The sequence below is a fragment of the Eutrigla gurnardus genome, assembly GCF_963514095.1.
Source record: "Eutrigla gurnardus genome assembly, chromosome: 9".
Classification (NCBI taxonomy): Eukaryota; Metazoa; Chordata; class Actinopteri; order Perciformes; family Triglidae; genus Eutrigla; species Eutrigla gurnardus.
The window spans coordinates 19,553,500-19,692,617 of record NC_139923.1 but is presented as its reverse complement, the minus strand read 5'-3'; the positions used below and the strand labels follow the sequence as shown (position 1 = coordinate 19,692,617).

Here is a 139,118-nt window from a genome sequence, read left to right as displayed (position 1 = left end):
AAAAATCATTTGTAAATGCAAAGCCAATGCTGGAGTTGAAGTTACACTTTAAAACATATGTACTGAAGTCTCTTAACAATGCACTCCCTGATTTTGTTAGTTCAGGCTGAGAGGACATTTTGGGGATTTGGTGGGTGCAGTTGGGGACAATAACAAAGTCCGGGGAATGCATCATTAAGTTTTTGGTACATTGGTTCTGTGAGCCCGAAGATACAGGGAAGATGTGTTAATATTCAGTGTGCCCTCATTGATTATAAATGGTAAGTATCATCTCTTAGTATAAAGCAATACAGCTGAACAATAGATTATATTAATAAAATAATCTTACTGGATTGGTTGTTGAGAGGGTTTGGTTACAGTACAATGTATGTTGTTATATTCAGTCAACAATATGATTGTATCATACACCAAACATGTTAACCTGGAAAATACTTCTAGATTTCAACCTTCAGCTATAGAAGCAGTACAACTCCACCGGATATGAATGATTGGAATTCCAGTGGTATAATAGCCAAGAATCCAGACCAGTATTTCAGTCATTTCCCACTGAAGCTACATAACTCTGTTGTCCTATTTCCCCTTCACAGCCAGAGGTACTGTATGTGTAACCCTGATGTGGTGCAGCAGTTTCACAACCCGGACACCATCTTCATCCTGGCTTTTGCTGTTGTTCTCCTCAACACTGACATGTACTCGCCCAACATCAAACCCCAGCGCAAAATGGGCCTTGATGACTTCATACGCAACCTAAGAGGTTAGTGTGTGCAAATGCATGTATGAGTGAGATGGAGACGTATATATATGTGTGTGTGTCTATGTATGTATGACGTGTGTTTATATAGAGGCTGTATGTATGTGAACTGACCCGTCTGACAGAGGTGGTAGAATGACTGGCAGACATGTTTAAAAATGTATGGCGAGCGGTTTTATGAGGGGATGGATTATTATTATTATTATGTATACACCCATCCATCAATCCATCCATCATCTCCAACCGTTCATTCTGCTATACGGGCGGTTGGAGCCGGTTGCCTCCACTGGCTACCATCATGAAGACCATCAGCTGTGCAGGAGGAGAGTGCTGATGTCCTTGACACAGAGCTCTCGACCAAAGAGTGACCCATTCAATTAAGGCTCACTTAGCATTAGATTTAGCACTAGGAGCATGGGTTTCCAGAGGATCAGCTGTGGCTCTCAATACGATATATTATACAGTTTTAATTTGTAAGCTGAACAGATGTCTCCGTAAGTTGAACAGCAGTTGTATATAGGCTGCCTATATGTGTATAAACATCCATTCAGTGGCTGGTGCCGATTGTTCTGTATTACATTGCTTTGAATCCTATAAGAGACTCATTTTGTTTTTGTTTGTTTTTCCCATTTCTTTATCCCTGATGGTGGGGGTGGGGGGCTGGATTCCCTTGTAGTTGTGATGTATGTTTATAAACTGAAAATGTATGAATAAAATATGTTAAAAAAAAGAAAGAAAAGTCTAACAGCAGTGACAGACTGTCGAGAGGATGTCTGTGTGCTGCTCCATGGTGATAACCCAACAACTACCAGGACACAATGACGGCACACATACTGGGATAAAAGCCCATTTTCTCATTTTACAGCTGCAAAAACCTTAATGAGAGGCAACTAATTACACCTTAAACGCAAATTATATGAGCCCGCACAGTCAGTTTCAAATTCAATGATTATTAAGTGTGTAGTTTGGATCCCAATTAACTTCCACTGTTGCTCTTACTAATCTGCACAGTGAAATTATACTCAACATCTGTGAATAGTAAAAAAACATTTGTCAAATAATCTTAATTAAATGTTTATTTGAAAAGTTTTTAACTGGATCACATTAAATGCAGGCTTTTGAAAAACTGTCATCAATTAAAATATGTTTGCTTAATAAATGGATTACAAATAAATGCTGCATGAGACCAATACATTATATGTTATAATATGGGATATCGTCATTACATTCACATACTGTTATACAGTAAATAAGCACGTTAGTATGGAATTTCCTTCTTACCGTGTTCATGACCACTCCTCCTCTTTCTGGACTGTTGTTCCCTCAGGCGTGGATGACGGAGCAGACATCCCCAGAGAGATGGTCGCAGGGATCTATGAAAGGATCCAACAAAGAGAGCTCCGTTCCAACGAAGACCACGTCACCTACGTGAGCCGCGTGGAGCAGTCCATCCTGGGCCTGAAAACTGTGAGTGTTATTTGTCTTTGTGTGCTCGTCGTTCCCCCGTATTTCTCATTTGATTGAGCCATTTGTTCTCGTTTGGCTCCTTTCCTCTCGTGTATTTATGTCATGTATTATTTCACACTATGTGACTATCTGTCATCGCCGTCTCTTTAACCTGGTCTCTGTAGATCCTCGCCGTGCCCCACAGACGTCTGGTGTGCTGCTGTCGGCTGTTTGAGGTGCCCGACGCCAACAAGTCTCATAAACAGAAACTGTCCCAGCTCCAGAGAGAGGTCTTCCTCTTCAATGACCTGCTGCTGGTGAGGGACCTCTATTCAGTGACTATATGGATCCGAAACCACATTTTATTCATACGTAATTAGACATAACGTATCTTAACTCCACCATGCCGTGTGTAATGTGTCCCTCCTGTAGATCCTGAAGCTGTGTCCCAAGAAGAAGAGCTCGGCCTCGTACACTTTCTGTAAAGCTATGGGTCTTCTGGGAATGCAATTTCACCTCTTCAGCAATGAATGTGAGATTTGTTTTTACCTTGCTGCGGTTTTTGTTCTCAGTACAGTTCCACCATAGATATAAAACATGAAATGTTCTAATGACTTGCCATTCAAGGATGGAGTCAATTGGTGACCATCTGACCTGGGTACAGTTTTAAACTTGCTATAAATGGAACCTATGGTGATAAAAGCTTAGTCCCTATATTTTTCTACCAATACTGTCTTTTATTCAAGGTAATGAGTACAATGTAACTGTCTGTCTACAATGAACCAAAAGAACAAAGATTCAGGTTGAATTTTGATTATTGTAGCTCCAAAAGAACAAATCAGGCTTTCACTCATGAAGAGAATAACTGTAGGCTATTATTTTATTCTGATGATAATGAATGCCTGCTTTTATGTAAGAACTGTGTTTTGGTATTCTGAATGGCTAATACTAATACTGGTATGCTTCATATATCTTTTAAATCCTATAGGCAGGCAATTACAATCAGACATAAGTGAAAAGCACACCGACTGTAATACATTATGTCATAATGTGAGTCATTCCTGTTTTCCCATTGTTTCCAGTCGACTGGAATGGGCTTTGTTTTGATGAGGATAGAGCTTATGAAGGGTCGTGTTAACAGTAAATGAGGAGTTGTTTTGGTGGGTATTGTAAGTTTTGATTCCTTCGGCAGAACTCCTGATGGAAGTTAACTTGATGGACATCAAGTTTACGCTGATAATACGGATATATCGTGGTTATTAAGCAACATTTCGAGCTTGATCTGAACTGTACGAATCTCCTTGCGTTGACTGGATTACTTTACCTGATTAAAACATGGATTCAAGGCAGATGTTAAGTGCGACCCCTTGACTTTGAATAACATGGCTGATTACATGGTTGTTGCCGTGTTGCTGTCAAGGATGTGATTAACATTTGTGTTGATTTGCCTGGTTTTCATTTTCTGTGTACTGTAAGCCTTACAGTACTTGATTGATGCTTGCTTGATGTGTCTTGGAATCCTTCACACTTCGTTGGCATGGAATCAGCTGCTTTTTTGCAACTTTGTTATAACGTTACAGTTTAGCTTTAGGGTCGGTTATAATGTTTCTGTTCAGATCAATACTGGCGAGAAATGAAAAATGCTGAGCTGTCATGTTAACGTACAGATTCAAGAAACGTGTTTGTTTGCACAGATTTAAAGGTGATAAATTCCAAATTCAGAGCACATGTACGATTGCCTCCATACAGCTCTCAACATGGCTACGGTTGAATACTTCCTCCAGCAAGAACAATGCAAACAAAGGTTTGCTTAGAGAAGTTGTGTCTTATCTGTGACGCAATAAAACTATTTGGTTCTTCACTACATTTAAAGTGATTCCAGTATGTTTCTGTGCCATTTAAGAGTTTTAACCACATTTTGAATCGCAATTATTTTGGCCAAGATAATCGTGATCGTTAACATTATCGTTAAACCTTTGTTTTCTGATTGGTTTACATTCCGAAGCTCAAATAAACACACCCGCACCGCCGCCTTGCCAGATTTTGAAGGCAGCTGGAGGGCAAACTTCCTGTCAGCTTTGCTCGTGTGTGTTCAGACACACGGCCACTCTGATCTGATCAGACACACAACATTTCCAGTGGGTCAAGGGATTATTGAGAGGGATTATTTCTTTTATACATTTCTTTTTAGACAGGGCAAAAAATTGACTTGATGATGGTGCGACATGAAAGGTCAGGGGATCGGCAAGTTATTACAATTCATGAGGTGGCGAACATGAATATCTGTTCTTAATTTCAATAGACATTAATTGAGCCACGACGCTATGTGGCTAAAATAATTAGCTTGAAAAGCAAAATAGAAAACTCCTGATCTTCACTACGTATTCGTTTCTGAATATATCTGGTTACATGAATCTCAAAGCCAGAGTATTCAAAGCACATATTCTTAGCAGGAACGTTTTGTGGAATAGAAACTGATGTAAAAACTGAAGTGTTGTGAAAACCCTGCATCTTTTTGAGAATCAAAGTTGCTTTCTTTTCCCCTCTTTGACACGTTGTTGTTCATCAGACTACGCCCATGGCATCACCATGCTGAGCCCGTTTACCTCAGAGAAGAAGCAGCTGGTGAGTTTCTGCTCCCCGAGTGGAGAGGAGCTCAGGAGGTTTGCGGAGGAGCTCCGAGAGGCCATCACAGAGGTCAACGAGATGGAGCAGATACACATCCAGTGTAAGTGGAGCACAAACACCGCAAAAACTGCTCAAATGCCAACCAACACACTCTGTACTGTATACGGCTGGTTGCAATCTCTCCTTTTGTGTGTTTATAGGGGAGTTGGAGAGGCAACAAGGCATCCAGCCACATGGCATACACACCAATGGCGGGCAAGTGGACACACACACAGGACACGGCTCTCCCTCAGGTGCTGGTTTTGCTCGCGCAGCATAAAATGCACAACAACGCATGCATTACTCATAACAATGCATGCATTATTCACAGCAGTATATTAGAAAAAATAGGACAACTTCATGGAAGCGAGGATGATCATCAGAGGGCTTAATGTTTCTTTAATTGTCACGTTTTTATTATTAAAGGATAGTTCGTTCGAACGGGCAACTTCCCCTTAAAACCACAAATAGTCTTTTTTTTTGGGGGGGCTTTTCTCTTTGTGCACAGGTTCAATTCTTTTCAAGGTTTAGTTTTTATATGGAATAAACACACAACATACATGTTAATTAGTGAGCTTCAGATGTGCTGCTAAGCTAAGCCAAACATGTCCCAACTCCGTGAACTCGATGCCAATCTTATCATGTCCCTCTCAGAAAAAAAGCAAATAAGCGTATTCCCGAAATGCTGAATTATTCCTTTAAACAAATGAGTTGCAGTCATTGGTAACATTCTGTATATCGATCTTAAATCTGCCCGTTGACTTACAAAAAGTTTCACCCCACAGGTCAACAGGATCCATATGATGCAACTGGCAACAACAACACAGTAGAGGTAAGTGCAAAAGTCACTCTTGCCCCCCCCCAGGTAAGTGCCTACGTCCCCTGCTCTGTGGGTGTGGTTTTGTATGTGAGTGTGTGTGTGTGTGTGTGTGGTAAGATAGGGACTGCGCCTCATCCTGAAAAGAAAGTTTGCTTTTGCTTTGCTTTAAAAGAGCTCCGCCCGAGGCACATCCCCACTATGCAGCCGAGGATACAAAGGCCGCCGAGAGGAGTCTGCTGTAGTGGCGCTACAAACAGTCTCTGTGCCTCAAGACTGGATCAGCAGCCACTCTGCTTGCTATACAGCGTCCCTTCTTTCATCAGTCGCTGCTTGCCAGCCTTACTGTATAAGCCTTTGCAAGCCACCATAAGCCTGGCTGGCTCTTAGAATACCATCTACAAAGCCAGATAAGCTTGATACTGTTAACAGTCTGTCGAGTGTGTGTGTGTGTGTGTGTGTGTGTGTGGGTGGGTGGGTGGGTGTGTGTCTGCAAAAACCAGCCCTTCCTTGAACTAAGCATAGTGACACTGGCTGTCTTCCCCCTTTCTCTCAGTTGCCCTCTTTTGTCCATTCTTTACTCGCTCTCCTGCCTTTCAGTCAGACCTTTAGAGTTGTACCAAAGTGTGTTAGGGAGACACCACGCCCTCGGTGTCACCTCTCTCCTCTCCCGACACTCCCTTCAACGTTTAGCTTCTCATCCTGCCACCCATTGACCACGTCGGCACACACGCACATAATCCACAGCGTTCCTACTTCTTGTCCCGCTACCCGTTCTCTCTTTCTGGGCTGGTGTGTGTAAAAACACGATCGAGAGAAAGGGCAAATCATGTAAAAAGAAAAAACATGATTGAGAGAAAAATTAGAGTGTGTGTGTAATTTGCATCTGCTCGCTCTGCATACTACCTACCTGCATGCCTGCATGCCCATGTGCGTAACACACCAGAGGGCTGCGTAGAGGCTGCGTTCAGGCTGGTAACTCCTCATGCGTTCTCTGACTGTTCCTAAACTAGGTGTCAATTCACAACAGGCTGCAGACCTATCAACTGAGCCAGCCCAGCATTGAGTCCACGCCTCTGGCCTTGGCTGCGCCACCCGCCCTGCTTAGCCCCATCCAGCCTGGAGAGCTTCGCCCAGAAACACTCATCCAATGCCAGCAGATAGTCAAGGTGATCGTCGTGGACCAGAGCGGTCGGGGGCGGATGGAGGCCTTCCTCAGCCAGGGCCCGGCCACCCATCAGCTCATCCAGTCGGCCATGTCCACGCCTGTGCGCGTCAGAGAGGGGGATGGCCCTCAGCCTCCTTTGCCGCCTCCCCCTCCACCTTACAACCACCCCCACCAGTTCTGCCCCCCTGACTCACCCATGCCCCTTCACCACACCATGCCTCTCACCCGCAGGCGCAACTCCAGCGGTTCCCGCAGCATCGTTTGAGTCGTCGGCTACTCTCCAAACCTCGGGGGCCAGACACACCGGCACTCAGCTAAAGCACTAGTTGACTCACTTTGAATGGTAAGATTAAAGCAACGCTTAAAAAAAGTGAGGAATATAATGTATTAGTCAAAAAAAAATGGACAAAGGAAAAGGATACCAACAAGAACCTGTTCTCGTCTTGACTGACTGGTGTTGTCGTTGGACATGGAGTAGTTTCCGACGCCATTTGTGAAAGACAACTATTCTTCTTTTCTTTCTTTTGTGTCCAACATCTCACCTGGTAGCTGATGGTGTTTCACAATCTTTAAGAGATTTTGTGACTTCCTGCTTTTGTTTTTTTTTTTAAATGTCACACGTCCAACAATGTGTCTATGAGTTGTTGCTGTGAAACTGAGGGGTGGAGCCAGAAAAAGGACATGGGATCGCTTTAAATATGAAGGACAAAACTGCTTGGTTTTGTCCACTTTCAGGACACTGATGTTAAGTTCAAACGTCTGGTCCGGGTTTTTCCGTATGAGATACCACGCTTACTGAAGAGTTGTTTCAGCAGAGCTAATCAAGCTTCTCCTCACTGCACCTTTTCCCCCCCGCATCTCTGCATGATGTGAAGAAACAAGAGCACCAGCTTAATTGTTTCCTTCATTTTCTAGGGAACACATAATCAGTGTGTGAGGCAGAAGGCCAAGAAAAGAGTAAGAAGCTCTAGCATCTCTACCCTGTCATGTGCAGTAAAGTGCAGTAAGCAAGGATGATGCTACTCACTAAGAGAAACCTAAAACCACACCCCGACGACAATCATATTTTTCCTTCACTGTTGTGTTTTTCCTAAAACTTGTGTGAGCAGATATCTTCACAGTAATGTGTACCGGGCCCGATTCTGTGGCGTTGTGCTCTCCCAGAGCTCAGGAAATGATTTGCTGCACTGTTAACATGTAATATCTGAGTTGTACTGAGAGCAGTGTGCTGTGTGTTCAGTCTGCTTTCTCATGGGCAGCAGGGAGGAAGGGTGGTAATTAATCCAAAACAAGGCTAAAATAGCCAGATGAAGCCTTTCTCCTCCTGTACATTTACTCCTAATGGGCTACCCAGTGTGAGTAGTGTTCCTTTGGATTAAGGCAATATTTGTGCCGAGAAAATTAATTTCTATAATTTGCTCCACACAGGGTAGACCAAGGGCACCTCATAAATGCATCACTCCCCTCTCACAAATTATATTTTTCCTTGCACACTAAAAGTTATATAAGCAGAGATGCATTCCCATACTGAATGTTAATCAGGGTGGGAAAAAAATGAAGATGTCCATGGAATTATTATTGATTTCATCATCGGGTCGTCTGTCCAGTATCGATGGTTTTGAGCCAGTTTGTACAGCAGATCGCAAATCATCCAACTGAGACTCACCGAAACACGTCTTGTACCTTTTTGCACCACACAATATATTGGATATATTGTAAATAGATATAGATTTATTCTGAAAAAGTGATTGGTTTGCCCAGTGTGTGTATCTACGTATGTATTTGTACAGAGAAGATTCTAGTTTAAAAAAAAAAGAAGAGAAGAGGATATTATAGTTATTATAGCTATTATTATTCACATTTAATATCAGGGGGTGTCTTAAATCCTACTGCTATGAGAGACAGGAAACAGGCAGCTTTTATAGTACACACTCCAGTTACCATGGTAACACATACTGATATATTAATACAGATCTACATTCATCATGGGATTAACCATGTCATATTATCATAGGATTACTAAGCGATGGCTGTGTCACCTGTTAAGGTGTGTAAAGGGCTATGCTGTATTGGTGAATATGTGCAGTAAATCACAGGTCATGCACGCACACACACACAATAAAACATGCATACACCACCACACACACCGACATGCACATAGCTGCCAAAGCAACAGCTACCCCAGCTTAGATTCACCTTAGAGACTGATTCCTCAAGTCAGCAACCCCACTTTGTTTATTGTAAACTCTGACTGACTTGTACTATACAGCATGATATTGTTTCTTCTGTTGTTTTTCTCATTTACAGTACACGGGGGCGGGGCGTTTGATTATATGTTAGTCATTATTGTCAGGGCATGTTGGGTTGATTCATGTCATTTTCTCCCCTCTCTCTACTTCCTTTATACCCGATCCCCTTACCCCTCGCCTTCTCCGTGGTTGTCATGGAGACGCACCAATCCGCATCCTCACTGTGGAGCACTGTCATTAATCTTTGCACCCTCACAATATTTCTAAAAAGGGAGATTTCTTAAAGATCAACATGTTTACTAATGGAATATTTCTAATTTTTTTTTTTCTGTTTGAAGAGAATGAAAGAAATAAAAGTAGTTTTTACTCTCAGTCCTGAACTGCTCGTCTGTATCACAATGTCTGCATCACTCCCAGCCTATCTAATGAATGGATGTGCTCCGGGTGGGGGAGGAGGACGGTGGAGTGAAGGTGCTCATGGGAAATCAGCCTACACAGGTGTTGCTGTGTCGTCCCAGCACAGCGGGTCTGAACCAACTCATTAACGGATGAGAAAGCAATATTGAATCTGGGATGTACTTGTGCAATGTCAAGGGGTGCGCTGTAGTGGTCTGCACGCACGTGTGTGTGTGTGTGTGTGTGATTGGTGATACATAATAAAGTCTGACCTCTAAACAATAAGAACACATATTGTTAATCTGTAATTCTGCTTTAAGTATCAAGTGTCAAATATCAAGGCCGGAAAAAAATACAAGTTACTTTTATTTTTGATAAAATCACTCTTGAGAAAGGATAAACAAATGCTGCCAACACTTCGACATAGTCAAAAACACCATTTTGGCCGAACAGATTATCTTACAAAAACAGATGATATCGACATAATACTTAAAATACACAGTGGAATCAATTTGTGCAAAGTACCTGTAGGCTTACAAATGTGATAGAGTTCTCAGTTAGCGCCCCCCCTTTGCTCTTTTTTCATTTCTGAGACTCTTTGTCCCCGACTCCCTTTTGTTTCTCTCACTCGCATTGCAAAGTGGACCGAGAGGTTCATTAAAAGCGTTGTGCTGAGAAATGGGTTGAAGTGGAGCAACAAAGTCTTAGTTGACTGACAGATTGTTCAGTTCACATAGAGCCGTTTGCTTCTCCCGCTCCCTCTAACCTTGTGTGGTGGAGGCGGTCTGGTCCAGAGTCTGTGCTCCGGTCTCCATCAGCCTTTACATAGTGGTCTCCTCCCATTCCAGCTCAACGTCACCTGAAAACCAGGTGAAACAGTGTGGAGTGAGCACTGTGCCGTGGGAGTGTGTGTTTATTCGAGTGTGTGTAGGTGCATGTGTGTGTGTGTTGTTTACCTTCCATGGCGTCCAGGGAGTCCATCTTCTCCAGAGCTGAATAGCTGACAAACCAGATGGATTGGCTGTTTCCTTTGTTGTTTAAAAGTTCCAGCGTACTTTGGTGCAGGAAGATGTACTGAGCCTGACACACACACACACACATACACACACACACACACACACACACACACACACACACACACACACACACACACACACACACACACACACACACACACACACACACACACACACACACACACACACACACACACAGATACTGAGCAGATGTCCATATTCATTCATTTGGTGTAGTCTTAAGTGGTTGTGTCCGAGTGGATGATGCTGCTGAATATATTAACCCTGATTTAAGTCCAGCTGTTAGCGCTCTACTGTCTCCGTTTGGGAAAAAATTTGCAATACTGGAAAAAGCACAACAACTTTGCAAGTCGCACAAATGCAAATCAAGGTTATGTCACTTGATTCAAGGCCTTTTTTCCTCTTTCGGGACAGATTTAAATCCAATTTGCCTAAACAGACGACAGACAACTAAAAACGACGTGAACACTCAAGCCTAGACTACTAGTGACCGTGAATGTCTCTTAGTGCTGCAGCTGCATGGATGTATTACAGTAGGAGAATGGGATGACATGGTTCATATCTTGAAAAAGTGTTTCAGGCTTGCTCAGCGGTGCAAGGCCATCCTTTCTTCTGTTGGTAAGTGATGTGCATAGCATGTTAGTAGCTGGTAAAGCCATAAAGTAAATGTATTTTAGTAGTAGTACCTCTGCCATGACATGTAGTACCTAATTAAGCTGAATTGCATGTGTTTCTACAATCTGACTTCATAGGTTTATCCAACATTGATATCTCCCTAGGAGCTTCCAAAGCTGTAGGCATATCCATTTATTGATATTTATCTGACAGTTTTTCATTTCTTTTTCAATTAAATTATCCATGAAAAAGTAAAAGTGATCACCCCTGAAAAGCCCGTCAAAATTGTCAATTTATGGTAAAAAATCATACAGGAGCACATGGAAAGTACAGCAGGAAACTGGAAGTATGAAGTACCTCTGCAAGTTCTGATTCACAGTTATAATATTTAACATTAAATGGAATTCAGAAATAAAATACTTAAAAAGAACATTTGTTTTCACTTCAACATGAACTGTTTGAAATAAGTGTGGGCATGTTTTTAGCAGTCTGCAACGGCTCTCAGCCATGACATTTGCGAGGTTATAAAAGAGCTGATCTGAATGAGGGCCTCTTGAAGCTGAGGCTCTTGTTCGTATATATATGACTCGACTAATGCTAATAGCTAGCTGTCTGGCACACTGAGCACTGCTGTCACAAAGAATCGAGCGGCTCTTACAGCATGCAGACTCTGCAGGCTCGTACTTCACAGCCAAAGGAAACGTACAGAACATCTAGAAATAAGAAAACCAGAATACTGAGGAGAAGCACGAGGCAGAGGGTCCCTCCAGACGCTGGGAAACACACCATTGCTCTGCAAGTAATGACTGAGTAGGGTGATTTTAGGATAGGTTCACGCTGTTTCAAGAGGGGGAATCCCACTAAGCATATGCCTTTAATCCACTGCCAGATCCCTCTCTTTGTCAAAACAAGAATTTACCAAATGTTTCCTCGTGGGGATGGGATCACAGCAGGACATTAAGTAAAAAAAAAAAAAAAAAAAAGTAGGACAGCTAGACTGTCATTTGTGAGTCTTTGATGATTCTTAAGTGTACTGAAACAGCTTAAGACTAAATACTGTATAATACCCCCCTTTTTGTTTCTCTTTGGTTTGTGTAATCCAACCACTGGAATAAAATACACTATTTGATGTGAACTTACCAGATTCTGTACCATGCACATCCTCTCGCTGCGGAGTTCAGCCACCAGGCCGTAAATATCCACAAAGTCATGATCTCTGACGTGCTGAATGAGGTGGTCCAGAGCGATAAACACACCGGTTCTGCCCACGCCAGCACTGAGGAACAATGAGACGGATGGGGGTGGTTGATGAAATGCCATTCAGGCACCAAAAAAAAAACAGAATAAAGTACTTAGGACACGTTGCTTTCAAGGACCTTGCTTTAATGTATGCAGTGTCAGTAAGCGGCCGGTGACAGTACCTGCAGTGGACCACTATAGTGGTGTTGTCGTGCCTGTGGGCTCGGACAGCCTTGACAAACTTAATGAGGGTGCTGCAGGACTCTGGGACTCCGTGCTCAGGCCACGATGTGTAGTTGAAGTGGCGAACCACAATGTAGTGCCCGTGCTGCTCAGGGGGATTCAAACGAGGAAAAAGACAAGTTCAGATGACATGTAATTAGAAAAAGGCTTTATGTATGTCAGAGGTGGAACAGATAGCTCACAACACCGCGTTTCTTAAAGGAACACTTTTATCATCGACATTTTGGGGACTCGTTTGCAGTGAGATAGATCAGAACGTCAACACCACTCTCATATCTGTCAGTTAAATGTGAAGCAGGAGCCAGGCGAGTGTTGAATTAGCTTAGCATTAATGCTGGAAACAAACTCATCTTTGCCAGACACAAATGAGAGGCGGCGTCAATCTGATCTAACTTTTGTTAACAGTGTTTAAGTGAATTTACAAAAATGTTGAACTATCCCTTTTAGCGGTTCGCCTGTAAAACATCTTGTAGAACGGAGGGTTCCTACAATAACACATTTCATTAGGTTTGCATCATTAAGTTAGATGGAACTGGGGCAAATTAGTTGTTACAGTTTGTCTTTCTGGTGTTTCACAGAAGTGCAGTGTGTGTGTGTGTGTGTGTGTGTGTGGGGGGGGGTTAGTTACCTTTTCTACTTTTAGGGTTCTGATGGTCCAGTCAGGAAAGACTTCCTCGGACACTTTTGAGATGAGAATGTCACTAAACACCGACATGGGTTTATTGTCCTCTGGCCAGTACTTGTGACACCGAATCTGAAATGTGACACACACACACACACACGAACACACACACCCACACACACACACACACACACACCCACACACACACACACGCATCAGATCTTCGCAGTGCAACACAAGAGTTGTAATGGAGCTCAAAACAGAGCCCCGCCTGTCCTCTGAAGGCTATTTCACGACGGTGGCACATCTCTCATGACGCACTCTGCCTTTCTCGTAACACTGCGTGAGCATGGCGATGGTGTGGGTTCCCGTTTCCCAGATCATCCTCCAGAAGTCAGCCACTGTGCCAGGCAGAGGACCCTGGGTGGCTATGAACTCATTGGGACAAAGGTAGCCCTAGAGAACCGGACAAGAGGGACAGATGTCTGAGTCACAAGCTCTGAAATAACTCCAGGAACATACAGACCTACTGAAATGACACAACAACAGTACTCACTCACAAATTATCTATCTGCCTCTTAAAATATCTAAGCACTGGGCTTGTAGCAGCTGATACTCACTGAGACAAAGCTGGCGTTGATGTAGTCAGAGCCCGCAGAGCCCGGTTCGGACAGCAGTTTCACTCGGTTGTTATTGTCTAGACACAGTTGAGTGAGAAGAGCGTGGTAGAAACATGAGAAATGCAGCTGTGCAAGTCGTGGTGAAATTCATGTGCAGTAAATGTTAAAGCAAACACGAGTATCATAACTCTAAAGCTACATTTCAGACTGATCACTTACAGGGTTTGATGTTGGGGAAGCGGTTTTTGGATTTGTTCCACGGCAGGTCAGCGTCTGTGGTTGCCAGGTCCTGTAGCAGTTTTGGAAGCTCCTGGTGAGATAATATGTAATACATCAGTATTCACATCCATGAGGTGGAAGGTCAGGGTTTGTATTTTTAATATATAAACCTATTTTGACCTGAAAAAATAATAATATTATAATAATAAAAGTTAGAATTTCTCTCTTTTTTCTTTAATGAGACAGTTTAAAGCTCCCGGAGTCTCTTGGTTAAGAATAACCAGTTTTTTATATATATATCATTGGTCATGAATAATAAATAAACCAACATGTATTATTTAGAATAGCGTAGTTTGAAATAACTTTTTGCAGCGATCATATTTGCCCTCTTTTCTGCATTAATCCAAAAAAACACAAGAAAAAAGCTGCTTGTGTGTTCAATCACATTTCATGCATCTTCACCGTCTGCATTAACATCAGCAGGCGTATTTCATGCTCCATTTATTTTGTCAATTCCAGCGGATATTCTAGTATTTCATCCTAATTCCTATATTTCTACACTTCTCGGAGTTTGATGAACACGGGTCCGGGTCGCAGGTAAACACTTACAGCAAACTCCTCTTGGAACTTGGTATTTTCCGTGGCACACAGATCCTCTACGTGCTGCAGAAAAGACTTCTTGTTGACGGGCCTGACAGAGAGGTAACAACTGAATGTGAGGAACGGCACAACAATGTGCTATTCTTCACAAGTTTATTCTAGGATAAAACACACTTAAAGTTGCAGCATAGAGCAGCGTGAGGCTCAGTGTCGTGTGCGTATTCACATTATGTATGCGGGATGACTTACTTGAGTGATTTCCTGTAGCTGAGCAGCCTAGACAAAAATAGACAGAAAACATCAACCAAAATAAACAAATCAGCTAAATAATCACGACCCACTGTGTGGTATTTCTGTCCGTGACGAAGAAACTGATCCTCACTGCAGAGAGTTGATGCTTATGCTTCAACAACGGAGGTTTAACCATGTTTTTATTAAATTCACTTTAGTTTGATGTTTCATTCTGAAACATGAAAATCAATAAACTTGACTGAAGCGTGTGGTTATTCCGCTGTAGCTCGAGTTTCTTTGCGCAGCTATGCAGATCCTTCACTTACCACTTGTGCCCTCTAAAGCCGCTAAGCCTTCCAGCAATTTCGAAATAGCGAGCTGGTAAACAAATTAAAATGGTGTCTGAAGCAGAGGAGTGTCGGACAGCTCTGTGGTTTGACAGTGAGGAGAGGGCTGAAATGCTGACAACACAGATTTTTGACTCTAAAAACGCATGAATTAAACCTGAATGACTAACATGACAAGGACACACACACACACACACACACAGTGATGAATTAAAGGTGAAGTACAAAAACACAAGCAATACACACCAAGATGTGGCACACAAGTAAAAAAAAAACTTACTGGATGACATAAATCTCTTTCCGTCTAAAGAAGAAGGAAGAATACCTGGTGAGAGATAAGTGCTCAGTGAGAGGAAGGGAAGGCGAGGCAATTCATGCGAGGAAAAGTTATTTGTGGCATTAATGTGACAAGTCACAAGACAAATTGTGTTATTAAAACAGAAAGTGAGAAAGGTGGCGTTTTGTACAGATCTCAGCTCCAGCACAGCAGAGAGACTCGCGGCCTTAATTACGTAAAAGGCAGCTTAGTGGCGACCACAACATGCAACCTTAAATCAGTGGACAGCAAAGTATGGTCAGGAAGTGCCTCCTTTTACACGACTACGAAGAGTCGTACTGGATGTTTAATAAGGCAGGCAAACATTTGCTCAAGCAGGGCTGTTATATTACCTTTACACATAAGAGATAAGGGACAGTTATCTGCCGAGTGGAAGCACTTTTATTTATCCATCTTCTGTAATGTGGGTTCTGTGATTTTTATGTTCCCGTTAGTTCAATTCCTCTTGAAGAGAAGCCACGTTTTACAGCTTCCTTCCTTGTGGTATTCTGTCTTTATGTTGGGTATTCTTCAGATGTTGGAGATGAAAGATGCTCAGAAAGCTTATTGGTTGTTCCAATGCTGAAGTCTATGGAAGTAAATACATATTTTTGTTGTACTATACTCATGTTAAAAGCTTTTCTATCATCTTAGTCACCAGTGACCTTAATAGATCAAAACCAACACTGAATTTGACTCTGTTTCTCACCAGCTTGCAGCACTTATTGTCTGTGCACTTTGTTTGTGCCAAAGGAAAAAAACAAACAAAAAAACGACTTGGCACTGAATTTGTATGGGAGGACGGTTGGAGAGATGCAGACAGGGTGATTTGTCTGTTCTGCAGAAAACTGAACACAAACTACAAAGCCACAATGATGCTGTGTTGTTTCATAGTGCTCGGAAAAAAACCCTCTACGACACAAGAAGGTTTAGTGCTAACAGGAATGTACATAAAGTTGGCAGCAGCAAACAGATTTTTGTCTTTGAATTAGATTTAAAATCTGGTCTGGAGCAGCCAAATCACGCTCCGACTCATGTAGCGTGCGCCCGGTTTCAGCCGCCAAGAACGCACGTTTTATTCGGCAAAATAAACACACAGACTAACCGGTTGAGTTTTTCTTGTTTCAGCTCCAGGTCTGCCACGGCGATCAGCTGATCCAGTTTACACTTGGTCTCTATGATCTCTGCCTCTCTGGGTGAATAAGTCCCGCCCTCCTTCTTGCGCTGATGGAGCCTGACATGTCAATCAGAAAATACAGAATTAAAATGTGTACATTATGTAATGCAAAATGATGCATATTTACAGGAAACTGCACGTTGTATTTTGTTGGTGCATTAACACTAAATTGCAATCAATAGATGTGTGTTGGTAAGTGTTCTGGTTGGATGCCTGATGGCGTCTTACTTGACGGAGCCACAGATGATGATGATGAACAACACAGCCAAGAAGAAGGAGAGCAGAACACCCAGAATGATCTGCTCGTCTCTGGTCAACAGCCCGTCCACTACAGAGAGAGGCAGAGGTGACACACGCAAACAACTAACGAGGCTATGCAGGTTTTATGTTCTCATTGTTTTCAATACCTGCAGTTTTGACATGCTCAGAATAGTCCGAGTCTGTGTATTGGCCGTTGATGTTCGTTGCTCTGAACTTAAACCTGGTAAATATGGAACAGTCTAACGTCAGCGTTATATTACCATGAAACGTGTACATTAAACCATTTTAAAACTGTAGCGTGGCGTGCGCTCACACATAGACTGTGTTCGGCTTCAGAGGTCCGTTGCAGAAATGATCCGTGTCGTTCTCTTTCATACAGTCATCCTTCCCTCCGATCACGTACGCTCCTGCTGCGGTGTGATTGTGCCTCACCGCGGGCCGGCCGCCTCCAGACTCACCGCCGCCGCGTCTGATGCGTGTGTCTGTGCGTGACGGCCCGTCCCCCAGAAAACAGGGTGGGTTGGGGAACCCTTTGTCGGTCAGGTAAGGGGCAGGACGATCAAAAAATGCATTCTTCCAGTTGGTCAGGTTCTGGATATCCTTCACTGTGACAGGAAGAGTAAGGCGGTTAGAGAGGAACGGAGTAGCAGGGGGAGTGAGTCAAATTTCTGCTGACGTGAAGCCCTTTGGCCTTTGCATACGTTTTGTCTTTTGTGAGCTTAGGACGGAGTGACGTACTGTAAAACAAGATTCTACTTGAGGCTCAAAGCACAAAGATGACCGACACCCGAGTGCATTCAGCTAAAAGTGACCGCTGTCAATGTTTTTGAAGAGTCATACCCCCCGACTCGGCCACGATGACCTGAATTTTTGTGATTGGTCCGTTGTCGTCCCTATAGAAACAGGCAGGCATGCGGATGCTGATACTCCGGTGGGTTACCATGGCAACCCCTCCATGGCCCAGCATTGCCTGGGGTCTTTGGGTTGGTTTGGCTGGGGCTGGAAAACACACACGTGTAAACAGAGCAGAGCGCACACAAACAAACACACACACACACACACACACACACACACACACACACACACACACACACACACACACACAGAGGTTGTTGTGAATACAGTGTGTGTGAAGATGCGGTTTTAGTTTGTTCCAGTTACATTTAAATCACGACAAACAGGCCACCGCTCGGCCGTCTGCATCATCAACACACAATATTGCCGAGTTACACTTGCTGTGTCAGAACAGGCCCGCACGCTGTTTTACTGAGCAGTGATGCTGTGCGGTGGCAATTCTCCCTCTTGCATGAATGCTGCAACAAGAACAGGAGAAACGCTGTAGTGCAGTGCAGAGCACGCACAGAAACCTGTACCTGTGATCCCTGTCGTGATCTGGACATGTGGGCTGAGTGGGCTCCTACCGGCCCCGTTCTTTGCTGAAATCTACAAACAGACAGATATCAGGACGGAGGGAACACGGAGCAGAAAGGAGGAACCATCACACAGAAGAGGAGAATAAATATTGCCTCACCTGTATGCTGTAGCTGTGTCCTCCCTTTAGGCCCTCTATGACGGCACTCAGCATGTTTTGGTCTCTTTCTGTGATATTGAGGCTGATGTTCTTGACCAGCTTGTCCTTTTCGTAGATGTACACAAAGTAGTCTGTTATGTTTCCATTGGGCTCCTGTGGAGGGGTGAAAGTCACCTTCACGCGGTTCACTTCCTCTGGCATAACTGACACAGTCACGTTCTTGGGAGGGTCTTTGGGCTCTGGGGACAGAGTAGAAATGATATAAGAGAGAAAATCGTAGATATGTAGTCATATTTACAGCTAGGCACTCCTAAGGTGAAGGTTTCCACATACCCTCCTCCAGCGTCTGAAATTCAATAGGCCCGACTGCTTTCCCATAGCTGACAGCGTGCTCCAACGGACCAGTGAAAGCAGTGATGGTCACCGAGTAACGAGTGAAAGCAGTCAAGTTCGTTACAACGACAGTCGTCAGCTCCCCTGCAGCTCTGACTGTTGAGATGTTTAAACCAGGACCGTCCACCTGGTGTGACAGGAGAGTTCATACTTAAAAACCCAGACCACCATAACACAGTGTTGATGACTTCTGAGAATATCTGTGTGTTTAACAGTCATTGGTGTGTCTGTCTGAACGAACAAAAGTCAATGAGGTGACCTGCACAAGATAGGACGTGGGTCCAGAGAGGACAGCTGGAGCGTCCCATGCAATGCGAAGGCCGTTGGAGGAGGGGGTGACTTTCAGCTCCCGGGGCGGGGCGTCGGGGTCTGAGGGAGGAGATAAGAGGAATACAGAGGGCTTATGATGTGATAATGAATTTAAAAAAATACACTCTTAATTTTGTGCATTGTTATCATGGTAATGTTGATCGATGCTTACATGCATTCATTGGCTGGAACCTCCCTGAATGTAAGTCTGGCCTCTAAAGTAGTTTTTTGCATTTTACTGATCACATGACTCTGATGGGGTGATGAATCTGCAGCCTGCCTCTGTTTTAAAAATTCTGAATTATGTAATTCCCCACTGACTATAGTATATGTTATATAATCTGTATTTTAATGTTAGAGTGGCAGTTTTGTACGAATACTACTACTACTATGATTAAAAACTACTGAAAAACAAGAAGAAGAGGTAGTGGACAGTAGTTGCTGCTAATTATGAATGCATTTAGATGTTTCAGCTGAAACTCTGAGCAACTCAATATGCCGCATCACGTATTATTATTTTATTATTCAGATGATATAACTTGCTATAGTACTATAGCTTGTGAAGACAAAGATCTTCCATGATAACAAGATACAATTTAAGTGTGTTAATGTCTTGCCAAGCAGATGACATACTTATTTAGTAAACATCCCAAATAATCACAATAGATTTAAATGGAGTCAATGTGTATTATTCTTACTGGAATATTGAGAAATAAACATAGAACAAATAAAACTCCTCCTCCTCAGGTCCTGACTAACTGCCAGCTCTGCCCTGGCAACACAAAGAGCTCATATCATCACTGTGACCTCCTTACTTCCAGCCAGGGTGCGTGCGTAATTCCAGTGTGTGTATTCTCCGACTCCGGCGTTGGTCACTGCCGCCACTTTGAAGCGGTAGTATCTGTACTTGGCCAGGGGTTGCAGTGTGACGCTGTGGTTGTCGTCGATGCCGTCGGAAGCGTTCACTGACACGGTGGCGTTCGAGTCCACACAGTCCGGGGTCAGTTCGTCCTCGGGGGCCGGCTGGGCGGTAGTTAGGGTGTTTGGCTCGCAAACAGTCGAGAGCAGCTGTGCAATGATGTGGTACTCTTTCAGCAGGCCTGGAATGGAAAGCGGCGGAGCCCACTCGAGTGTCACATTGTTAGGTGTGACCTGAGCGATGGTGAGGAAGCGAGGGGCAGCTGGGGCTGAATGGATGAGAGGATTTCATTAAGTATCCATTCTCTATTACGCTATATGAGCAATTTAAACGCAATAAAACTGACCTGATTCAGAAAGAGTGGAAGCGTTGCAATTGAGTCCGTCTCCAGGTCCTGCAGAGTTGACGGCTGCCACAGTGAGTGTGTACTCCTGGTCTGGAGACAGCCCAGTCACTGTGTACTCTGGTGTGTGAGCCTGGTGTGTGTGGGACTCTGACTCTACCGCTACTAGAATCTCATAAAACATTATCTGCCCGTTAGGGTGGGCTGGAAGTTCCCAAAACAGCTGGATCGAATCCCAGCTCACTCCTGAGCAAGACAGGTTCCCCACAGGATCAGACACTGCAGGCAGAGAGGTGAGACAGCGACGTTGTTATACAAGTTCACTGGCTACTGCAAAAGGAAAGAACCAAATTCAATTTCAGTTTTTGGCCTTTGGTTATTTTGTTGCACATGCCAAAAAAGGATGCTACACACAGTGTTTGCACAGAATTCTGAAATACAAAAATGCCAACAAACAAGATTTGTGATGAGAGTAGTATTATAGTTTATAATTTATGTGGAAGAAAAAAAAGTGTTATCTTAGTCAAATGTTTTATAACATCATTACCTTTTATTCATCTAGCAGTAATTACCTGCTACTCTTGAGGGGAATCCCATTTGGTTTGTCTGTGCTAATGCTGCTGAGCCCTTCTCATAATGACATACAGATGTGCTTGTGAATAAGAGCACCTCCACTACTGACACAAACTCAATAGATTGTTTATTCTGACAGGGTTTTTAACCTCTACGCATTTTAAATGTTTCATTAATTTGTTGGTTTACATGCATTTGTGAAAAGCACAAGAACGGATTAATTACTGATTGTAAGGTTAACCTCAGAAATGACCAGCAACGGGATCCTTCTGCCTCTGGGAGACCTGTGTGATTATTAGTGACCCTTCACTTTAAGCCAATGGCATCAGGGATATGTTTTAGATTGCCTGTATTTAAAACAAATAGAAGAATGTTTGGTTGTGTCCCAGAAGCCAGAAGAATGGGGCACAGCTGAGGTTAAAGACATGCACAGTTTGCACTTTGTTAAGAGTGATAAATGCATTTGAACTTGCATGCCTTCATGGTGTTGGCCAGATATGGAATGGCCGCTAACCCTTGTGGCTTTCGACTGTTTCTTTTTCTTTTATGTTCTTAATCTGACACCAGCTTTCCCTTAATTGCCCCTTAAGGGACAAATAAGGTATTTCAAATGGATTATGCTTGTACGAATCAATTTGGAACCACAAATGACCTAAAGCATTGTAACATCCCTCCCTTGTGTGTAGACAGAGTGTACTTTACCTGACTCATTGGTGGTGAAGGTCACAGGGCTGCTGAACTGCTCCCCATGCCCCACTCTGGTGTAACTGTAAACACTGATCTCATAGGAGCTATGAGGCCTGAAGCCTGATAGATACTCTGTGGTCGAAGGACCAGAGGAATTCTACACACACACACACACACACACACACACACACAAAATGACAGGAGATTAAATCATCCAATCCTGATAACTGGAGTGGATATGATCTTATTGTATAAGGAAACATATGTGCATGTGTGTGTGTACGTATAATGTTACTGTAGCATCTGGAGTGTGAAATTAGAGCTCCCGTCAGTGTGACGGTGTGTACTCTTACCGAGTGGGTCTGCGGCGTGTGTGTGTGTGTGTGTGTTGTTGTGCAGAAGCTTTTCGGTGTGTGAAATTAACAGTACCTTGTGTGTGACGGCGTGTGTGATGAGGTCTCGGATCCTGAAGCCGTACTGTATCACCACTCCATTGGGCTCCAGAGGAGGCTCCCAGCTCAGCCACACAGAGACTGCCGTGTGGTTATATATAGTCAGGTTTCGGGGCGGGGACATGGGGCCTGAAACGCATAGTTAGGCAGATAGAGAGGAAGATAGACTGAGACAGACAGCAGATATACACCTGTAGTTCCATAGACACATACCATCTCAGTCAGACCTGAGAGACAATTTAAGCCTGCTTTCAAACTAACCTCCTTCGTCGGTGTGCAGCTGCAGGAACAGATACGGTCCCGAGCCTTTACGTGTTGCAGCCGTAATAGTGAGGTTGTAAGACGTGTACGGAAGTAGGTTGTTGAGGACGAATGAGGTATTGGGGGTGTGAGTCGTATTGGAGCCCCCCGGGCCAAGCAGAGAGAGGGTATACTCTGTTATCTCCCCGTTGGCCTCCAGAGGGCGCTGCCAGACCACGGCGATAGAAGACGACGACAGATTCCACGTAGATACCAGCAATGGAGCAGAACTAGGAACTAAGGAGAAACAATGAATACATGAACAACACTTCACAGGTGAACGTTTGTGTCGATAAACTCACTGTCGTCATCCGTTCTCAGGTACATCGTGCTGGTATGGTTGTATGCGGCGCCAGCGCCAGTCGCCGGGGTAACAGTCAACACGTAAGGGAAATACTTCTTGAGTCTGGTGAACAGGAAGACGTTGTCAGCCGTGGTATGCTTGATGGTCTTGTTGACAGATGGAGCCCCTTGGTTGGACGCGTCTGGAGGGACGCCGGCCTCCTGTAAGGTGAGCAGGTAGGTGGGACGGCCGTTGGGCTCCATGGGGGGGTCCCAGCTGATGATGATGGCCGTGGAGCTGAAGATCTGAGCAGTCAGGTTTCGGACCGAGTCACTCGGCACTGGAGAAGGAAACGAGAAGGACAGCGTTGCTATTCAGTGAAAACGCTGGTTGAGCCTTTTGATGTGAGTTTACTGTTCTACGAGGCAGTAAATCATGGCACCAGTCAACCATACACACTGACAGGGAAAATGAACAGTGTACCAGTCATCAACATCATCGTTTTGCACAAGCACCATCGTAATCATTGGAAGCATTGTTGCAATTAACAAAATCAACAACAGCAACATCGAGTAGAGCAACACGGCATGAGATTACTTCAACAACACAGAAACACAGCAAAGTCAACAGCACAGTAAACAGAAACATAATCTTAGCTGTTAGAAAACAAACAGAGGCATATAGGAGGGAAACGATCACACTGAAAACATCGGGAAAGAAATGGGTTGAGGGGAAAATACTCATCCTCTCCACCATCTCAGCCCCTCCGAATATAACGCATGGTACACGGAGAAGGGGGGGAAAAAAGGGGGGAGTTGAAGGGTAAAGGGGAGATTTGAGAGGTCCATGAGATGAGTGAGTGGATGTGAGGGGGCCAGGTGTGTGTGGGGGTCTGAGCCTAGCAGGGGGCTTGGCTGTGCTGGGGAGAGACAAGGTGCCCTGGAGATCCGGTACTTGGCTGAGAGCGGAGCAGCTAGAGCACAGGCAGAGATACAGCGTCAGTATGAGACAGAGAATACGATACGTCAACAAGAAAATCACCACATTCAAATATGAACCCTATGTGGACAAAGTCTGTAGCGGCTGTCTGCACCATTTTTCCCAAAATAACATAAAAACAAAGAGATCAGCCTCATGTACACATCCGTTTTTACACGGAGGATATCAAAAAAGACTAAGCTAAACTTAATATTACGTTCGGATTTTGGTTTCCGTGGCAACAATGCAATTGCAACGCATCATGCACTTTTTCAAAGCACGTCAGGCTTTTTTCTCTCTCTCTTTCCCCTCTGTCATCTTATCGTTAAGGATTCTGTGCTCTGTTTTCTCTGTTTTCTCTCTTTTTTTTTTTAAATCCCTCACAACTTTCTTCGTGCTTAGCCAAAGGAAACACAAACTGGCTGTCTTCAAGGCAAAGTGTCACAGGCGGACAAAAATAGAACCAGTTTGCCAGACTGTTATCCCCTTTCACTAACAGGCTGAAAGTCACATCTTCAATCGCAGAGTTTTTATGTAATTTTCTTTTTGGAAGTTGAAGAGTTTTGAAAAACGTGTGCAGACTGACCCTCCAGTGAGACTTTGAATCATTGCATTAACTATCTGGCGTTATATGTGTGGTATTTCTTGTGTATGCCTACTGTTGTTATTCATATTGGTGTATGTGGTCTGACTGACCGTCCTCCGGTAACAACAGGGTAAATGGCTCGCTCCGGACCCCTCCATCCCCCTGCACTGTGCTAGAGGACATCCACAGGGTGTAGTTTGTGCCCCCAGTCAGCCGAGTCAGAGTGTAGGAGAGGGGTGAAGCAGGAGAGGCCGGTGCAGGTAAGTCTGAAAGGAGAACCCTCTGGGGAGAAAAACAAAAGAGCATTTGGTTTTCTTCTCTCACATTGAAACAGGCATTCAATCAACAGCAAAATATGTGTGCTTTATATACAGGCGGGTGAGAGATGTGAGTAGATGTCGGTCCACCTCAAGCCGTCAGGAAACATTCATCAGCGTAATTAATGTTTCTCAACACAGTTTTTTAGAGTATTGTTGGTGCATTGGGAACCGCAGAGAAGGCTGTAAATGCTAATATATTTATATACCGGTACTTATAAAGTTGATATGGTTCATGTTTTAGCAACTCCCAAGAAGTCATTCAGCATGTAAGGAAGCATAAAAAAACAACTAATTGAGGTAATAAATCAACCGATTAGTCGACTAATTGACTAAAGAGGGAACAATCTAAGTAATTGGACCCATTTTAAAAGTAGAAATATTGATTAATGCAGCTTTAATCGGTCACCTGTATGCATACAGTATGAGTCTCACCTGCTCAGCCACAGTGTTGTTTTCAGAGTAGTAAATAGTGTAGTGCACGATGATTCCATTAGGTTCAGTAGGTGGGTGCCACAGCAAGGTGACGGAGGAGGCGGTCACATTTGCGAAAGTCACATTCTGCGGGGGATCAAATGGTTCTGAGAGCCAGGGAACACACACGAAGGACACACAGAGACATTCAGTTAGTGGGAGACACATTTTGTATGCAAGGACGACGGTAAACTGTCAAAAAATCATCCTGCACCTGCATCGGTGGTGGTGAAGCTGATGTAGATCAGCACTCCTCCATCTCCCAGTCTGCTCCAGCTGGAGACGGAGGCGTTGTAGCGGCTCTCTGAGTCTACGTTAATAACCACTGATGTCCCGGTCACGTTCTGCCACAGCTCAGTTGTTTCATTCCTGATAACATTTTTTAAAAAAGAGCAACCATTTGTGTTGCAAACCTCCCCAACAGAGAGTCAAACACACACAGAGAGAGAAGTAGCTTAAGAAACTCACCAAACTCTGACAATGTAGTAGAGTATGTCTGAATTGGCTTCAAGTGGTGGTTGCCATGACAACTCCACCTCATAGTCTGACAACTTCCTGGCGTGGAGGAACTGAGGAGGTGTGTCTGGAGCTGAGATTCAGGAGAAAGACTTTCCAGTAACACAATACAAGGAGTGTGGCTTGTCAAAACAAAACCGATGAAGGAAAAATATATATATATTTGCGCCGGGAAAATAAGGACCTCAGACGGGCCCTCAGGAACGTGCCAGAAAGAAAGATAATAATCGCCTGAAATGGAAAACTGGTTAGTTGTAATGACTGGCGTCTCGGTCCTGATGGAAGACACGAGGGTCACGTGGCTTCAAATACCTGTGATGTAACATCATTAGCACGAGCTGAAACAGAGCGACGTAGCCGAGGAGGAAAAGATGAGAGGAAAGTCAGATTGAATCAGACGCCCTTCGAACTCAGGCATGATGTAACGGTGCAGTGTCCTGGAACTGAAAACAAAGCCGGCCCTCCCCCCCCCTCCCGACCCTCTCACCGTCCTCCAGCGTGGTGATGTTGAGCGGCTCGCTGCTGTAGTTCCCGGGCCCGACGCGCGTGTGCGCTTGCACCACGATGCGGTAGTGTGCATACTTCCTCAGATGCGTGATGTGGATGGAGTTGGTCGGGGAGGTGAGGTTCAGGTAGTGACTGGAGTTCCACAGCTCCAGACTGTAGTGGGTAATGAGCCCATTAGGCAGCAGGGGAGGACGCCAGGTCACGTTAACCACGCTGGGGCTGACCGACTCATAAGTGACGCCATACGGAGGACTGCCTGGGACTGAAGAGAGAACACGCCTTTACAAACGTCTGAGCAGTTGTTACTAAAAGTTTTCCTCTGTGTGTGTTCATGAACGCACCGTCCTCTCCGGACAGCACGGATAACGGGTCCGACGACTGGTTGCCATGGCCGTAACGAGTGTACGCCCTCACCGACACGTTGTAGTAGGAGAACGGCTTCAGGTCGGTCAGGGTGACTGTGTTAGAGGATGCGTTCATCAATGCAGAGTGGGACTCGTTCTCATACAGGACCTCGTAATGTTGGATCATCCCGTTGGCTCGCTCCGGTGGAGACCAGGCCAACGTGGCGGTGGAGGGGCTGGTGTCAACCACTGTGAGGTTCACGGGGGGGGAGTCAGGCTCTGAGGAAGGGATGGACAAGAACCAGATAACATGCGATTAAATTCCCTTGTGTTTACGTATACAGTGTTTTAACTGCGTGTTTTAACTACGTACCGTCCTCTAAGGTGACAACAAAGATGTCGTCTTCCTCAGACAGAGAGCTCTCTCCCACAGCCGTCGATGCAGCTACACGTAGCTTATAACCAGTATACTTGTCCAGATCTATGCAATAGAACAGGTGTTTAGTAACAGATCTGTGTCATAATGACGACAATGATTATAATATTATAGATTATAATATAATAGAGCTGTGTGTACCTGTTATCAATATGCTGGTCGTGTTAGTAACCCATTTCAGAGCCTGACTACTGTGCATGTTGAGGCCATAAACAGTGTAATGTGTGATCCGCCCATTGGGGTTGAGTGGCGGGACCCAGCTCACTAGTATGGAGGTGGAGCTGATGTTTTGATAGGACACTTCCAGCACTGAGCTAGGGACTAAACGACAAATACAGATATTGTTATTATGGTCATTTTTTATAGTAAATGATTAATCTCGATGCACGATTCTTGAACTTTTCGCTTTAAACATAAATAAAGGTAATGTGACATGAGAGCACCCACCCTGCTCCCTGGTCTTCTCAGTGATATCCGTTGCAGGACCTTCTCCCACAGTTGTGGAAGCGGTGACCCTGAACGTGTACTCCGTGAAGGGATTCAGATCTGACACCAGGTAAGACAGGTCTTCGGATAAAACGCCCATCACCTCTTCTCTCACTGTTACACCTGCAGCACGGGTACAGGGACAGATGAATACACAAGACCACACACAGGATTTATAAGCACTGGAACACCAAAAACATGAATGTATGAAGGGCTGCAGGAAGTTAAAGTCCCAGTGGAAGAGAAGTTAAAGCAAGAGGGATTCCAATCGATTTTACAGCAAAGAGAAGCCGTGTCTATAGTTAGTGCCCTCCCACCTGTCGTACCGGTAGCTGCTTCACTCCGTGTTGAAAAGCGTCCCGTAATTGATGCATCATGTGTGGACAAGCGGAGCTGGCCCGTTGTCAAGGCGGAGGATTCTGAGGTCATATCCCCAGTGTGTGATTGTTTTGTTAGCCAGGGTGGAAGCGTAGCAGGCGGCACAGAGGTAGGAGAAAATGCCGATGTCCCAGGGACTGCAGATTCAGTATTTGTGCTGTTAGAGTGTGAAGCAGAAACGTGACTGGTACTGGGCTTCTCTGTGACCATGAAGTCGGGAGTCGGTTGAGCATCGGTGTTAGTGAGTTGTGCCGCGCTGCTTTGTCCAAAGTGTGTCACACCAGTGGGCAGTGTGCGTTCAGAGACAGTGGCGGTGAAAGCAGGCGGTGATGTGATCAGACTAAGATCAGCAGTTCTCTTACGCCGCCCTGGATTGTTATGGACATCAGGGGGAACCGTCTCCTCTTCGGGGGAATCAGTCGTATTCTGAAGGAAGAAGAAACATTTTATAATCTGTATTTGTCTAAATTTATCAGTGATTTTCAATCATTTTGGCTGATCAACCCTTGAATCGGATGACAGTGGACATGGTTGCATATGTTACAATAGTCCCAATGATTATGTAAATTTGTCAGTTATGCAATCCATGATGTCAGTGGGTCAAGAGTTAAATGGTAAAAAAAAACAAAAAAACATTTTTCTTTAATATGTACAGCAAGTATATATAAAGATGAACCATTTCATCCAACACTTTCAACTGAACAATCTTGGGTTTTAAATAAGATTTTTTTTTTTTTTTAAACGTACTGAGCTGGAATGCGGTACATTTATGGCCTACCATTTCTGCAGAGAGGGTGATGTCCTGCAGCAAGATGTCGCCAATCAGAACATGCAGTTTGTACTGGGTGATTGGACCATTCGGCTGGGCAGGGATCCTCCAACTCACACGGATTGAAACCGAATCCTCAGCTTCAGCCATCAAGTTCTGCACCGCACTGGGAGCTACTCACACAAACGGAGCCAGAGAGGATTAGACAGAGTCAGAAGTACACAAACACACCTCTACGCGTGTAAATAGTTATTGGACTATGTGTTATTGTGTGCGATTACAGATCCACCTTCCTCTTCTAAAAATAATCCAAAAATTAAACAGATTTTCAACTCTTAGGAAGTGAATTTATGGGGATTCATCTACTTCCAAAACATATGTGTAAGCACATCAATTTGTGAGTAGTCTTACCTTCGGCAGCTGTGATGACATCATCCTGCGCCGCCGGCCCCACTTCTCCAGCAGCTCGAGCTCGGACGGCCAACGTGTACCTCGTGTAGGGGGTCAAACCCGTCAGTGTGAACCGCGTGTCTCCTGTGCTGTTCTCATACAAATATCCTGGGATGGAGAGGACAGAGGAAAGAGTTTAGAGTTTGAGTCTGTCTATACTGTGCATGCAACGGGAGTCTAATATTTAACAACCTGTGGGTCCATAAAGGTAGAGTACGTAGGTGTATTTTCCTGTGATAATGCTGGGAGAGCTCCAAGACACGGAGAGCGATCTAGACGTCATATTCAATATGGAGAAGTTTTCTGGTGGGTCTTCTGGGGCTGCCATGCAGCAACACACAAAAATAAAGATTTTTAAACACGCAGGCACTATTAGTTACAGTCTAATTAGCCTTGTTTTCCCGTTCCTTCTCCACACCTGATTCTGGCATGCGGACCATAGTGGAGGCTATCTGTCCCTCTCCATCAGAGGTGAAGGCAGACACTTCGAATAGATAGGCGGTGTAAGGTCGTAGCTGATCAACTCCTACTGATATGGGCACACTCCAGGAGGCGGCAGGGGGTACGGCGGACAGCGTGATGGGTGAAGATGATGCTGTCATCTCCAAGGGGCTGAGAGTAGCTCGGGACAGGATATCAGCTGCATCCTGCACAGACAAAGTCATACAGGACTAAGACAGAGGGTTGTAGACATGGCCAGCCTCGTGCCTGGGTAGCATGTAGAATACAAACACAACGGTACACCATAACAGTTAATAAGGCAGCGTGTGATGCAGTACATTGCAGTGAGGCAGTGCTCCGATCATGATGTCCTCCGCGTTGACCTCCAGCGTGCGCACCGTCTGCCCAGTACGGGCGTGTTTAGCCTTGACGGCAAACTTCGTGATGAGGCCGTTGATGCGGTGCGGCAGGAACCAGGTAACCATGACGGAGAAGTGGTTCTGAGCAAATGCTGTCAAGTTGGTCACCAGGCCAGGGGCTGCAGGAAATGCACACACAGGCGAATGTACGCAGACATAGACGTACAATAATGGACTTACATAATTACTGTTTTAGATCAGTGTGCGGGATGAACACTCACGGGACTCAGCCGTTTTAATGTATAAAGATTTGCTGAAGGCTCCTATTCCAGCTGGAGATATGGCTGCTACCTGAAGGGAGGGGGAGAGAGAGAGAGAGAGAGAGAGATGGTAGGTATGATTAATGATTAATTAATGTGTCTGTCAATAGGCCAGTCATCAGATTATGTGCTAATATTGCCACAAGTAACTTGGAAAAAAGCTGTCTAGCTTGCTATCGTGGTACACAAGTGAAAAATCCAGCCTAATTTGTGATTTATGATTTATGTTTCTTCATCAAAGTGCTCACTAAAAAAGATGTATGTATTATCTGTCACGCAATAAAAGTATGTGTTTCTTAATTGTCCCCTGTAGGTTGTGTTACGTTCAGCACTACACCTGCATTGTACAGTCGAATGCAAAATCCCAACATCAAAGACTATAATCCAAAATTACCATAGTTGAATGAATAACATAAATTGGATATTTTGTGCACATACATAACCAGATTGCCTGAAAATAACCCAAACTGTGTTTGTTTGTTTTTTGTCTACAATAATTACATTATAATAAACAATCCATAGTTTTATAGAAAATCAAAAGTCATTGCAGTTTTATATAGCATTGGCATGGCTGAGTGTGTGGACCAACACACTCACAGGTGAAATGTAGTAATATGATATGTCATAAGCACACACACACACACACACACACACACACACACACACACACACACACACACACACACACACACACACACACACACACACACACACACACACACACACACACACACACACACATACAGGTCCTGCAGGCATAATCACAATGTGTGTCGGTCTCTCAGAGTCCATTTGTATGAAGGTCATTTTGGATTAATGAATTCTGAAAACTAATAAGCACGATCACATTCAAGCTCAGTGACAACAGACAGTGGAAAGAGCCATGGCGGATCCATAGATCTGTTTACCTGATTAATAATGCAATCAGGAAGGATCAATTACCAGTATTCAGCCCGATCAAGAGAATAGTCCGCTCCGGTGGGAAGATATTTTTTTCCAGGAATATGATGAGAGTGTTGGAGTCTGGCTTCCATGTTTTAATGCATTGAAGGTTTTATTGTTCAGCTGTGGTTGTTGTGCATCCTACCTCAATGTGGTACGTTGAACCTGAGGTGAAGTCAGTGAGCAGGGTCTCTGGTATGTCCAGGTACTTGGTCACCTGAGTGAAGGTGGGATCCGGATAGGGACACACCTCCTTGTACCTACAGGGAGAAATCCACTTTTCAAGATCATCATCTTTCAATTCACATTAGACATTTGTGTTCTGCTTCAGAGCACCAGATTCCCAGAGCAGCGAGGCGAAGCTCTGCTCCTGGTCTGACGAGGAGCCACCATAGACTATAGACTTTATACAGGAAGAGGACGTAGTCATTGTGGCGTCACTCATTGCTTTGTGAAGTACGGTTTTGAAGTATCAAGCTCAGCATTTCTGAGGCCAAAGCTGACCATATTTGGACTGTGGAGGAGCGAGGGGCGACTACATTAGTGCATACGCCTTCTCATTAATTCATCGCTATGCATCTTTGTGAAATCTCTTTCCCTATTTTGCTATATTTGATACTTTAATCTCCAAGACAACAACAAAGAATCACCTGATGACGTATCCGTCGATATTGTTGGCGTCAGACGGCATGGTCCAGGAGAGAAGAATGCCATTAGAGCCCACAGCCTCTCCTTCGAGGCCTGAAGGTGGACCAGGAACTGGAGGAGAAGAGGGGGAGAGTATAAGGAGAGAAGAGTGTCTTTCCCCTCTATCGACTGTGTTGAACACCATCGATACAGCAAACATCAAACACAGATATTTGGACAAATGACAACTTCTGTGTATCAGAACTCAACTCAACATGGTGCTAGAGTCATTTGAAGAATAGTTGTCTGTGTGGGACTGATCCTCCGAGCAAGTGTGTGTGTGTGTGTGTGTGTGTGTGTGTGTGTGTGTGTGTGTGTGTGAGTGATTCAGGCCGAACTCTGATGAATAAAGCTTCACACAGCAGTGGCATTTCACTGACATTCACTGCAGACCTATTCATCCTGCGGTTCAAAAGCCCGGGCTTAAGTTACCCAAGAGGAATTAAACACACACACCTACTGTACTAATTCATTTTCCTCGATGTGTGTGTGTGTGTGTGTGTGTGTGTGCTATACAGCGACAGAATTAAACAGCAGAGGGCAGACGAGAACCCTGACGGCACTTCAACACCCAAAAACAAAACCCAGCCAAACAACGATAAACAAAGTGTGTACGTCTCACCACTCTCATTAGTATTGATCATGCGGCTGACTCCAGGGCTGATGTTGGAGGAGGAGGCGACTGCTGTGACCGTGACACTGTATTGTGTCCCTGGAGTGACGTCCACCACATCAGCCTGCAAAAACAGAAAAACACAGAATCAGCATATACTGTAGATCACTTCAGCTTTTAACATGATTTTAGGTCATTTAGGTGTTTTATTTTTTAATGTCAATGCTTGAAAATAATTCAGTTTAGTTAATTTTCTGTCTTTTGTTTCAGTCTATTCAAGTATTTTCCCCTCCTAAACAGAAATAATGTGTATGTTCTTTTTTTTAAACCCATTTCATAATTTTAACAGATAACTGCAGTATGTACATGTAAATTATCTAACACCAAATAGACACAAGAATAAAACTCAATTAGTTTGTAAAAATCTGCAATAACCCAAAAGGCACTCAGCCATCTGTTACTGCCATTTATAAACGTAGCCCTCTGAAGAATCACCACTTGCACATGTTTGAAGCTGTATACGAGTGTGTGACAGTGTTGTGGTCTTTTTCTTAATTTGCATTTGGACCAGTGACAACAGTATGTTTGAATGGCAATGACTCACACTAAAACCTTATGTTCCCTGCCCTAACAGTCTAACAGTCCCGTAGTGTTATGAGTATAAACAGCAATGCCTTATTCAAGTGATGAATTCTTACCTGTGAGTGTACCCGTCCCAAGCAGAGCGTGAGCAGCAGGATGGGTGAGAAGCAGGCCATGCTGGGTAGCCGAGTTAGCTCTAGTTTAGACACAGCAGGTGAGAGGCCTCGCCAGGGGAGCTGCATCCAGTGTTAGTGCTCATTAACCGAGGTCTACAGGTAATCCAGGTGAAGAGCAGGAAATACCTCCAGGTCTAGGAGCTGGTTAGCAGCATGAGTAAAAGTCACGGGATTAGTCGTCCAGGCAGTGGATTTTAACGGCTCTTGGTCTTGAGGGATTTCCAAAAAGTGCGCGGCTAACTATGGAGGGCTGTGAACCCTTTCATTAGCACGAGGCTAACATTCTCCCTCTGGTCTCTCTCTCTCTCTCTCTCTCTAGGGGGAGCGAAGCAAAAGCTTGAGCAAATGAATGATTCAGGGTTGAGCTCATGAGGCCAACTTAATAAATAATGAGATCTATTACTCAAGTCTGTGCTGTGTGTGTAAGGTTACATTTTGGGGGGTATCGGACACCTGGCAGCCGGGAAGAGACGGTAGGGGGGGGGGGGGGGCGGGATTTGTTTGGATGGGAGGAGAGCGGTAAAGCATGCATGTCGCTGCTCTACATAACTGCATTGATGGTATTTAGATGAACTGTCCTGTTGTCCAAACCTCTACACAGACTTTATTAGGTGAAAATATTAAGTGTATTTCGCTGAACACGTGCATGTACCTGAATGTATCCTTCCCGTTCAGCGTGCACTGTGACCTTTCCTTGGTTCGGTAGCAGGCTGACGTGATAATGATGCACGCACCCCGCTGCCTGCTCCCAACGTAGCGCGAATGCACGTGCAGACACGTTCACGACACGCACTCCTCGCACACGGGCTGGCACTCACGGAGGACAGGGAAGGCAGACGTGAAGTTTCAGCGATACAACCAAAATGCATTTGGGGTGATATGAATGTAGCCCTCGTAAAACATCATCTACCTGTGGTTACAGTCAGGAAGGCAGCGCTCCCCGCTGTCACTCCTCTCACTCTCTCAGCACTCACGTTGTAGCCGCAGCCGTCCGCCAGCCCGGTAACCACGGCAACCCGTTTCTCCTTGGGTACGGTGTGCGTGCTTGTGACTGAGGTGTTGGCCACAGTGACTCTGTGGAAGTCAAACTCTCCAAGCGCACTGTCCCAGCTCAGGGAGACGGAAGAAGAGTTCACGTCGCCTAAATGAACGGCACATAATCCTGCTGGGCCTGGAAAACAATATTTGGATTTTACACCTTTAGTTTTCATATTATAGACCACTATTTAACTTTTTGTATGCGTTATGAGAGCATTATGTCCTGAGGAATCACATACAGATTTTTCTATCCTGGCAGGCCAAATACTGTGCAGAATTTAGATGTATATATGAGGGTCTTACGAGTGCTGAACTCTCTGTGGACCGCCTGACTGATGTCAGAGCCCAGCTCACTCTGAATGCTGACACCGTAGTCTGACCCCGGGATCAAATCCCTGATCTCATAACGTGTGCCCCGGACAAGCACCTCCATCCACGATTTCCTGTCCACAGCGTGCAGGCCGAAAACAAGCTGAGAAAACCAAAAAGTAATGCTGAGTCCTTTTTTCAGGGGGCTTTACAAAACACAATTCAAGTTTCAGTTACATGTAGCTTTACGAATCCTGTAACCTGCTAATGTCTTTCATTTACTTCTGTTAATGTGGGTGCGTGTCGCGTGTGCATGTAATGTGCTTGGTCATTCTCCCTGGTCCATGGCCCTGCAGAGGTCATGCATCTTTAAAGGGTTGGTAACCAAATATGTGGTGTGCCGACGGCTGCTTAGCAACCAAAAGGTGAGGGCAATACCTGACGCAAGTGGCTTTCTGTGTCTTTGGAAAAAAGACAATTATGAGTAATACAAAATGAGGACACATATTCTTATGCACATAATTCTGAAAGGTACCATGGACTCCTGTCTCTCCCTCTGTGATTACTTGGAACAGAGGAGGTGAAGTAGTACACATGTTTTACCTTATACCTTTCCACCTGCCCTGGTGGAGGTCTCCAGGTTACGAACACAGATGTCACTACCTGCTCTGAAAGAACCACGTCCCGTGGCATCTCTGGGACTGGAGACAAGACTATTAGCATGTGACACCGTGTATGGACTCATAATCATCTTCATCTGTTCCTCTGGGTAATATACATGAGAATAAGGGTGTAATGTTATAGGTTCACTTTCAACCAGCAGGGGGAGATACTTTTAAAATAACATGAATTATTTCTTTGGTACAACATTGTAAAAGTGTAAAATTTGAAAAAACAATTCCTCTTTTAGTTGGTCCCGCTGTGCTTCACAATTTCTAACAAACATTCTATTCAATACAATACAATATTGTAATAAAATTGTATCAGTGAAGTGAAAAAAATCTGAAACCAAGTACAAATAAAAAAGTATATACTTTTTGTCTCTCATGGTTTACATGGGAACCTGCACTCCTCACAGAAATGTATATTTATTTGTATACTTATTCTTAATATAATATGTAATTTGCATACTTATATAATAATACATACTACATCAATTATATAATTGCTTATTTATAAATTATTTTCTCACCCTCTCCCTCCCTTTCCCTCCCACACAATCACAGATATTTGGTGCCAGTACTGCATATGTCTTAAACTTACTAGTATTGAGGATCATAGTAGCAGGTTTGCTCCTTCTTTCCCCGCTGATGCAAATCACTTCAATTGTATATTGGCTTCCATAAGCGAGGCCTTCAAAGTTGTAAGCTCTGTGAACACACAATTAGAGCAGTCGGGGTCTTTTAAGCACACTTAGAGTAATCCCTGTTGCACTAATTTATTGTTAGTTTTGATTGTAATTCCAGTCTCTTCAAACTGAAATAAGAGTGAGACTGACCTGGCCTCCTCATGAGAAACACTCAGCTCTCGGCTGGATGTTGTGTTTTTGATTGACAGGATGAGTCCGCTCACTGCTCCCCTGACCATAATCCAACCAATGCATATGGATGACGTGGTTTTATTGATTAGAGACACCTCCACTGTGCTGGGGGCTGGTATATGAAAAATGTTACCCAGTAAGTCAGAACAGAAAGACTGAGCTGTATGTGTGTGTGTGTGTGTGTGTGTGTGTGTGTGTGTGTGTGTGCTTACCTGCAGTGATGTTGATGCTGACAGGAGGACTGTCTGTGAAGGACTCCTTCTCTGTTCGTACTGCAAAGTGGTAGAGTCGGCCTGGAGTCAGACTAGAGAACGTTGCACTCTGACTCGCCACCTTCTGCACCTGCAGCACACAAATGATACGGACCTTTACATAAACATTCTGAATGGGCCTCTTTGTATTTCCTGTTGCAATGTTTGTTAAAGCAACAGCTGACAGGAAGTGGAACTTGGATCAAAGCTGTTTCTCTCACGACAGAAAAGGGCTATAATACAGAATATGTATATCATCTTACCAACTCTCTTCAGAAATGGCCTTTTATAGGTCTTACAGTATCGGCATTAGTTAGAGGGAAAGTAGGGAGGGTCATGTTTGCTACATCTCACAGAATCTCAGGGAGTGAACCTCCGTTTTTGTTTACCATGTGGGAATGGTCACAATTGAGGCAGACGACCTCGTAGCTGTGAGCCTGTCCTTGTGCCGGATCCCAAAGCAGCTCTATAGATGAGTCTGTAACCACACCTTCCCTCACTCTGTTAGGAGGAGTCAGACCTGAAATCTCACACACACACACACACACACACACACACACACACACACACACACACACACGCATTACTTACTTACAATCTGACACGTCTGTGCTAGTAGCAGCAGAGTAACTCACGTGTTCTAAGGGGGCGGGTGTTGTAAGGCGGTCCCATCTGATCTCCACTGGTGCTGTACACCCTGAGCTGGTGCTCTGATCCCGGACTGAGGTTGCTCAGGGTTATGACATGAACACCAGCATGGAGGGAATACCAGTCACATGTGTACTCACACAATCCCCCACACACACCGTCACAAACTCCTGGGCATACACACACTTTCACCCCGTCCATCAGGCCCAGCGTCGGATGCTGGATGTACAGTTGTGCGGAATCTGTGCCCACTGAGAGAGGAACTGCTACCTGGACTGGCATTGGATCTACGCATCCAGAGGGAGAAACGGAGATTGACAAGGATAGTTCACAAAATGAACAGTATTCAACACATATTTTTTCAAGTCATGTGCCCCTTGCTATAATGGTTCCTCCTGCCCACACTGGCCATGGGAGAGAAAATCCACAGTCCGTATGCTGTCTGTGTATTAAAAAGTTTATCTGAGTCAAACAAAGTTACAGCCTGTTTAGTACAAATCCCCTCTTTTTGTAACTATTCTCCCACAGCAACCCGACAGGGAGCACTGTCTGGGGAAACACAAGAGGGACTTTTATTCGAGCTGTAACTTTGGTCGATACCCACTGGCTAACTGAGACTACTGAGGCTGAAGCTTGTATTAAAAAAAGCAAAGAAACTTGGGTTTTGTCCCCAAAAACTTTCAATGAAAACACATTTGGAAGGAATCTTTTGTTGGCTAATATATGGCTAACAGGCAGGATAACAGCAAGCAAACGTTCTACACGTGATTCATAAGGGCACCTGACAACCTATCCTTTGAAGGCAGTATTGTTGTTTCTCTTACTTGTGGTGTGTATAGTTGTGGTCCTCTCGCTCCTGTCCTCTCCCCTCAGAGAGACCACTCCGACTTCGTAAGTCTGACCTGGCGTAAACGTGCCCAGATTAACACACACAGACTCATTTGTCCAGCGTGAACCGGGACCGGACTGGTTTATCCACAGTGGGGTTGGAGTGGGATAAATGAGATGGTGGGATGTGACATAATAACCATCTGGTGGGTCACCAGGTGAACCGGTCCAGCAGACTGTCAGATTTCCTGTTGTGCTGAACACCACCAGACCACTGGGAGGCCTCACCGCTAAGAGGCACAAAAAGAGAACCTTATTTTGTTGTCAGCTCACGTTCAAAGTACAGTTATCACAAATATTCAACTACATACTGTTAGTTTTAAAAAAATCTGAATCAGTAATAAAATGAATGATTGACTTAATTAATTCCATTTAATTGTCCATTTCAAGGTCCTGGTTGGCTATTTCTCACCCTCTCGTGGCTTACTGGGACACTTGAGTAGAACAGAGGCATCACTAATGTTAAAGCTACTATGAAAAGTGTGAGAAGCTGTGGAAAAAGGCCTGTTACATGCTTACCGGTCTGCACAGTAACAGGGGCTTGTCCACAGCTCTCTATCCCGTGCTGCGTGACGGTGGAAACTTCAACCCTGTATTTCCGGTGAGACCGCAGCCCTCCAATGGCAGCAGTGTATACCTGCAGCCCACCAGTCTCAGATAACCTGGAGATGTTGGTCATCCCGACTATGCTTTCTTGTCTTGAAGACAAGTCCACGTAGCGCACAACAAACGTCCATCCGCCCCTTAACTGTGCGTCCGTCAGCATCCAGTGGACACTAATCTGACTGATGGTAACGGGGCCAACGGTGATATTTTGAGGAGGAGGAGGTCCTGAAAGAAAGAGAATATATACTCTTTGAAATCTGTCAGCGTGAGATGTTGCTTGTGTATCCAATGTGGTGTGTCAGACTGTCCGCAGACCCACTAGTGTATGCAGTGTGCGTCTGTCCCAAGCCCCAGGTGAAGCCGGCAGCGTGAGAGGCTCGAAGGGTGAAAGAGTAGACGCTCCCGGGAGACAAACCTGCCACCGTTACCCCTCTGGAGGAGAGGGAAAGGGGAACCCTGACCATTTTTTTAATGTGGCTGAAGCTCTGCATCCCCTTTTTGTCCTCCGACGGCCAACTTCCATATTCTTCACTTTGCCCCGACTCTTCATCCGCCTCCTCTTGGTACTGGAGGAATATCTCAAAGGATGAAAGATTAAAAGAGTTCAAGGGTGAGAGGTCGCTCCAACGAAGCTCTACCTGTTGCTCTGTCACCTGAACCAGGTCAAAAGAGAATGAGGTCGGGACAGGAGGGGCTGTGTAAGAGGGGGAAGCACACAGGAGGAAATATTCTAAGGATAACTCTTCAAAATGGCCAAACATTGCATGTGCAGTAACTGTTGTGGTGAATATGAGTGTATTAAACAAGTACTTTACTCTGGCAATGGCAGATGAAGGGTAACGGGATGCTACAGAAGAATGGAGTGAGAAAGTATCCCGGCCCTGTGGCATTCCTCTGAAGGGCAAAACAGTCTGTCTGTTTGGCTGGCAGTAATGACATCATCGTGTTCGTCAAGTTATAGGCTGAGGCATCAGACCAGAGAGGATGCCCCTCCTCCTGTGGGGGTGACAGGAGAGAGACGTTATATGACGATCAACAGCTCCCTGTCATTAACGTGAAGGCATCAAAAACAAAACTCCTCTTTAAGGAGTAACTGCTGCGATGGAGCTTCTCTTGTCAGAAATCACCTTCACCTGCGTTCTTACTGGTCTATGTTGTTTAAACAGTGGATGTGAGGAGGCTTCAGTCCAGGCAACCCAAGAGAAAACTGCCATTTTGTCTAGATTGTTTTGAAATGTTAGAATAATTTATAATTAATTAATAATCTAGAAGATCTGTATTCATCTTTAAGTATTCTAGTAGTATTCTAAGTACAGTCACCATAAATATAAAACTATAATTTTTGTTTGAACTAGTCTTAATCATTTCTTTTGATAGGTTTCTTTAGTGTGTTGAAAAGGATATTTTCAGATTTACTACTGTCCTGTGGTTGCCTTGACATCGATCCCTCCGTTTCCCACAGGACAGTCTTGCAGGGCATAAAAACGTCTGAACGTCTACAGGTGAATAAAAAGAATGCACGGTTTTTGAAAAGTGTCTCAAGGTTTCTGCCGATGCGTGACCGCAGGGCATCCGGCACAGTCTCTGTTTCTTAGATGAGGACTTGAATCACACGGTGGGTAATTTCCACTTAAGGACAGATGAGTGTGGCTTTGAAACAAATAAGGAATATAAAGCACATTAAACCAAATCAAATAATAGTGTTTCCACATTCTGTTATGCTGCGGAAGAAATAATTATTTCCCCTTTTTACTAAATTGTGGTAGTTATTATTCACAACCCCGAGTTGTGATGTGTTTGCTAATGTTGTCAGAAATGGTGGAGGCCATGGAAGTTCATTTTTTCCTGGATAAGTTAATATATTAGAATTTTAGTCATGTGGTGTTTTTCTTTGTAATTGTATTACCATGCGAAATGGTTCTTCTAGTAATGTTAATATTGCCCAAGCATATTGTGTGCACAATTTCCCACATTCTAATCGCAATCCCTATTTAAAGGCAGCATTATGCTACATGAGAAACACCTGCACAGCTGCTGTGTCCTCATTGTACAGCCATGAGGAGTTCAGTGCAATCATGGCAATCAACAGCAATTAACTAGCATCCTTTCCCTTAAATGCCTGATTATGTTAAAATGGAATCCTTAAGATTTTCCTCCTGGTTGATGAAGAATTTTGTGCTAACAGTTTAGCAGTCTGAAGTCTTTTTTTGATGTCATGTGTGTATAGTTCCATTTTTTAAATCTGTGAAGGTCTATACAATGGAGAGAAACTGCAGTACAGCATTTCTGGTAGCGTCACCACAGACACCTAGTTTGTTATATTGCAAATATATAAATAATGGAATAATTTCATCAGTGCTTCAAATGCTTCAAAATTGATTCGAACAAAAACACTGTAATTTAGAAACAATTAAAATCTAACAGAATCCCTTTTAAAATTGAATTGGTAGTTAATTAAACTCTCAGAGAGAAGAAGCAGCATCCATTAGTCACATTTCTCGTAGCATGCTAATGGACTGCACACCAACACAAGCCAATAACTGGAGTCCCAAAGCCAAGTTTCTTTAGTCAAAACTATCGAACGTCACATTCAGCGTCTCTCTTCTCTCTTAATTGACAATAATTAGAGCTACACTGTGTGGGATAACCTCAGCTGCACATGAATGGTGAAAAAACACCAGTCAATATAACAATCAAACCATAGAGATTAAAAAAAATCCTGCCTTCTCAACCAGTGGCCTTTCCCCCCCCCCCCCTTTCTTTTTTTTCTGTTCCGTAAATGTCAAATCCCTCTTATGTTATTTATGAAAATTCCCAAGCTGAATGCCTTATGAGAAAAGGTTATTAAATAACACATAACTGCACTCTCAATTATTCTGACAACATAAATGGAACGTCAAAATACACTGTAATTATTTATTATGGTTCTTACTGACAGGATTAGAAGTAGAGAAGCCTCCATAAAAGCGTGTTTCTCTTATAAGGCTACCTGCTGGTCATTGAGTCCGATCCAAAGCAGCAGCAGGTTGTTTTGGCTCAGCAGGTGAGAAGATATGAAAAGCACGTCTTCCACCGTCTTCAAGTCGGCCAGGTGACTTCCGGCTGCCAGGCCTCTGCAGCCACGCTGGGCATCGCTCCAGGTCAAACCTGTCCTTCTCACAGAGAAACAGCTTCTCCCGTTGGCCAACCAGTCAGGGGGGCACTGAGCTGGAGACAGAACGTTAACATACAGTCATTTTTAAGTGATTGCGGTTTCGATTGTGATAAAGCAATGTGTATAATACCCGTTTCCATGCCGCTGCTGAGTATCTGCTTCCAGGTCACATTCAGGTGTTTGAGGAATGAAGTCACCACAACGATGGCCTTGTAGCGTGTGCCAGGCTGGAGACCTTTCACCTCGTGCTGAGAGATCGCCTCCGATGAGTTTATGTTGAAGATGTGCGTGAGGGATTGTGTGCGAGTGTTGTACAAACTGAAGGTGGACAGGGTGTGCTGTCTGGGAAGGTTCCACGTCAGGAGAGCAGTAGTGACCGTGTTGTATACACGGAGGGAGGACAGGGAGACTGGAGCTGGACACAAATACAGAAGGAGACATGATGGAAGATGTTAGCAGCATTATACGAAACATCAATCAATCAGGACTGTGGTATTCAGAGTGCAGAGACACTCACTGAAGTGAAAAGTCTTTGCCTCGAGAGTGGTGTCACTTCTGCTGGCTCTCAGCGTTACGTTATATCCTCTCGGGTCCTCAACCAATCGTAATGACGCTTTGCAGTCGGGGGAGCATGCCGAATGATCAATGTGCTCCACATACACCTGCAGAGATGTTCATTGATTTAGTTTTACTCAAACCAGACTATAAATCTGCCGTTGTGTTCTTACCAGCCGGTTGCTTGCAGTCCTGCAGGTGACTGTGTAGGTGTTTGAATCTGGAGTGGACGGGAAGGACTGAAATACAACTTCGACAGGATTTAGATGGTGTTCACAGGTCAGCAACGCCACCTGAGGGGGAGGAGGCCACAGCTGAGCCGGCGGCTAGCACTCTTATACATTCATGGGCTAGCAGCTAACGGTGTAAGCACAGACTCTGTAATAATGGCAACAGTGAAGCCAGAGATTACAGTGTCAGACATCCTCTCTCCACTTGCACTTAGCTGCTATATTAATGCTCTGAATGTCTGTCCAGCACCTTTAAAAACACTAACAAAGCTGGAAAGATAAATAAGCATGATGGATATCGAATAAGTTGCTTTACAGAGAAATGAGTGTTGCAGGCCTTTCTCTTACCTGGCATAAAGTTGCAAGTAGCCACAGACGCTCTGTTCCACCCATTGGAAATGTCACTGCACGTCATCAAGCATACCTTCCGGTCACTGCAGGTCCACCTGGATACATACGGGCACTACGAGGTGGGAGACGGTGGATCCTGGCTTCACTTTCCTCCCCCGGTAGGCTAGCAAATAAACCACGTGACACTCGCCCTGCGCGCGAACGTCAGGAAAGTCCCAAATTATTGGCCTTGCTGATGCATGGCTGAGCGCCAAAAAGTTAACCATTTGTAACCTTATTCAAATATATATTCATAATCCCAGCCATCTAAAAATCATGTGGAAATCTCCACTTCCTTTTGAATTTAGCGCCCACTCAAAGTAGAGTTCAATGGCTGTCTGCACCTAGAAGCAAACCCTTATGTGAAGGAGGAGAGAGCTCATGTATGTGGATGGAGAGAGAGAGAGAGAGAGAGAGAGAGAGAGAGAGAGAGAGAGAGAGAGAGAGAGAGAGAGAATGCTTCGAAACCAATTTGTTCTGGCTCTTTGTTGGGATAAGAGCAGTTCACCATGGCAACCAAGGGCACATGGCCACTCCAGACTAGAGCTGCTGGGCTCCTGAGGAGAGGTGGGGGAGTCTGGGGATGTGGGGCATACTGAGGTAGAGAGACGTGGCGGTGCTTTGTGGGGAAACTGAGATGGACTGGCAAAGCCAACAGCATCTCTACTCCGGGTGACCAACAGTCAGTCAGACAGGTCTAAGATTTTGCTTTCATGACCTCTAAAATAAGCACAGGTTCGAAATCGTTGACAGTGCAGCGGTGGGAATGGTTTGGCTCGGGCGCGGGGTGGGGTAGAAGCGCTGGCCCATGTTGAATGCCAGGAATGTGAAAGGGAGAAATGACTGACAGACATGGAGCCGAGTCTACTGAGGGGGTTCTGTTATGAAGAGGTGACTCCCACATAGCAATAAGCTCTGAAAGGTGAAACACAAACGCACGTCAGCGCCGCAAATGCTGAATCAGGGCCGAGTGTGTTCAGTGAGGGTTTGATAAACTCAAAGTGTGTGTAAAAACAAAAACACATTGTAAGACATGAGGACAGTCATGCGTGCATTCAGTCAAAGACACTGTTAAAACTTTTATTCCCCTACTTCACAATACAGAAACTAAGAGCGCTTTTAGAAACTCATTTAACTTCTCTATGGAAACAAAGCTTTGCACAACACTTTCATTTGTACAGTGTATCTCCTAAGACAACCCAACATGCACAGTATTTGAACCCAACAGCAGATATGATGAAATTAAACAACTTATGTGTCAAAATGATATAAATTGTTAATATACAGTAGGATAAGAGGCTAATGGCAACGTACCACCACCTGAAAGCACTAGAAAGCTGACTGGGTTGGCACAGCAGGTCTTCAAAGAAAATAAGACTAATGTCCAGACAAAACTACCTGAAAACTATCTCCCACTTCCATTATACATTTTCAGTATCTTTTAAGTTACAGCTACGACTCAGAGTCAATGTTGTAAAGTGTACTATAGTGACAAATAAAATGAAACATGGCTGGTTTTCTTGCTTGTTCATCAGCACTGTAAAACTCTAATTGATCCCTCTCTTCGTTCGTCACGCTCGGTCACTTTTCTAGACCCTGTTTTAGTTCCATTGGCAGGAACAGTCCAGAGGTTCTTGGAAGTTGTACTCCACCACTGTGGCATTGCGAGAGCAGTAGAGCGTGATGGAGCGGGTTTGTAGTCCACTCTCACGGCAGCACTTACAGAACCGGGCGTGACTGTTGATGTTGAAGTTGAATATGGTGGCAGACGGGCATTTCCCATCACAAGAATAGACTGTTACCTGTAAGAGTAGGGAGGAACGGTGATGACAGAGTGATGCATATCTGTAGGGTTATTTTTTATAATGTAGTAATTCAAATTCTGTTTCAGTCTCATTTAGTTAGCGTGTCGGTTTTCTCTCACCGGTGCATTGCTCCTGCAGTCATCTTTACGAATGGTAGTTCGAATGGCCACCCGTTTGCATGTCTTACCATCCTCTTTACCTACACACGTTTTCACACAGGAATGAGATGCATGCACCGATTAACACTCGGAAATTACAAAAAAATTACATCAACAGCAGAAAACATGAAGATGCAAGTTCACACAAACACACTAGTGAGCAAATGCTCACGCACAAATATGCTCTTTAATCAACACACACACAAAAGCCCGAAAGGCCTATTGAGCAAGGCTCTTTGTTGCCCAGCAGTAGGAGCTTGCCTTGATTGACAGTGGGGGGGCTCACTTATTGGCTTCTGGCCTAAAGTTAACCTTAATTTCAAGCCAATCAAAGCTGGTCAAAAGGTTTCTGTGTAGGGCTGGAATGTAGGAAAAGAGTAGGTTAACTCCAGCTTGTTCCTAATTGATGAATGTGTAAAACCGGAGCAAACTTAACACTTTGTTAAAGCCTTCGCTATTATATTTAACATCGCATACTGACTGATGGAGAGTTTTGCAGTAGATATTTATTGCAAGGTTAGATGTTGTTCATGTTAGGGCTGCACAATTAAAGCTACTGTGAAGAACTTTTAACTGGTTATAAATCGTTCTCGATGTTATAATGATTCCTCTTTATCACCTCTCGCCTTTATCGCCTCTTTATGGTCTCAGAACGAGACCATAACTGAGAAGATTGTCTATTTCTATGCAGTTATTTCCTAATGCTGGTCAGCGATGCCACTGGGATTCCATGCATATTAGATGAAATCATCGCAGGTTCACTAGAAATTCCTTCGGCTCAGATTCCAGCGGGCCCTTCCGCAGCAACCAGCCCACTGCAGATGGATCCAGATCTAGCTTCATGTCCGTCTTGGACCTGCAGTCAGAGATCCGGAGGGAGCAGGAGAGCTCTGCACCCGGCAGCAGCAGCAGCTCCTCCAGCCAGGAGCAGAGATCGGCCTCGCTGCTCCGCCTGGAGCCGACACCGACACAAATGAGAGGCTTTCTAAAGGGATTTGTAAGCTTTCCTTCTAGCTTTGCAATACAAATATTTCTGTGCCTAAAATCAATGAATAATCATGCTCTATAATCATGATATTATGATTGTGATGATCATTTTTGCCATAATGGTGCAGCCCTAGTTTATGTTTATGTTGTAGTGTGTTCTGGGGGTAAACCAGTGAGGAAGAAAATGAAATACAAGACAACAGATTAAACAATAGACTCACATTCACACAAATCTTGACAGTGCAAGTGAATGAGTCACTGAGTGTCAGGATGCCAAATAATCATTGTAAGTGGGATAGTGCAAGTTGGTGGTACCTGTGTCACAGTTAGTACTACCAGTGGGGGTTACGGGATTAACGGTAAATGGTAAAACACCCACTCCAGAACCTGGGAGCATCATCAGGATCCCAGCCGCCGGGTTCAAAGAATGTCATGAGAACACACACAGGGTTACGATTGGTTCAGAAAACACAGTTCAGCGTCACACACACACAAACACACTGAAGATTGAATCAGTGTAGCTGGCATGCACATGGATTTCACTTCTTTTTTGGGCCACTCCAGGCAGCCAGCCAAGGAACTCAGTCATTTCATGTACTACAAAGAGCAGCTCAGCAGAGCAAACTCTAACCCCTGCACCGTGTTGCATCCTCATTGGTAAAACGCTCACCGTGGAGCACCCTGATTGGCAAAACTGCAAGGTCGCCGCAAAAGCAGGCAAGCGAGCGAGGCTGCAATGCCGAATCCAGAGAGAGAGAAAAATGTCACCACTGCATGTTTATCAAAGCTTTAATCCACATAATTCAGAAACTTCTTCTTACTTAATATCTTTTTTTAAGTAGACATGAAAAACAGTTCACAGGTCATCATCTTGAAAGTTCAGGAAGTTGTATATTGCCTAAGTAGTTATATTAAATGTCATATATCATCATTCTATTTATTTTTGTAATTATAATTTCCTTGAGTTTTCCACCAAATAAACCTTCTGTCTGTCCTGGCTCTTGAATATATAAAACAGAAGATTTTGGGACAAACTGGGAAAGCCAGGGATTGTGGGAAATGTAGTGATAGGCCAACACAAGGCTTTATCTCCACCCTCTACTACAGGCCACGCCGCCAAACCACTCAGCCAATAAGCCCATTCACTGCCAGGCAACAAGGCGCTCACCACTTGACAGCTCCAAGCATAACCAGAAGCATCAAATAAATTTGGAGACTCACATGTCCTGCAGCAACCGTCCACATAGCTCTGAACCACACCGCCATTCTGCAAAGTAAGACGAGAAACCAGAGTTAATGGTAAACACAATTTAAAGAGTCCAAAATAAACTGTTAATACATAGTATAGATAGTAATTTAACTGTGTTAATATTGTCCTAACCTGAATACACTCTGTGTCATTGAAAGGTGGACAAATCACTCCAGAGGCAAGTATCACGGCTCCCACTGCTGTTTCCATGCAGTCATAACGTGTGCAGTTCTCCACCCAGGAACTCCCTGCCTGCACACACAATCAGAATCAGTACTGCTCAAAAAGCAGAGCATTAATCACATGTGGATGTGTTTGTTCTTACAGCGGAAAGCTCTGTTGTCCCGTTTTCATTGGTGAAAGTACAGGAGACATTTTTACAGGAGCCGCAGCACACCTGAGGGTCGGAGGATGTTACGTACACCTGGTGCTAAAGAGATGAATGAATGCAGTCGTGAAAGATGAGTACAGGAAGACAAGACAAAAGTACTTCTCATGTTTATGTGATCAAATAAAATGTGCTAAATATTGCAAATGTGTCGGATACATACTGGTCCACATTTTTGGGAGCAATTGACAGAGGTAATTTCCATGGCGTAGAAGCCAGAGTCCGGGTCTTTGTGATGCAGGCAATGGACAGTGTAACACAGCTCTCCTTCAAAGTACTGAACCAGAGACTGGCCTGGGCCCAACACGGTTCGCCCTTGGAAAAGACACACCTCTGCCTTTTCTATACACGCACACAAAAACATAGAATATATAATCACACCAAACAATAAGGTGTCATTAGATATATCTGCGTTATATGTTATGCTTGCATCACACATACGGCATATATGCTGAGGACAGCCACAGGCGGTGCTGCTGTCTGGAACCTCGAGCAGCACCTCCCCCTGGGAGAAAAACAGTGAGAGTGCTGACTTGACTGAATTTACATACTTTTTCTTCCTTCTAGCAAAGACCTGATTAGACGGTGACATGTGATGCAGCTTTTTTGCTGACTTACCGCCTGGCAGATAGGGAGAGCGCCATCCTCACATTGGCATTCTGTGAGTGACGGAGAGAAAGTTTAAGAGAGGTGGCGTGATGTTTATGCAAGTATGTGACAGGCATACTGAGATTAATCCAATCATCACCTCAACACGCACCAGCAACAAAGAGGATATAGTGTATATGTTTGTATGTGAGTGTACCGCAGTGGTGCGTTGGGCAGCATTCCCCAGGGACAGCAGTTTGAACCAAAGAGAGATCAGGTGGACATGTCACAGACGATTCGGGGCACAGGTTGACATCACACACTGCAACACATGAGAGAGGACGAGCATGACTTTGAAGACAGGACACAAAAACACACATATGCACACACAGTCACACACTTACCACAATGGTACTGAGGACAGCAGCTGTTGGTTGTGTTTAAATCCACAGCCAGGATTTCTCCATGCGAACAAGTTGGAATGGGTTCAATACATGACTCACACACTGCTCACACGGAAAAGAGAAACAACACATTTAGTTTTGTCGCCGTATTTGATGGAGGAGACAAAGAGCAGATGGCCAAGCAGATAGCAAAGACTTCCGATTTCCGTTTTGGACTAATCTGTGAACCACAATTAAAACTTACCGCACAGATAAGAGTAGCAGCAGGATTTCCCCCCCCTGACCTCCACTAGGAACTGATCTTCCCGGCAGTTGGGTGCAGACACAGGAGGGCACGCCATGGGATCACACTCTGAGAAAGACCAGTCGCAGCAAAGTTTTTAATTAAAGCAAAAGTTCAGGCAAAACTTCACATTAAACAAAGAGTTTACTGCACGTATAAAAACTTTGCAGGATCGAGTGGAGAAATGTAAGATTGTTTTCACCGCATCTGTACTCTGGGCAGCAGGATAGAGCGCTGTAACCGATCACTAGCCTGTTCCCATAATCACAAGGTGGAGCGTCGCTGTCACAGATGGTCATGTTGCACTCTGACAAGGAGTGAAGGAGCAAAAAAAGGAGGCAGAAATATAATTCAATGGGTATTTATTCACTGCAATGTTGTGATTTTTTGCTCTCAAATGCACTCTCCAGGATTTCATATTTGGATGAGATGCTTTGCTCAACTCACCACAGATCTTCTTGGGGCAGCAGGCTCCTTCTTCCAACACATCCAGTACGTACTCTCCCTCCCTCTCACACAGCGGTGTAGGGACAGAGTTGCAGTCTGGCTCCACAGCCACCACGGAGCCGTTCTCCATACACTTGTACAGACAGCAGCCGCGAGCAGAGCCGTTCCACACCTCGCCCGGGGCTCTGGGGTTACCCTCATTATCTGTGCACACTGCATACATAAGAATCGAGTTAATACACACTTTAATAACTGAATAATATACAGTCCAATACGGATTCAGACTCTTAACGGTACATTTTCATCCCAAAGGCATGTAATAACTCTGTCACTCACCACAGCGATCCTCAGTTACACAGTAAGGGGAGTCAGCGCGGTGCAGGATGGTTCCACTGCGGCACACACACTCCTCTCTGATGAAGGAGCAGGTGGTCTCCTCGTAGTACTCTCTGTTCAGACAGGTGCGACTGGCGCAGGTGCTCACACATGGCTGATACTCCTTACCAGGGGGACACCGCAATGCTACAGGATGACAGGCACTTAGCAATGCATGAGCAAATGGGGAAACAAGAATGAGTACATCTGCATATGTGTCACTTCTCTGCCTGCGTCTCCTTACGGCAGAAGTTGTGTCGTCTCCAGCTGATGCAGACTTGATGTGTGTAACAGACGGCCACGTACGCTGCCAGAAAGTCACACTGGTGATCTTTGTAGTGCAGGTCCCCGGCCCACATGATGTCGCAAAACTGCTCTGGAGGAACCTGAAGACACACAAGGGTCCAAAGTCGACTTCAAATAATGATTATTTTCATTACCGATCTGTTGATGTATTTTAAACGCTATGTGAATACTTAAGCTACCTTGCTGTGGCATGGAATGAAGGCTCTCTGGTGGAGCATGGAGAGACAGGTGGAGCAATCCCCGATGGTGCAGTTGTCCCCGACTCTGCGTGCGTGTTCGGTCTCATCGGTGGTGTGGACTCTCCAAGCCTGCAGGAAGAGCATCATGTCTCCCACCTCTCTGACAACCGTACCATTGGGCAGCTTCAAGTCATCTTCTGGGTTCCCATCACAACAACCTGACGTAGGGAGACAGATGTTAGGTATAATTATGCTGCACTGACCCTAACTAACATAAATATGGAGTGAGATAATGTGTGGGTGGTTAATTAAACCAAATGGCTCTCAACATCACAAAATGTCATATTCCATACTGACTCAAGTCCAAGTGATGCTGCTGTTTGGACATTAAGCTTTTAGGTGCTGATATCACGCACACACGAGGCTGGTACTGATGTAGTCTGGTGTGTATGTGTGGACTCACCACATAGGCCTCGAGTGGGCTCAGATGCATTAGAAGGAGCGATGTACTGCAGCACCATGATGCCTGTGCTGTGATACCACTGTATGCTGACCCCGCCAGGTGTGTGGATCAGGTACATACTTCCTGTGTCTTCCACATATAGAGAGTGACGGGAGAATGGAAGTCTAGCGGGTCTGTAGTTTACCGTCACCTGCAGACAGATGGACACACACACAGACACATTATTTGTGTGGGGTAAGTTGAACTCTTGGCAGTAAATGAGGTAAAGAGACTCACTTTGCGATCCAGTCGGTTTATAATGATTCTGTAGGAGGAGGTAGTAATGTTCAGCTTCTTAAAACACAGACCAGATGTTCCACCTGTAGGACTCTGTGAGGGAGTGAAATTAAAGAATGGAATGATACAAGATAATATGTATTGTTTATCTAACAAAAACAATTGTAGGGAATGATGGGGGAGAAGAGACTGTACTCACAGTTCGTCTGATGGAGTTAACGCTCTACAAAGAAAACAAAAACATTTCAGAAAAATGTTTTAAGATACTACTGTCTTATAATATAGTTCATATTTTATTTTGAATGTTACCTGGCTGGTCGGACATTTCTCCACGGTGCCAATAATAGTCTCTCTGGACAGGTTAACCAGTATGTAGGAGCCGTTATCATACAATGCCACATTGTTGCCATCAAATGTGATAACACGCAGGTCTGACATCACAGTGCAGCGGCCTGGAAAAGGCAAAATCAAACACAGATCATTGCAACAAACAATCTAATCATCATCATCATCACCTGCCAATTACCAAACTTACAGGGGCACTGCCACAGTGGACAGCAGGCGTCTGTGTTCATGAGGATGGGCAAGCCCAGCAGACTGCACTGGGGCTGGGTGATGTTGTAACGACAGTGTAGAGAGGAGTTGTGAAGCAGCAGCTCTCCATTGAAACAGATGAGCTCAGCACACTCATCGATGCGGTATGAGTACGGAGGCTGTGGGGACAACGACAAATAACTTGTTTTATTAATGTTTACAGCACTCCTTCACAGCCATCTGCAGAGATTTCACCATTATAAACACAAACATTTGCATTCCAGTATAAATTAATCTTTCATAAATCGCACTTCATCTCTAACAATAAAATAAGCATTTTCCTCCACATGAAAAAACAGTTATCAGTAAAATAATTGATGTCTGAATCTTAATTATGTGCCTCAGTTTCAAGCTTCTGGTAGTGTTCATGCTGCCTAACTGCCATGACCTACTAGGAAACAGAAAAGAGTAATGTTATTAGTAACACCTGTGCTTTTCCTACTATGACTAGTCAAACAAATATCTGCTATGAAAACAGAGACCTATAAATAATCATTTGTGTAAGTAATGAATTACATAATAAATCTGGCATAATTTATCAAGTTCAATACACATATGTATCTTCAGGGTGATTTTGTGCAAGTATGACACTTACTGTGCAGGGAGTAGTGGGCAAGAGGAAAGGATGTTTGGTTGATGCCTCCTCTGTTATAGGAGATGTGTCAGTGCTTGTGATTATTTCTCTTGTTATCGGCTCAGTACTGGGCTCCATGGATGTAGGAAACGATGCTGTGGTTGTCACAATACCCGTTGAGGTGTCTGTTGTTGTTGTTGTCTCAATGGTGATGGTTGTATCCACAGGTGTAATCGTTGTTCCAGTGATGGTTTCAGGCACAGGAGCGGCGGATGTGGGGGCAGTTGTGACGGCTGGGGTGGGTGGTGGCTGCGTGGTGGGAGTGGTTGGAGCAGGTGGGCTGGAAGCTACCAGTGATGTTGGCAATGGTGCTGATGGCGTGGTAACACTGGCAGAGGTAGAAGTGGAGGGTGAGGTGGTGGAAGAAAGAGTAGAAGTGAATGAAGGAGAAGTTGAGGTGACTGGAGTAGCCTCAGTGGACACAATGAGGGCGGGTGTTGCTGTGGTGGTTGTAGCGACCCCTGGGGTTACCATAGTTTGAGTGCGGGCCATCTCAGTCGTGCTGAGAGTGGTTGACTCTGGGGGGGTTGAGGGAGTGAAAGCGACAGAAACAATAGTGGTAGGGGGAGCAGGAAGAGTTGTAGATGGAGAAGAGGTGAGTGAAGTGGTGACACGCCCAGACGTTGAACTGGGAGTAGTGGGAGTGGTAGTGGTGGTTGTGGGCCTGACTGTAGTGGAGGAGATAGTTGTTTCTCTGCTGATGGTTGTGGTCCCAGTGGATGTGATAGTAGTGGTGCTTGTTGTTCTAGGTCTTGTGGTAGTAGTAGTGGTTGTATATGAAGTTGTTGGTGGTGCTGCAGTAGTTCTGTTGGACCGCGTCACGTATGCAAAGGGTGTTGGGGTCGGGGGAAGGGTCACACCTTGAAGAGATGATATTGTAAGTATGCATTTTGTAGATTTATTTCAAAGTACATTAAGGTAAATATATGCATTTCATCATAAAACCAGAACTTTTCTACGCGTCACACTCACAGTCCTCTGCGTAGACACATCTTCGAGTGACTTCATCGAGGACCATGTCCTTGGGACAACGTGGGAAGCAGCCCTCCACACTGCAGCATACAGAAACAAGTTCAACACCTGAGCTAAGCATTGATTATGTTGTACAATGAGTGCTTTTAATGATTCAAGCCACTTACGGAGGCAGGAAGTGGCAGTGGGTGGCATCTGGGTCACTGCATGTGTGGACACAAGAGCTAGCACAGGCCTGGTAGCGCCACTCACACATCATACGGTAAGGAATCACAAAACTGCTCTCTGCCGGAAGAGAAGAAAAACACCTGAGTTTTGTGTGTATGGAAACACACGTGTGTGTATATATGTTAGGTACATGCATGTGTTTCTGACCCTCTAATGTGAAGCTGCTGCTGGCTTTGAAGCCCTCTGTGGTGTCGTATCTCTGAGCTCGTGCAGCAGTACGCGTCAATGTCAGAAAGATTCCGGGTTGGCCGACGAGCTCGAACGAGGTGTGACCTGGCAGAAACAGCCCCTGGTGCTGGATAAAGGTTGCCCTGGGACTAAACTCAAGCCCTCGATTCCAGCGCTCCAACTGAAGGCGGCTGCGTCCCGACACAACGAGGAAATAGTTGGGTCTCTCTGCGGACTCCAGTGACACCACAGGGACACCTGTAAAAATAAGCAAATGGAAGTTGATTTAGCCAACAACAAAAAAAGTATTAGTGTGTAACTGTGTGGATATGGATGCTCACGTGATGTTCTGCCCTTCTGCAGGCCGGCTGTGACCATGAAGTTGAACAGTAAGCCTGGGGCAGGCAACTGCCCTGGTCTCTCTCTCACCAGAGGAAACACTGAGCTACTGGTACGATTCACTCCAAACATGGTGTCATTATAAACAGCACTCACCAAGGAAAATGGGCCATCGCCTAGCTCTGTGTGGAAACAAAAGGAAGAGAGAGTAAATAATAGTGGGGACAAACTAGCAGGGAATTATAATGTTTACGGTTCGGAAACAATAATCAACAAAATAGCTCTCCAAAAACAGCCAACCTCCACTCATACATACCTTGGTTATAGTATTCACAATCATAGGCTGAAAGAGAGCAAATACATTCAGAAGTTATTAAGCATACGAAATATGTGAGTGATATATAATTGAGCAGGACTGGTCAAAGTGGGTCAAAGAGGTAAGCAGGGGTCACATCTCTGACCAAAGTACTATGAGCATGTGTGTGTGTACTCACGGCAGACAGAGGGTGATCTCCAGTGTATTGTGACCCCCTGCTGACAGCATTTGTGTGCATAGGCAGCAATGGATGTACAGAGACACTCACAGTCTCCCCCACGGTTACAATTGCAAGTGTCTGTCAGGCAGTTCCTATAGAACCAGGCCACATCCACCTGGAGGGAATGTACAGCAAGTAAATATGGTCACACACACACACACACACACACACACACAAACCAGACACATCTCACTGGGGGAAACCATTTAGGGGGTGAGTAGCTTTCAATAATTCAGACAGGGAAGAAGTGATGAGATATCAGGACAAAGGAATGTGGGTCAACCTCCGGTGCAGAGGGGATCGGATGAGCTCTATGACACACAGACAAAATGCATCAGCGATGAGTTGGCGTGTTCAAAGAAGAAGTTAACTGGGCCTCTGTGTTTTTGACACAGGCTACTGTAGTGCACAAAAACAGCACAATTCATCCCATCAGAACATCTGTATTATGATCCTTCCAGGTGGGCAAACATGAATATTGATTATGTAAGGTGCTGCATCCTGAAAGGAGCAGAAGGCCTTCAATTAAATACAGTCATCTCAGTCTTAGTTGACATTGGCTTCTTGTCACATCATGTAGAATATACAAGGGGCCCCTTCTAAAGCTTGCTTTCTTGAGAGAGAAAAAAAAATACACTTTAAGTGTCCTTTCTCTGCTCAGACATTTGGTTTGTCTGTCTTGGATGGGTCATGTTCTCTCCAATTAGGATGGGGAAGCCTAAAAAAGCCACTAAAATAGGGATGCTTGGCTAACTCCACTGGCATTTTAAAATCTCTTACTTTAAAAAAAAAAAAGAAATCTGAACAGCAATAGGGAATGTGACAGTCACGTCTCTTCGGAGCGGCTACTACCCTTCAGATCCATTTATTTGTGTGTAACTGTCTTTTCTACATTGACCAGATGCAAAGAATCAAACTTGGCAAGCCTGGCAAAGTCAGTCAGTCAGGGCAGTGGCTTCTCTGTCACTCAGAATTATAAGTGAAGTACAAGTTCATGTTTTTCTCACTACAATATCGACAAAAAATATGTTTAATACTAGGGTTACAGAGTATCAAATAACACAAATAAATTATGCACTTTTTGTTTTTTATACCCTCCTGAAAGTATTTTGGCCTAATAAAGCAGGTACAAAATAACATCTTGGAGGTTCACAAAATGAAAAGATTCTCAAAGTGCACACCTGATTGACTGGATGTCTTAGTTTAGCATATCCTAATGCAAAACATGACAAATTAACAGGAATTGGTCTCTGGGCTGCATCATGAAAACTAAATGCAAAGCCACTGGACATCACAGGATTCACTTACTCTGTAATTTTATTAACAAAGAACAGTAAGCTGTCTCTTACTGAGAATGGACCAATGCTCAAAGCAGTGCCATGACAGCTACATGTACAACAGAAATCCTCAAAGTATAAACAATAAACCACCAGTAATCACATTATATAAAAAACATTAAACACATGAGAATAAAGGCATTGTAAAAATATATGCAAAGATTAGTTATTACATGTCTATTATGTTCATCTTTATTGGATGTTATCAAAAAAAAAGATGAAGTAAGTGAACTGGGTGTTAACCACTGTTATCTCTGGCTACCATTTTTATGAGGTGTCCCCTGTACATACATATATACATAGCTCCATCTGCTGGCCTCATAAAGAAATACAACACTGTAATAAAACATATAGGTGTGTGCATGTTTGCTGTGTGTGAATCCTTGGATCTGGTATGGTATTTGATTTTCACGTCTGAGTAACTGTATTCTTTGGGATCAGTTCGGAGTTGTTCCCATAATCTCTCACCGCCCTAACTCCCCTTGCAACTTGCAAACAAGATAACCTCTCTATATGTATGTGTATGTGTGTGCATCACTTCAATGGCACTCACCACGTTGTGACAAGGTGCAAAGACATCGCTGTAGAGGAGAGCACATTCCCTCTTGGCGTACGGCTGTCTGCCTAAGTCACCTTCACATGGCCGCTCAACTACATGGTCACTTTCACACTAAGACACACACACACACAGAGAAGGTGATCGAGTGTCTGATTACTCTTAAATATCACAGTGGACTCAAGGGACACAAGCACACATAAATTACAGGAGCAACAGAGAGCTAAAGAGGAGTGAAAGAGTGAGTGAGTGGGAGATACACAAAGACAGAGAGAGGGTATGGGGAAAAGCCACGGGATAGAGGAGATGGGCAGACGAATACCTGTCCCAGGGCCCAGCTATCTCCAAAGGTCTGCGCATTATTTACTTCCATGTGGCTGGAGGTGGTCATATCGTTCACTGTCACACTGTCAAAATTTCCACATAGCCCACTGAGAAGGCCCTAAATGAGAAAGAAAACAAACACGCCATGTTTCACATTCCTTTCATAATAACGTTCAAAATTTTAAAAGTGCAGTCCCGGTCCTGACCTTCCACTGAGGTCCAGCTCTAATGTGTACAGTTGTCTTGCGGTCCCAGAGGATGGTCAGGTCCTGATTGGAGAAGTGGACCACTGTGTAGTAGCCAGCTTTCCAAATCCCAAACTCTGACCCTCGACCTACAACAGTGGATGGGCTCTAAAGACAGACAAACAAAACAGATTCATATTAGCAGAAATAACCAGATTATTATCGACACATTTACTTGACTGGTGAAGAAAAAGCATGACTGTGTGTAGAGCCCGTACAGGGTTGCCAGAGTTGTCGGTGAAGTAGATCTTGGTAAGTCCCACATGAATGACCAGTATTTTCATGCACACAATGCCGCTCTCATAGCAGTCCTTGTTTTGGGCAACAATGGACACCTCGGTTTCTCCTGCACTCTGGTGAGAGGGGAATACAAAACATTAGTCTTGTGATGGAAGGCTCGCCAGATCATCTAAACTCTATCTGATGGTGCAGCCACAGCAGCTAGAATGCATGCTCTGAAGACAACACGATAGATTGGAACTTGAAATTTGATTCGACCTGCTCAGGAAATAGTGTCATTCTGGATACATGAGAGGTGACAAGAAGACGAAACAAATCTAGGCTATTAAGAAAGAGCCCTGACCTGCTTCCCCATTCTTTTCAGGTCTGCACAGTGGCCAGCAGCGTGTTGGGTCTGAATTTGAATGTCTGCTCTGCTAATTCTAATTCTATATCCCTGGGAGCACGGGAGTCCTGGGGTTTGAAGTAAACACTGGTCTCTTTGTGTTGCTACAGCTTTGCAAAACGTCTGCTAGCATTACCGTGGCACAAACCTACCAGCACCCACACATACACACCTTAATCTCTTCTGATTTAAAAACAGTCTCTCTTCCAAGGTAACCAGCTTGGATCTTGCCCAGATCCAAACCAGTCTTGGCCAGGAAATTTAACACAAACCTTTTTTCACTTTAGGTTCTCTGACACCTCTTAGCATTCCACCACCCAAACTTAATACAATAATTTGTCATGTCAGTTTACACTTTTATTTGTAACACCGTACTATTAAAGATGAGTCCACACACACAGAATCTACTCACTTTAAGCAGGTAAACCTGACAGTCAGAGTGGTAGTCATACTCGAGGCCATCGAAGGTGTGGTAGTGTCTGTCGCTGTAGACAGTACACACAGCTGGACACGGTGAGTAGCTGCAGTTAAAATAGCCACGATGACACGCACTGAGGAGATGGACAGGTGGATGCACATGAGAAGAATAAAAAGAAAGTCTTCATACTATGAATTATATACTTCTATGTTATTACTTTTATGTTGAATAACATGAATTTGCTCAGTCCGATGTTTCTCTATATATGGGGACATACAAAAGATGGAGTACAGTAATGGGGCATACCATTTGTAACATGGGGTTTCCACAGTTTCTCCAGGCAGGTATTCAAGGCCCAGCCAGGCACAGGGGCAGTTCTCTGGATAGTAACACTTGCTATGATGCAGCACCAGCCTTCATAGATAAAATATAACTTGAGTAGGAAGTACAGAACATGCACATGATTTAAAAAACATATTACAGCAAGTTAATTTCCCAGTTCTGTGAGTAAAACCTACTGTATAATCAATAACTTTACTTGTGTATTGCCAAGGTGTGATGAGGTTTTGCCCATTAATTACAGATTACAGACTACAGAAAAGCTTCCAGGCAGCCAATGGTTGCCTTCATTACAGTATGAAAGTCCACTTGCAGACTTGCACTTTATTTTGCTAATCCATAACACGTAGCTTCCTTAAGTTTTCTTTGTCAAAGTTATAACCTTCATCGTCTTTGAAAAAGAAAAAAGACAACTATATTGGAAAGCAGCAGATGCATTTTTTTACCCAGAAGGGCAGACACAGCCAGGGATGCATGGTGTGTTGGGAGGGCAGGTGAGGTTCAACATCAGGTTACGGCAGGTCGGTGCACAAGCTACGCCTCCTCTCTGCTCGGTGCAGCTGTGGTACACTTTCCCCTCTGGACACTCCCCGACCTCTACACTATCTGGCTCTACACACACACACACACACACACACACATACACAGAAGAAATCAATGCCCTAGTTGCCTTAAACATCAAAAGCAACATCCAGTCATGGGAAACAAGTTACAACCACAGACATAAGGCTCTTGATTTCAGCAAGAGGGACACAGCCTGAAACGGCACTTTGTTGTTGGAAAAAATGAGAGCAGGAACCAAAGGAGGGGGGAGTGCTGAGAGGTTACCTTTTTCCTCTGGCACACACTCCATCTTCCCACTTCGGCACAGACTGATGGGGGGAGACAGGAAGGGAGAGAAAAAGAGGTGAGTGTTTGGGAAGGAGAGTAATGTTATCAAACACGAGGTTAGTTTAAGTGCTCTACGTCTCATTTGACAATCACTTAGGCTTTCATTGCTTTCTCAAATGTATTGGACAGTGTGTGTGTGTGAGGATGTTACACTGTGTGCAGTCAGGAAAGCAGCTAAATTGAGTTTTCACTTTTCAGGGAAGGTTAAGGCCAGCTGACTCACCACGGGCCAGAGGCACTGAAGGTCACCTCCCCCGGCTGTGACACACCACCCATGGAGTAACAGTGACACTGAGACCTGAGGAGAAACTTGTGACTTTATTCTAATTACATTAACTAATGATGACAATGCTTTCTGTGTTGGTGTTTGCTTATGTGTGTTTCTGACAAATAGCAATTGATGACCACTGTTAGGATTATATATTGAGGTACAAGTCTTACAGTTGCACACAGCGCTGGCGCACATCATCATGGTAACTGCCGTCTGGACAGCCACACCCTTCCGCACAGTCGTCAGGGTTACATGTCTCCGTGCTAGAGAGAGCACGACAGGATCGGCCACAAGACGACGTGCAAGAGTGGTACATCATGCCCCCGAGACACACCCCTCCTGTGTAAACACACACACACGTAACATACATTTGATTCACTATTACCCCAAACGTCATTCAATTTCTCAAACTCTTTGTATAGGATTTACTCGATGTGTACCATGTGAGCGCATCAATGAAATCAAGTGTTTCTGATTCTGAAACTCAATCCACACATATAATACAGTTTTAATCTGTGCCCATTTGGGGGTCATACATTGAAAAGTAGCTTTAAAACAACACAGTATGAATGAAAGCAACCCGGAAAACAAATACTCACCACATTCAGAGACGTGTGATCTGAAATTAACGTCGACTCCGTGTTTGGAGCAGAGGTACGCGTAGTGAGCCAGTGATGTGCACAAACAGCTGCTCCCACAACGACAGGCCTGATAGCGGCACTGCTGCTGGTAGATGTTTGGGCTGATGTAGCCGTGGCACGGGGAAAACACACTCCCCAAAAGCACCTCACACTGGGATGCATAGAATACTAGAATATATTCATACACAAACACACGACCTCGTTTAACACATTTCAAATTCTAGTCTGAACAATCGAAGAAACCCTAAAACTAAAATCAGCACAACTCACAGTATCAGTCTAGAGCTGTGGATTAATATTCTAAATCTGAATATATATTTGAATCATAAAACAGGGAAACGGATATTCAAATGTGAATGCATTCTATGCATAATATGCATAATAATGCGTAATGTTGCATCGCTCACCTCCAGTTAGGAATGTGAGGCATTCTATAGCTTGCTTGATTTAACGCCAAAATGTATAAGAAATATCAAGTACATCAAAAAAACAGATGAAGCCATTATTACCATTTTGCTGGTTCATCTCACATGGGTCTATGACAGGCAGGTTAACTGGAGCAACACAAGCAGATGAAACCTTCCAAGCATTTGCATGAAGCTGAGGAGTGCCCTCTATCATTCCTGCTGGGGACCTACACACACACACGCACACACGCACACACACACACACACGCACACGCACACACACACACACACACACACACACACACACACACACACACACACACACACACACACACACACACAGTCAGGTAAAGTGACATTTTCAATATCGATCTGTAATTAGTTGGTACTTGCTCACAGAAAATCATCTCGTAGATTTCCATTGAAGGTTCCACAAAGGCCCAACGTCTGTCCACGCCAATGGCTGTCCAGCTGCAGATGGACACGCCCCCCTTGACCATCATAATGCACCCTCAGACCGAACCCTGCCTTCAACTGTGTAAACACAGAGGTCAACTTCCGCACTTCCAATGCATCTATGTACCGAGAAACAAACAAAACATCAGAATTTCAATGTGATCCGACTGCGTTTGATAACAAATAAATCTCAAATCAGCCCCTTACCATCGACATAGGGCAGGACAGGCACTGGGTTAACACCAATTATCACCTCCCCCTCTCTGGTCAAAGTGATCTGACGACTCACATCTTCATCCAACACCACTGTCACTGACTGAATGCAAACCTGCTGCTGTAGACACACAGTGCATATAGAAGGGCTGGTTAAATCTATGTAGAAAGAAAACAGCATGGTTGGTGAGTGTGTGTGCAAGCCAGTAAGCAAGCATTCACGCATACTACCTCTGCACAGGAAGTATATTGCAGTGTGACGGTGAATCTGCTGCTGCGGCTCTTTGCCAAGACGTACTGACACGCCCCCGGCTGGAGGAACATCCTACCGTCAAACGTCGTCACAAACACGTCGCCTACCACCGAACACTCCACTAAGATGGGAAAAAGTATGGTGATTAATCTGAATCACAGCTTCCCCCTTCTGTAATGAGTCTGAAAGTGTAAACTCACCTGTGCAGTTGTTCTCAGTGCAGTTCCACACTCCTCCCATGCACACACTAACAAAGAACACACATTGGGTTAACAGCACCTTGGCTAGCTTTGCCAATATATTGCCGGTATATACAAGGACTTTGAATATGTTAAGACCTACTTTAGGGGACAGAAAACCGAAGATCCTATAGACGTCAATGCAAATTGACATGTGTTTGGATTGTAATGCATATAATAAACATCAGTGTGAAAGTCTCCATTGACCTGCTACACACCAGCTTTTCAGCATTTTTGTTTCATTCCTTATGTTGGTTTCTTTCCCCCAAAATGTGGCCAGCCTTGGCGATGACATGATGCCAGTCTAATGCATGATCACTAGCGATTACCACACTTACCAAACACTGCATCCTTGTTGAAGGACATGTCCTTGTGCATACGACGTACCATGGTAAACACATGGACACTGAGAAACAGCAATACACGTTCCATTTTGTAAGATAAGACCTGAGGGAAAGAGGTTTAGAAAGTTTAGAGGTCAATCAACTTAACAAAATGTAACGTTCGACAGAAATTAGGAAGATAATTAAATACCATCAGGGCAGTAGCAGCCATCCAGACAATGCAAGTTGGTTCCGAGACACTCTTTCTCAAACGTACAGGTGGGTGGACAGCAACTGATACAGTCTCTATAGACAAAACTCTCCTCGCAGCCATCATCTACAGACAAACACAAACACCTGGGTTTAAAGGCAGATTACAGAACAAGAGCGTAGAATAAATGCTGAACTAATTAAAACGTATGTGGTAACTTACTGCATGAAGGGAAGCTGTCTCTCCACTCTCTCACTGGATATCCAACATGTGAGCAGGCTCGGGTGTACTCAACCAAGGCTCGACAAAACGTTTCTTCATCATCAGATCTAAAAAAATAAATAAAGTAAAAAATCAATGTAATTATTTGGGGTTGGAAACTGCATTTATTTTATTTGAAGAGTCTCCACAATGGAAGGCTGTACAGCAGTGAGTGATAGAAAAGTTATATTCTATAATTGGGCTTACACTGATAACAACAAAAAGAAGAAAGGATGAAGAAAAAGTTAAATGTATCAAAAATCAATGTAAGGGTTTGGACTTACACACAGAGATCAGACACACAGCTGGCCACAAAGGGATTTGGGTCAATGTTTTCATGACAGGACAGAAATGGGAAGAAGAGAAGTGCACTGCATTTCTCCATGGCATCCTGCACACATTCACAATAAATACAGTATAGTATGGATATAATGCACATAATATAATATATATAGAGAGAAAAACAAAACAAATGCTGCTTCAATCACTTATCTAAAACACAAGACCATTCTTTAAAAACTTTCAGTTTTTTTTTGTCTTTAACCATGAAAAAGCTAACTTTGTTAGTTGTATTTCCTGCTAAGCAGTGAAAATATTTATATGGTAAACTATACTACCATGTGTATGCCAAAAGTAACACTGAGGAGAGAGAAAGTTTCTGCTGTTCTTACATCCATGTCTGACTCGGACTGACAAGGCCCATTGAAGTCAAGGTCTACCGCGGGACAGGCTCTCTCGTGAGGCAGATCCACTGCCCAGCTGTTAGCAAACACTGCCGGCTCATCTGTCCGAATGCCTGAAACACATACACAGGTTAAAGATGCTGTACAGTGGATGTACTATTCAAACAGTTATTTCTGCTTCTATACTGTCATCAACAAAGTCACATTAACCATAAAATTGAATATACAATTCAATTAAATGGAGCGTTAGGAGGAAAGTGATTAAAAACTAGGTTTGTGTTTGCCACCATGTCCATTGTAGCTTTATAGTCAGAGCCTTTCCACTGGTTTATTCTCTGTCTCTGAGCTCATCCTCACTCTACTGGACAGCTCTCCGCTGAAACAAGCATTGCAGTTCATATTACTGGTCACCTGAGAAAGAATTCCTGCTCCTTCCAGCCATTCAAACCCCAACTATCAGTTCTCCCCTATCCTTCCACTCTGATCCCTCCAGCTCCCACAGCTACTATAATTTGCCCGAATCAGTGTTGAGTGTATAATAATAATAATAATTGAGGTGAGTGGGTGCTGAGAGAAGGGATAAGAGGATGGAGTGGGTTAGTGTGTGTGTGTGTGTGTGAGGGTGAGGGGGAGTCAGGCCGGTCTTACCACGGGGAGTGGTGAGGTCATCGCCAGCAATGTGGTTGAAGTTCCCGCATAGGCCACATGGGGCACCCTGGTGCTCCTCACTCATCTTCAGGTAGACGCCCGAGCCTCCATCCCAGGCCAAAGAGAAGCCAAACACACTCTTCACCAGCAGGTAATCGGCCAGTCGCTCAATAAACACACCGCCTACAGTCTGAGGCAGGCTTAACCTGACATTTCAGAGACCAACACGTCAAGAAAGTGACAGAGAGAGAGTGCGCTTTTGGAAAATCATGGTCATAATGATGGGTTGTAGATGAGATTTTCCCCTTTCTGTTCTTGCAGTTTTGTAGCAAGATGTTTTTACTTTCTACAGCAGAAACAACACACTCATACACCAATACACACACACACACCTGCGGCCTCCCTGGTGGACCTGATATCCAGAGATGTGGATCTCCTCCTCATTTGGGAAGAACAGACTGAGAGCTCTTGGGCATGAATGCACACTTCCGTCACACACTCTGCTGTTGTGGACCTGATAAGACAAGAAAAAGATGAAAGAAATTGTGTATTATCTTAGTTTGACTGTAAACATTGTGTTACACATACAGGTTCAACTCTGGTTAAATATTTTAGCGGGTAATTTCAATCTGCTCTTACCCACACCGTGTACTGTGGTGCAGCTGAGTGGCAATCCTGGGCCAAGATATAAGAGCAGGTTCCAGGGAAGTAGAAATAGATTCCATCAAATGTTTCATAGTGGTGCTGACCCCACGACCTGCAGATCCCGTCTCTATCCTGGCCCTGGTTAGGTACTGAGAGGAAAACATTCTTGTAATGATTAAGTGGATAAGTTTCATGTGGTGATCTAAATTAATTTCAGCAGAAACTGACCCGATGTTGAACTGAGAGGGTAAATCATCCCATCTCTTTTATCGTCTTCATATCTTTTATCACATTTTATTCCATTAAACTTATCAGTGAAAAAAAGGCTCTTTGTTACAAAAAAAAAATCCCCATAGCTGGTGATACCAAGATACTGCTTAAGACCTTTCACAAAGTCTGAGCAGTGGGGGCTGGTGACGGTGAGTCACATCCTCTAATCTAATCAGTGAAGAGCTTGTCATGCTGATGGAAAACTGAAATAGTGCATTATGTTATGATTATTTACATGTTAATTACAAGATATCCATGTTTGAATTAACACAATTTCCCAATCTTATTTAATATTTTTAGAAAATGTGTGTGTGGCATCAGCTCTGTAATCCTGATCTTCAAAATTTACATTGCAGCTGGGAAGCTTGATCATTTGTCTTGGATGAGACTTTTCTGATTATTCTTTGGAGGAACCTTGTTATTATGGCCCAATGTAATGCTGCTATGCTTTTTGATTGTGCTAAATATTATATAGTAGCATATTATATAAGAATATTATTTATATTCTTGTTAATATTCTTCAAAAAATAGTCTAATCTAGGATTTCAGAATTTCAGTTACAGGTCCCACATGAACTATACTGTTTCCAACATGTGTGTCATCACTAAATTAGTTCATTTAAATGAAAAATGTCTTTACAATAATTGTGACCTCAGATATCCTGATACTGCATAAGGAGTCAGTTCAGAATATAGAAACCAGAAACTCCATCACTCAACCCTTGTCCTATTACCTTAGTGCAAATCATTGGTAAATCTGCTGCTGTAGTAAGGAAATATGTGTATATGTATGTGTGTGTGTGTGTGTGTGTGTGTGTGTGTGTGTGTGTGTGTGTGTGTGTGTTGGTGGTGGTGGAGAGGAAGAGAGATAGAATGAGCTTTAGGGAAATCTGATAATTAATACTGTGGATAAAATTAATATTTGCTGAATGATTGGTGACACACACACACACACACACACACACACACACACACACACACACACACACACACACACACACACACACACACACACACACACACACACACACACGAGAACAACCTCATACACATTCCCCTATAATTGAATGTGCAACTGTTGCACAAGTTGTAAGCCTTCTTTCTAATCGGCTAGTCTTTTGCAAATCAGGGATGGTGCCTGTCATTTGGATGATATTCTAACATTATTAACAAATGTGATTGCACACCAAAGGAAGCCATGTTGGTGTGTGTTACTCACTGATCTGGCAGCGGTCTCCCAATGCCTGGAACTGAGCACAGTCACACACACCGCCCTCCTGACACCAGCCACCATTGAGGCAGCCGCAATATTCTAGGAAAGACACAAACAAGCTCACGTTCACTTATCCCAGTCTATATGAGCAATGACAGTTTTAAACATCTATGAGTGTGTCATCCATAAGTAGCATATTTACCTGAAGAGGCATCCCTGGCTGTGTAGTTGTGTAAAATGCTGCGTGACAGAGTACCCTCTGACAGCAGCGGTCTGTATGTCTTGGAAAATCATAAACAACAAAGTAGTTTGTTCAATAATTCTTAGGTTTAACATCATCACTGACACAGTGCTGTACCGTTGATGACCTGCTGCTGTAAGTTGAAAGTTGCGTCAGGTTGAGTGGGAGAAAGTGTACTGTATGTGTGTGTCTCATTCTTTACAAAGACAGCTTTGTGCCGGTTAGGGTGTTTTGTGCGCATGAGGGTGCCCTGACCTCCTCTGGTTCTCTTAGGTGTAGTGTACCAACCTCCTCCCCAAGGAGATCCCGTTTCCTCCGAAGTGCATTAGTTCTTCTGCACACACACACAAACATGCACATTAGTGGGGAGAAACAGTCAGAGGGGAGACTTAAGTGCACTTTACACCACTTGAATTTGGACTCCATACTATTCTTAACTGAACCCTCACACGCACAAGTGCACATGCAAACACACTCGTATGCTGTCTCCGCCACACACTCTAGTGACAGAAGCAGAAAATGCAAATGCATCCAACACTGTCATCACTGTATACAATTGTGGGAATGACCTGTGAAATATCATGATATTTGGTTACACTATTAATAAGAGAAAATAATTATATTCCTGTGATTTACCTCTGTAGTCTTCCTTCTGCCACTGAAAGTCGTCTCTGAGCTCCTGAACACAAAGTCATACAATTAACATAAAATCTTCAAACTGTTGTAATGTAGGTAAATGTGTCCAATGAGAATCATTTTAGTTATTCACATCCATGTCATTTGCAGTGATTAATCATTTAGATGCAGTGTTAGGACACAACAATATGAAGGGGCAGTAAGGGACAGCAGTTTTATACAATGTTTTTTACGCTTTATGCTATTTATAAAAGTAAATGATCTCTGACAGATAATATAAATATAAGAAAGTTAGGTAACTCCAAAACTATTCTAAAATAACTCGTAATACACGGCTGTTGTGCCTTAAAATAAAGAATATCTATGCTACACCTCTTATGTGTTAAATGTAGTTCACATTCATGTGTGTGCATCAAAACTGTATTGCAAAACCATTATAACATTTTGGAGAAAAGTAAAACTGTCAGACTTACCCTCAAGTAACAGCAAGTGGGAGACTGAAAACGACATGAGGAGAAATTGTTTCACTGTCCACTTTAAGTTCATTTCAAGTCCGAAAGCAAGTCCCGCCGAAACGTTAACGGTGCATCTCAATTGTCCCGGGAGGTAAGGGTTTAAGATGTTTGGTAGCACCGGGACGATGCTTGGTCGTACCTGTAAAACCTACCTGGTGGCGACTGCCCCCCTTGAGCAGATGACGAGTAGCCTACACCTGTTGGGCAGGTAAGCCTGCACAGCTCTCTGTTACTCCAACATCCTCAGCCAGCACAGGCTTGTTTATTCACCTCTGTCTGTCGTCTGTGTGTGTGAGCCCTCGGGTCTGCGGGCCCATGACGGAGGTTTTCACATCTGAAGTTACGGTTATATTTCTGGCTGACCACATGACCTGGGTGTGTGACACTTTTGACGTATCGTTAGACAAAAGCTAGGAAAACGGCGGTGCCGTCGTGTCAAACAGAGGGCACGGAACATATCATATTGCACTTGTGATAAGTTTGGCTGGTAGACAACTCTCAACCGTTCTTGGGACTTTAACCAGAAATGAAGTTAACCCAGAATATAGCTGTGTGTGCGCCAGGCAGCAAACAGCGAGATCACCCCATTGTACCCAAATTAAACTATGAATGTTAGAGAACAGCTAACGTTACAACATTAGCTGACTTAGTTTGGCTAACGTCAGCTAAACTCATACTAGCGTTAACGCTAGGCTAGTAACAGTGAGGCTACGTTTATGCTAATTTAACGCGAAGGAGGGTAACGCCAGCTAACTTTAATTTAGCTAACGTTAGCTAAACACATACTAGCGTTAACGCTAGGCTAGTAGCATTGAGGCTACGTTTACGGGTATACTAATTTAACGCGAAGAAGCTAACCTTAATTTAGCTAACGTAACTTGTTTTTAGCCAACGTTAGCTAAAACCAAACTCGCGTTAATGCTTGGCAAGCAACATAAAGGCTACATTAATGTTAACTCAACTTTATCATATCTGTAATGTTGCCTTAACGTGGAATCAGAATTGTGGTAATTAGAGCTGCCAACATTTCCCGTTAAAGTCCCATCAAGTCGTAATTGCGCGTGGGGTAACTGAGATCATTTTGATACTGGAGTTGGGGTGACCCTAATCTTACAACCTGGCGGAGAAGAGGTCAGATTAAATTATGTATGGTAAGTTATTCTTTATTTTTTAAACAGTGCAACAAGTATGAGCTGTTGCTTGTGTACATACTGTAATGTTACGTTGTAGTACACGCCTAACTTGATGTTGACCATTTGTCTTCTATCCATAACAAAGGACTATATAATCATACCCCAATATGCCGGTAAACGCCAAATCTTACGTCCGCCATTTTTTCCCCAATTCTTCCCGACAATGAAGAACTTGAACATGACATTTTCGTAATTCCAATTTCGCAGAGGGAAGCAGAATCTTCCGACTAGCACTTGGAGGGGGTTGTATACAAATACAAATAAAACAATAATTCGTTCTTAATGTAAGTTTTAGTCTTGAATTAAATGGGGGAAAATAATTCCTTTCAAGAACCTCAGGACCTCTGCAGTTATAATGTGCTGTACTATGGTGTGATGGTGTTCTATTAACTTTTTCAGTTGTACTGAACAAATTATTGCCACATTTTAAAATAGGATATCCAGATAGCCGATTGTTGTTGCAGCTCATGCATTGTGGTGACACAACATAACACAGTCCAATGCAATATACCCCAAACCAATCAAATATTATTGCAAGGCTTACAATGATTATTGGCTCTCTTATTCCTCGTTTTGTAAATCAGGGTTGAACACAATATGAGGAAGGACATGCTCAGAACTAAATGTTATTTTCCTTTGTTATGTTACCATCTACTCTTCAGACTGCAAAACTCTGTATCTGTTTTCTTCATCAAAGAAGCAGAAGAAAATAGTGTGACCTCACCTACCATCGACCAATAAATTGGAAAGGATAGGTGATACTTTACTGCTTATTTCCCGGATTAAGTTTATCTTCGACTGCTCTGTCCTGCCAGTTTGGCAGTGATACTGCGGAGAAACTTGTCTACTAATGACAATGCCAAGTCACTTATCTTTGCACTTCTCATTCAGCTCCAACTCCAACACCACAACCACTGTACTTGATTCACTTTTCTAAGTATCCTTTCTATTGTAATGTCCCTTTGGGATATAATGGAAATTTGGGCTACATGAATAACAAACAGTGGAATTGATAACAACCAATTATTTAACAAGCAAAAGGCAACAATGAATAGTTCATTAGCCTTTGGAGTGTCTCCCTCTGCAGGTTAATCATGTTTATATCAGGTGTATCTGCTTGTTTTTGAATAGCACAAAACAGAAGAAAAACATACAAAGGTTTAAAAAAATTGCATATTTTTTTAATAGCACTGTTCATAGTTACATATTGGTTTAAAACTGCAGTTTAGGTAGAAGCAAGGGGAGGAAATCTGAAGGAAGAATTGACTCGGATAGTGTCGAGGCTATAACTTTATTATTGGGTAGATTTCCAGAGTTAAGTAGCTTAAAGGGGTTTTAGCGTAATTAGGGCAGAGGCAGGAACATAAATAGGAAGTAGATGAAATAAATGCTGCAAGATAGCCCACCAAACCAGAGGTCACCGTTTTCATTTCTTTTTCGAAATCAGCGCGTTGATTTCATCTTCTGGTTTGAGGCTATGCCACTGGGCTATCGGCCTCCGGGGATTTGCCAGCATGTCTTCCCAGTGGCGTTGCTCAGTCCCGGTGATGTTACTGCCCAGCAGCACCTTCCCTATGGCATCATTCTTCCCAATCTTATCATAGTCCAACGCAGTCACAGCTACCTGTACCTTCTATAAATGAAAACACACACACAGATGATGATGATGAATTACATTTCTGAGGAATTGCATGTGTGTGTTTGTGTGTGTGTGTGTGTGTGTGTGTGTACAAATATATGTACCTCTATCTGTTCACATGGCACCTCAAAGCTGAAAGACTCATTGTAGTAAGGGTTTAAAGTGTTCTTCTTTATGGTTGTTTTCTTTTTCTTGAGTCTTTTCCCATTCTGCATTAAGTGGATCTTCACATAGGGGTCTGACAGAGAGAACAGAGAGATTTTACATCAGAGCAACAGACCAATAGCCTGGCACTGCTGCAGTTACTTAATGAGTGAAACACTACATCTATTCTAGTAGCTCCTGACAGTTTCCCCAAACAAGAAACTACGTGAAAGTGGACACAGCACTGAGAAGTAGTCACGAGGCCTTAATGCTCAACCAGACCTCACAAATCAAGGCAATTTTGGATGCATCCAGTCATATTATAAAAATAACTGGGACATATTTACATTTGTCATGACTTAAAGAGTAAGACTTTTTTTTAAATTCGTTTTTTGCTGCTTAACTCACCTGATAATCCACCCACATCCATTTTCTTCAGATTTTTGGCCTCCAGAATCACCACCGTCAGCTTCCCTGCAGTGGGCACATACCTCAAGGACAAACAGACGTCTCCAAGCCGCTCACTCTAATACAGAATCAAAAAGAAGTAAATATGTTGTTGGGAAGTTGTCTAAAAATGCAAGTATGGCTTATCTTCACAATTACTTTAAACATATTTAAGGTGAAATATCAACATCGTAATAGGCTGCACTCTTTCTCAGGTAAAGAGGTGACAACTATGTGCAGTACAGTAACATATCAAAGGAGAAAGTATTTGATGGTAGCCAGAGAGGCATCAAGCATCAGTAACATTTTCCCCTAAACACAAAGAAATGCTTTGAATAAAAGGAAACTCAATTTTCCCATGAAAAATCTAAAAGCCAGATTTTTTCCAAATCCTGGTTGAATCTTTGCATCCTTAATTTTAAATGCAACTCCTCTCTCCCTCTCATGTTGTGCTCCCACCTCCTCCTTCTCTGCCTTCTGCAGATCCCTCCACTCCTGCAGAGACTGGCTGAAGTCCACTTTGCTCATCAGTATCTTCACAGCTCCAATGGCATCGTGTTTTGAAAACCGGTCAAAGTCGTACACGGTCAGCACCAATGTCTTTCCGCCCAGCTCATTGTATGGTACCTACAGAACACACGTCAAAGGCTATAGCTTGAAACAAATCAGGTGCTGATAGTGAACCCCATCAGTCAGGATATATAATTCTCTTTGATTTATGCATTTACCTTAAAGGTGAAAGTCTCATTGAAGTTGGGTTCAAGGGTCTTCCTGTGAACTTTGGTTTCAAACTTTTTCTTTTTGTCCGGGAGCAAATAGAGCTTAACATAAGGGTCAGAGCTACCGCCCACATCCATCGCGGGAAGCTCAGCGGCCTGCAAGATGCCGACTATCAGCTAGAATGTGACAGCAAAGGAAAGTAGTGACAAGAGATGAGAATCTGGCTAATTCACAGAGAAGATGAGAGAAGTATTAAAATGGTGATGGCTGTCGGCAAAAACATGTTGTAGTGAATGGCGGCATCTCACCGTATTATCTGTGAAGTTGTAGTCCAATGTGAAATGTAGCCTGCCCAGTTTCTCCTCCTCCTTGGGCTCATTATCTGACAGCTCTGTTTCTTTGTTACCTTCATCTTTCAGCGGCTACACACACACACGCACACACACAAACACACACACACACACACACACACACACACACACACACACACACACACACAGATACATGCAGGTAAAAAATACAGCTTTACAAGTAATCAATGAAGACCTTCTGTATCACAACTTGTGGAGACGCTATTTGCTCTGTCTTCCTGCAGTATAGCATTACACAACCAGAGGCAATAAAAGAAAGATAATGTTACAATCTGAGTTTATTTATTTTGTTTAAAGGGAACAGGCAATGTTTACACCATCACCGTTAACTACTATAGGAGCGATGTGGAAAACATCCATTAGTTCTTCCACACATTGACAGCTTTACTAGTCCTTGGTGACCCTTATGTCCGGACTGTGATACATTGCAAGGACAGTACATCTGCAGGGGGAGTGTGTGTGTGTGTGTGTGTGTGTGTGTACGCTACCTCGCTGTAACCTCCATCCATTTCAGTCTCAAATCCTCCGTCGCTCTTCTCTTTCCCCTTTTTCTTGTCCTTTTCTTTGTCCTTCTTCTTCAGGCACTTTTTCCACACACACACGGCACACGAGAGCACCACGCACAAACTCACAATGCAAAGTGCAGCAACAGCCCACGACGGCACTGCAAAACCACACAACACCACACACACACATGATACATACTTGATTTACATACTGTTTTAGTCGGCCACTTGAATACCATGTTCAAAATCATACCCTGCAATCTTTTACTTCTTGAGGATAATTTGCCATCCAATTATTTCTAGCTGTCTGAGCCCAGTCCTCCAAATGATAACAGGAATACAGATAATGATCTTTTTTATATTCTTTAAACAAGACGGAGCACTTTGATCCACCAAATTGCCACGTTGTATGAAATAGTACTTTGATGCCAGAAACCCCTAGGGTTATACCTGGCTCTGGTGCTTATTTGACCCAAATATCTTTTAAGATGCCATTTACCATGGCTGCACCACAACAGTACATAGCATACATTTATGTCCACAGGTCCATGGAGAACGACTTGGGTGTCTAACTCACTGTGGATGCTGTGCAGTTCACTCCTGAACTTGTTGGGACTGTGACCTCCAGATTGTTTTTGGCCGCGAGTGGTCGTTGCATTTAGCAAGTGGGTTGGGGTAGCGGAGGCGCCGGGTGAAGCCGGGGCAGCTCGACGGTTCCCAGTCATTATTTGAGGAGTGACGATAGATCCTGAATTAAACTGGCAGAGAAACAGATACAGAAAAATATCGTCTCAGCCCTTAAATAGCAATTTAAGGAACATTAGACTTCATCAAAACAGATAAAGACACCTCTGTAAACAGCCTCTAAATGTACAAAAAATCCAATTTGAGGAACCATCCAAACAGGCAACATAAACACCAGAGCAGAGTTGCCAGAAATGCTATTGATCAGATGTATTTGTAGCAATAATGTGCTTATAGACACGGTATGACCATCAGTGTCAAATGACCTCTCCTGTTTCTGCTGGCCTGGCACTTGTACACAGGATATGCAAGCGGCGTTCTCTGCCAAACCTGCTGACATGGAGGGGCAGAGGGACGGATGAGAGGAAGGAGACGACGGAGACAAGTGAAGTTGAAGTGTCACGCGTGGGCCTCTGCAGGTCCACAGCGAGCTGCCAGGGGTGAGACTCCCGGGCCAAGGTCATGCTCAGTATGTGAGAGAAAATACCCACTGCCAAGTCTTGACTCCCAAGTGCAAAAAAAAGAAAAAATGTTTTGATATGTTATATTCTATTCTGCAGACATCACGGGTATTGAGTATCTGGGGTTGAGTCAGCAGATGTGCTCTCACACCCAAGCTGACACTGATCTATGTTTATGTCTGCTTTTATTCATCTTCCTGAAAACACAGAAGCCACCACTTATATATTTACAGTTGCAGGAACAAACAAGAAGAATTCACGGCACATCGAAAGGTACCTCAATTTTGCCAAAAAAGAAACAGCATGTATAAGATGTTACAGATCTCTAATACTGATCATGTTGTGATTGAATCAGAAATCAATATCTCTGATTCTGATGTGCTTTTTTTGAAAGTGTAATTACTGAATTGCTGCAGAGGTGATGATGAATGACTCGCGATGCGAACCATATGGTCCCCCAGCTTCAGTTGTTCATGCAGATAAAACTCTTTCTACACCTGCTCTAAAAGGTTGCAAATTAATAACAGTATATGAAATAAAGTGTCACTCCAACGTTGCAGCTCTTTCCCTAAAAAGTGACAACTTGCTTAAACATTTTTTTAGCTTGACATTTGACTTTTTTTCAACCTTCAGAAGAAATTAATCTTTCATTAGAAGCAAAATAAAATCACTGAAATTGGAGTAACAAACTGATAAATGACCCATGATGATTTTGTTGTTTTACCCCAGTCTGTATCGGGAAACAACAGACTAACCTGCACAGACCTGATTAATATTTCTCTGCATTCATGGGTTTACACACTGTTACTTTTCACTCGGCACAGTCTTTATATATATAAATCAAAGAACTTCTTGTTGATGAGGCAAATAGAAAGAACAAACAGAGACATACCTGTGTTCAGTTGTCCCAGCAGGAATGTCCAGACTCACAGGTACTCCGTTTCCTTACAGAGAGGTGGAGGAGGAGGATGAGAGATGACGGGACCAGAGCGGGCAGGAGAGGCGGAGGAAAACGGTGAGTTAGGGAAGAGTTTTGCATCACTTATTCTTAGACATCAAGAAGGAGAGTGCAGGTGTATGGAGGCTTGATCAAGAGAGAGGGAGGTTAGATGGGGTTGGGAGAGGTGGAAATGCAGCTCGGTGTTGCTTCCCTCTGTATGTGTGTGTGCATTTGCAATGTGTTCCTTGTGAATGTGTTCTTTTCTGTCAGTTCAGGTCTCATGGGAACATGGGTGCTTATTTCTGACTCCCCCACCTCTTGTGACCTCTGTCCCATCACTACAGGTCACCCTCACTGGCCACTGATGCATATTCATCAGTGTAGTGACGTGGCTTTTTAAAGGTTCGTTAGCATAGTGAGGGTTCAGCAATAGAGGACATTTACATTCCGAGTGGACAGGTCTGCGTGTGTGCATCTGGCAGTAGCTGCAAAACTGTCTCGTATTGTCTATGTATAGATGATGTTGCCTGATTTAGAAAATAAGGATGTGGTTTCTGCAGCAACGCAGAGATCAAGTTCTGGCCCCGCCCCATTCACCTTGAGGTACCAGAGATGCACAGAGATACTGTACAGAAGGAGGGGTGAGACAGATGGAAAGAGAGGGTGTAGGGGGATGGTCAGGGGAGAGAGGGCTCCATATAACCTGTGTCTATGACAAATATTCACTATGTATTTATTTTGCCTATGACAAACATCTTAGATCAATCTGCTTACAAGTGTTACCTACGAGCATACAAACAACATCAAAACACGATGGTTAAGTCAGGCAAAATGCTTATAACATAAGCAGACCAAATTTGAAAATGTACTGTATGTTAGGGAATTTCAACCATCGTTTATTTTATTGTGTACGTCTCTGCATTTACTTTGACATGGCAAAAGACCTGTTGTGTCACATCCGTAATAATCCTAAATATAGATTTTGTAGTATTTTTGCACATCCGTGTAAAAATGTACCATTTCAGCAAATACTTGACCCTTGTATAACACTTTTATACATTATTTTTATTATTAAATCAATGTATAATGTTCTTGTAGGGATAGAAAACAACTCATACATCCACTCACTAGGTGGCAGTAGTCGGTTCTGATCTAAGTTACATCTACGCAACAAACCACAGAGGAAGCCTCATCTCTAGGATACAGAGAAAGCGTTCCTGTTGGACTGATGGTGAGTTTCTCCACGTTGTTCTTGTGAAATAAATAATTGGACATTTCGTTTTTTTTCTGGCAGTTCTGACAAACTTTGAAGTCATATTTAAGGTTTTTAATAACATTATAACCTCGAGTTCACCGTATTGGTTTAGCTAGCTAGCTAGCAGATGCTAACGTAATCAGCGTAGTTTAACGCTAGTAACTTTACATTGAAATGATGAGTCGCGCGAACCTTCTCGTTGTAGAGATGTATTCACGGTTAATGGACATTATGGTAACGTTACAGTACAACCACAGACAATGAATGCGTTAGGGGCTTTTGTAGTGTGTGTGTGGTTACAAACGGCTTGTTACAGGTAAGTCACCAGTTAACAGTTAACCCACAGGCTGTCATTTAAATGTACAGTTTCTATCTAGACTGTACTATAGTACTTAGATGCAGCCTCTGCCAATGGGTAGCTCTTAAGCTAACATAAAATGTTAGATCTGATAGGTTTTTGCATATCCTCAGGGTGTGGAGATGCTGCCGACGGAGCATCTACACCTGGACTATGTTCTGCAGACTGTGTCTGTGTTGGAGTCAGTCGTCCGTCGCAGTTTTGGCCCTGAGGGAGGACAGGTGCTGTTCACTCGAGACACAGGACAGGCGATGTTGACCCGCAGCGGCACTCGCACTCTCACTGCACTACGACTGGAGCATCCACTGGCCAGGTAACACACACACTGCTCTTTCACTGTGATAGTCTTTGTCAAGTGAAGATTTCTATTTTGATGTATTTGTGTGTTTTTCATTTCAGGATGGTGGTTGAGTGTGTCTTGAAACACAGCTCTGTGACAGGCGATGGATCCAAGACCTTTATCTTACTGATGGCGTCATTACTACGGATGATTCGTACAACGGCCTGCAAGAATCCTAACGCGTCTCACACTTATAACTCCAGAGAAGCAGCAGAGGCCGCCACTGCCAGGCACTTGGCTGACAAAATGCTAGCATTTGCATTGAAGGAGCTGGATGATGTCATTGCAATGGGAGTGGTCCCGTATGGATGCAGTCTTTCGTGGGAGGATTTCACTGCAAAGGAACGATTACTAGCACACCCAAACAATCGCAGTGTTCAAAAGCTGCTGGAATCCTTCTTTCATTCACGTCTGGGTCACACCCACTGTCACTTAATGAGCAACCTCACCTGTGAACTGTTCGCTCACTGGAAGCTTAAAAATGACCTCCTTTCGTCAACACTTCACTTTGTAAATGACAACTTTGTTGCCTTGCATACACCTGTATCGGGCTTCCCTATTAGTTGTTCACGTCTGATTGAGGGGCAGGTGATTCACAGGGACTTTGCTGTGCCCTGCTCTCCGACTGACCATCAACCAGTTAAAGCTATAGGTTTCACTGGGTACCTGCAGCCAAAATTGCTCAGTGCAGGAGAAGTGCTGGAGCTGGGATGCGGAAAGCAAAAGTCAGATGGAAATATTGTGCAGTTTAGCGCATGGACAGAACGGTCTCTGGAGTGTGTTATTGCAAACCTGGAGACTTTGGGTGTCTCTGTGCTCTTGTCTGCAGTGAAACAGTCCCCTGCTGTCCTGGCTTTAGCTGCACAGGCTGGGATGGGCGTCGTGGAGTGTGTCAGTGAAGACGAGCTGTCTCTCTTTGCCCAGCTAAGTGGGGCCACACCTGTCTCAGACTGCGGGATGATTGAACCAGAGCACGTTGCTACACTGACCTTTTGCAGACCAATACTGCTGGGAGCCCATAGGTATACAAACATATCTCTCTTTCTCACTCATACACTGTGCATTAGCAAAGTCACACATATAATACAAATAATTATGAATATTGGATACACATAAGTATGTGGCTTTGATTAATGACATTCTGTTAATGTGGTTTTATTCATGGAAGTTAAAGTTGGTATGTTTTCCTTTTTTTTAATCTCCTCCACAGGTATGTCCATGTGGCTTTCCTTGATTCAGAAGAGACGGTCACAGTCAAACCCTGTGGTCTGGTCATATGTGGCCCAGGGGAAGGGCAAACTGACCAGTATGCATGTGCGTTTCAAGATGCTATCCGCATGCTACTTTCAGCTTGGGAGCCCATGGCTATGACAGCATCAAAAAGGACCTTGCAGTCAAACAATAGCATGTCTTTACATACAGACAGTCAAATCCACAATGCAAGTGCGTACCAGCAGGAACCAGGATCTGTGGTACCTGCTGGTGGGACATTTGAGTTTCTGTTAAGCCATGCACTCCTACAGTATGGCAGCAGTTGCTTAGTGTCTGATGACACAATTATGGGCTTCCCTGCTGTTTCCAAGCTCCTGGCAAATGCTCTTCTGAGTGTGCCCCAACAGATTTACTCCCACAGTCCGCAACGTTTCCTGCAGACTCAAACCAGGCTCCGGAGTTTTGTTCAAAATCATTTCCACCCTTTCAGCCTCGCGTTCGGACAAAAACACGACACAATCCCCGTACAGGGTTGGAGTAAAAGGGAATGCTCTCTAGAGGAAGGTAAACTAACCAAGCATTGTTGTAGAGAAGCTGAAATGCCATCAAAAGATTTTATGTCTGACTTGGGCCTTGAATCTGTCTCCTGTAAATACCAGCTACTTTTAGCTGTGCTGCAGTGTGTCTCAAGTCTTCTCCATGTGGACACCGTGCTGCACACACACACTGCCGTGCACACTCGGTCACGCAGACGTGCAAACATTTCCTGGGAGGACACAGAGGACGAGGCTGAAGACTGAGATTTGATCATCATTTCATGGCAGTGCTGTTGTGTTGTTCAGTTGAGAGGCAAATAAAATGTTCTGGTAAGAAACCCGTCCTGATTTTAGGCCAGGTTTGGCAATAACAAGGAAAACAAACAACTCAGTGTTGATCTCTGAGTTGGACAGAATGTCCAGTTGTTTTCAGATCCTTTTGTATTTATCTACTGTGTTAATGTGAAGACGTGTGAGTGAATAAATGTTGATGTTGGCTGCTTTCCTGTTGAGTTCTCATCATGGTTCCTATTTTTTTTCCAAATTTCACTTCCTTATCTCAGTTTTCCTTCCCTCTTCCCCTGGCCAACACATGGTGTTACATGAAAGACATCGTCTCGCATATAAACGCACACACATTCTTTTTATAATCAGCGTTATCACTGTAGTGACAGTAGGGTGTCTGAGAGGGCAACACCCGGCTGTCATCAACCAAATCAAAGTGTACTTCCTTGTGCTATAATCAGGGGAACAATAAATCCATTCTCACCTCTTGTTGGTCAAACGGTGAGTCATTACAAGTAGCTGGACTCCCTGCCATACATAATTATGCACTGTTTACTGTAATCAGTGTGCGCGCCTATTTTGAACACAACTTTTCCATTAATTAATTGTGGCATGACTCAGAAACGAAGACAGTTCTTGGCTTTGTTTGTACTTTGGATCAAACAATATATGAGTCACTCATGATAATCGCAAATATCAAAGAGGGAAAGGTTTGGGGGGGGTGTATTCAGAGCATGTTCTTTCCAAAGAAACTGGATGTTGTTTCCAGTCTTATCAAGCCCCTACGCCCTTTTAACCCTTCCACACCCTTTATATCCTTCACAGCTAGATCTAACATGCCGATCAGAGTTAATAATGCGTCAATCCAATTCTGAGGAATTTTCATTCTAGCTAATGAACTTTCTTCAGTGACCTTCTGAGCATATGGCTTAATGAAACATCACAGCCCATTTAGCTCTCTCACTATATGTGTGTGTGAGTGATCACATGCCATAATATAATTCCCTCAGAGACGTCTCAGTACGTTTTGTATTTTTTTTTTTTTATTTGGCTCTCAGTAATATTTTCTCTGTGAAACAGTGCGTATGGTATAAATCAACCCAATCTCTGTAAAATGAAAATAATATTATAAAATACACAATCAAACCACTTGTTTCATACAACCACTTAAGTATATGAATCTTTTACAAATAAAAAAGACATTTACAAAACCTGACAAAAAAAACAAAAAAAAAGGCGGTTTTAAAAAGGGAAAGTGCAGAAAGGAACACATGATATGTCACAATGAAGGGTCCTCTCTAATACCAAGCTGGAAGGAATCATAGTCACCATTCTGAACATCTTTGCATTGAATTGACTACTAGTCACCATGGAAAAAGGACTGTAGAATTTCATCGGCTACTACTGTGTTTTTCTGTAGTGGTAGCGGATGCCTTTTTTAAGGCCCTGAGCCGTGACTCTTCTGGCAGGAAGATGACCCCAAATGATAGAAATGTGATCAGTATACAATAATATGATCTTTTGTTTAGATAATTAGCAGTTCACAAACACTAATTTCAATCAAATGACCACAAAATTACAAATGTCTGTACTACATTGCAATTGAAGCACAGACGACACCCATTCTATAGTTGGGTCTAATAACCACGTCGCATCTATCTAGTCCAGGAAGGTGGGCGTAAGTGTCGGCAGCGCAGTTATAACTGATGTATTATGTAATAATCGGATATATCTGCACCCAGCCTCTCTTAGATTATCCCCCTTGAACAAGCTTTGTGTTTCTATTGGCAGTGGAGAGTCATGTGACTTGAATGACATCATGCAACATTAACAAGGACTCCGGAATGTGATGGTGGATGTCACACCACCTCCCGAGACTTCCTGATGGCACAGCACAGGAGCATGCTGAAGATCATCCCAAACACCTGCAAGAGAGAGAGAGAGAGAGAGGTAGACATACATCACTCGTGTTCGTGTGAGCTCGGCTCCTGAAACGTGATGGGTTGCAGTTAATCACACGCTTACCATGACAACGCCAATGGTGATGCCCACTCCTCCTATGATGTGGAGCTTGGAGTCAAACACCTCATCGATGGCATCGGGGCAGCTCTGCAACACACACGCATGATTCCTTTCAGCGTTCTCTAAACCTATGCTGAGCGCGAGTTGTGGTAATGCACACATCGCAGACGGTCTGAGAGCATGCAGGCTCCAGGAAACCAGTGTTGCCATAGTAACGCTGCAAGGCGATTGAGGGAATTAGTCCGGAAAGGGAAGACTAATAAATAAACTTCTACCATATGTCAGACCGTTCTGATCGTTATGTATTTGACACGCAGTAATTGCTCCGGCTCTCAGCTAAAGCATATCTGACATCTGCTAGATGGTCTCCAGTACTGAAATACGGTAGTACTTGACCTGATCTATACGCACATTCAGGTTAGTTGTACCTTAGTGATGAGCACCTCAAGTGGCTCTCCCCGGGGACAGGTGTCTTTGGCATTCTCCACGACAGTACCAGTCGGTCCGCAACAGTTCAGCTGTAAACATACAGTCATACAGTCAGAGAACAGCGTGACGGAAGGACAAACACAAGTGTTTTAAGGGAATAGTTCAACATTGAGGTTGCTATAGGCAACCAGTTGAGACACTGCACAGAAATAGTGGATGTAAAAATGTGTTTATCAAGAAATAGTTACGTCACATACCTATCTTTTAAACCTGGACTTTGAAAGCTTTCTCGTAGGCAGCTGGACTCGCTTTAGGTCAGTTGCCTACGATAAAGCTTTGAAAGATTACCATGACCTGGAAGACAGGTAATCTTCACAGACATGTAAATGGACAAAATGAAACAAGATACGACATGTTCAGTATTGAGCTTTAGAGGCTCTGGTAGTCGTGTTTTTGACCTCTGTAGTCGAGCTGTTAACCCCTCTTTCCTGTCTTTCTAAGCTTATTACCTCCAAACAAAGAAAGTGAATGAGCTTATCTCCTAAATTGCTGAACTTTTCCTTAAAAGTAATTTGCTGAATCTGCAACTTCTAGTTATCGAGGGTAATACTTGTTGTGAGGAGTTCTGAAAAATATTGCTGTTACAAGGCATCTTCCCACGGGAAACCATGTACATTACGTTTCATTCCTAATTCATTTCAGATATGATTTTAGTCCATTTGAAATGAAGCGGATGTTGCTCACCCCGGTTTGAATCACCCGCAGAGTCTCTTTGAGGCGCTCGTCTCCCGTCGCCTTGAAGTTATTGTAGGTCTGCATGTAGAACGTTGTGATGTCATTCACCACCTGCATCACAACAACAGCAAGCCCGGAACAATTAATTAAAAAACACTCACTTTGTTCCAATGATTTATTTTCATTTTTTGGCTTTTTTTTCTCTTTCTGACGTGGTGCTTTTTTGCATTGTATGTCCTCTGATGTATTTCTATTGCTTGTAACCTTGTTGAAAGGTTTTATATAAATACTTTAAGCTTGTGTTACCTTGCTTTGGTTGGAAAATACCCAGATTCCAGCCGCAACTTCAATGGCAAATATGATAAGCAGGAAGAAGAAGAACTGCAAACAGGAGAGACAAAACTTAACTCAGCTGAGTGTGTGAATGTGTGCATGCATGCATGCGTGTGCGCATGTCTTTTGCATGTGTGAACAAGTAAGGTCATTTGAGTGTAGCTGAACCCAGTTTACATAGGCTCCTCCTCCTGGGAGATTTAGTACAAGAAGATTAGGGCCAGACGGGGAGGGAGGGGGGGGAGTATAGGAAAATCTAGAGACTCTTCTCTGGCCTTCATACCGTTCAGTAAACAATGGTGACTGTAGCTCATATTTCTTAGTGAACCCAAGGTCAGTCCACAATCCACAGTTGGATAACAAGTTCAAGTGCTGCAGCGTGAGATCACTTCTCAAACATAAAGACTCAGGCAGAGAGAGAGAGGGAAATCGTGTTGTTTCTGAGTTTGAATTGTATGTTAGTCGAGTCAAAATAAGGGAGATTGTGTGAAGAATGAAAAAAAAAATAGTACGAACCAGTCCCAGCATACAGGGGGACTCCTGGATGGCCCCACAACATCCCAGAAAACCCACCACCATCATCAGTGCTCCAGCTGCTATTAGGATATATACACCTACACATACACGGAATATCAGAAAGACATGCAAGCATATTTAGAGTTTTGCAGAGATCAGATAATCCAGAACTTGTTTAGATGATAGATCTTGTTTAGGAGGACTGAAAGCATCTTACCTGTGTAAAACACATATGGAGAGTCTGTTCCTTCAAACAGGCCTTTGGTCTTTGGGTCTAATCTTAGCCACAGGCCGATCGCAAAGACAGCAGTGCCTGCAAGCTGAAACACAGGACATTTAAGTTACATACTCAACTACAGGTAGTTATTACCACACTAGATGCATGCACACTGGCGGTCTGGCTGTACAGTCCCAGGATAAACCATTATAGAGAGGCAACAGTGAGAACTTAAGCTTAATAAAAGATCAGACAAGTTTACTTTTTATCAACCCTCTCCATGTTTTTACTCATATCCCACTTCAACTCATTTAGCTGATTTTCATTTCACCACACCAGTTAAAAATGATTATATTGCTGTCTGAACTTTTAAAACCCTTCTTTTCTCAGCTGCTTCCAGCTGTCGATTCAAATTTGTATTGACATGTCCAATCTGGAAGCCTTCTCCAGGCCTGTCATTCATTCAAGTTTGTTTTGTTTTGTTCCCAGTCCTGGAAGAGCTTCCCGCGGTCCTTGTGTCATGTCTAACTCGTCAAGAATACCAGAATATTGTCTGCATTGGGGTACAGTTCTTATTATGGTTTCACGAGTTGTAATTTAATGATGGTGGTTATTCACCAAAAACTCTTTCTATACTTCCTCAGGAATTCCAAATGTAAATGTGACTGTGTATCAATAGAACAAACATTGTTTTTTATCTTCTCCCACCACAATTCATAACCATTCAAATGTAGCATCACATTTCTAACGAACCCTTTTCAACTCTTGATACAGTTCGGTCTGGAGACAGACCAATCAGGTACTATAGTGGTTTTAAAACTCATTGACTGAGAGCATGGAATGCTGGAATGTGTTCATGTGAATGCAACAGAGAAAAACAAGGTCCCTTTACCGTTAAAATGTTTACATATTCCTTTATTCGTCAACATATATATTTAATATTGATCCAAATGAGCATGTGAATCCATCGACACATGTATGTTATTATGAAGCATGCATGGTATTGCTGGACTTTTTGAACAAAAAGCCATAAAAGTCTGTATTTTGCGCTGTAAACATCCGTGCCTGGTGCCATATTGTGAAACATACATGGGCAGGTCAGTGAATATTTAACTTTGAGAGTGTACCTGACATATGGCGATCTGTTCTATTCAAGGGTGTGTGTGTGTTTCTGTGTATATTCTCTATTCTCTGTATGTTTGACCATTGTTTTTTACTGTTTACTTTTTTATAAAATGGCAGATGAGCGCAAACCACGGAAGTACGGATGGTTTTATACTAGTTTGGGAAGCTTCTCTCTCTCTCTCTCTCTTTCATTCTCTCACACACACTGAAACCCAATACAAAGTGAAGCACACCTACCCAGAAGATACCGTTGAAGACAAACATGAGATACTTCACACACTTGATTCCCCCAGCGACAGCCATGCTTATTCAGTCTACACAGCACTCTTAAGGAGGAAATAGCTACCTCGCTAACTTCTTCCCAGGAGTAAGTGAAGCATGTAATGGTGCAGTTAAAAAAAAAAAAAAAAAGAGGTAGCGGAAAGAGACAGCGTTGTCATTTCCACGCCTTCCTGATTAAACAGTTGGGGAGTGGCGATAGAGTCGTGTTACTTGATAAACTGACCTCCATTGTGTATGTGATATGAATTCCTTCCCTGTCCCATGTCCGTGCATGTACAGTTTGCGTGTCTGTATTAGTGCAGGTTGTGCGGGCATACAGGCTTTTATGATGTGGGTGCAGCACAGACAGGCTCTGTTGAGACAAGTTGACATAAAACCTTTTTTTTAAATACCTGCCAAGCAGCATATTTACTGCTCTGGTGTCTGAACTCGTGTGGCCGTAGTTAGTAGACTGCTTTCATGTTTACATATTTCCCATCCCTACTTCCGGAAGCTGTTTGCATGGACGTTAATGTGACAACCCTGCTCTGACACACAGACCGACAGAGCGGAAATCTGTGCATTTGTGACTGCATGAACACTATTGTGTCACATCATCACTTCCTTCCTTAACCCACCACAAAAAGGCAAACGTCTGCATACGTGTGGGTGTGATGTTTGAGCAGGTTTGCTATTGGCCCCTAATGGCAGACGTGACACTGTTACAGAGTGACACTTGTCTCCTTCCTGGTTCCTGTTGTTTTTGTCAACTTAGTGATGCTTTTTTTTCTGGATTGTTTCTATCTCTCCCCCTCCCTCACTCTCCCTCACACACACACACACACACACACACACACACACACACACACACACACATTGGGAAATCCCTGTCTGCCCTGTGGGTTATCCTCAGCTCTATCTATAGCTGCACACATTGTCAACGTACATAAATGGGCAAAGCATCCCATCTGAAACCACACACACACACACACACACACACACACACACACACACACACACACACACACACACACACAGAGATCCACAAACAAACGGACACGAGGACACACCCTGCAGGCTTGGGAGGACACAAATAGCACTATGGTATATCCAGGATTCATTCACACGGACATGCGCAACTCTTCACGTCACGTGAGGGAGCAGAAGTCTTAATTATTATTATTATTATTATTATAGAAGTCACGTTCTCCACCACAATAACGAACTCTACCCCCCCCCCCCCCCCCCCTCCCGCTGCAATTATTAAAATGCCGTGCGCGCAACCCCCCTCAGTGTAGTCTGCGCAGTAGAACTGGGTCACTTGGCCACTGGGGATTATTCTTCCAGCCCGCTCGGTCTCCACGCGTATTGGGACACTTTGTGTTCAGTGGTGACCAGCGCCAACATAAGGGGGCAACTCGTATTATAGAACTGTGATAAGTCACCGAGGACGATGTTGCATCCGGGACGCGGTAGCCTATAATTAATTCATTATAGTAACCTGCTCGCACACTAATGTGCATGCACGCAAAGAGCTTCCGTCTCTCGCTCTCTCTCTCTCTCTCACACACACACACGCGAAACACAGCCAGGATGTAAGGAAACACATATATATTCTCGCTTCAAACTCACCCAGAACACCAGGTTGAAAGCGAACATCAGGTATTTAACGCACATCTCTCCTCCCGACAGCGCAGCCATGGCGTCACTGGAGCTATGGGTCCCACTTCCGCTGGTATCACCTATTCAGACCCACAGTAGAACAGCAGAGAGCTTCTAAATAACCACCAGCATGCAGAATGAGGTTATTTGCAGACGCGCCGGCTCTTCTACGCGCGCCGTGCTGTCTGTGTGCTGTGCGCGCCGCGTGTAGGTGAAGTGGTCCGCCCCCACACATAACGGACTGCAAAGCCTCCAGTAGATGTTCCTCTTTATTAGAGTTTATACTGTGAAATGTGCTTCACCGTTTGCTTTTATAAAAAAAAAAAAAAAAAAAAAAATTACTATCCTGTCTGTTATTCATGCAGGGTATTTTGTGGGACTTTTCACTAATGTAACGATATTCTCTAGGAGGGGTTTGGAATGATATATGACACATAGTAAGAATTATCCATCCATTGCACCGTTTCTATATGCAAATTAGATTACAGTTGCCTTCATTTCTAAATGGTAGCCTATAGCTGTGATAGAGACCCTATATGTGTGCTCAGCGTGTGTGCTTTCCCGGTACTACAATGCCCTGAACGGCAGCCTGCGGTGGTGGGCAACTTCCAGCAGCCTGGCCTGTGCGATGACGTAATTTTCCCAGAATATGAAAGGCGCGTTCACGGCGTGAATATACTGTACATGAATGAACACGGTGCACGAGCTGCATACAGACAAACACACAGAGACCAGCCTCCTATTATTCAAATCATCAGTTTGACGTTTTCATCATTTATTCTGGTTTTGTGTGAATGTCGCTTTTGTTATCTTTGTAACCATTCCTGCTGCAGTGCATGACATTTTACATCCACACACATTTCAAATCACAAATTTGGCAATACTTTCTCATAATTTATGCAGAGGTTATAATGGCTTTATGCTTTGGAACCTTATATTATTTACTAGTGGTTTATAGATTAGCTATTAATATTTACTAATTGATAAGTGGCATTATCTACTGGAATCATGTTGCAACAATTTCAACATAACATTTACAACTACCGACTTGAAAGTACACGTTATAAATTACTAATATAAATATTTGCAGAAAATTCATATAGTAGGTGCAAAATCCACATTTACTGCCCTTTATTAATAACTTACTAACATTTGTACCTACAGATGTTTTGATTTATATTATTCTTAATTGAGAAACCTGTGAGCATTTATTACCAGATCGCCAACATTAATTACCGACATGATCAACTACATCATTATTAAATATTAAAGGTGCATACAGTTTATTAGTAAACTGTTATTAGACCTCTGCTCAGGTTGAACATGGGTGGTGAAGCATGTCATAGCCAGAGGCAAACTCTGTTCTGAAAATATGGAAATTAACTCGTATTCTCTCTGCCATCAGGGGGCGACAAAAATAATTCGTATTACATGTAAGTCAATGAGACCATGACCCTACTTCTCACTTGATTTATTATCTCAGTTAGCAATTGTAAACATTAGTGTATGGTCTTAATCGCTAGTGTCAAGTCCATTAGGTAAATCATGGTCCATTTATAAACGATAAACCATGGTATGCTTTAGGGCGTGTCTAACTTGTGATTGACAGGTCACTACCGCAGACTCACTACCCTCTTTGCCACGCTACCAATGCAATTAGCTATTAACATTTATTTTAGTTACTTAGCTGTAAAGTTTACCTCGAATCATGGAAGCTAATTTTATCAACAACTTCACAGCAGAAGCTCGATTGAATTAGGAGTAATGAGGCTGCAGCTCGGGGTGCCGCTCTGCCGCCTGTGTTCGTCAGATCCACCCGTCGCTCCTCCGCAGTCCAAATATGGTCGCTTCCGTTCACTTGTTGCAAAAATTTCAAGATGGGGGCCAAAATGCTGAACTGGAGGCTTCAAAACATCCAAATGAATTCATGTAGCTGCTTTAGTTTCACTTTCAAACTGACGTGGCTGATTGGGACACTTCAATAAAACAAAGTCATCGTTAATGTTCTTTTCCTAAAGCACCTACACACATTTGGCCCACCCCCACAGGTGGTTTCACTTCATTATAGGCACATATTTGTAGAACGGTTCTTTGTCTTTTTGCTATGAAGAGAAGTTTGCACCTGAGAGTGCTGACCTGCTGTTCCCAGTGTGTGTGTGTACGTGTATTTCTGTGTGTCATTTTGGCGCAGCTTAGTCATGTGTTTGTGCATGTGCTCCACCACAGCGGTGTTATTGCGTGAGATATCCCCAGTAAGTGTGTTTTCCAGAGAATTGTTTGGGTTGGCGCCGATACAGATACGCATGTGTAGACTAATCACTCAACCAGGCGTTCAGTGGGCATATCCTGGCATTGTCCTTCTGAGTGTGTTTGATGGTGTCAGTCTGGAGGCCCTGAGCTTTGGACAGAGTGATATTCTGCCCTGTTTGACATAACCTGGCAAAAGGGGACGGGTCTTAAAAGGAAAGCAGCTATGCTATAAAATAGATTCCAGGGTGGTTGCGTGCTTGACCAACTTCCCACTTCAGCCCATTTTGACTGAGGCCATCACACGGCTACTATGCTCTAAAACGGCAACGTTTGGATTCTCTGATTTTGGATCGTGTTCGCCTTTCCTTTGCAACTCTGTGGATTAACAGGAGCCATGGAGGTAGGAACTAACTTTGGAGGAATGTAGAAGAATAATGTGATATTTAAATATAAGATGATGATTCTGTTCGAGGTGATGGTGATGATAATGGAGCATATTTATATGTGTTTCAGGTGTGTATGAGGAGGTATTGGCGAGGCATTTGGGTTCTCCTGCAACTGACAGGTGAGTGTGACATCAGAGGATGTCCAAATCCCTCGTGGTTTTTGCACTCAAAAGTAACACGGTGTTACTTATAAACCATTAATATGTGAAGTGTTGAATGTACCTCTTGTCCTACCTCTACAGTTGCATATAAGTGTGTTTTGTCTGTGTCCAGCGTGCGTGGCAGGTATGACAGGGAGATGCAGTCTGTTCGGACGACATCACGTTCACACGTTTGATGGGGTTTTATACGACTTCCCCGGAGACTGCAGCTACCTGCTGGCTGGAGACTGTAGTCGTCGGTCCTTCACACTCCTGGGTGAGTCACACTCAGACCGTTCAGTGAAGAAACATACAGATTGGTTTGCTCATTCAGAGCAGATTCCCGTGGGATGCATGTACTAAAAATGTGTATATTGATATTGCAATCTGTTTACTCATTTATGCTCTCTTTTATAATTTTCTGACGATTCAAAAATCCCCATTGTTATGTCAGACTTTTGTAAAGATAAGATGATGAAATAAATGTGTGTTTTATCCGCAGGTGATTTTGTCAATGGCAAAAGAACTGGAGTCACTCTGTTTCTGGGAGATGCCTTTGAGCTGCACTTGTCTGTAGACGGAAGGCTCTCACAAGGAGAAACAAGGTTGAGTAATGTCATTTTTTCATGCAAAAATTGTAAATCGTTTGTTCATATTGATTTATTGCAGAAGAAATAACCCCATTGTTTGATTATAGCTTGATATGTGCCTCCTTTTTTTTTGCAGACTATCTGTGCCCTATGCATCTCACTCTGTGTTTGTGGGCACAGAGCTCGGCTCTTACAAGCTCTGGAGTGAGGAGTTTGGCTTCACTGTTACCATCGATAATGCAGGCAACATGGCCTTGACACTGACCAAACACAATGCCAACCACACCTGTGGCCTCTGTGGCAACTTCAACTCTGTAACAGCTGATGAATATACAGCTCAAGAGGGTAAGATCATGCAGGGAAAACGGGTCTGTAACTGTGCGTGTTTATGGGATGTGTGAGGAGTTCATTATTACTGGAATCTAGGAAATGATTTGAGTGGCTAGCACTCTGCAACAGGAAGAGTAGCAGCTCAGGACAGGAAAAGATAACAAGGTAAAAGAAAGCAAGAGGAACAGTCGTGGTAGGATGAGATTAAGGAGAAATCTGTCAACTTGTTAATGTGTGTGCGTCTGTGTCTCTGTGTGTGTAGGATTCATAACAGAGGACAGTTATGATTTTGCAAATTCCTGGGCAGTGAAGGGGGCCGACCAGTCATGTCAACGTGTCTCAAGTCTCAGCCAGTCCTGTAACAGCACGAAAGAGAGTTCAGCGGTGAGAGGACCGTTTACACACACGTACACATGCATATGTGTTAGGACACCTTTTATTCACTAATTCACTTCCTTACAATCACTAACTGAGCAACTCTTTTCTCTGTATACAGTATTGCGTTCTGTCTAGCCTACAACAATTTTGACTTTGTGAGTGATAATTTGAGTTGGTACAGTTCTTTATAATGTAAAATGATCTGGTATTATTGCAAAATGATTCAAATTGTGGCAAATAGTGGATGATTTTTACTTCTCTAAAAACTTTTCTGAAAGGTCATTTTGATCAGCCAGTATTAGCAAGAACGTCCGGTGCTACAGGAACTTATTTAACCACATTGCACGCTTGAATTCATTTTGCCTGTGTGTGTGTGTGTGTGTGTGTGTGTGTGTGTGTGTAGGTTTTGTCCGGCTGCAGTGTGTTGCAGACGTCTAGTGTGTTCCTGCACTGTGCCCACCTGGTCTCTCCTGAGGCCTTCCTGTTGCTGTGTCAGGAGGAGGCGTGTCACTGTGACCAGAGGGAGGGGGAGGACTGTTACTGTCCAATCCTGTTGGAGTATGCTCGCACATGCCACGCCCACGGGCTACTCCTTCGCGGCTGGCTGGAGGAGAGCCAGTGTTGTAAGTTTGTCAGTCAGTAAGAAACGAGCTATGGAGTCCCGTTCACAATCTAAATGTGTGTGTTTGTGCGTTCAGTCCCCAAGTGTCCCATTGGGATGCAGTACAGTGAATGCACCAAGTCCTGCTCTACAACCTGCCACAGCCTCAACATCCAAGAGGTCTGCAAGGAAGAGTGTTTGGATGGCTGTACATGCCCTGGTAACCTCCCGCTCACTGTTTCTCCTTCTTTCACTCTCTGTTGCTCTGTTACTAGTAGTTGTAACATGGTGTGTGTGTGTGTGTGTGTTTCTCAGTGGGTAAGGTTTTGGATGGTAATCGCTGTGTGGAGGTTTCACAGTGTTCCTGTGTGCACATGGGACGACATTTCCCTCCAGGATCCACTATCTCACAGGACTGCAACACATGGTGAGGGAGCGAGCAGAAACATGAATAAATACATGATACAGAGATATTGCTGTATAAAAGAAATGCAATGCTTCCTCACTCAATTGTCTCCTTGCTGCAGTGTGTGTCGTCACGGTTCCTGGGAATGCACCAATGAAGGCTGCCCTGGTGAGAGAGATCAGTACGCTGTCTCCTGGTCAATGGAGTCCCGGGTTGTTAATTTCTCTGGTTGTGTCTTTGTGTTCGGTGTACAGGTGAGTGCTTGGTGGTGGGACAGTCTCACTTCAAGACCTTTGACAACAAGTTCTTCACTTTCGCCGGTCACTGTCAGTATCTGCTGGCCAGGGACTGCACAGATAATGGATTCTCTGTCATCATTGAGAACGTACAGGTAATGGTTGAACAAATATATATATTCTGTTACTTTCCTGCCACGAGCTCCTTCGTCACCTACAGCATTTTGGCTGTTGGTATTGTCTTTCAGTGTGCAGATGATCAGGATGCTGTGTGCACACGCTCTGTGACACTCAGCCTGCCCTCTCTGGAGGACATGACAGTGAAGCTGAAGCATGGAGGAGTTGTCTCTGTCAACAGCATGGACATCCAGACCCCAATGCATCATGGTATGCCACTTTGGCAGAATAGTGGATGAGATCAACCATTTTTATAGTCCCTCTAAGCATATTTTACTATATGTGGTATTATACTTATAACAAGCCTGATGTTTATAAGGAAAAAGCACTGGAAATATAGTACTTCAGCCTATTATATATTCAAGATGAAAAATCAAACATACATAAAAAACCAGACTGTCCTCCTCGAGAAAACGACCACATAGGTCGTGTGTCAAGCACCGAATTACGACCATATGTTACGTTTCAAAATAGCGCGCCCTCTAGCGGTCAAGTAAATATCGACACTCCGGTGTCTCAGACGATCGCCCCCCCCACACGTCGACCTAAACCTACCCCGATTCCACGAAATCTTCCCCCCACCCCTCCCCACCCCCCCCCCCCAACCCCCCCCAACCCCCCCCCACCCCCACCCCACCCCGCGCGCCCCCCGTCAATCACCCCCCCCCGCGCGCTACCCCCCCCCCCCCCCGCGCGCCCCCCGTCAATCACCCCCCCCCCCCGCGCGCCCCCGCGCGCCCCCCCGCGCAACCGCCCCCCCCCCCGCGCGTGCATCATCGGCAGAGACCGCCTCCACACGTCGACCTAACCCTAACCTTAACCACTACTATCGTTGCGGAAGAATCTCCGCAATACGCTCCCAGAGGTCGTATTCGAGTGCATGGACCAACGACAACTGTGGTCGTATGAGTTGGAGGACTTGTTGCAAAAAACAGGCTCCATCCTGAAGACATAGAAGACATCCAGTCAATACCAGAATATAAATATCAAATAAAGATGATCCACTCTTTGATGACTAGGTTTCTTGAGAATTGTGTGATCATTATTATCAGCATAATCATGTTAATTTTTGAGGAGGACCGTTCATTTTATAAGCAATTGTTTACAGGCCGTCTACATATCCAGAGATCCGTGCAGTCTTCTGTGCGTGTCATGTTTGGAGATGACCTTCGTCTGGACTGGGATGGGCGAGGCCGCGTGCTTTTTAAGGTAAAACAATTCTAATGTTAAAGATATTTAGGGGGTAATGGTACATTATGTGACATAATTAGCAAACAACTTCACTGAATTCTGTCTGCCTTCACAGCTGGGACCCCAATGGGCAGGGCGCACTTGCGGTCTCTGTGGCAACTTTAACGGTAACCAAGGTGATGACTTCATGTCTGGCTCTGGTCTGGTTGAGGCGGGTCCTCAGGTATTCGGCCAGTCGTGGGGGATCAGCGGAGACTGTGAATCTGCCCACAAACATGAGAGCGATCCATGTGCCATCAACCCCAAAAGAGGTATACACACCCCCACATCACACACATCACCACGACAACGACAAAGAATTAACCAACGCTGCACCTCTCAGTGCGTTTTGCAGAAGAGGCATGTTTGGCGATGACGTCGGACGTGTTCAGTCCGTGCCACTATCTGGTGAACCCGGCACCGTTCCAGAGGTTCTGTCGCTACGACGTATGCGCGTGTGTGGACGGCGAGGAGTGCCTCTGCTCGGCTCTGGCTGCGTACGCAGCTGCCTGCACTGCCAGAGGAGTGCTGCTCAACTGGAGATCGCCCTCACTCTGCGGTAACTAATTCATTTACAGCTGATCATTCATTCATATGCACAGATCCCTAAACGTACCCTGCCTTGATTTTGTCAGAGCTGGAGTGCACTGGAGGCCAGGTGTATGAGGCCTGTGGGAGTGTGTGTGACCGGACGTGCCGAGCTTTGGCTGGCGCTGAGGCAGGATGTCAGGGGGAGAGGGTGTGTGAGGAGGGATGCTTTTGTCCTGCTGGAAAGTACCTGAGCGAGTCCGGAGAATGTGTGACAGCCGACCTGTGCACCTGCCTGTACGATGGACAGCTTTACCAGCCGAAGGATTTCTATGCAGATCACAGCAGCATCTGGTCAGTGACTCTGCATGTGTGTTTTCAGAGACTATGCAAATGGGTTATTGCCCTCCATAGATAAACTTTCACTTTTTGTCTTCTGTGCTTGTGTGTGTGTGTGTGTGTGTGTGTGTGTGTGTGTGTGTGTGTGTGTGTGTAGCTATTGCGAGAATGGCTCCATGCGCTGTAGCTCCCCTGAAACGAGTAATTTACTGTCTGACCTCTTCTATGATGATGACGTGGCTCCACCCAGAGGTACAATTCCAATATTTTACAGGAACTTTATTGAAGGCCCATTTGTTTAAAACATGTATAATCCCCTATCTATATGGTATCTTTCATTTAACATGAGACTTTGCTACCCTATGCAGTGTTAGTTAGTTTTACTTGGAAACTAAAGTTAAATAGCTTTAATATGTTTTCTGAGTTCATAATTCATTTTGTATCTTATGAACTGATCACTGATTTCATGGAAACCAACTACATTGTATTTGTTTTTGTGTATGCAGAGCGCCGGTCAGCCCAGTGCCCTCCTCCACTCGTCCATACAGAGTGTAACGCAGGAGAAAAAGGCCTTGAGTGTGCCAGAACCTGCCAGAACCTGGATCTGCCCTGTGTCAGCCTCGCCTGCATCCCTGGCTGCCTCTGTCCACCTGGCACGGTAGGTGGTGTATTATCTTGTGTGTGTGTGTGTTGTAGATAAAGCACCAAACATCTAAAATAGAACGTGCTGATTGATAAGCGGATTGATTTCAGGTGCGTCACCGCAGGGACTGCATTGCACCGGAACGCTGTCCCTGTTACCATAACAACAGGCCATATGCATCAGGACAGACCATCTCTGTGGACTGCAACACCTGGTAAAATGACTGTTTGCATACGTGGGTTGCGAGGATGAATAACGGCATTGCGCTCGCTAAACGGGCTTTCTCGTTTACAGCGTGTGTGAGAACAGGAAGTGGCGCTGCACAGAGAAGGCGTGCGATGGAGTGTGCCGCACTGTGGGGGAGGGGCATTACGTCACTTTTGATGGCTTCCAATACTCATTCCCTGGCCTCTGCCAATACGTCCTGGTCCAGGTAAGAGACAGAGAGATCCAAAATGAGCAGAAAAACAGGAAAATGCAACATCCCGACATTCCTCTTTTACTACTGTCACTAATAGGATATGTGTAACGGAGAAGATGGTTCATTCAGAGTGCTGGTGGAGAATGAGGCCTGTGGAATTGTGGGACGTCGCTGTGCTAAAGCTATCACGATCTTCTACCAGGGAGGCTTGATTGAAATGCAACATGGAGAGGTAACACACACACACACAAACACACATATAAAAACACACACAAAATGTTGCCGTGGTGAAAGACATCAGATATGAACATAACAATAAAGGTTCCCTTACAAAACAACAGGTATCTGATTATTCGCTTGAAACCATGTGAAATAAAAATAGTGAAGCTTTAACATGTAGGTATGGTTTATCACTCTAATGCTTGAACAGGATGTGGATACAAAACCATAAAATAATTGTGATTTGTTGAGCAGTAAATCTATCAGACACAACCAAAGGTCAGATGGCTGACACATTCATAACTTCTATCACTGACACTGTGCTTTATCCTGACAATAATCTGAGTCTTGCAACCAAACTTTCCAGACTTGTGATTTACATCCACGGTTGTCATCTTCCTCCCTCATAGGTGAAGATGAAGAGGCCTGTGCTGCAGAGCTCACAGGTGGAGATTGTGCGATCTGGTCATTTTTACACCGTGCTGCTGGGGAAACACATTTCCCTGAGTTGGGACAGGGGAACTCACCTTGTGGTTCACATCTCAGCCACATACAGGGTACCTATGTATTATAGTATTTTATATTACATTTATACTTTTGACTGATTGGATTATTTTATATTAAAACATTTTCTTTGCATACATTTTATTGCCTGTAGGGCCGGGTGTGCGGTCTGTGTGGTAACTTCGATGGGAACGTCAACAATGACTTGGTGAGCAGTAACAACCAGCTGGAGGTGGACTCCTCACACTTTGGGAACTCCTGGAAGGTTATTCCCAGCTGTGCTGATGTAACAGAGGTAATGCCTGGTCTTAAATTAAAGGGTCGGTTCACTCAAATCAAAAATTTTCTTTTCAGAATGTGTTCTGAAAAATACAAAAACACTAGTTTGCTACTTTATTGCATTTCTAGTAAAGGATAAGATGCAGATACTGTCGTACTTCATTCGTGTGTCATTGTGTGTATAGATACCGGCGCCTTGCAGCAACAACATTGTCAAGCTGGTAACAGTGGAGCAGTCGTGTCGTGTGATCACCGGCCCTCTCTTTAGAGAATGCAAAAGCCAGGTGACTGTACTTGCTTACACACTACATATCCCATGACACCGCATGCATTTTGAGGTTCATGCACTTGGCGCTCTCTTAGCATATTCTCCCATGTCTCCAGGTGGATGCGGAGCCGTACGTAGAGATGTGCGTTGAAGCAGCGTGCTCTTGTCCATCAGTGGGCGACTGTGCGTGTTTCTGTGACGTACTCGCGGCCTACGCTCAGGCCTGTTCAGAGAGCGGTGTGTCCGTCAGCTGGAGATCCAATGATCTTTGCCGTGAGTGTGAAGAACTTGAAAACTCCAAATGTATTAAAAATACATAATTGTTCGACAGTGTCTTCTAAGCTGTCAAAATCAAGTCGCCAGAAAAAGTTGTAATATGTTATAGATGTTATCAAATCTACTCTTAATGGTGTTTATTATACAGATCATATTTATCTTGAAGAAAGAGACCTATGTTATTAGTTATTGATCTGTAATTTACCTTTTGTTTCAAAAGCCATAAGCTGTGAGGAGCTGAACCCCAGGAGCCCAGGTGTAGAGGAGGAGATATGCCAGTGGAGATATAATACTTGTGGCCCTGCCTGCCCGATCACCTGCCAGCACCCGGATCCCCTCCACTGTTCGCTTGCCTGTGTGGAAGGCTGCCATGCCTACTGCCCTCCAGGTGCCAAAAAAAGAGCTATATATATATTGGATATAGTCTTATACAGATATGCGTGTAGTTTTGGTGAGTTTAACGTCATCCTTTTCTTTTTTTAGGCCAGTTACTGGATGAGGTGGCAATGCGTTGTGTAGATCCGTCTCATTGTCAGGTTTGTATCCATGAGGGTCAGAGAATCTCCCACGGCAACAAGATCATCGTGAACCATGATGACCCAGAGAACTGCAAGATATGGTAATCCTCCATTCAAACACTCAGTCTGCACATTTTTAATCCTCATTAATGCTTTGTAATTTGAGTCTTTGAAAAGATGCTTTTTCCCCACCTTGAAGTTTCTGTGACAACAACACACTGAGCTGTGAAGTGTGTGCCTCCTCCGCCATGTTCACCACTGCCATGCCAACATCTGCCTATGGCACCTTCACAACCCTGCCCTTCACCACCTTGATGCCCGAGGGCACGTGTGACCGCGCCATGGATCTGGCATTCCTATTGGATGGTTCCGAATCCCTGAGCGAAGACGAATTTCGGGCAACCAAAGAGTTCATACTGGGAGTGGTTGAACGATTCCGCATGGGCTCGGCTCACACTCGAGCCACAGTGCTGCTTTACCACTCTGGAGTCAAAACATATGACCTGCAGGTAGATAGACATATATAGTACAAGTGTCGTGCCGAATTAAGAATTCTGTGGAGCAATTCTTCATCTTTGCATTTTTCTTCGTCATTTGTGTCGGTAGGTTCAGAAGTGGCTGTTTAAGAGGACCGTGAGTGAGCTGCATTACACAGGAGGAGATGCAGCCTTCTTGGATGAGGCTGTCAAGTATCTGGTCATCAACATCTATGACAAGAACAAGCGTGACCATGCAGGCCGCGTTGCCATCATCTTGACTGCCAGCGCCAACCCTCGCCACATCCGCGGCGTCGTCAAGATGCTGCGCAAGAAAGCCATCACCACCCTGACGGTGGCGCTGGGCCCCGGGGTAAACATGGCGCAGGTGAATGACATCACCAAGGCCAACCCGGAAAACAGGGCCTATGTGCTAAGCAGCACAGCCGAGCTGCCCGACCGTCTGTTAGAGGTGAGCGACTACCTTTGCACTTTGGGGCTGGAGCCGGAGGTGGAGAAACCTCCGACGCCAAGGTCAACCCTGGGTCAAGCTCGGCAGGTCACGACCACCACGACCCCGGCTCCTCGTCTGGAGCCCAACCCCACGCAGCACCTCCCCAACACTCCCACGTCTACCTCCCCCTCTGGCCTGTCTCTCGTCACCACATCGCCGGCTTCCACCACTCCAGCCACTGATGTGACATTCATCGTGGAAGGCTCTGATAAGGTCGGCCAGCTCAACTTTAACAAGACTCTCCACTTCATTGAGGAAGTTATCTCCCAGCTGGCAAAGAAGGAGGTGTTCATCCGGATCACTGTGATCCAGTACTCGGTAACGGTCACCGTGGAGATCCATCGATGGGAGTTGAGGCGGCAGAGGACCCTGCTGCTGCAGCGACTGAGGGAGATTCGTTGGAAGGGTGGCAGCCAAACGAACACAGGCGCAGCTGTCACTCAGACCGTCAACGAAGTGGCTCCACGTGACCCCAGTGCCCCTCCTCAGCTGGTCTTCCTTGTGACAGAAAATCCACCTACTGACACAGTGACACGCCCGCCAACCACGAACACCCACACACATGTGTATCCCATCGGCGTTGGACCGAAGGTGCACGAGAGCGACCTGCTACCATTCAGCTACCCTCAACAGCCGATAACTATATACGACTACAACAACCTGACAGTCCTGGTACAGAAGGTGGTCAATATCACTCAAAACACAGTCAGGCCACGCTCTCCTACGCTGCCGCCCCTGGTCCTCCCAACACTCTCCAGCCTGCCACCCTCAGGTACAAACCACACATTTCAATCACTCCTACAAGGAGTCATTAGCCTGTATTCAACTGTGAGCATGTCTTTGCAGTGCCGTGTAAGAAGCCCGTGGATGTGTTGTTCCTGTTGAAGGCCGGAAGGCAGTTTGAGGACATGAAAACATTTGTGAAAGCTTTCATCAACAATGCTGACATTGGTAGGTGTGACCCAGCCGATAAATGCCCTGCTACATATGTAATGTAATGTGATTTGTACCAGATTGTAGATGTCCCTCCCCTGCATCGCTGCAGTAATTCCACTTCTTTACGTGTGCAGGGCAGAACGACACTCAGGTGAGCGTTGTCCAGTACGGAGACACCAACACAGCAGAGTTCACCTGGAAGGATGAGCAGAGCAAAACCCACCTCCTGAACCTGGTGGACAGCATACCGAGCAGGACCACGGCTGCCCCCGCATTAGGTATTGGATACGTACACTGATTTGTGCACACACACATTAAAAGCAGACACGCTGACTGCTCTCGTCTGTCCGCAGGCTCTTCGCTACAGTTCGCCGTGCAAACGGCCATTTCTCCAGTCAGCGGCGGACGAGTCGGCGTAGCCAAGGCTGTGGTGATGCTGGTGACTGACAAATCAGCTGATGGTGTCCAAGAAGCAGCTAACGAGGCACTGGCGGCAGGTAATCAAGTCACGACTAACAAGCGATGCATCTTCTTTCTTACACAGAGCAGGTGTAGTTTCACCGATGTGTCTCTTCCCTCAGGTGTGTCAGTGTTCCCCATCGGTGTGGGGCCAGACTATGACAGGGGTGAGCTCGGCGTGCTCGGTCGCCACCGCAACCAAGACAACACGCTGCACTTGAACAGCATGGATCAGTTACGGATGTTGCTAACTCTGGACCGCGGTTACACGGAGAGAATCTGCAGAGGTGCTTACAGAGACACACACAGACACATAGGTTTACATTTTACAGTTAAAAATAATGAATGCTGAGAAATAAATCTGCTCTTCAGTATGGTTTCAACGATAAGACATCGTAATGCTGGTGATAACTGATCCTAATGAGGGTGTTGTTCATTTCTCAGCTGGTCCTCCAGGACAATGCGTTGATGATAATGGAATGGAGAGACAGGTGAGTCGTGTCAGCTCAGGCTTGAATACGAATCAGAGCAGTACAGCGAACCTTTTACAGTAGTACTTGTAATGAATTGTCCGTTCATGTGATTCAGCCCGGTGAGACATGGCTGATGGAGGACGGCTGCCACTCTGTTCTGTGCCACCCCAGTGGGGCTCTGACGGTAGAAAACCACAAAGTCAGCTGTGACCGACTGGAGCCGCCGGCCTGCAGAAACAACATCCAGCCCGTCAGAATCCAGGAGACCTGTGGCTGCCACTGGGAATGCCCTTGTATGCACAGGATCAAATAGCTTCTCAAGTCGCTAGCATCCCATTTAACCCGTCTACGTTAAGTGCTCATGATTTCCCGTGTGGTCTGTTAACAATGAGTGCTGGAGACTTGCATTCCAGTCTAATTATATTCACTGTTAATGGACCACATGTTCCGTGCTGCTGTATAATCACTCTCTTCCTCCTGCCTGGTGTGTGTTGACAGGCGTGTGTATAGGCAGCTCCACCAATCATGTGGTGAGGTTTGACAGCTTGGCGCTTCGGCTGGATGGCGACGGCATGTGCTCCTACACACTTCTCACTGTCAGCAGAGGCAACAGTGAAGGATCGGAGGTCAAACTCCACACAGGGCCTTGTCAGGACTCAGCGAATTATAACCAGGTCTGCATGAAAGCCATAGAGGTAATCCACGGACCGCATAAACTGCTGCTTCAGGATGATATGACGGTAAGCCATGTGTGTGTGTCAGGGGTGCCGGCATACTGAAAGTCTATGAAGGGTTATTTAGTAACTATGTGTTTGTTCGAGCAGGCAACGATTGATAGGGAAGATCTTGCTCTGCCGTGGCGGTTCTCTGGCCTAGAGATTGTACGTTATGGAGGAGTGATGCTGCAGCTTAAATCGGACCACGGCTACGTCCTGACGTTCACTCCCCAGAGCAATGAGTTTACCATCACACTGCTCGGCTCCACCACCACAGGCAACACCGCTGGACTCTGTGGTAACAAAAGCAAAAAAAATGTAAAATGTATTCAAAAGTGTAAAATGTGCTCCGAGCACAGCTGTTAATCTGTCTCCTTCCAGGTGCCTGTGGGGAGGAGACGTTGAACGTCCTGTCTTTACGTAACGGCAGCTCGACCACTGACCGGCCAGGCTTCATCTCAGACTGGACTGTGGCTGGCGAGGATGGTGCGTGTCTGCCGAAGCGGAAGTCACTATGTATCGCTGGAGCTGCAATGGGATGTCAGGCCCTACGCTCTGAGGTGTTCGAGCCGTGCCACCCATACATTCCCGTCCAGGTGTTCCTTGCCAAGTGTGAGGAGCAGGCGTGCGAGGAGTCCGATGTGTGTGAGCTCATTTCTGCCTATGCACGCCTCTGTAGACAGAGAGGTGTGTGTGTGGACTGGAGGGGCCCCCACCTCTGCCGTAAGTTAGTTTTCTGATATGTGAATGTGTATTTGTTTCAAGTCAACGGCCAGCCCGAGCCTAATCTTAAACTTTCACCTGATCCGTGTGTTACAGCGTTACAGTGCCCCAGCTCCATGGAGTACGATGCATGTCGGACAGGGTGTGTGGACGACTGTGGTAGCATACAGGCGTTGCCAGGCGACTGGTCGGTTGCCAGGGGCAACGAGTCGTCCTGTATGGACACACCTACCGAGGGCTGTTTCTGTACCGCAGAGACGGTTTTGCATCATGGACAGTGTGTGTCCCCAGACGCATGCCGGCAGTGTGTTGACCCTCAGGGACGCAAGTATAAGGTGAGACACGTGAGAGGACGAGAAAAAGTGTGACTGAATGAAAATCAAAGTCAACTTCTCAGTTACAGACACACATGCAGATAGAACTGGAAGGTGCAACCGTTCAGGTGTTCACCAGTAAAGTGTGCTGTAAGCGCCCTCTAGTGTTTGTGTCTAACAACAATGATTTCCTTCATACAGTACATGCAGAGTTGGGTACCAGATGAGAACCCATGTTTGATTTGCTCGTGTTTGGACCAAGAACACATCAACTGCACTCCCCGGCCCTGCAATGACGTCAAAGGCAATAAAATAAAAAAGTCATACAGTAAAACATATGTCCACTGTTCCATTGTGGGTTTGGAAATAACACTTTAATCTATGTGTATGTGTGTGTAGCTCCAATATGTGGAGCCTGTGAGATCTTGAGAGAGAAGAGAGGGTCTAAGTGCTGCCCGGAGTACGAGTGTGGTATGTAAAAAAAAAACACTAGCATGTAGCATTATTACATCAAAAGAGTGTTCATTATAATGTAACATCATAACATAATAACTACACACAATCTAGCCGAACATCCATTACTCTTTATCCACCAGACAATTGCATCTCAGGGTGTATATCTCACCCGACTGCAGCAGACTGTCTCACTCTGTGACTTTTTCAGTGTGTGATCTGGTGACTTGCGACCTCCCTGAGGTGCCCCGCTGTGAGGACGGGCAGGCTGTGGTTCTGAAAAACCCCGGGGAATGTCAGCCTATACACGAGTGCGGTATGCCATTAAGACATTCTCTATGATGTTTTGCTTTTCCCGCTGGCACACACACACACACACACACACAGCCGTGAAACAGAGCACACATCCATGTGATCTCTTTTACATGTTTCTCTTCATCTCTTCCCCCCCTTCGCAGTGTGCAAAAAAGAAGAGTGCGCTCTTCAAGCTCCCCCCGCTTGTCCCTCACATCGCCAACTGTCTGTGAAAAACACAAAGTGCTGCGATGGCTTTGAATGCGTGTGCAACTGCGAGAACTCCACCCGCACCTGCCCCGCCGGGTTCACCACATCCTCCAGCACCAACGACTGCGACTGCACGGAGACCAACTGCCTGCCAGACAAGGTGTGTGAGGAGTGAATCAACGTCTCCATTTCTGTGCGGTTACTGTTTGAACTGTCCTGTTTTTGTGTCATGGCTCCCTCCAGGTGTGTGTGGTGGGCGGCGTGGTTCACCCCGTGGGGAGCGAATGGGACGAAGGGTGCAAGAAGTGCAGGTGCACCCAGCTACAGAACAAAGACACGTCGCTGCACATCGCTCAGTGTACGCCGCCCGAGTGTGATCGAACCTGCCCTCGGGTGAGACACACACACACACACACACACCAAACATACACGTTTGCATTATGCTTTTATCACCATGAATCCTTATATGTTTGTTACATGTTTCAGGGCTCCACGTACACTCCATCAGAAGGAGAGTGCTGCGGGAAATGCACAACAACCAGCTGTGTGGAGTCAGAGGGAGAGATGCGAGGGGACACACTTGTTGGGCAAAAACTCAGACGTGTATGTTTTATAAGAAATCAAAAATGCCTGAACGATGGAGCTCTTCCCCTTCTCTCTTATTTACTTTTCATTTCTGTGTTTCTTTTTGCAGGTGGGAGAGGTATGGCAGACTCCACAGGATAAATGTGTGTTACAGAAGTGTGTGAAAGTGAAAGATGAAGTGTTCGTCTCTGCAACAAATGTCAGCTGCTCCGCTATGGACATGCCGTCATGCCCGCTGGGAACCGAGCTGCGCTGCGACACCCAGGATTGCTGCCCTCGCTGCCACTGCGGTAAACATGCATGTGTAATGACACACATATTAACACACATTTACTGCCATTACATTCCATACGGCAGGATGGTGTTATGAGTTAGGAGACTAGCCTTCAACTAGCAGGCACAATATAATACACATACACTAAGTTGCAGTGGCAGCATCTGTCCAGCAGATGCCACTCTCACATTGGTGACGGCCCAGAGTCGGTTGTCCTCACATGACCTTACAAAGCCTGGGGTTTAATGTGCTGTTTAATGAATAGCATTTAAATCATTTGTGCTTTTTCTCTCCACAGCGCCTTTGGACGCCTGCGTCCATAACAACACTGTGATAGGAGTAAGTTGTGCAGAAACGTCTTTTTTTTTCCACATTTGAACATTTGGAGTGGTTCCTTCAGTGCTCCACCTGTGTGTGTTTGTGCAGGCGGGGGAGAAGCTGATGCTGGATGTGTGTACACACTGTGCGTGTACGGTGGAGGACGGTGCTGTGAGGAAATACAAACTGTCCTGCAGGAAAACCACATGCACTGCTTGCCCCATGGTAAATCAGCATCCCATCATCATTTTTTATTATTATCACCGTCATAATTTGTCTTCATTATTATCATCATCATCATGACTAACCAACAAATTCAAACGTCCGTCATATTCATCATTTTCTAATCCGCCGACCACATTCCCTCCTTACTCAACATTACATTGTGGCCACATCGTTTTCCGTGATTCACTCCACTTACAGAGGTAAACAGTGAATTATTTATTTGCATGAAAGTGTCCGGGGCAAATTTTTGTCTTTGTTTTTACAATAAAGTCCTCCTGATGTCTTCCCATATGAACTAACAAGTACCAACCACACTGTTTGCAGGGATACACTCTGGAGAAGGAGGAGGATGCTTGCTGTGGTCGGTGTGTTCCCACTGCCTGCGTCATGCAAAGGCCAGACGGACAGCTGATCAGTGTGCAGGTAGGTGCCTAGCAGAAAAGACGATGCCTTGCTCATGAACCGTGTCATACACAGAATGCAGACATACATGCTCGTACACTTATTTGCTGTTGCAAGAAAAAATAGGAACGGTAATGTTTATGTTTGATGTTTATTTCTATTTGTAACTCATGAATATTGATGTATGTGTGTGCCTTTGTCCCTGTAGGTGAACACGACTAGCGAGGAGGGTTGCAGCCAGTATACCTGTGGTGTAAACAACAAAGGGGATCTTGTTCTGCAAACCAGAGTGACCACCTGCCCTCCTTTTGACCACCAAACCTGCCTGGACCAGGGGGTACGACCGCTCCAAAAACTGTCCTCCATCCATCTCCTAGTGTTCCCATTCCTCAACCTCTGTGTCTGCCAACCCCTTTTTTTTATTAAATGTATTCTCTCCTGTTTGTTTTCAGGGGAAGATTAACCAGATTGGAACAACCTGCTGTGAGATGTGTAAGTGCTGTTCCCTCCGCAATAACAATACAAATACTACTACCACTAATACGAAGGAGAATATTTCTCTAAGCAAAATAAGAACCACGTTCATATATGTAAGTCAGATGTGCATAAGAGATATAAGCTCATATCAAACAGGTGAGATATAAGTAAAGGAAATAGTCCCACATACAAAAAACTAAGATGCAAATATGAAACGGATAGAATGCAAATAAAAAAACAAGCAAAGTATATGGGAGTGCAAATACAAACGCTAGAACAAGCACAAAAGTAGGGCAAGACTGGTACACTATTTTGAAAAATGTGGACTGTCTGATGTTAATGAGTGTGTGCATGTATGAAGGTGCGGAGCCCGAGTGTCGGAAGACAGTAGGAACACTCAACTTCATCAAAGTGGATGATTGCCAATCAGAGCACCAGATTGAATTGCACTACTGTGAGGTAAGGGACTACACACACACACACACACAGGATGATTAATACTTCTACTCCCCTGGGATTAGCCTGCAAAAGTTCAATGCAATCACACTGTAACACTCACCATCCCACCCTTTGTGCCTCTCCCTGCGGCGCTGTCCGTCCATCTGTCCATCCGTCCATCAGGGCAAATGTCGCAGTAAGTCCATCTACTCCCTGGAGCGGGCTGCTGTGGAGCAGGAGTGTGTGTGCTGTTCTGCTATGGAGACGGAGCCTCTCACCGTTCCTGTGCTGTGTGCCAACGGCACCCGCAGCCACCAGACTGTCCTGTCTGTCACTGCATGCGACTGTCTGTCCAAACACTGTACCTAGAGAGAGAGAGAGAGAGAGAGAGAGTTTATAATTGCTGATGTATGTAATCCAAGTAAAAATGTATCCATATACAAAATCACAACACAAATAACAATAAAACAAACCTGCCAGTTTCTGTAAACTCTATTTTTTTGTCTGTGTTTTGTTGAAATATTCATAACTGAATGGTTTAAAAGTGATAATAGACCGTTCACGTATATCTATTATATACTTAGAATACCATTCCAAACCAGGGTTTTTTTAGTTACGTTTACTGAAAATAATCGTTATACCCTTTTATTTTATTTTTGTTTTTTTAATGTGGTGGTTGCAGTTGCACAAACGCAACTTAGTTCCCTGATATATAATATAATATATTATAATTGAATGCTTTTGGATGCTGCTGAACATCAAGTACTGACATGTTGTTTTGCTTCTTCTGAGTCCTGCAGATGGTAGGCGAGGTTCACTTTCAAGTCTGGTCACCTGTAAGCTTCCTTTGCTCACTGGCTTACACACACACACACACACACACACACACACACACACACCTCTCCACCGTTAGTCTGCACCACAGCTTCTTTCGCTCTCGTATGAAACGGTCAGGGGAATTAGCCGCTCTGTGCGCGCGCGGGTTAAGCCAGGGGTTTCGGGAGCGCGCCCGGATTGTCCACCATCTCAGCCCCTCGCCAGGCTGTGCACTTCACGCGTCTTATCCATCTCCACAGCGAAGCACTGATCCTCCACGAGCACTGGTGAGTTCACTTTTCCCACTTTTCTTCCCCGTCAAGTGTGTTCAAGCGCGCTTGACCTTGGTATACAGTTTGCAGCGTCGTGAACGCGAGTTTGCAGGTTGGCAGTGTGTGTTTTTTTGTTGAACTATAGGTGGTTGTGTTTACTGGAGGCTGGCTCCCACCAGAACTACTGCTTTTAGTACTTCAGCCCCCCTGTGGCTGCAGGAACACGTGCCAGGGTGCTGAGGCTGTTTTTCCATCTGACCATCTGGGTGCAGACAACTGTTGCGTTCATGAGCATTTAATTAAAGTAGGGTTATTTAATAAACAGCTCCTGGCCGCAGCTCGAGGATTAATTAGTCAAAATGGGAATGAATTAGTTAGATGTTGTTGTTTTTTATTATTTATTTATTTTTTAGAAAAAATGAAAACTTACACACAAGTGATGATTTGCTGAGAGTCCATTTGATTTGCACTTTGATTTGATTAATCACATAATTAAAAAAAAACTCGTTGTTGGTTTGCTTCCTGTTATGGCATTAGTGGGAAAAAGGCAAGCAGCTGTTAAAATTAGCAAAGTGTAATCTGCTGTATTCCAGGAGAGACCGTATTAGACCGCTCCCCTGTTGCCCTCTGCCCCGCTCACGTTAGTGTGAGGGTGCAGCTGACACTCTCGCCTCCGCTGTTGAGCTGTCAGAGAGCTTTAGGCCTTTAAGCTCCGCGCAAGGACGCAAACTTGGATGCATTTGCGCATTCCTCTTGTGCCTTCTTCAGAGGGAACGGGCAGGAAGGACATGCAAAAAATAACATATTTATGCCGTAAAACAAACAGAGTAAAAGTAGTACGGCCTAACAAATCAAAGTAAACATTATAACAACAAAATATAACCAGAAAATATGTGCTATATTGGATCTCTGGTCAACTATTTGCAAATTAGCCATTTTGGCAGGATTAAATGGAAAAACTGATATCCGAGTCTCTCCATGCAAACATCACCCTCTAATATAACAAAATAAATGTTGTCTTGACGGTGGGTATGTGCAATTTAATTATCATTCTCTCCTTTCTTATGGAAAGTGTTTTACAGAAAATAATTGGTGTTCATTCTGTTCCTTATTTAACCAGATAAAAGTCAGCATTAAAGAAAACAGACAATATTAAGTAAAGATGCAAATATGAGTTTCCGAAACTGTGCAAACAAGAATACATATTTTTGTAGAGTAGAGTGTATAGTAAGAATATGAAATACAATCTGCAAGGCATGATCTATCACTGATGTTCTGGTAGAGATGCTTTATTAAAGTGAGCATGCATATTGATTAGCATGAGTAGTGTTAACATGGAAGCTGCATGAATATGATCAGCCATTGGAGAAAATGTATCATGACTAATAAGCTAAATGACTAATACACCACACGTGGAGCGTGAGGCTAACAACATATGAGATAAAAAAAAAGTTGTTTTTTGTGGAAACTATATTTCTAGAAAAACAACCACCGTAGCACTAATGCAAAACCAGGAAATACTGTATATAAACTTACTAAAAATAATGTTCAAAATAAATCCATAACATGATGAAGTAGACTTTGTTTTCTGACGGTAACGAGACAAAAAAGTTTGGGAAACGCTGATCTAAATATCACCGTGTCCCCTTTACATAACAAGTTATCCATGTCCGTCTCGGCTCTGTTTACTAACACACAGTAAAGTAGGATTACCGCGGTATGTGTGCATATGGGGATTGCAGGCTGAAGCCCTCTGTGTTCATGTGTACCTTGTTTGGTTGACTGTTGGTGTATTTGCATGTCTAATGGCTTTCCCCCGGTGAGAACATCGTGGGACCACTGTTGCATGCAATCCCCATCCTCTATCACCCGCAATAACACCTAATAATAGGATCTGTATGGCACCCTTCCCTTACCGCCTAATAACATAACCCGTACATGTCTGAATAAGATTTAGGGTGTCAGATGTGATTATAATGGCTAGTTTGATTAATACATTCATTCCAACATGGCATTATACATTGTCACTATTTTGATGGATTCATGTTTGATATATTTGACCTGCTATTAGATGACAGACGCAGCCTTTAAATGACCGAAGCTCAATCCAAACACACCACATACAATCTCCCGTATCAAATCAAAGTACTGAAAAACATGTCGAGGTTGTGTTGTCGCATGTAGAGACAGAAAACACACAGGAAGGGCGTTAACCTTCGAGGGCTCATGATAATTAACTGCACTAAATCACTCAAACTAAACTGGTAACCGTAGTCTTATTTTTTCTGTTATTTCTGAGTTTGAGGAAGTGAAACACTGAATTGCTCTTTGAAACCCATGTTGGATGTTTTGTGAATGTGTATGGAAGCCTGCGAGTGTGCATGTCATTCTATTAATGTGAGACTTAAGGACTCTGTTTCCTCCTAACACTTCCTCCTTTATCTCCAAAGAATGAGCCCAGTGACCAAATTACCCCAACAGATTGTAAACTGTGCCGCTTGGATTGAACTGTGAGCTTAATCTGAGCCTACAGTTTCAATTGGGTGAAAAAGAGATGAGACAGCTTAACTTTGGCTCACTCTGTCAGTCTCAAACAACTACAACTGTGTGATATTTCAAACACATATTTGAAAGTAAAATCAGCTTAAAATTGCAACTAAAAGCGACATATCTTAACAATAAATAACTGTCACAGGCCATTATTAACTCTTCAGAAGGGAAGGAACACTTGTTTATTCAAATAAAATGGCATCTTACAGGCTAAAATACAAATGGAAGGACATTTTTGGCCACTAGAAAACATACTAATGAGTTAATAATTCATAGCTGTGGAAAAAAAGGTGAGAAAAAAAGCTTGTTGATTTAAAAAATACCTCTAAATATGTCTTTTTTTCAGTCTGTTCTACACTTTGCTTTATTCCTTGAGAATTATTTGAATCATTTTCCACGTATCATTTTTAATTCAAGAAGAAATTCAATCTTCACAGCTGGGTTCACAAAAACCCTACTGGGAGGAATGGTTCCACCTTAAAAGGAGCTTTTTTTTTGACTCAGTCAGATCTGCCAGGTCGTCCCAACTTCTGAATACTGAACTCTTCTTTCCTTTCCAACAGTGATGAAACGCAAACGAACATATGCCCGTCACCACAGACATGAGTGAGCCGTCGTCCTTTCACTCAGTGAAGCTTGTGTCATTGGCCCAATCGCTATCCGGGCTTGGGCTTGATGCTGCCAATGGAAGCCCTATCACCCCCCCTGACAATGATGAGCCCCCTCTTCCGGTATGATTTTCTCACACTCACATAAACCTTAACATTCTGCAGTCTAACCCTCATCGATCACCTTAATAATCACCTTTTCCTTCCGTACGTTTGTGCAGGAATCTGGCATCGATCTAGGCCCTGGGCTTTTTTTCGCTGATGGCAAGAGAAAAGTGGACTACATCCTTTGCTATAAATACAAAAAAAGGCGGGGGTCCAAGGCACGCCTTTCCATTGTATCCAATGGGAGTATACCATTTCCAATGCAGGGCCGTTGGGAAGCGGAGGCAGAGTCTGGAGAGGCGGGGGCACCTCCAGGAGATGCGGAGGAGCCGAAGCTGTCTGAGGAGGAGAAGGCTGTGATGAGGGAGGAGTTTGAAGCAGGTCTCCTGGACGCTGGACTGCAGCTCGAACGGGAGAAAGAGGCGAGTGTCTCCTTGCCTCCTTCCTTTGCTTTCGCCACCATTATTTCTTTCATCTGCTGTACACTCCTACGCTGGAGATCGTTATGGGACAGAGCCGTCCTTAAGCTATGTGACCACAAATCCTGTAATGGACGGCTGCCAAACAGGTGGAGGATGAAACTCAGCCTGTCCCCGGAGGACATGGTTGGACTCTAATTAGAGAGAGAACTTATTGATTATTAATGGTATAATATAGGATGATATAGAAATAATTACTACAATAATAACAATTATTGCATGTCTTTTATTCTGTTTTTTGTATTCTATGTGCACATGCATGTGTGTGTGTGTGTGTGTGTGTGTGTGTGTGTGTGTGTGTGTGGCTTGTGCGTTGAATCGGCTGCAGCTTTGGTTTAAGAACGCTGACTGTGAGCGTGAAGCCAAAGGCCAGATTATTGGGTCTTATGAGAAAGTGATCCTCTACTGTGAGGTGTGTGCGCTGACACACGGACGCACGTTAGGGGGGATTGGTGGGTTTTATTTTTGATCGACTGGTCAGCGTGTCAGTATGTGTGTCTGTTAGCCATTAGGCTAATGCTAACAGTGAAGGATTCATTTGGATATTTAGCGCTGTATGAATATGCTCAGTTGTGTTTGTTGTAGGCTACAACATGAAGGAGTTTACACTGGTTTTACTCATGAATGTGCAATGCATGTTTTATTTTCTCACTTTGCAGCCAAACTGGAAATAATCTATTTATAGCATATGCATAATTTGATCAAAATTCTCCTAAAATCTCCTTTGAAGGGTTTTTGTTCATTCTGATCATAATAAGACTAGCTTGACAGCAGGGCAGAGTCTGGTGATGTAATGCTATCATAGGAAAATGACACATCAGACATTAGAGCCTGCTCGTCAGTGTTCCAGGAGAAGCTAAGTAATAGCTTGTCACTTTTCACACGAGCAAAATGAATAACTGGCTACTTCATGGTGGCTGTTGCGTGCCAATCCCGACATTATCTGCAGGACTGGGAGGTTCTGGTGTTGAACTAATGGGATTCCATACCAAACAGCCTCGTTATAATTCAAAGAAGCATACTTACAGGTTTAGGAAAGGCTCATCTGACTGCCTCGGGACAAGTAGCCGGAGCAATTACATGCAAAGACAAAGGGAGTGAAGAAGACACTTTGGCCTGTAATCCAACTGCTGTGGTTGATGTTATGAAGTTATGTGAGTTATATAATATCATATTAACGTGTGTATTTATGTGCAGAGGCCAAATGGCCAGGGGTTTATTCGGCTGCACATCCCATGGCCAATCCTCAGTCGAGAAGCGGAGCTGCAGAAGATCAAAGTTGCTGTGAAAAAGGTCAGCAGCCATTCAAACACCCTTGTCTCTTTATGTTATGTGATATATTTTATTTGCAGAAGTTGTGTTTCAGAGAGCTGTAGATTGTGACCTGATCACAGTGAACGGACAGCTACATTTAGTGTAGTAAACACAAGGTTGCGTGACTGTTTTCCATCTATGTTTTCATCGAGCAGAAGTGTGAATTGCGGAAACGGATGGGCATCGCCGGGATATGGGACTCCTTTATGGGCAAAGTCAACACGCCGTTTCAACCAGACGTCCCTGACTTTGACGTCCAGAGAGACTCACAGACACGCTCCCACTTCAAAACCCTCAAACACCCTTTTATTAGAGACAAGCTCCACCTGTGAGTACCTGGACCGTCACCGCTCACCTGCACGCATGTAGCGGAGTGGTGTCAAGGCTGTGTTCTCTCATCATCCTTCATCAAAACGTTGAGCTTTCATATAAATTGCAATTGTTTTCACCAGTTAAATGCTACAATAACCTCCTTCAGTTGACCAAATTATTTGATTCAACACAAACAAAGACTTTTATTTGGCTGTTATTTACTTTTGAGGGAGCCTATTGTTACATCTGGCCAGGGACTGCAGATGTTCAGGCTAAATCTGGCATATTTACACACTTTATATAAATATGCACTGTCCCTAAAAAAATAAATATGTCTATCATTTAAAAAAAACACATTAGGCGTGTGACTGATTCTTTGTCATTTCCTGCAGGTATGACATCAAGTCGACAGAAACCGTATTTGATAATGCAACACGCAGCAGAATAGTGAGTCCAGGAACAAAATATGTGATGAAGAATATTTTGAATGTATATTTGAGCTCAACGCCCAATTTTGACGACGCTTCGTTTGTTTCTAGGTGGCCGAGATTATTTCACGCACTACCTGCAGACAAACTTGCCAAACCACTGGTGAGGACTAACTTTGGCTGTTTGTTTTTTGTGTATTCATGTGCTGCTTGTTTTCACATGCTATCAGTCACAGAACTGAACTTGTCCTTGACTCTGTGCTGCACTTCCTCTTTGTGTCATAAGGCATCAACTCATTATTGGCTCGGGGTGTCTACGACTCTGCCTTCCCTCTGCATGATGTGAGTATAACTGAAATAGCTCCTTCAGAGAATGTGAAAGTATATTTGCTCTTCATACATTTATCTGCATGTTTATAGAGATAAATTGGAAAAGGGGGCCTAATATTTCATCTCATATAAAGAGCTGGTGCTGTTTTTTGCTCTAGGGGTCGTTCACAAGGAGAGGACGGAAAGATCAGCGAAATGACAGACAGGTGAGTTGAGACGCCTCTGTTTGCTGTTGGGCAAAGTGTTTTTCAAACTGCCCTGGTCTTGGGAGAGTTCTAATAATAATTATACATGAATAATCCAAACTGTATTATTTCTTCTGAAGACAGTACATAGGCACCTCGTGTTTTTATACCAACATTTGTATAAAACATGTTGTGTTTTGCTCTTGTGTCATGTGTTCGGATGTCCTACAGCTACTGCATGAAGAATGGGCTAACTATGGAGTCATGCATAAATACCAGCCTGTGGACCTTATCAGGTACTGATAGTGGTCATTAAAAACAAATTCAAATCTTAAATTACTCAAATATTGTCGTGATAATAAGTCTATGGGGTTATTAAAATAACTATCTCAGCAAATTTCAGGAAAGACATTGACAGTTTGACCTGAGGGTGGGTAAAGATGAAAGCTCATAGAGCAATGGATCTGCATAGTGTATAAGCCTTGTCATGGACCACTACTACTACTGTGGACCAGAACGGCTAGAAGGGCAAAAATATAAATCTGTAAACCTGCAAACCCCAGGCAGCGAGATGATACGCTGGCTTTATTTCAACAGGAAGTACTTTGGAGAGCAGATTGGGTTGTATTTTGCCTGGCTGGGTGTTTATACCCAGCTCCTCATCCCTCCCTCTGTACTGGGCATCATTGTCTTCCTGTACGGCATACTCACTGTGGATGCCAACGTGCCAAGGTAAGCAGAAAAAAAAAAAAAACACAGCTCAAACATTTCAGACTTATTTCTATCGCCATATATGCATTAATATTCCACCCTTTGTGTTGCTCAGCCAGGAGACATGTGATGACCACCTTAACATCACCATGTGTCCACTCTGTGACGGAGTGTGCGACTACTGGCGTCTGAGCTCGGTGTGCTCGCTGGCCCGGGCGTCGTACCTGTTCGACAACGGAGCCACTGTCCTCTTTGCCATTTTCATGTCTCTGTGGGGTAACTATACATTCCAATACACCTTCCTGGTCACGCCAGGGCAGGTTCACTCCAGCAGACCTTCACCGAGAGACCGCGTTCACCTCCCTTCTGTGTCTTCTTGTAGCTGCCTGTTTCCTCGAGCACTGGAAAAGGCGACAGATGTGTCTGAAACACATGTGGGACTTGACGAGCTTGGAGGATGAGGAGGTACGGAAGCAGATTTGAGAATATAAACACACGCGTACATTATTTTAGACATAGTAAGATTGCGAATCATTGTGTGTGTCTTTTGTGCCAAGTCAGTCAGTCGGGGTGAGAGTGTTAACCCCGTGGCCCGGGTCAAGCATGACGACAGTTGTGGTTTGCCTCGCAGATTAACATTTGTGTCAGAACAATGCCCTCTCCCTAACACACAGATACACATGGCTACCACTGCATTAACACGGCTGTAATGGGATTGGTCTGTTCTTAAAGCAGTGCACTTGCTGATGACACAGCAGGGTCACAACATAAACTCTCTCTCTCTCTCTCTCTCTGCTGCCTGAAGGAGCGAGTCCAGGTGGGCGAGTTTCTACACCACATTAGAGTCCTGTCTGTTTTAAGAAGCTGTATTTCTTTTAGTTTAGCAATTCCATTTACAAGCAGGTGGAAAATGTCATGATACAAATTAATAATTAAAACATTGTGTTATTAAAATTAAACATTATTATGTTGTTTCACATTTTATAATGACCTTTTTTACTATGAATTGGTTTGTAGGAAGTTTTCCTCTTTACTTTGTATTTGAGAAGCATCCTCTGAGTGGAGGAGACCTGAACTCTGGTGAAGAGTGTCTTCTAATGAGGAAACCGTAAACAACCTTTTGTATGTTTGGACAGAAAATCCAATTATAATCAGACTGCTTCCTATAAAAGGCCAAAATGCACCCTAAATGTCAGAGGATATAGCTTCGTTGTGTGAATCGGTAGCTGTAGATTAATCCGGGACAGTAGATTTCTTCTCCTTTTCCGTGTGTTTTAACATGTGCATGTGTGCGCTGCAGGAGGAGCTGAGGCCTGAATATGAGGAAGCTCTACAGGAGAAGAAAGCTAAGATGAAAGCACAGTCTAGGAAGAAGGTATCGTATCTGACTCTGTGTGTGTTTCAGATCCAAATGTGTGACTCATAACACAAACTGTGTTTTTATTTTACTGACAAATCCTTCCCGCTCTGTGCTGTTTCAGTTGACTCAAGCTGGGGAAGGTGTAGATGAAGAAAGAGACCAGATGCTGGCCTCGCAGGTATCACTGCACCGCTCCATGTCGTAGGACGTTATGTGGACAGGGTTGCTAGTTGTTACACTGCAGAGATTTACACCTGCTTCATAGTGAACGCTAACACAGAGCTCGTTCAAGTACATTACACTCAGTGAAGGTCAACAATTGTATAGAAACAAGCAAATATCAAGTTTTTCATGTATAGTAAAGTTATTGCAGACTGTCTGTAGTCTGTCTGTGTGAGTTTTTGTCAGTGCACAAAAAGGAAACCCTATTCACCTGCAGTGGGTGGTTGAGTCCAAAGCTGCTTACCTTCCTGAGATTAGCCCAGATTACTGATGGAGTGAGAAAATGGAGGAGGGAGAGGAAGAAGGGGAGGGGATTTTTGTCCTTTCAGATGGCAAAAACATTCACCTGCCAGGCAGAAAACATGACAGTGTGGCAACAGGACATGTGCTCAGCATTACTGCACATCACAATTACTCATAAACCATTAGTAGTGTGTGTGTGTGTGTGTGTGTGTGTGTGTGTGTGTGTGTGTGTGTGTGTGTGTGTGTGTGTGTGTGTGTGTGTGTGTGTGTGTGTTTACCCGAGTAATATGCATGTCTTTGTTGACAGCGTGAACCAGAGGCCCTGGACATTGAGGATCACCTGTCTGGTTATCTCATCAATGTGTCCACCTTACTATTCCTGGTACTGCATTTATACACTTATAATGTTTAAAATATTCACAAATTTAAAATATTATTATAATAATTAGTATTGTTATTATTATTGTTATTGTTATTATTATTATTATTATTATTATTATTATTATTATTATTATTATTATTATTATTATTATTATTATTTATTAAAAATCTATTTCAGACATTAAAAACATTAAATAAATGTTGGATGAAAATGTAATAGCAAGATAAAAAAAAGTTATAAAAATAAAAAATAAATCAATACATAGGTGGAAGATAAATATTTAAAAAAAAAAATATATATATATATATGAACCCAATCTTAAACCCCCTCATCATAAATAATTGTCATTTCATTCTGATTTGTGTGCGTTTAGATCTTCGTGACCTTCTCGGCCGTGGTCGGGGTGGCGGTGTATCGAATCTGCATGTTAAGCGTGTGGTCGATGAACCCCGATCCTGAAGCCAAGGCCAGCGTGAGGATGACCGTCACCACCACGGGCATCATCCTGAACATGCTGGTCGTCCTGGTGTTGGAGGAGGTCTATGGAGCGATCGCTGTGTGGCTCACTGAACTGGGTGTGATATTCAATGCTGTTTCAAAGATTTGACCAGTCTGGATAGAAATCATTCACTAGGATGGAAAAGATTGCATTCTTCGTGTGCCTCACGTGATGTGTTCACATGTGTCGTGTCTGGTTTCCAATAGAACTTCCGAAGACAAAGGAAGAGTTTGAAGAGAAGCTGATCTTCAAGTCTTTCTTCCTCAAGTCCATGAACGCCTTTGCACCTATTTTCTATGTGGCCTTCTTCAAGGGCAGGTGGGTGTCGCTTTTAAACTCTGACTTCTCTCCGTTGTCTTTTACTCCTCATCGTAAGACTCGGCCCTCTCCTCACGCAGGTTTGGTGGGCGGCCTGGCGATTACGTTTACGTCTTCGGAGACTATCGCATGGAGGAGGTGTGACACACATTTGTGGTTATTGTTCATGTGCATGTAGATGAAATGTGCATCGAGTAAATGTGTGATTTCCTCCACAGTGCGCTCCACCGGGCTGCCTCATCGAGTTGTGCATCCAGCTCAGCATGATCATGCTCGGGAAGCAGCTCATCCAGAACAATGTGTTCGAAGTTCTCATACCGTACGTACATATATATATATATATATATATATATATATATATATATATATATATACAGATATATAGTTTACTTCTGCCGACATACACTTACACACAAAACATTTACAAAATGTGCTCCCTTCCCCTCTTTTTTGTAGGAAGCTGAAAAAGATGTACAGGACGATACAGGAAGAGAAAGTAAAGAAAAGAGCAACAGAAAACGCGGAGAATGATGCTGAAGAGAAGCGACCGAAGCAACAATTTGACAAAGATTTCACCCTTGAACCCTTTGAAGGCGTGACCCCTGAGTACATGGAGATGAGTGAGTCCCTTTCAGTCTCTTGCTCACTCTGCAACATCCTCTTTTGCTGCTTTAACCCTGTAAATTTCCCCACTGCGGGATTATTTGATCTTATCCCATCTTTTATTTACAATCACTTTCACCTTTAACCGTGTGTGTGTTGGTGTTTACAGTAATCCAGTATGGGTTCGTGTCTCTGTTCGTGGCCTCCTTCCCGCTGGCCCCAGCTTTCGCTCTGCTCAACAACGTCATCGAGATCCGACTCGATGCTGCAAAGTTTGTCACGGAGATCCGCCGTCCCGATGCCGTCAGGTGTAAAGACATAGGTACAGACGACGCGTCCACTCTGTCGCTCTCTGTGTGAACGTGAAACAAGCTGTGCTGGAACTTTTAATCACTTCCTTTTTCCTTTACTCCACTCTGCCCTCCCTTGTTTGTCTCTTTGTCTCCGTGTCTGTCTGTCTGTCTGTCTGTCTGTCTGTCTGTCACTACATATACATACACACACATATTCGCACTTCCCTTTCCCTCTTTGTCTCTTTTCATGCACATGCTCACTCCAGGGATTTGGTACAATATTCTCTGTGGAATCAGCAAGTTCTCTGTCATTACCAATGTAAGTGTGTGTGTGTGTGTGAGTGTGTGTGTGTATGTCTACTAAAGCGATGCACACAACAATTCACTTGTTGAATACCGACATCTCTTTTTTCAGTTTGATGTTGCAAGTGAACATTTTTGCTGTCGCCACGTCTTTGTGAGACCTGACAAAAATATACATTCATTTCAGTTTGGTTTTTGAGTCGAGAAAATTGTGTTTGCATTCACTGTTTATCACCTTAATGCGTTGTGTGTAATGTTTTTTAAATCATTTGCTCGAATTAATTTACATTCATTGTTGCTTCTTCTCCTGTGCCTTCGTTGATGCATTGCTGCATTTCTTTAAACAACAACTGTCTCCTCTTAATCTTGCAGTGGATCACACCAGCTGTGATACCAATTTGGGGGGGGGGGGTTAATGTGGTTGTTATAGGTGGATAACATTGTTGAAAAAATATTCATAATAACCAGTGGATGTACCAGCAGCGACTGGTACATGGTGATGTCTCACGATACGGTATCGTCATTTCAACTCCTTGTTTGTCTTCTCAGGCATTTGTCATCTCCTTCACGTCAGAGTTTGTTCCACGCATGGTTTACCAGTACATGTACAGTGTCAATGGTACCATGGACGGCTACACAGAGCACTCACTGTCCTACTTTAATGTCAGCAACTTCCCACTGGGCAGTGCGCCCACCACCACCCTCATCACCGGAGTCTCCATGTGTCGGTCAGTGACGCTTTTAACCTTGACCCACCTGGATTTTCCTTTAAATCCTTGATCCCGGCAGCTTAACTCTTACTTTAAATCCCAAACTTGACTTCGGAAACTGAGAAATGTGGCATTTATAGCCACATTCCCTTAAGTGAGGGAAGTCTTTCTAAGAATTACCAAATTCACCTTGCTGTTGGTTCCTCCTGGCAGATGCACTGTTTGTGTTTTTCAGGTATAAGGACTACAGAGACCCACCGTGGAAAACAGACGCCTACACCTTCTCTAAACAGTACTGGTCAATCCTGGCTGCAAAATTGGCCTTTGTAATATTTTTCCAGGTAAGAAACTAATTTCACAACTAGACTTATGTTAAGTCTGAAACGTTGTCTCTGATCTCAAATCTGGAAGGTGTGCACCCTCTCCAAAACAACTTTGACTCTGACACGTCAACTCCGCTGATACATTCCTGATCTGATGCTTTCCTTTCCCCAAATAAAATTCCGTGGAATGTTTTTTTGTGTAAGGTCACAAGAGGTCAGGGGTTGCTATGGCGACAGTCTGAAGCTGGCCGTGATTAAATTGGTGTATCTGATCAGCTTAATGAGGTCAAAATCACAGAGCCAGCAGTGAATCCCTGTAGATAGGTGGACGTTAAAGACCATTAACCCTCTTAAACCTATCAAGCAAAAACAAACACACAAACAAACACATGTTTTTCCCATAATAAAGATGGACTACCATGTAACTAGAGTAGCATTAACACCAAGCATACTCTTTCAATGCAATTATACATTGCAAAAAAAAAAAAAAAAAGTTTCTTTTCTCCGACAGAACCTCGCCATGTTCCTCAGCATGTTGGTGGCCTGGATGATCCCAGACGTACCCCGATCTCTGCGGGAGCAGCTGAAGAAAGAGAACATGATGCTCATGGAGTTTCTGCTGAATCAAGACCAAGAAGCACGTCCCATATCTCATACCCCAAGACGTTCCTTCGCCTGCATCCCCGCCAACATAGACATTGTGGTGGAGGCACCACCGGAAGAACTATGGCAGGAGCAAGTGAAGGAGGAGGCGGAGGAGGAGGAGGAGGAGGAAGAAAGGCTTGAGATCAGTCCAGATGGACCGACAAGGAGCAGTGACAGTGATCCAGAGGTTGGCAAATCACCCGAAGAAGATGAAGAAGATGGACAGAAAGAGCGAGGAGGAGAAGATGAGGGTGGAGGGGTAGCCGGGACAGAAACGCAAAAAGATGGAGAAGTGAATGCAGAGGATGAAAAGTTGGACGATAAGCAAGAAGCAGACGTAGAAAAAGTGGTAGCAGAACAAAAGAAAGAAGAAGAAGAAGTGGAAGTGGAGACAGTGGAGATGGAGGAGTTTACTGTCAATCTTGACGACTTCATGAGCAAGCTGGGCCTTTTAGGTGAGAGGAGAAAATGTAATGTATCAGTCATCTGTTTTGTCTTGTTTGTGTCTCGTGATTAAATCTCATATTTCATATTTGGCACGTAGATGACGAGCCCGCGCCGAGCACAGCTACAGACACGGAGCTTCCCTGCTCAGAGTTGAAAGACCAGGAGCCTCCGTCACATCCATCGTCTACAAGAGGCTCCTACCAGAGTCTGAAGGGCTCCAGGGCCGAACTGACATCATCGGATATCGACTCTCGGCTCTTCTCCCTGATCGCCCCTCCTCCCAGAGAGCAAAGCTCAAGGGCAAAGGCCCGCTGCTCCACGCTGCCTTCCCGCCACAAAGGGGCCGAGGCCTGTTACAGCCTGCCACGGCCGAGCCACTCCACCAGCCTCACCAGGTTCCAGCAAGCAGCCGCGCTTACTCCCCTGGTCCCCGCGGGCTCTCGGTCGCCCTCATCCAACCCGTTCACACCTGTGACACCATCCCCTCCGCATCCCACACCGCCCCCGTCAGCCCCACAGCCCAAAGCCCCCAGTGAACTGTTCGCGTTGAAAGGGCCTCCGCCTCAGCAGCCACGTTCCAGGGACAAAGCCCGGTGCTCCACCCTGCCTCCGCGACAAAGAGCCCCTGGTCCCGATGAGCACTCCGGCAAGCCTAGCCATTCCACCAGCTTCACAAAGCTGGGGGACCGCGTCCCCCCTTCCCCCAGTGAACTGAAGCGCAACACGGCGGTATGAAGAGAGCTGGAAGACAGGGGGAAAGGACAGAGGGTGACAGGTGGGGGAGGACTATCCAGATTAGCCTCTCCAGTCTATGCCTGGAGCCTCACCCTTCCGTCGGTCCTCCCTATCTGCATACGTGAGGCCGGGGGTCTGAAGAGAGACCATCCGGATCAACTGAACACCCTTTTTATCCTCTTAATCTTCATGAAGACGTTTATACCACTCGGTGGTTTAGGGCTGACCCCGACAAAGGGGAGTGTTTGACAATTCAGAGAAAGACTGAGACTTTCCCTCTCATGCCCGAAAAAAACAATACCACTGGAACTTTAACTCTTTCTATTACATTTACATTTACATTTTGTTTGTCTTTGGGTGTTGTTTTTTTGCCGGTTTGTTTTCACAGCTCAATAACCACTGCTCCTCTGTTATTTTCAGTCCCACACATGCAGCAGTGCTGCCTTGTAGACCAGAGGAAGACGGAAATATATACAGCTCAGCTAGTATCATCACTAATGCTTGTAGATGTTCTGTTTATTCTTAGGTTTTGATATATAAAAAAAAATGTAAAATTATAATAAAAAGAAGGACATATTTTTGATATCTGCTTTTCCTTCAGAGCCCTCGAGGTCATGGGTATTTTTATGTTGCATTTCAGACTGACTGACAGCAAAAATTTAAATTTTATTTATTATACTTCTTGAAGTTTGTGAAGAAATTATCCATATTCAGCATATACAGTATATGGGATGCCAAATAACATCACTGCTTAAAAAAGTTATTAAAAAGAGACTATCAAAAACACACCAGTCATAACATGTCATTTGAGATGATGGCGGTATCAACACTGACAGGCCTATTGTGTTGTCTCTGTTGCCCCCCTCTGGTGTATGATAAAACACCGAGAGGTGATCCAGTGTCCTCTATTTGAATATGGATGTTCAGTGATGTTTTGCTTTACTTATTAATCCCTCTTTCATTTTCAAAGTTCTCCCACAAACTTGTTAAAAGGACACACCTTCCAATTGTAGTTACTAATTGGCAGAAAGGTTTTCCCCCGTCTTCATTGTAACCAAGGTTACTTGGAGTCTATTGATATGTTTGATCCAGGCAGCTATTCATACAGAGTGATGTTTCACTCTATCTCTTTGTGTTAAAGCTCCTTTTTTCTCCTCGCTCCATAACCTGCACTGGCTCCTCCCCCCCTGTCCCGCCACTGAATGGGCCCTTTGTGGGGGCTTCCCAGCATTCCAAGGGAATTCTTGCAGGTGAGGGTACACAAACTATTCCAGCCTAAACTGCTGGCTTAACATTCACAACTGAAAAGACACAAAAAATGTTTCGGGGGCAAGGTAAGGGAGCTTAGTGCTGATTAACCTTAAAGGACTTCAAGGCTGTGAACACAAGAGCAGAGTGGGAGGGAAGGATCCCATTGTTTCCATCCAGGTGAGCGACCGCACACATGCTCTGAAAATCAACACGCTCACCGGAGTCCTTCAGCTCACACCATGATGGTGCATCGTGCAGATCAAGGGAAATATTAGCTCACGAGTAAATATTTGCCTTCTTTTTTTTTTTATTATGCTGTCTTTGAAGCTTAAAGCGTGAACATATAGGATCTATTCAGAGCTGTTATCTGATATGGATAAGTGCTGTGCGTGGTGTGAGTAACAGACTGGCTTTCACACAGACGGGTCCCTGTACGTCTGACAACACTGAAGGTGAGTTTGTGTGTTTCAGTGTGTTTACATGTGCGCACATTAGTGGTGGTAAAACATGCAACAAAGGAGGGGAATATGTGATCACTTTGCAGATGTGAAACAGGAGGTTTTTCAGTTTAAGTTTAGATTTATCACTTTATTTTTTATTTCATTTGACTTTGTCACACACACACACACACACACACTCCCCTCTCTTTGCTTGGTGCACGGCCTGCAGGTATGTGTGCTTGTTTTCCTATGCTGATTTATTAACTAACATTGGCCTTCAGGGTCACACTAATGAGTTATACTGTGTCCCAGTGGGTAAACCAAGGTATCACAGAATAATCCAACTTAACATTTTTTACTTTAATTGCAAATTTGAACGTTTTTTAACAGTTGAAATAACACGTTTTTATCTGTACATTGTTACGGACAGAGTCCAGAGAAAGGACTTTACTTCTCTTCTAATCTCTCCCTCCTTGAATTGCTCCTCTCCCTTTGTTATCTACTTTGCCCTTTGCTATCTAATTGCACTTTACTTTTCTCCATCTTCCAGTTGCTCACTACCTTCATCACCCAACAGTTGTGAGGGACTGTAGGCGTTGTTGGCAAATGATAGTGGCCACACCTCAAAATTGGCACTGTAGATTCAATCACCCATTTATGAATCCACGTGGCCCAGAGCACTACAGTCGCTGCTCCAGCATGCCAGTGTCCACTTTAGCTTTGCCAAACTGATTTGGCTGCTACAGAAGTATATTGATTGTGCACTATTTTGATCAGCTGACATTCATTCTAGTCTTAATCATCTTAAAGTCTAACATTTTTTTAAAGGTAGATGGGAATAAATCTACACGTTGTTTGACAACTTCACTTGTTTGTGTGAATTTATCAGTGAGCTCATGTTCTCTTTTGGAAGTGGACTCTGCTTACATAACATTTAAGAAAAAACGATTAAAAAACCCTGAATGTGACACTAAATATTGTTTGTTTTCCGTGTTTCCCAGCAGCATGTTGCAGACAGTCGGTGAGTGGCTGTGGTGGGAGCGTCTGTGGCTGCCAGGAAACGTCTCGTGGTCTGATCTGGAGGACGGTGAAGGTCGAGTCTACGCTAAAGCCTCTCAACTCTACGCTGCTCTGCCCTGCGCCCTCTGCCTCCTCTTCCTCAGATACCTGTTTGAGAGGTAAAAAACATGCCATTCTCTGGTTTCAGCATACTGAGATTATGTTGCACAGGCTGCGTGGAGCAATGTGGGACTCCAAAAGGCCACTCCTGTTTAGAAAGACGAAACCTGTGCTGTGCCAGACAATGCAGCGCGGTGTAGTGACACACATTCACTGTGCTGCTGCAGGTACCTGGCCACACCCCTGGCTGATGTTTGGGGAATCAGGGACAGTGTACGTCTGAGAGCACAACCAAACCCCCTCCTAGAAAACTACTTCTGCAGCCATGTACGGGCTCCATCACAGGTATGTGAAAAGGAGCATTTCACAGTCACACGTACCGTATATGCATGGTTTTAGGTACAGTATAAACATTTAGCGTATTCACTTTGTGAGGAAAGAGCATGAAGAAAAACGTAATGCTGGTATATAACTTTATAGAGGATGCAAGGAGTGGAAAGAGTGTAACATTGTTTTCCGTCGTGTCTCAGGCTGATGTGAGGTCTCTGTGTAAGAAGACCAGCTGGTCGGAGAGGAGACTTCAGGTCTGGTTCAAGAGACGGAGGAACCAGGAGCGTCCAGGGCTTCGCAAGAGGTTCGGCGAGGCCAGGTATTTGTTTGCGTTTTATCCGTGTGTGATTATGCACTGATGTGAGCAAAGTGTTGTAAATATGTGACATTCATTGTTCTTGTCTGTCAACAGTTGGAGATGTGTGTTTTATTTTTTTGCATTTGTCTATGGAGTCCTAGCTCTCTATGATGTAAGTAGATTTGGCTCGTTGGTGTGTTTCAACACTGTGTGTTACTTTTCCACTTTGGGACAGTTCTCCTCTTTTTTATTATGTCTTTCTGACACTCTGTTTGGGTGTAACACCGTGATTCACTGTAATAAACAGTCTGTGAATCTCCTCGCTTCAGCTCTCTCACACATGCGTTTCACTCTGTGTTGGCTGTAGAAAGCATGGCTTTATAACATGAAGGAGGTTTGGGCCGGCTTCCCCAAACAGGTACGTCTTTTCGCCATTGCGATCAGGATGGTAACTACAATACCACTGTGTGCAGAATGATAAAAACATCTATATGCGTGTGTCCATGCAGTCTATGCTGTCATCTCAGTACTATTATTACCTCTTGGAAATGGGCTTCTACCTTTCTCTGCTCCTCAGCCTCACGGTCGATGTGAAACGGAAGGTGAGTGTGCTGACGTGTGCAGAAACAAAGTCTCTTTATTTAGATGCAAAACGTTGATGATGTGCACACACCTGTGATGTGTATTCGTGTAGGACTTTAAAGAGCAGGTGATTCATCACATAGCCACACTGACTCTTCTGAGTTTCTCCTGGATTTCAAACTACATCCGTATCGGGACCCTTGTGATGGCAGTTCATGACTCTGCTGACATCCTGCTAGAGGTCAGTGCTGGTTTCTATGTCAGCGAATCTACACGACGTCTGCGGTCACACTGTAGACTAGTACAGTAGCAGACAGTGATTTTGCATTCTGCAGCAATTAACTGACTTCAAGGAACGTCGTCATCGAAAAGTAATAAAGCTGAGTCGGTAGTTTGATGCAGAGCCTAATACCTGCACTCAAGATACTGTCGATAAAATTGCTGTAGACAGGGCTCGTACAGGTCTGATGGACCCACCTGTACTGCCCTTTCCATGCCCTATGAACACTGTTGACTTTGAACAGCAGTAAACGTGAAGGTGGTTGCATGCTAGCTGCTCAAAAGAAAGCCCACCCAGATTACCAGGTGGGATCACAATTGTGATGACTAAAGCAGGAGGTTGATAGTGCATGAGACTTGATGCCTAGTTTGTATTTTAAAGGAGAAATATCAAGGCGATGTCACTACTGACAGCTATTGAAGAAGAAATTAAAACTGTAAAAGTGTTATATGTCAACCTCTTGTTTAAAAAAATGCCCTCCTTATAGGGGAATTATGACGTAATTCAAACTAAATCAATAGAAATCAAGCAGTGACTTTATGACAGACTAGGACATATTCCTAAACAAATGAGTGAACCTGATTATTTCCCCTGATTTGATCTCACAGGGTGCAAAGGTATTCAACTATGCCAAGTGGCACAAGACTGCCAATGCCATGTTTGTGGTGTTTACATTTCTCTTCATGCTGACAAGGCTTGTCATTTTCCCTTTCTGGTAAGTGTTGGAAACTGAAGGATGCAGCAAAGATCCATGATGACGATCTGGATGTGGAGTGTTAAAATAAAACATGTGCATGTCTTCTTCAGGATTATCCACTGTACATGGGTGTACCCACTGGAGGAGTTTGCTCCCTTTTTTGGCTACTACTTCTTCAACGTCATGTTACTGGTTCTTCAGATACTCCATCTCTACTGGGCGGTTCTCATATCAAGAATGGTTTACAAGTTCATCTTCAGCAAGGTGTTGTTTGTATTCATTTATGTGAAGGAAAGGAATGTATGAAGTTATATGCAAGTTCTTAGTCTTTTCCAACTCTTCTTCATCCTGCAGCTGGAAGGCGACGACCGGAGCGATGAAGAGGAGGACGACAGGGACTCACCGAATGAAAGAAACCACAAATTGAGTCACAGAAATGGCTCTGGAGCCAGAGGCCGGGCCAATGGCCACTGACACAGACAGAAAGAGAGAAAAAGGAAAATGGACAGCAGACACATACAGTGTGAATACAGTATACAGTTTGTGTTGCAGCTGTTTGGATCTCATACAGACAATATTATTTCGAAAAGGAATTGTGAAGGATTGTACATAAATCAACCGATTTGAAGCTGCATGGTCTCTGGAATTTACTGTCAGAACAACATATTCTACTCCATATTAAAAATAGAGGAACACTCTTTAAATGTGTTGTTTTTACAAATAGGTGTAATGAAAATGGCAACTATGACATGTTGTTGTGCCAATGTGTTTGCTTGGTGGGGCACATAAGCATATTATTGAGCTCGTGCTGCTCGCGCGGGACGCAAATAGGCCAAATGGACAGAAAGATACCAATCGATGTGGCTTCTTCGAATGTCAGTGACTTTACCAGCACGCCCTCTCGCGACAATCAGCGAGAACTGACAGGGCATGACTCGCCACCCTCCGTTACCATGGAAACTACCACAGAAACCCCGAAGTAAGTTACTGTATCGTACTGTTAGCAGCTTACACAGACAGTTGTCAGTATTTTTTAATGGCTGGTATGAAAAGTCATCGTGGAAAAACGAAGGTCGGGAACTGGAATGAGGAGCTGCGCTTAGAGGAGGTTTGTTCAAAATAAAGCTGTCAACTTTTAGCTAGCATAGCTAGTTAAAAATACCCATAGCAACGGCTCGCGGCAAGAAAGTCATCTTAGCTAACATTATGGGTTGTTTGCACATGCTTACACCTATTAGATAATGACTGCGGACGGAATTAAATCTAATTATCTGGATACTCAGGTCAGTTGAGCAGGTGGGCTAAACACAGCAGCTTAAACTGACGAAATATACGTTACTCATACTGTTACAAAGCAGGCGAGCTGCTGGCTATTAAGGTCAAAAGTAATTCAGTTAAATTGGCGCGTGATAATAATTAACTGATAATTGTATTTGAGGAATAATGGCAACATTTAACTAGAAGAAAGGGGTTGATTTCATGCAAATTGTACTGGTTTGTGTTGTTGAATCGCAGATTCCTATTTACACTGCAGGCAATAAACAGAGATAGAGGGAAAGAGAAATGCTTTAGGCGACATCCAGTAACCAAGAAGATGGAGGAGTAGAGCAGAACGCAGCATCCATCATAATGCCAATATAAAGGATTTACAGCAAGAAAGATGACTCAAAGTTCACCTAATGATGATACAATGATCCAGTTACTCGCTTTCCACATTATTATCCATCATTGTCTGACTGTATTATACAAAGTCTGTATTTGCTTGTTCTAACTCTGCAGTGTTGGGGTCATGGAGACATATTAAAGAATAAACATTATGTATATGGTGAGGTTTTTCCAGGAGGCCATGAAAGAGTATCTGGAGAAAAAAGAGAGGGGTGAGCTTGTTCCCCAGAAAGTAGACTTCCTCAAACGGAACATTCTAAGACCGGTAAAAAGAGTTTAAGCTAATCAAGAACACAATGATTGACAATAGTAATATCACAATGATGATGATGGTGATGTTTGTTCATAGGTGAATCTCACTGTGACAAATGATGGAGGATTGCACTTTGGGGATGTCGTGATGTTGGTGAACATGGGAGGAGAGGAGAGGGAGTGCAGCGCAGTGAGCATCAACGCAGACATCAACAGTTTGACGAGGATTCCTTCGCCGGGCGTTCAAGCCCCATGTGGAGTCAGTGCAGGAAGAGGCAATCAGGCCTGTGTGCGCAGTGCCTTCATCATTACCAGGTACACGCACACACACACACACACACTTCAAACGTCATCTCCATACATCTCAACACACGTGCAAACACACTCCCAGATGTAAACCTGTAACGCTGCTTGTGTGACTACAGTATAGATGGCAGTCCTGAAGGGTCGACTCTGCATTTTGAGCAACATTTTGCCCTGAAAACAACAAGTGGCTTTGCCGGGGGAGTAAGTGAGCTAACACACACACACACACACACACACACACACACACACACACACACACACACACACACACACACACTTAATGAACTTCTTAACTGTAAGACTGGCTGCTATATTAAAGGGGCACCCCGCTGATTTTACACATGGAGTCTATTTAGCATGTCATGAGGAGTAGTACGCAGCCAGTGAAAACAGTTGTGTAACATCCTCTGTGGCCCTGAAGGGAGCTTTTTAACAGTTTAAGAAAATAACCCTCACCCCTCACCCTGTTATTATAGATTAAAGTTTACTCTGTTGGTCTTGGAAGATATGTTTTTATGATTTTGTTTATTGAAAGTGTGTTCTCTTTTTCGTTGTCCAGTAGTATTTTACATTCATTTCAACACAACAAGGTGGCATTATTATTTTACAGTTATTTTTAAATAGCTAATGTGATCATATCAGTACTTATGAAAAAAGCCACATAAGTCTCATCTTTAGTGTGTCAATAGTGTTTATACATTTCTCCTCCTTTTTTTCCTCAGCTTTTCTTGACGAGTGACCTGCAAAGTTTTCAAAAGGTACATTAATTTTTTTTTATCATGAATTATTTATGAAGCCTATTAAGGAGAATTTATTGTATTGAACACCCTACAGTTGCGGGAATCTTACATGCATAAAAACGCAGAATGCAGTAGTTGTTTGTCCCTTCCACTGGATTTTATTGTGACTTCATTAAAAGTGTGCGAAGATGTCCCGGCTCCAAGAAGTAAACTTGGATGACGACGATTCCTTTCTGTCACGGTGGAAGATAGTCCACTTTGACCCCCAGGAGAGGCTTGAAAATGAAGGTCAGCCTGTTCCCGTAAGTCTTTAATGCATCTTCATGATAAACTATTACGCCTGTCACAACATCAGCATTAATCTTTGTGGCATTGAGAATTTCCATGCAATCATCAACATTTTTTTTTTTACAGGCTAATGTGAGAGTGCTGATCGTACACTGCAAGACAAACCAAGCTCTTGCTGTTCTGGGTGATCGTGTCCTTTGGTATGTCCCATTTACATTTTAAAATGAAGCAATATGTTTTTTATTAATATGTTGCCATGTTACGTACAATGTGAAGGCATTTCATCGGATGTTGGATGTCATTTTTGGGGTTCACGGAAGAATTGGCACACATAGATACACATAAAAGGTAGATATCAACTGAAAATTGCATAATGATTGTGGGTCAGCAAACTAAAAGTAAACAGACTGATGAAACGTATGCAGTGAATTGTATCAGCTTCCTTAACCCAAACAAACAATCTGACATATATTAATGTCAAAATGTGTAGCCGTGTAGATTTACTTCTGCAGTCAGCTCTTCACGGCCACTCAAAATATGAGGACCTCCAATATGGCCGCTAAAAGTCACGTTACAATGCCTGCACGCCGGCTGTCGTTTTATAGGTAATGGTTGTGTCCTTACAGGACCACCTATGGCAAAGAGTATGAGCTGACAGCACACACCTTCCTGGACTCACACAAAGCAGAGAAGGACAACAACCACTGGATACTGTGCACCTCTGACCCTGCGGGGAACGGACTCGTACTTCTCAACCACCCGCAGTCAGCGGCCGACAGCAAGGAGCTCCCGCAGGCAAATCCTATCATCTAAATCTACACAAACAATGTTTTTTTTGTGCTGCAACAAATACAGCAGACAGATACAACATCACTCATAACCTTATTTTAAAATAAAGGTTGTTTTCTGTTCTGTTTGGTTCGCTGACTCTTCTTGTACAAAGAGATTCCAGGATGGACTCCAACCAGGGCGTCAAGGTTATATGATACACATTAGCCAGCCAAGCCGCCAGGAGGCTCCGTAGAAAGAAGCATTTGATATGTCGCTCCAAACAACACTTCCATTGTTTTAGTTGGGCAATTGCGTAAGAAACAGTAGGATGCTTTAGGTCCATTTCCCATGCAGTAGGAATTTCTACATGAATGTATGTGCATTTTATGCATTTAATTCATTTTATAACAAATATTGATGAGATGAATGGATGAAGTATGGGCTCTGTCATGACAGGAGTGATGCATTCAATAAGTTTGCTGATTCAGTGAGGCACAAAAAGGTAGCCCATGTACACACACTGTATTGTTTTGATAATTAAAGTGAAACACTAAGTAAAAAACATGCTGCTTATGGCCCCATTGCACTTGACTTTGCATGATGGTGGAGCAGGGGTTAGATTTACTCCATGCACCTTGCATTGCTGTAATCTGTTTCTGCATCCTCGTTAAGCGGACACACTGCTGTCTTTCCTCGTGGTGATTAACACCACGTGCGCCCTTTGACAAGTTAAAATATAATTAAAACTACCCAGGCATCCTCAACCAAAGATAACGCCGCTGTTATACGGCGTCTCATCCAGGGTGCGTTCAAGTAAAAAAAAATACGTTCGACAACGCCGGTTTGCAACCATTTCGAGCCAGCTGTTTTCGCGTGTGTCCCGACAGCATTTGAATAAATGTTTTGTGACCTTTAATCTCTCCGACGTGGGAGCCGCCTGACGCGATGTGAAGCAGGCAACATAGCGTCGCCTGCGATTGGAAAACGTTTTTTTTTTTTTTTCTTTGCTCCCGTTTTTGAGAGCGCTGAACGCGACCCGCGAGGTGTCACGTTTTAGGGGGAGACAACAATACAGAAGTGACCACCAGCCGAGGCTTTCCAGCGCCTCACTTCAGGCGGCAGATGCGCAGAAGAAAGGACGCCGGCTCCACATAAAAAGGTAAACCACATGGGGACAAAGGGACCGCTTATAATAGTGTTTCATCATTTAATGCATGCTGGAAAAAATAACACACACACACAATGGCCATTGTGCTATCTCAAAAATAGGTTAGATTAATTCAAGTCATTTGGCCACGGTTGTGCTAACATTTCTTCCTCACTGCGGTTTACAGTGGTTGTAATCATGTGTAAACGGTAACCGTTAAGCTAGCTAAATGTGGACCACCGGGGTCATACTATGCAATTGCGTTCATATTTCAGCCTGACCGGGAGAATGCGCGCATATATCTATGAACGAATATTTAATATTGATTTAGCAGGTATGATATAAAGTAATGTGTAAGCTACGTGACGGTGTCCTGTCCTGGATATTTAAACGTCTCCGTGGCGTCTGGCCTGTCCCTCATATTGGGAATGTAATGCTGTATAATATTAAAAGAAACGCACGACTTAACCTGGTAAATCCATATTTAACACCCTTTTAAAAATACTCATTTATGACGGTCCTTATTAATCCAGATGATGGAGAAGGAATTGTTTGCTTTAGATTGCGATTTTTTTTTTTCAACGGTAATATGTCGGCTGTGGATATATTTAAACGTTACTATTCAATGTTCCCAGAATAACGTAACATATTTTAAAACCAGCTATTATAGCGACACCGTCCCTGCGCACTGAAGGTTGGGGAATTGCACTAAATTACATTTCACATATATATATATTGCGCATTTCAAACCCACTACATGTATTTATCAGCAATAGTTACATTGAAAACGTTACATGCAAAAATACATATAACATATATCGTACCCAAACCACCTCAAGTAGGTAAAACAGCGCCACCTATGCTGGCCACATTTACATACAACAGAAATAATCCAATATTATAACTGAGAGGAATGATGAGAATTTATGATAATTAAATAATAACGAAGGAATAAGTCTGAGTGAGACATTTAAATGTGTAAATCTCTCTGCTCTGGCACTGATAAAGCATTGCCTTATCTTATATCTTAGATTAATGAATGATTACACAGATTTGATAAGGGAGAATGGTTTTGGTAAATACTACAGATGATCTGTCCCAGGAATATAACAAGCATGATAAGCACGTTTTATGACGACAAACCATTAACTTTAGTGTTAGGGTGACCTGCTCTTGGCAACCAGAGAGTACATCGACTGTGTCAGTTGCCCTCTCATTAACAAACTACAAAGCATTGAATAGCTTGCCAACTACGCTGCTTTGCAAATTTCCCAAATAAGTGGGTGAAAAAACAATTATTTCGATTTTCCATAGTTAACCGCAAACTACATTTGCTTTGAAAATTCCTGCTTCTTTATGTCAGTTGCAGCATTCAGTGAGTTCACTAGAGGAGTCTGATTGTGCTGCATTGCAAGTTGAGCTGCGACCGTAGTCCTAACTCTCATTGGGGGGTTGTAGCACTGCACCACTGCAGTTTAAACTGAATAACAGCTGCTTTATGTGTATGTTAGTGTACTTATTGTGTCTTTATGTGATCTATGTCAGCGTGATTGATGGACTGTGCGTTGTGTAACCAGACAATCATGGCAGTGAATGTCCCCGGACTGGTGGCCGTGGTGGTTTTCTATATTGTCATCCTGGTCATTGGGATCTGGGCATCTCGAAAATCCAAGAAAGTGGAGAAGACATGCGCCGGCGCTAAGAGCGAGGTTACCATGGTGGGTGGCCGCAACATCAGCGTCCTGGTCGGGGTTTTCACCATGACAGGTAGAACTTTTACATGGCAGCACCCGATGTACGTGTCTGTGCTCCTCTCACTGTACTTTGTTGCCACATTCTTCACTTGACTATTTGCTTTGCTTTTAGCAACGTGGGTTGGCGGAGGCTACATTATGGGAACTGCTGAGGCTGTTTATTCCCCTTCTCAAGGTCTCATCTGGGCTATGGGGCCTCCTGCGTATCTTATCAATTTTCTTTTGGGTAAGTAGCTGAAACAAACGAGGCTTGGTGCTGGTGCCCGAACTGCAACACAATTATTGTTACACAATCCTTTCATTCCTCAAGAAATAAAATGCAGAATTTTCCGTCTGTTGTTGCACTCAAATACCCCACAAAGTTTGAAGTCAACCATTGCAGCTAATGAATAATCTGCATACGTGTAGAGTGCTGCAGGGATGGCATATTTGTGGAGGCCAACCCTGGAAGTTGGCATTGCACTGGCTCCTTTGACAAAAGGCCAATAGGATTTTTCCTTTTAGACTTTGGAATCGTGCAGAAAATACGCTCTGTGACAAACAATCGTTGATGATACACGTTTTGCTCAGCGAGATCAACACTTCTTTTATACGAGTGCCCTTTGGTTTGGAACCCTGGTTCTATTCTAAAATGCTACGCTGCTGATCCGTGGCTAGCTCATCCAAGTCTCTCGATGGCGAGAGAACAGCATTGTTGCAAGGAAGGCGGAGGCTCTTTTCAAGACTTATGTACACAATTGAACTTGACCACAAATCACTGCCCCAACCTGCTCTTTATGCCCCATGAAGGCAGCTTGTACGCACTTTCCTGACTGCGCTCTACTGGCTAGGTTTTAGGGGATGGTTGCCTCCAAACTCTCTGACACGTTAGAGGTGAACGTCCCCTGCTCACCTGTCAAGATAGCGGTTTGAAGTAAAAAAAAAAAGAGAAAGCCGACAGGAAGGCTGGATGGAAATGATGGCAGGAAGAAACAACACCAAGGTCACTGGAACAACAGCGGCTAAAAAGCTGATTGTTACCTGCTGGAAGCCTTCCCACTCCCTTTCCCACCAGGTGCGGCGTACTGAGACATTTTGTGTCTAGAGTCGTCGACAGCCCAAGTACACAGAGCTGAAACAATAGAAGCAACAATGGAGAAGTTGAGGTATGATTTGTTATCATATTTTCTGCTTTTAAAATGTTTCCATTGTATGCTGTGCACATCAGTGTCATTCAACAAAGGCAGACGAGTCGGTGCGATGATCTTTTGTAGTCTCATCCAGTCACTTGATAGCAACTCAAGAGTTACAATACAATACAATACAATAAAACTTTATTGTCCACCATCGTGGAAAAGTGTCTTCGGCTCACCGGAAAAGAGGAACATATTTCATTAAAAACACAGTTAAATAAGGAAACAGTTAAAACACAATTAATCATACAATAAATAAATAGAAAGAGAAGGGGGAAAAGAGTAAAAGAATGAGTCCTAAAACCCCAAAAGTAAGGTTTTTCCTTTTGTTCCCTCTTCGCAAACATTGTCTTTTGTTTTGTTTTTTGAAGCCTGAAATAAGATCTGTGGTTAACGCAAGCTCAAGAGGTTTTAATGTTTTGTTCTTACTTTCTGCAATCCGAAATCCGATTCCATCCCATTGCCTTTTGTCGAGGGAACCATTGCGATGCTAACTTCCGGGGTTGCTTTACTCTATTTTCTATCAATTGTTGGTCTATCCGGGCCTACAGGCGGTCATTCACAGATACATATTCACTCCGTCTAAAAATAATGCCACTTTGTTTGATTGCTTACTCTCTGCTTCATAAGGAGGATTGTTTTTTGCCAAACCCATGAGGTCGAAGCGCTACGTGACCATGTTGGACCCATTTCAGCATCGCTATGGCAACATGTTCACTGCAACACTACTACTTCCTGCTTTGATCAGTGATATTTTGTGGGTTGCCTGCATCCTTGCCGCGCTGGGTGAGTAACACCGTGCAGACTTGACGCTGCCACAATCCATCACTTTACACGTTTTTGTGTAAAATCTCTGATTTAATGTTCTGTGTTGCTTGCAGGAGGAACCATGAGCATAATTCTCGGGCTGTCGTCTGCCATCTCCATCATCATCTCAGCAGCCGTCTCCATCATCTACACGTTTTTAGGTGGTCTGTACTCTGTGGCATACACTGATATCATCCAGCTTTGCTTCATCTTTGTCAGCCTGGTGAGGAAAACAAGAAATACAGAAGTAGCCAGATCCGTCCTTCATTTTGCTATAACAACTGCTTTTTTTCTGTTTCAGTGGCTCTGTATTCCTTTTTTGGTGCTCAGTCCTGCAGTCACTGACATCTCAAATCAAGTCCACCTCAACCAAACAACTGGAAACTCGTGGATGGGAGAGTTGAAGCTGGCTGATGCAGGAAAATGGGCGGATGAGATGCTGTTATTGGTGAGATTTTACATTTTATTTTGTGACACTGTCCACCATCCATGCATCCATCCATCCATCCATCCATGCATCCATCCATCCATCCAGCTATCTACCAAGTCGTTCTCTGACAGAGTTTGTGGTTTGTGTGGTTTCTAGGCTTTAGGGGGACTGGCCTATCAAGCTCTATACCAGAGGATCCTCTCTGCAGCCTCCTCTGCTCAGGCTCAGGTCACCTGCTTTGCTGCTGCTGGGACCGTTTTTATTATGGGAATCCCCTCAGTTGTCATTGGAGCGGTGGCTGCCACTGCAGGTACACACAGATTTTGTAACCAGACCACACGTTTTGACAGCTAGGTCCTCATTTCATGGGATGATGTAATCTTGGTTGCACTCCTGTGTGTGGTTATGCTCAGCATATCCTGCTTATTATGGTGGGACCTTTGCTCCCCTCTTCCCAATGCTTTTTTTTAAATTTTTTTTAATATGCCATCACCATAATCTTAAAAGCTTCTTCCCCTCCCATTATTCTTTTCCTCTCGACCCTGACTGTCTCTTTCTCTACCTCTACTATGTCTGCTCTTCTCTCTTCCTCTCCTTTTTCTCCAAGACTGGAACCAGACAGCGTATGGTCTGCCCCCTCCTTTTGAGCGAGGGGAGGCAGGGAAGATCCTGCCATTGGCCCTGCACTACCTCACACCCACCTGGTTGTCAGTGTTAGGCATTGGTTCTGTGGCGGCAGCAGTTATGTCCTCCATGGACTCTGTGCTGCTGTCCTCAGCATCCATGTTTACACAAAACATATACAAGACGACTTTGAGGAAGCAGGTGTGTGCGAGAGTGAGTGTGTGTGTGTGTGTTTGGTTGAGCCTGAAGCACAGTAACTCCATTTTTATTGTCCCTTTTCCTCTCTGTTCTTCGCAGGCCTCGGAGCGCGAGCTGCAGCGGGTGATCCGCGTTAGCGTGCTGCTGGTCGGCATGGCGGGAACGGGCCTGGCGTTCGGCGACGACAGCGTGTTCGGCCTCTGGCTGGTAAGCGGGGACCTCCTCTACTGCGTGGTCCTCCCGCAGCTCGTCTGCGTGCTGCACTGCGGCTGCGCTAACAGCTACGGCGCCATCAGCGGCTATGTGGTGGGACTGCTGGTGCGTGCGCTGAGCGGGGAGCCCCTGCTCGGGATCCCCCCCGTGATCCTGTACCCCGGCTGGAGGGAGGTCGAAGGAGTCGTCATACAGTACTTCCCCTTCAGGACTCTTGCCATGCTTTCCTCTGTGATATGTGTCATTTCAGTGTCCTGGCTGGTGGAGCTAGGCTTCTGCCACCAACTCATTCCTCAGTCCTGGGATTTACTGAGGGTGTTTGAAGAGAAAAAGGAGGCGGAGGGGGAGGATGTGCCTGTTCCTAAGGAGGAAAAGAACAGTATCCTTGATACAAAATTCTAAGCTTAACTTAAGTACAATGCCAGCCAAAGTATACCCAAACCTCTTTTTATGCAAATTCCTCCCAACCTTCTCCACTGCACAGACTATCTACGCACACTTCTTACATGTACTGTATATAACACATTTTTAATACTGAATTGTATGCTTTGTACGCGCCAAACTTTGACCAGCAGTATGTGAAGAGCGATTCAGTGAGGCGGTTGTTACGTGCTGGGTGTCTCTTTGTGACAGAACAGGATTAAGGCCACATATATGAAGACCTCAAGATTCTGATCTTAATGTCAGAAGCCCCCCCTCTCCCCTCCCCCAACCGCTTTCCTCAAATATTAATCACTAGAAACACAAACATTTTCATGGGTTGTTTTTTTAACCTAGCCTCCTCCACTCGAACCTTTTCAGTGAATTAAGCTCAAGGTGTTATGTAATTGTGTAATCATTGTCGTACCTTCTAAGGGGTTTTACCTCTTAGTAATTATTAAGCACCGAGAGGACAAGATTCATGCCATTGGAGATGCAATACAACTCAAGACACAGAGGTTGAGTATTCCTCCGAAAACATTAAAAAGGCTAGCGGGAAGTGCCTGCTGGTGGAAGTGTTTTACCACTATTTTATGTGGTATAGGGATCATAACTGAAGGGCCATGAAGATATAGAATTTTAAGTGCTATTTTTTAGATGTTTTGTGATTGCAAGTGTTCATAAAAAATGAAACCTTGTCTGATTACTATCTTTGAATCTGATGAATCAGTGTGTTAGTGTGTATGTGTGTGCGTGTGTGAAAGAGTCAAGAAGAACACAAACAACTTGCTTTTTGTGATATAAATTACTGTACATGTAGCAGAGTGCCACAACTTTCACTGCATTCATTTTAAATGATAATGAACCTTTTGTCACCACAAAATATGACTTACACCCCCTTAGAGCACTGATTTGACTTTATGTTCCAGTAGTATTTGACTCCAACTGCAATCCCACCTTTGTAGCAGCAGAGGGCGGCACCTAAACACAGAAAGGACCCAACCAGACTGAATCTCACGAGGTGGTGCTTCCCAAAGAAACCCCCCCAAAACTGCAGTAAAAAAAAAAAAAAATCCAGTGCCACTCATCCTTGGTGGCACGTGTTACATTTACAACCATTTTTTTTTTACATCGAGAGGTGGTGTATTTTGTTTTTCACAACTGCTTAACCACTCACTTTATCTCAACAACATAAAATACTTGTATTACTTTATAAAGCAGATGTATTACCTAGCCCAACGTAAACAAGTTATTTTTATTTTTACTACGTAAATAAGAATCCCAGCTTATATTCGCTCCTATCACACACTACTTGGAACAAAGTCAGATTTAGTCATTTAGCCGAAAACACGTTGCATCTTGATGAATAGATAACAGGACTCTAAGTAGCTATTATTAGGTTTTCCCTGGTAAAAGTTTAAACGAAGGCTACGAACACATGGTATATTTTCTTTAAATGTCCACGTTAAAATGCATTAGTTGGGGTTAGAAGTAGGCATTTTCACCAAGTGATTTTATTTCAATTCTGGATAAAAATAATCTAATTGTGCCATAAATAAATTACAATGATTAAAATCAATGTATGATAAAACTGTAAGGGAACATCCACAATACATATTTAGGCGAGTTTACTCAGATGAGTCCAACAATCAAAAACAGATTTTTATCTGACATGAAAAATAAAAAAAACCCGACCGGTAGTGAGTCCTCGTTGTCTGAATGAACCTGCATGCCCGCACGTTTGTGATCGACGTTACAAACCTGCATCGAGGATCAAACGCGCTTCAGAATCAGCAGCGACGCCCATCGTTGCTGCTCGGACGTGGATATGGATGTATGGGATGAATGAAAGATGAAGGCGGTTGTTGTGCTCAGTCCTCTCCGGAGGGGGGCGCTCCATGTCGGGTTTTACTTTGGACCCGTGACGGCGGTGCGCAGTGTAACCTATGGTACAGCTCCATGCACAAAATAGACTCCATGCTACTGAAGGTCTGAACGTAAGGCTGGTCGTGTTCCCTCCAGAGGCAAGAAAACGATTAAATACATACAATCACTATAAGGATGGATGACCTTTTTAATTGTTTTAAACGATAAGAGGAATTAACATTCACTGATCACACAAACCTTAAAATAATTTAATTAGGAGGGAACAGTCTATGTGTTTGTAAAAAGAAATTCACTGATAGTTGGTATTATTATTGTATTAATACTGCAGTAACGAAATAGTTATTTTATTGGAGTAAAAATGATTAAATTAACAAAATAATATAAAATATCTCTCTTGTGAAGCCAAAATTTGACTATTTCACATTGTAAAAACTGATTTTCATAGTTCAATTGTTGTTGCCCTCAGAAACATCCACATCCTATACAGTATGAAGTAAAACATGTCCTCCATCACCTGCAACCAGTTTTTTTTCTTTTTTTTTACAAAAGAAAATAAACTCAATGATTACATCCAAACCACACTGGTTCTGTAAATGTATCACCTTGACAACCAGCAGCAGATTTGAATCACCATGAAAAGCCCTTCAAAGATAAAAAAAAAAAAAAAAAAAAAAACACAAAAAAATAAAACAAAGAAAAACACTTCTATGCAGAAATGTCTATCCTTTCAAGGGATCCACTACCTCTTCACCTTAAGCACTGTTCTCTAAGGTCACATAGAATATTGTCATATAATGCACTTCTTTGCAAACTCATTGCGAGCAGTTTTTGCTTCTTGTCGACGGTGACCTTGCTAATACCCTATTTGAAAGAACAGTGAATAAAAAAACATGCTTGAAAAGCTGACGTCTAACACTATAATGTGGACAACTAATTTTGGAAAACCCAAACCTCACATTCATTGTGAACGATGTAATGTTTTACGTCTCACACACACGAAGTCATCCAGTCAGCAGTAAACAACCGTGGGAGACATGATCACAGATGATTCATCTCCCAACAATGATGTGTTTTACCTCAATGAACTCCGCTGCAGCAGAACAGCTTGTAGGCTAACATCTTACAAGGACAGGCAAAACCTCTCAGTGGACTTCTGACAACAACAGCAGGCAATTTTGTAAAAAAAAAAACTGTGGCAGATTAAGTGGCTATAGGGGGCGCTGCGAACCCCCCTCAGATTTCCACCAACAGTCACAGAAACCAAACAGTATTGAGTCCTATGTTGGAATAATGCAGGAAAGTTGGCTGGATGTGACTTAGTGGTGGATACTTGAGTGAAACACGAACCTACAAAGAATAAGCCCCATGTAATATAAAGAAAACAAAACAGTAGCTAATTATATTTAACTACATTTGGGCACAAACTCTCAATAATAGGTACAACTTTTTATATTATACTTTACAAAATATACCAAAATATTAAAGCGCTGGTTGTCCAGATGGAAATCCACCCACATCATATAAGACAATACTTCCCAACCTTAATTATTTAATTATTTACCAGCTGCAATATTAATGTGATGTATACATTAATGCATCAATAATCCTAATCCAATGACAGAATACGTTATTCTGTAAAATGAGATACATATTTCTCCCTACTGTTATTGAAATCACATTTTAGTGCAATTATATATTATAATTGGGAATTAAAAGG

The 139,118-nt window shown here is 43.9% G+C and overlaps 11 protein-coding genes across 23 annotated transcripts in view; 7 read left to right on the top strand and 4 right to left on the bottom strand.

Moving 5' to 3' along the window:
* iqsec3b (IQ motif and Sec7 domain ArfGEF 3b) overlaps positions 1-9,470 on the top strand; it is a 26,438-nt gene extending 16,968 nt beyond the window's left edge. Inside the window, exons 8-15 of one of the 2 annotated variants that reach the window (XM_084018016.1) lie at positions 588-754; positions 2,079-2,218; positions 2,383-2,514; positions 2,630-2,729; positions 4,767-4,925; positions 5,026-5,118; positions 5,650-5,696; positions 6,695-9,470. In XM_084018016.1, coding sequence (XP_083874142.1) covers positions 588-754; positions 2,079-2,218; positions 2,383-2,514; positions 2,630-2,729; positions 4,767-4,925; positions 5,026-5,118; positions 5,650-5,696; positions 6,695-7,114 — 1,258 coding nt within the window. In that variant the 3' untranslated portion in view covers positions 7,115-9,470. The remainder of the gene's footprint in view (positions 1-587; positions 755-2,078; positions 2,219-2,382; positions 2,515-2,629; positions 2,730-4,766; positions 4,926-5,025; positions 5,119-5,649; positions 5,697-6,694) is intronic. The other variant, XM_084018017.1, reaches the window with a different exon arrangement.
* Positions 9,471-9,844: 374 nt separating this feature from the next.
* ptprq (protein tyrosine phosphatase receptor type Q) lies at positions 9,845-42,897 on the bottom strand. The gene is made up of 63 exons (XM_084017600.1): positions 42,740-42,897; positions 42,335-42,454; positions 42,124-42,268; positions 41,737-42,021; positions 41,442-41,659; positions 39,268-39,448; positions 38,772-39,146; positions 38,366-38,677; positions 37,783-38,076; positions 36,946-37,245; positions 36,700-36,830; positions 36,272-36,401; positions 36,018-36,171; positions 35,783-35,889; positions 35,123-35,220; positions 34,514-34,682; positions 34,083-34,343; positions 33,825-33,985; positions 32,424-32,538; positions 31,765-31,873; positions 31,260-31,374; positions 30,134-30,203; positions 29,832-30,031; positions 29,471-29,699; positions 29,245-29,373; positions 29,014-29,160; positions 28,612-28,775; positions 27,773-28,259; positions 27,417-27,578; positions 27,111-27,290; positions 26,907-27,014; positions 26,531-26,812; positions 26,170-26,451; positions 25,635-25,755; positions 25,381-25,535; positions 25,128-25,273; positions 24,486-24,657; positions 22,831-23,151; positions 22,490-22,765; positions 22,206-22,357; positions 21,792-21,933; positions 20,520-20,795; positions 20,070-20,441; positions 19,205-19,314; positions 18,886-19,072; positions 18,553-18,791; positions 18,395-18,464; positions 17,862-18,020; positions 17,335-17,626; positions 17,168-17,241; positions 16,989-17,088; positions 16,689-16,817; positions 15,548-15,592; positions 14,939-14,965; positions 14,699-14,780; positions 14,090-14,180; positions 13,871-13,947; positions 13,572-13,706; positions 13,257-13,382; positions 12,568-12,713; positions 12,287-12,422; positions 10,451-10,574; positions 9,845-10,353 (listed from the first exon to the last, which is right to left on the bottom strand). Exons 1-63 carry the CDS (start codon positions 42,782-42,784, stop codon positions 10,316-10,318), a joined length of 10,785 nt encoding a protein of 3,594 aa, XP_083873726.1. The 5' UTR covers positions 42,785-42,897; the 3' UTR covers positions 9,845-10,315.
* Positions 42,898-43,834: 937 nt separating this feature from the next.
* On the bottom strand, positions 43,835-67,249 carry otogl (otogelin-like). Of its 4 annotated transcripts, none has more exons than XM_084016602.1 (58): positions 66,979-67,249; positions 66,506-66,548; positions 66,125-66,203; positions 65,831-65,909; positions 65,635-65,727; positions 64,141-64,295; positions 63,894-64,015; positions 63,502-63,707; positions 62,842-62,966; positions 62,455-62,561; positions 62,132-62,238; positions 61,910-62,035; positions 61,714-61,822; positions 61,337-61,383; positions 61,115-61,257; positions 60,878-61,004; positions 60,612-60,789; positions 60,317-60,441; positions 59,766-59,975; positions 59,337-59,505; positions 59,119-59,193; positions 58,833-58,876; positions 58,451-58,616; positions 57,972-58,079; positions 57,660-57,798; positions 56,841-56,975; positions 56,584-56,730; positions 56,376-56,495; positions 56,051-56,167; positions 54,119-54,275; positions 53,941-53,967; positions 53,627-53,806; positions 53,265-53,543; positions 53,057-53,174; positions 52,890-52,969; positions 51,879-52,777; positions 51,225-51,402; positions 50,999-51,141; positions 50,889-50,912; positions 50,690-50,782; positions 50,414-50,603; positions 49,951-50,168; positions 49,710-49,851; positions 49,427-49,612; positions 49,091-49,303; positions 48,846-48,950; positions 48,605-48,712; positions 48,361-48,462; positions 48,174-48,278; positions 47,987-48,027; positions 47,810-47,873; positions 47,532-47,710; positions 47,306-47,410; positions 47,113-47,232; positions 46,953-46,998; positions 46,047-46,118; positions 44,706-44,785; positions 43,835-44,583 (listed from the first exon to the last, which is right to left on the bottom strand). In XM_084016602.1, exons 1-58 carry the CDS (start codon positions 67,049-67,051, stop codon positions 44,383-44,385), a joined length of 7,929 nt encoding a protein of 2,642 aa, XP_083872728.1. In that variant the 5' UTR covers positions 67,052-67,249; the 3' UTR covers positions 43,835-44,382. The 4 variants fall into 4 exon arrangements, with proteins under 4 accessions (XP_083872728.1, XP_083872729.1, XP_083872730.1 ...); XM_084016603.1 differs by having other exon boundaries at positions 66,158-66,203; XM_084016604.1 differs by lacking the exon at positions 46,047-46,118 and having other exon boundaries at positions 66,979-67,248.
* A 2,143-nt stretch (positions 67,250-69,392) lies between these two features.
* On the bottom strand, positions 69,393-74,416 carry syt1b (synaptotagmin Ib). Of its 3 annotated transcripts, none has more exons than XM_084018339.1 (9): positions 74,138-74,416; positions 72,618-72,798; positions 72,023-72,198; positions 71,472-71,585; positions 71,172-71,339; positions 70,903-71,070; positions 70,405-70,522; positions 69,957-70,090; positions 69,393-69,846 (listed from the first exon to the last, which is right to left on the bottom strand). In XM_084018339.1, the coding sequence occupies exons 2-9, from the start codon at positions 72,763-72,765 to the stop codon at positions 69,640-69,642; spliced, it is 1,233 nt and encodes a 410-aa protein (XP_083874465.1). In that variant the 5' UTR covers positions 72,766-72,798; positions 74,138-74,416; the 3' UTR covers positions 69,393-69,639. The 3 variants fall into 3 exon arrangements, with proteins under 3 accessions (XP_083874465.1, XP_083874464.1, XP_083874466.1); XM_084018338.1 differs by lacking the exon at positions 74,138-74,416 and adding an exon at positions 73,051-73,357; XM_084018340.1 differs by lacking the exon at positions 74,138-74,416 and adding an exon at positions 73,115-73,138.
* Positions 74,417-75,378: 962 nt separating this feature from the next.
* bbs10 (Bardet-Biedl syndrome 10) lies at positions 75,379-78,492 on the top strand. Its single transcript, XM_084018337.1, has 4 exons — positions 75,379-75,416; positions 75,912-76,111; positions 76,198-77,160; positions 77,349-78,492. Exons 1-4 carry the CDS (start codon positions 75,414-75,416, stop codon positions 78,148-78,150), a joined length of 1,968 nt encoding a protein of 655 aa, XP_083874463.1. The 5' UTR covers positions 75,379-75,413; the 3' UTR covers positions 78,151-78,492.
* A 700-nt stretch (positions 78,493-79,192) lies between these two features.
* Positions 79,193-85,645, bottom strand: cd9a (CD9 molecule a). Of its 2 annotated transcripts, none has more exons than XM_084018342.1 (8): positions 85,442-85,645; positions 82,424-82,526; positions 82,207-82,304; positions 81,664-81,738; positions 81,367-81,468; positions 80,622-80,711; positions 80,197-80,280; positions 79,193-80,096 (listed from the first exon to the last, which is right to left on the bottom strand). In XM_084018342.1, the coding sequence occupies exons 1-8, from the start codon at positions 85,508-85,510 to the stop codon at positions 80,031-80,033; spliced, it is 687 nt and encodes a 228-aa protein (XP_083874468.1). In that variant the 5' UTR covers positions 85,511-85,645; the 3' UTR covers positions 79,193-80,030. The 2 variants fall into 2 exon arrangements, with proteins under 2 accessions (XP_083874468.1, XP_083874469.1); XM_084018343.1 differs by lacking the exon at positions 85,442-85,645 and adding an exon at positions 83,786-83,945.
* A 2,319-nt stretch (positions 85,646-87,964) lies between these two features.
* On the top strand, positions 87,965-105,032 carry vwf (von Willebrand factor). Its single transcript, XM_084016784.1, has 53 exons — positions 87,965-88,121; positions 88,235-88,286; positions 88,441-88,584; positions 88,810-88,912; positions 89,034-89,242; positions 89,490-89,611; positions 90,009-90,228; positions 90,304-90,426; positions 90,522-90,633; positions 90,734-90,780; positions 90,867-91,003; positions 91,097-91,235; positions 92,134-92,234; positions 92,332-92,527; positions 92,599-92,814; positions 92,891-93,137; positions 93,280-93,374; positions 93,629-93,780; positions 93,876-93,979; positions 94,060-94,198; positions 94,284-94,418; positions 94,816-94,962; positions 95,064-95,204; positions 95,374-95,472; positions 95,573-95,729; positions 95,953-96,120; positions 96,216-96,351; positions 96,450-96,759; positions 96,857-98,012; positions 98,087-98,191; positions 98,311-98,454; positions 98,530-98,673; positions 98,758-98,922; positions 99,080-99,126; positions 99,224-99,401; positions 99,607-99,848; positions 99,933-100,122; positions 100,206-100,547; positions 100,644-100,882; positions 101,063-101,165; positions 101,261-101,332; positions 101,526-101,630; positions 101,773-101,978; positions 102,062-102,211; positions 102,305-102,421; positions 102,513-102,693; positions 102,976-103,016; positions 103,104-103,220; positions 103,545-103,643; positions 103,831-103,959; positions 104,075-104,114; positions 104,461-104,558; positions 104,721-105,032. Exons 1-53 carry the CDS (start codon positions 88,116-88,118, stop codon positions 104,904-104,906), a joined length of 8,553 nt encoding a protein of 2,850 aa, XP_083872910.1. The 5' UTR covers positions 87,965-88,115; the 3' UTR covers positions 104,907-105,032.
* A 455-nt stretch (positions 105,033-105,487) lies between these two features.
* Positions 105,488-120,285, top strand: ano2a (anoctamin 2a). Its single transcript, XM_084018165.1, has 28 exons — positions 105,488-105,640; positions 108,739-108,906; positions 109,005-109,310; positions 110,565-110,660; positions 110,837-111,009; positions 111,386-111,440; positions 111,533-111,584; positions 111,708-111,763; positions 111,910-111,957; positions 112,168-112,232; positions 112,534-112,668; positions 112,763-112,923; positions 113,030-113,112; positions 113,453-113,464; positions 113,948-114,022; positions 114,129-114,185; positions 114,780-114,854; positions 115,228-115,429; positions 115,560-115,671; positions 115,752-115,809; positions 115,890-115,990; positions 116,128-116,291; positions 116,444-116,596; positions 116,834-116,886; positions 117,420-117,598; positions 117,816-117,921; positions 118,415-119,003; positions 119,093-120,285. Exons 2-28 carry the CDS (start codon positions 108,760-108,762, stop codon positions 119,728-119,730), a joined length of 3,951 nt encoding a protein of 1,316 aa, XP_083874291.1. The 5' UTR covers positions 105,488-105,640; positions 108,739-108,759; the 3' UTR covers positions 119,731-120,285.
* A 691-nt stretch (positions 120,286-120,976) lies between these two features.
* Positions 120,977-125,405, top strand: cers3b (ceramide synthase 3b). Of its 5 annotated transcripts, none has more exons than XM_084016860.1 (12): positions 120,977-121,158; positions 121,309-121,433; positions 122,426-122,599; positions 122,768-122,885; positions 123,071-123,189; positions 123,283-123,340; positions 123,536-123,586; positions 123,678-123,770; positions 123,863-123,991; positions 124,639-124,745; positions 124,838-124,991; positions 125,082-125,405. In XM_084016860.1, exons 3-12 carry the CDS (start codon positions 122,427-122,429, stop codon positions 125,199-125,201), a joined length of 1,122 nt encoding a protein of 373 aa, XP_083872986.1. In that variant the 5' UTR covers positions 120,977-121,158; positions 121,309-121,433; position 122,426; the 3' UTR covers positions 125,202-125,405. The 5 variants fall into 5 exon arrangements, with proteins under 5 accessions (XP_083872986.1, XP_083872988.1, XP_083872989.1 ...); XM_084016862.1 differs by having other exon boundaries at positions 122,423-122,599; XM_084016863.1 differs by lacking the exon at positions 121,309-121,433.
* Positions 125,406-125,519: 114 nt separating this feature from the next.
* Positions 125,520-128,809, top strand: cfap161 (cilia and flagella associated protein 161). Of its 2 annotated transcripts, none has more exons than XM_084018609.1 (8): positions 125,520-125,835; positions 126,568-126,657; positions 126,742-126,959; positions 127,070-127,151; positions 127,673-127,708; positions 127,870-127,992; positions 128,105-128,178; positions 128,605-128,809. In XM_084018609.1, exons 1-8 carry the CDS (start codon positions 125,764-125,766, stop codon positions 128,789-128,791), a joined length of 882 nt encoding a protein of 293 aa, XP_083874735.1. In that variant the 5' UTR covers positions 125,520-125,763; the 3' UTR covers positions 128,792-128,809. The 2 variants fall into 2 exon arrangements, with proteins under 2 accessions (XP_083874735.1, XP_083874736.1); XM_084018610.1 differs by having other exon boundaries at positions 125,521-125,706.
* Positions 128,810-129,758: 949 nt separating this feature from the next.
* On the top strand, positions 129,759-136,204 carry LOC311018180 (high affinity choline transporter 1-like). The gene is made up of 9 exons (XM_084017009.1): positions 129,759-129,908; positions 131,474-131,663; positions 131,763-131,876; positions 133,453-133,608; positions 133,704-133,852; positions 133,931-134,077; positions 134,216-134,369; positions 134,667-134,884; positions 134,981-136,204. Exons 2-9 carry the CDS (start codon positions 131,480-131,482, stop codon positions 135,494-135,496), a joined length of 1,638 nt encoding a protein of 545 aa, XP_083873135.1. The 5' UTR covers positions 129,759-129,908; positions 131,474-131,479; the 3' UTR covers positions 135,497-136,204.
* Positions 136,205-139,118: the final 2,914 nt, after the last annotated feature.

Excerpts from the sequence above, each read along its gene's own strand:
- ptprq (XM_084017600.1), bottom strand. The coding sequence starts at position 42,784 with ATGGGTGGAACAGAGCGTCTGTGGCTACTTGCAACTTTATGCCAG. Across the intron at positions 20,442-20,519 it reads TTCCACTCTTTCTGAATCAG|CCCCAGCTGCCCCTCGCTTC; the intron begins GTCAGTTTTATT and ends TCATCCATTCAG. Across the intron at positions 13,948-14,089 it reads CTTCCCCAACATCAAACCCT|ACAATAACAACCGAGTGAAA; the intron begins GTAAGTGATCAG and ends AACTGTGTCTAG.
- otogl (XM_084016602.1), bottom strand. The coding sequence starts at position 67,051 with ATGAACTTAAAGTGGACAGTGAAACAATTTCTCCTCATGTCGTTTTCA. Across the intron at positions 50,604-50,689 it reads TAAACCGACTGGATCGCAAA|GTGACGGTAAACTACAGACC; the intron begins GTGAGTCTCTTT and ends ATCTGTCTGCAG. Across the intron at positions 47,411-47,531 it reads GCTCCCAAAAATGTGGACCA|CACCAGGTGTACGTAACATC; the intron begins GTATGTATCCGA and ends TCATCTCTTTAG.
- syt1b (XM_084018338.1), bottom strand. The coding sequence starts at position 73,248 with ATGACCTTGGCCCGGGAGTCTCACCCCTGGCAGCTCGCTGTGGACCTG. Across the intron at positions 72,799-73,050 it reads GGCCAGCAGAAACAGGAGAG|TTTAATTCAGGATCTATCGT; the intron begins GTCATTTGACAC and ends TTTCTCTGCCAG. Across the intron at positions 71,586-72,022 it reads TGGATGGAGGTTACAGCGAG|CCGCTGAAAGATGAAGGTAA; the intron begins GTAGCGTACACA and ends GTGTGTGTGTAG.
- bbs10 (XM_084018337.1), top strand. Across the intron at positions 76,112-76,197 it reads CTGGAGCATCCACTGGCCAG|GATGGTGGTTGAGTGTGTCT; the intron begins GTAACACACACA and ends TTTTCATTTCAG. Across the intron at positions 77,161-77,348 it reads ATACTGCTGGGAGCCCATAG|GTATGTCCATGTGGCTTTCC; the intron begins GTATACAAACAT and ends TCTCCTCCACAG.
- cd9a (XM_084018342.1), bottom strand. The coding sequence starts at position 85,510 with ATGGCTGCGCTGTCGGGAGGAGAGATGTGCGTTAAATACCTGATGTTC. Across the intron at positions 82,305-82,423 it reads TCCATATGTGTTTTACACAG|GTGTATATATCCTAATAGCA; the intron begins GTAAGATGCTTT and ends GTGTATGTGTAG. Across the intron at positions 81,469-81,663 it reads TATTTTCCAACCAAAGCAAG|GTGGTGAATGACATCACAAC; the intron begins GTAACACAAGCT and ends GTTGTGATGCAG.
- vwf (XM_084016784.1), top strand. Across the intron at positions 100,548-100,643 it reads GAGGGGCCCCCACCTCTGCC|CGTTACAGTGCCCCAGCTCC; the intron begins GTAAGTTAGTTT and ends CGTGTGTTACAG. Across the intron at positions 103,644-103,830 it reads GACAGCTGATCAGTGTGCAG|GTGAACACGACTAGCGAGGA; the intron begins GTAGGTGCCTAG and ends TTGTCCCTGTAG.
- ano2a (XM_084018165.1), top strand. The coding sequence starts at position 108,760 with ATGCCCGTCACCACAGACATGAGTGAGCCGTCGTCCTTTCACTCAGTG. Across the intron at positions 112,669-112,762 it reads GTGGATGCCAACGTGCCAAG|CCAGGAGACATGTGATGACC; the intron begins GTAAGCAGAAAA and ends TGTGTTGCTCAG. Across the intron at positions 114,186-114,779 it reads ACCAGATGCTGGCCTCGCAG|CGTGAACCAGAGGCCCTGGA; the intron begins GTATCACTGCAC and ends CTTTGTTGACAG.
- cers3b (XM_084016863.1), top strand. The coding sequence starts at position 122,427 with ATGTTGCAGACAGTCGGTGAGTGGCTGTGGTGGGAGCGTCTGTGGCTG. Across the intron at positions 123,992-124,638 it reads CTGCTGACATCCTGCTAGAG|GGTGCAAAGGTATTCAACTA; the intron begins GTCAGTGCTGGT and ends TTGATCTCACAG. Across the intron at positions 124,746-124,837 it reads CTTGTCATTTTCCCTTTCTG|GATTATCCACTGTACATGGG; the intron begins GTAAGTGTTGGA and ends TGTCTTCTTCAG.
- cfap161 (XM_084018609.1), top strand. The coding sequence starts at position 125,764 with ATGGCTGGTATGAAAAGTCATCGTGGAAAAACGAAGGTCGGGAACTGG. Across the intron at positions 125,836-126,567 it reads AGGAGCTGCGCTTAGAGGAG|GAGGCCATGAAAGAGTATCT; the intron begins GTTTGTTCAAAA and ends AGGTTTTTCCAG. Across the intron at positions 127,993-128,104 it reads ATGAAGGTCAGCCTGTTCCC|GCTAATGTGAGAGTGCTGAT; the intron begins GTAAGTCTTTAA and ends TTTTTTTTACAG.
- LOC311018180 (XM_084017009.1), top strand. The coding sequence starts at position 131,480 with ATGGCAGTGAATGTCCCCGGACTGGTGGCCGTGGTGGTTTTCTATATT. Across the intron at positions 133,609-133,703 it reads CTGCATCCTTGCCGCGCTGG|GAGGAACCATGAGCATAATT; the intron begins GTGAGTAACACC and ends TGTTGCTTGCAG. Across the intron at positions 134,885-134,980 it reads AGACGACTTTGAGGAAGCAG|GCCTCGGAGCGCGAGCTGCA; the intron begins GTGTGTGCGAGA and ends TGTTCTTCGCAG.